We start from the raw sequence: 144,179 nt of genomic DNA on the forward strand, positions 1-144,179 counted from the left end.
TTCAGTACAGTTGTCCCTGAACCCTCTACAATGACTTTGCCATGGTGCTAAGTAATAAGGTTACCCTGTGACCTGTTGTAGAGTGTGGTTGTCCATTAAATAAAATGAATTCATCCCAGCATCATCATTCTAGTAGACTATAGTGACCTTAGTTTGCTTCTAGGTTGAAATGAAGACAATTGTTTTACCAAATGGTTTATTCCAAGATTTAATTATATTGTTAATCCTTTAAGAAGCACAGAAAATCCTCTCTAGCAATACAAATCCTTTGCACAGACTCAGACAATCCTAGCTGTTCATCTTCTAGACTGGTGTTAAGATGCAATTAGCACAAATATTGTAACCCTGCCATGCCAAGATATTCTGGACGGGGAATGGGCCTGAAGCATTCCCCTATAGTAATTCTTGGTGGAAAAACAGTTTACTGGAGTTGAATAGATTTCAGACAAGAAGACTCAGTAGGCTACAGAGGAGATAGTCACACTTAACGTTCTTGAAGTCCTAAAATCAGCACAGTGTTCCTTATAATTTCTCTATGGCAGTGAGCTTTCCATCTTAGTCTAGCTTTGCATCTTTCCTAGAACATTTGATAAAATTAATACATATTCAAAAAATGTGATGATAGGTTATTAAGAAATCAAAAAATGTCATCTGCCCTGCATTTTTTTACTTGAGCATTTTCTTTCCCTCTTAAAAAAATAAAACTAAACCTTTAACAGAACTTTGGATGATATAATGCTAGCTTTTCCCAATTTTTCCTTCTGCTTCTGAAAATCTATAGTGGGCTAAAGCCAGTAGACAGCTAAGCCCCACATGTCTGCTCGCTTATGTAAAAAATAAAGGTGAGAAAATTCATCATGCATAATGGTTACTTGGTAAGACAAACTGTAATTCCAAATGTACTGCCTTTCTCCTTCTTCTCCTGGCTTTTTTGTTGAGCATGCTGTACATGATATTCCTTTAGACAGTTGGGGTCAGCTGTCCCAGCTATGTCCCATCCCACCTTCTTGTTCACTTCCATCCTGCTTATGGGTGGAACAGTGTCAGAAACAGAAAAGGTCTTGATGCTGTGCAAACACTGTTCAGCAATAGCTAAAACATTGGTGTGCTATCAAGACTGTTTTGGTCACATATCCAAAATGGAATCATAGAAGCTACTATGACTAAAATTAACTCTATCCCAGACAAAACCAGTACAATTACTTATTATTACTGTACTTGATTCCAATAAATGTGTCAATGAGCACTAAAAACATTAGTACTCATCTCTATAGTGTTTCTCCAATTCCTGCCTGTTGTAAAATTCACGCAGGAGATCTGCATAGGAAGACATCTATTCTAATTATATCTCTGCAGCTATACTTGTGAGATCTTTCAAGTCCATTGCCAGATCCAGCTATCAAATTGGCACTACTAGTCCCTGGGTAGCACAGTAACCAATATTAACAGGCAGGACTTACAAGTGGTTTAATATCTGACAATAAAAAGACTGAAACACTTAAAAGTTCTTTGTTTATGAGCTAATAGAAGGGCTGAGTAGGATTGACCTTACCTGCTCTAAGCTTTTTAGTTTTTGACTGTGACATTCATTCTATGCCTCTGTGCAGTTAAAGGATACAATTAGGCTCAAAGCTCAAATAAGCTGACCTATTTTGACTATATTACTTTTGTGTATTTTAGATATTTGCTTTATCATGAGATGAATAGAAGCTCTTCTTTCTCCCCTTTCATGATAAAACAAATCTAGATGATCTAGGTGGTAAACTTGGATATAGCTGTCTACAATTTATCAGATGAATCCAGACACCAGTCAGGTCTCAAGAATGATTTTATTTTACTTGAGACCCCATCTAACCCTGCCATCTAACCTACTTTCAATGTTGAAATGCTTTCATGCACACAGTGTTTTTTGTTATCTAAAAGTAACAAAGGTCTCAGCAAAAAATTTAACATGAGATACTTTTTTTACTCACACTCAAACAGAGACCATAAAAGGTTTGGTTTTTTCTATAATCAACAAAAAACCCCTTTCCCTCCCTTATATAGCAAACATTTCAAGCCCACAGTGGTACTTTGAACAACATTTTAAATGCATTTAGGGGTATCTGAAATAATAGATGACAGCAACAAAAATTGAATACACTTTTCAAGACCTGACCCATTATCTCCTCTATCCAGTTATTCTCAATGACCATATATCATTCTTTGTCCAAATCTGAAGGATTCAACAAAAGAGATGTTTTTGTAGGAGGGCATACCTACTGATATCTTAAAAGTCAGAAGGCCATTAGGAGTTGATAAATTGGCCATGTTAAATGGCCACAGGTAAACAATCGTGTCTGTTATTTTGGTGAAATAATCTCAATATGTGAAGTTTTAATGAGCTTCTACTTTTTATTGGATCACTGCCACTGTATTCTGTGTTCCACTAAAGCAACAAGGAGTGAATCTCCTAGTCATTGTAGATTACCACTGTTACTCATTAACCAAATGTGCTTGTTAACCAAATGCCATTAAAAAAAAAAATAGTTTTCTTCCAATGCTATATATGCAGGGAGAAAATAATCCATTTAAAATCCTCAGCAATGTATTGCTTTGCACATTGGAGATGATTTCTAAGCACTCAACAAATATTCTGGGGAAATAAAAGATATTAAAAATGGCCAAAGATAAGAGATGAGATGGGACACCGAATCCTCATTTACACAGATTTAGTGGTTATGGACTTTAACAGAAGGGCAGCAGCATTTATTCCAGGAAATTCTGTCTCTGAAAAACAAAAGACACTTCTACAGAAGATAAACTTTTATTTTGCTGTAACTGAAAAGCTGTCTCACTGTGAAAGCAGTAACTTTCTCTCCAGGGATTAATATGTTTGCTGACACAAGCACCTAGTCATTCCTTGCTACCATAGACATGCTGAAAGAGAAAAATTTCAGTTTGGGTTGTCTCTTGCCTATAAGTTTCACCTTTCTCTCAAGTATTAATATTATTATAATGTATAAATTATTGTTCCATTATTTTGTAATTAGTATATATACTATAACCACACTAGTCATTTTCATTAGTTATTGAACACAAAGTTTCACATGGAAAAACAATGTAAGTGCATACCAAAGCATAAAGGACAGCAGTTAAAAGAAGAAAATAGATCAGAAATTGGATGGAGTATATCTAGGCTTCATCACTATCTCTATAGTCCATTCAAAATATGACTGCATTGCCTCTTAGCCTTAATTGGCTGTACAAGCTTGATTCTCCCTAGTTATGCCTAAAGGCCTGCAAAGACCCTTACATCTGTCTCTTGCAGGCTTAGACAAAAAATAACTGACTATACTGTTAAAACTGCCTTCATTTTTGGCACCATTACACATTGTTTCTTTCTAGAAAATTAGTAAGATTATAATCCTGAACACCTGAACTGCAGAGAAGATAAGTTTTTTCTCACATCATCTGTGTAAACCACCTAATTAAGGTGCAGAAGTTAAGAAAGCTTCCCGGAAAAAACAGATTTGAGAGTGATGACTTCTGATGAATTTGAAATTCTCTTTTAATTTTCTTCTGCAAGAAACTGTCTCTGTCCACTCTTTCTGTAGGGAGGGAGGATGTATCACATCTCTCAGAGCTGCTTCATTCTTCCTTCACATATCTTGGTGTTGTTTGCATTCGGTTCACATCTAAACATTACAAACCCAATGTTTACAGATTTACTTTCTTTCAAATAAAAACTGAGAATACAAAGAAACAGATAATAGCTTCAGGGAGGTCAGGAAATTATCTGTCAGTAAGTATTGGCAAAAAACAAACAGCTGTTACAACTGAAAGTGGATGCAGGTCAGCAAGATGATACTCTAGACTTTTTGACTACATCTCCACTCACTATAACAAGAGCTTGAACACCTATCTGAAACACAGACAGCAACTTTGGAAATATGCAACGTTGGGAGTCTGAATCTGTAGCTGGAAGAATATTTCCAAGGTGTTCATCTAATGTTCTGACTTACATCTGGTAGCAGCTGTAATGTGTGTTTAGGTATAGAAAGACTTTAAATAGGATGATAGTTCCTTAGGATATTCCCCCTGTCATCCAGTGATTAATAGTCACCAATAGATTTTTCTCCTAGAATTTGTCTGGCCCCTTTCTTAATATATCACCAATAACTACTGCCATTGTCTACTCTTGCCAACTGTTAGACCAACAAAAAATCCTTCTAGAATTACAGTATCAGCAAAGAGATGTTCAACCTGTATATTTCCCCTAGATTCTTGTTGGTTTAAAGCCGTAAGATCAAAAGGGGGGGTTTAATAACTGTGCCTTTATCATGTAGTTTGGTAGTTTAACTATTTCATCTAAAAAAATTCCAAAACTGTAATTACTATGTTGAGGCCAGCTTTTCATCTGATTATATTCCAGCTGACTATCTTTACTACAAAGTAGTTCTCTTGAATTTTCCGAGTTTGATACAACTAATTTGCTAGTCTTCACTACAGATACTCACCTTCTACAGAAAAAGAGTATTCCCCTTTTTTCACTCACCTGCATGCACAGATGCAGATTCTTGTTTTATGATATTTCTGCATTCTCCAGATGCATATAGAGTTAACCCAACTAGCTATTTTAAATTCAACAGCTATAGAATTAGGTGAAATGGATTTTTTCCTTAGTGCAGCAAAATGTTTTCTAGGATTGTTAAGTGACAAATGTGTATATTTACCTGTTCTCTGAAACAGCCAGAGCTGAATAACTTATGCATTTTCAGATTTATGTCAGATACTTGGAGTTACATGAAAAACCAAGACTGTAGCTTTTGAATTCCTTTGCATGTATAGTCTCACAGTTGATGTAAATCCGCATTTGCAAATGAAAAATGTCTGAAGCATGATTTGAAGACAGAAATATTTTGCTGTAGTTCATGCTTATGCTGGTTTTTTATATAAATTAATATTCCTGGAAATCCATACTACAGCATAATAAAAGAAAAAAAAAAAAAGCAAGTTAATCAATATATTTCCTCAATTCTGGTATTTCTAAATTGCATGATTAATCATAATTTTTTGGCATAAATTTGGCAAAAAAAACCATGGACAGTCCATTAAAAAATCAAGTTAAAAACAAACACATCTGTACTCTAAACAAGATAGATAATAAGATTAAGTATTACATAATTTTAATGTGTTAAACTGCAAGCACCATACTAACTACACATAATAAGAAATTATTCAAATGCTATGGCTACACCTTTGATAAAAATTTATTGGAAAGCTGCTCATAAAAACTTCAATTTCTTGGAGTATAATTTCAAATAACAGTCTATAGTGATTTTTTAAAATGTTAAATTAGAAATTGCCTTATAAAATGTAACTGCTGCTTAATGCATAATAATATTTAATTTAAAACTTCCTGTAACATGTTGTGGTAGTATTTAAATAAGAAGGCTAAGTTATTAAAACAGTTCCTCCAGTGCTTTACAATTTTAAAATAAATTGTCTTCTGCTTAAATATGTGAACTATTTGGCAGAATATTTAAAACAGGAAACTAATGGAATACAGCTGCTCAAAGTTAACTAAGATGAGCCGGTGGGGAAGAAGACTGGCCTGGCTGAATGAAGAGCTTTGGCTAGAACTCAGGAGAAAAAGGAGAGTTTATGATCTTTGTAAGAAGAGGCAGGCAACTCTGGAGAACTACAAGGATGCTGTGAGTTTATGCAGGCATAATAATAAAAACCACTGTGGGAGAATAATGCCACAAAGAAAATATTTACAGGGACATTAACTGTACATAGGAAAAATTATAGGCATGGTATACAATCCTGACTTCTTTCAGTAATTTTTCAATGCTTCTGAAATTTCCTGATTCAGTTTTCAAAGAGCTGAAAAAGACTGGACCTCCTGCAAATGAAAGGTATGGATTCTCACTCAGACCTCCTGTGAAGGAGCACAAGAAGGTAAGAATACCCTAGTATATGTAAAAAAGGGCATAGTATGGTATACATAATTTGCAACTGCAGCAGTAGTAAATCAGACCACTTTATGTCCCTGAAAGTCTATTCCAACTTGCAAGTCCGAATGGCAAAATGAATTTTGCTGACATAAATAACATGTTTCCTAAACTATTGTCTGAGTCCATAGCACTTGGAGATAATGTGAGCATGATCTCTTTTTAGCTCAGTTTTAGTAGAATTATTCTAGACTCCCCCGGCCTTGGTTTGAAATTTAGAATTTGCCTAATACAGCATGAGCAAAGATAAGTTTATAACTTTACAATCCTCCCTGTGTAATTGATTATATAAAGATGGAGCATCTGAAGGGCAGATAGAGTGTCAGAAAAGGCTCTCATAAGGGAATGTCAAATGCAATAGATGATCTGATTAGTCTGAAGCACCAAACCACAGTTTGTCATTTATTTCTACTGTCCATTTGCTCCTGAATTTGTGTTTGTGTTAAGCAGTGTCAGACAAATAGTCTCTGACATTTCCAAATTAAATAAATCACTACAATATCAACCCTGGAGGGAGGGGTACAGATGCTGGAGCAAGCTTAATCTCAATCAATAGCCAGAAAGGATTCATTCATTTCTTTTACACTTAAAAGTAGCTTGCACATTCTCACACAGCCAGTAGAAACTGTGGGTGGCTAATAAGTATCAGGAAATTCTCTCAGCTTGAACTGCTCGTCAGTTTTTTGAAAAAAGAAAAGGACATAAGCATTGCAGAGTTTTGTGGTAATTCATTTGTCTGCACTTTTCAAAACTAATTAAACACAAAGACTTTCTATCTCATATATCAACTGGGTTTTATTATTTATTTATTATAGAAAATACCGAAATCACATGTCAAAAGCAACAAATGATAAGAAATATTTTAATGTTCTATGTACTAACTCTGAAATGCATGTTAATGGAGCACCAACAAGTTTGACAAAATGCCATGGCATAATTATTTGCTAATTAGCTAGTGTAGTCAAACATGTAGGATTTACTGCTACTTACATGACTTTTCATTGTAGAACTCAAAAAAGGAAATTATAATGACTTCATGCTGCAAAGACAGTTCTTCGTTTTGGTTCATCTGCTTATATAGTTTCAAAATGACATTGTATGCTGAAGTACCTCATGTTTAGTGTCATCTTTTATTTCATTTTGAAATCTCTCCAAAGTATGAAACACAAAATGACATAGATGCTAAACTGAAAAATAAACGTATGTTACAATTGTGTGTTACTATGTGCTAGCCAATATCCTAATGCTAAGTCTTTATTGTAAACCACATTGATCTATAATTACTATGAACTGTTTTCATATTCACAGCCTTTTTGGAAATAAATCACTCCATCATTCAGCGTCAGTATCAAATGTGCAGTATGGAAAAGTAATTCTGCCTAGAAATATAAACTGAAGAGACTACTTTGAATTCCCGCAGAATTTTTGATATTTAAACCCAAGGATAATATGTATTTTTAGTTACCTTGTTCTTTAATGAAAGAAAATGTTTCCTTTGTTAAAGGAAAAAACTTTTTCTGAAAGCTTTTTTGAACTCTGAAATTAATGATCTGATGAGCTGTATTTTTTGGCTTGTAGAATAAAACGTACAATTTAAATTCAACTGATTGATAGGGTCAATCTAAAGTGTAAGTGTTGCCAAATGGAGACAGCATGCAAACACGTTGAGAGAATAATACATTCAAATTCTATTGTAAGTTTTTGATGGAACAAAGCATTTTACTAATAAGGAGGTTTCAGATTTCTTCTAGCATGGAACGAAGGAATATTTAAGGTGAGTTCACCACACTGCTGTACCTTTACTTTCTGCAGTTCACAGCCTATCTTTAGTAACATATTGGTTAGGACAAGTGAGATGGTGTATTCAAAGAAACAAGGTAACGTAAAAGTAAACAGACTTCATTTATGCATGGTGGAATTTTTTTTAAATGGCAGCAACCTGTCCTTAAGAAAGAACCAAAAGATCCTTAATATCCCCAGCACAAGAACTCTGCTTTTGAGGTCTTCTGAACACTGGCATGTCCAACCAGACTGTAGATTGTAAGATCTGCGTACTGACTCAGAACAATCACTTCACCTGTTAATAACCCCATACAGCCACCAACAACTCTTGTGGATCTTCTAATAAGTACCGATATGATCCTAATTTATCCAGCCTAACACGATGACACCACGTTTAATACTTAAATACCTATGCAATTACATATGTAATATAGACCCTCTTGCATGTTACATGAAGGCTGTGAGCAGTGGAATTTGTTGCACATTGCCATCTAAATGTACCTTAGCAAGCAATTAGTGATTTATGCTCTTTTAACAATATTATCTATTTAAGGTTTGAGACAATATAATTTAAAGCTGTGTTTTGAATCCAACAGCAGTTGCATAAAATGCGATCTGGTGGGATGAAGCTCCCAAACTGGTAATTTTAACCTTTTTCATTGTGTATATACATGTATACTAATGGCTGCCTCTTTCATTCTCCACTTCTCAAAACTTAAATCTTCAGAAAACCATTGCTGAGATTCAGAGTACAAGTTGTACACTACCTAGACCCTGTAATACAGATAACAATGTACATTTCTTTTAGAAAAGGGAAATCCCAGTTAATAAGGTCGCATATCTAGGCAAAGGTGAATTGTCTTCATCATGGCATAGAAACATGGAGACAGAAGGGGAGTGAAGAGCATGGAAATATTTGCAATGCCTTCTCTGATTTTCCAACCTGGAAGCACCCTCCTTAATACTGAAGTGACTGTTTTACAGGCATTTTCTAAACAGAACAGTCTGACTCAGGCCAGGGATTCTTCATTTAGCAATAATGAAAACAAGTCAAGGAGAAGACTTAGAGAACTCACACAGAAGAAATGTCATCACCCTCATCTCTGTTTCTGAGTGGTCCAGAGGCTTGAGTTCAGTCACCAATTGCATATACTACCATATTCAAGAATGTGTTGCACTTATAAATGGTGTCCATACACTTTGAAATCTTCCTCTGAAAGTTTAGCATGTGTAAGGAGGGACTTCAGTTAGAAGACATAAGCTGCTTACACATTCCATGGAGAAAGATCAATCTATAGGTAGCTCACGATTTTTTTGGTGCTGAGAGCCATCTGAAAAAGGATGTCTCTTTGCCTTGTGAGCTTTCCCTCAAATGTTTGGATGGCATGGACTTGTTCTCAGAGACATTTACTGGCCATAGTTTTTTACAGCTTTCACTGAGAGAAGGGGATGAACCTGTCACTACTGGATGGCACCTGCACAGTAGATAACACATTGTGCACAGTACAGCAAGATCTTTTACAGAAATAAATAATTTAGGACAGAATTTTGCATGTATGTATGTGTGCATGATTTCCTTTGAAAACAAAGACAGCCATCTACACATGTATGTATAAGCAGAACTAGATCTTTTTCTTTCTAGTTTTCTTCCTTCGTAGTGAATTCTTCACATAGTAAAACCAGTCTGAACAATTTCTTACCATAATAATATAGTAACTATCTCTTCTACAGTTCTTTTCATCAGCACATCTTTAATCTAATAGAATATTGAAGTTCTTAATGTTGGGGTTTTTTCTTCCTTATTTCTATATATTTTTTCAGGGGTTCTACTCATAATCGAAACTGTGCAAAAGGCTTCCTGTAATTCAGAATTTTGATAATTAATAGTTAATGTTTAAAACACTTCCAAAAGGCATAAACTGGCTCAGCCTGGGTGCAGGCATGCCTGAGGTGAGCTCATTTCCTCACTATACAATCTATAGCAATTGATGAGGCTCTTAACTGCAGACAAATTGATTTGCCACTTTGTGTGAAAAATTCCTTGCAAAACAGCACAGAGGTTTTAAACCTCTGTACTCTTTATACACTGAAAGATGTACAGACTTCTGAAATGACAATCATATTTATATCTAAAGGAGATAGAAATTTGTCCATCAGTATTAACACTGGACAAAGACTAGATATGATGCTAAACAAACAGCACCTGATGTCTAGGAAGGCACTATGATATAGGCCCTTAGAAGATAAACTTTCCATTAGAGAGACTTTGTGAACTAATTCCTAGAAGGGCAGAGCACAGTTTAATTATACTGAATTTCAAAGAACATATGATTTTAAACATCTTCAAGATGTAGTTATCTGCAATTTAATTGTCTAGACTAAGCTTGAGGCCTAGGATGTCTGCACAATGAAAAAGCAACTAAGAAGGAGAGTTAGCTGCCATTTTGAATGGGAAAAAATCACTAAAAATGGAGGCAGGGTGGCTTTTGGATTGCTCTCTGGAGATGCTTTTTTCCCATATCACTAATGTGGATAATTACACAGATTACAAGTTTATCTTTTAGGTACCTAAACTTAAGTAAAGTAAGTCCCACCTTCAGTGTCTCATGATTTTTAAATGCCTCCTCTAACACTCCCAAAAAAGTCCACTAAAAATATCTCTCTGTTGATTAATATTGAAGCCTTTGAAGTCAATATTCTACAGCATTGCACCTATTACTTTAGTTATAAAACTGTAATTTTGAAAGGATAATATTTTATTACAGCAAAACCTTGAGAGTCACTGCTAAATTATTTTGAATGCTGTAAATGTTTTGTGGACTCAATAATTTTTAAATCTTCTTTTTAAATACCTTTGAGGGAAACTGTGAAAAATAGACTTCCTAGTGCAGAGCTGGTCACCATCCTTGGCTTTCTAACCTCTAAAAACCGTAAAGGATAGTTCTGCTATCTAATGTGTTTGAATTTTCCACAGCAGGAAAGTACATATTCCTATTCAGAAACTCAAGCAATTCTACAGTAGTTACCATAACCTGCCTACACAAGTGAAAGCTTATTTCTTGTGCTCACCATGACGTGGCTCATTCCGTGATGTATACACAAGGACATTGTAAATCACATTTTAATGCCCACAGCCCAGTTCATATTGAACAAACGCAATGTATGGCTAGCCCATTAAAAGAAGAAGTCAATAAATACATAAGAAACTTTATTCATGTCCATTATCTGCGGCAAAGAGCAACAAAAATCACCATTAAAAAGGTGAGGTTAAAGAGCTAATATTACAGGTCTGTCTTTAGTCATATTATTGCTTGTGTCATGCCAGTTTTACTAACTGTTAAAAAAAAAGTCCCTGTTCTTACTTCTGCTCCTTTCTATGCTTTTGATTTTGACCACAGAAGACCTAATCTCAAGGCACACAAGATGCAAGCTGTGACTTTCACTTAACTCTGCTGTGAACACATATGATTTACTACAGAAAATATGTTTCACAACACAAGTCATAGGTAACTCTAGAAGAGAAAATCAAAAGTGATTTGGGAGAGGAAGTGGGGTGGCAGTTACAGGATCAAAGAAGCCATCTCTGCTGCTTAACATTTAAAAGACGGGTAAAATGAAAGAATTGTTTTGTGATGCTTGAATATCAGTATCATACTGAGGACAGCTTTAGTTGTAACTATCATTTTAAACTTTTGCACTAGGGAAATAGAGGAAAACTATGACTTGAATTCCTATTCTTGATAGCAATCCTGCACATACTTTAGAAATGGCAGTGTGTAATTGAAATTATGTTTCATATTCAGAAACTGAGGTACTTACTGGAAGCTTAAGTTGCATACTACCTTGAACTTGGTCCAGTCTCCAAGCGTCACTGTTACTTTGTTACTGACTTGAAGGAATAATCCCTATCACCTAATTCCTGTTTATACCCTTCATCTCAAAAAATTATCAGGGTGAACAGTTTCTGGAAAAGCAGTCATGAATAAGTTTTAGTCCCTTTTAGTTCCCTTGAACTGAAGTAAATAAAAGCTAGGGCAGACTACGCATTGGTAAGTACTAAGAAAGAGAATCTTAAAATACATCTGGCCCAGGAACAATATAAATTACCTGCAAAGAGGTGGTTGTAAAATCTTAAAAGAAAAATGAAATAAAATCATAGCTATTATGTAAGCTTTTCTAACCCTGAGAGAGCTCGCTCTTTACAAAATAATGTATTTTTTTATATCAAAGCTTCTCAATCTCACTTTTAATAGATGGCTTTAGCGACTGTATTTGTGGTGGCAGAAACCTTAGAGAACACATTGCACCAATGCTGTAGCTCATGAAGAAACAGACGCAGTGTAGTGTATCATGACAGTCTGAAATGGAATTCCAGCCGTGTGAAGGTAAATTTTCCAGCTGTGCTAGCACAGATTGGAATAACTCATTCATGACTGCTGCAGAAGAAAGTGTCAGTCTATATCTCAAACTGTAGCTATCAACCACTTTGTACCACTGCCTGCAGCAGACAGGGAAAGATTCTAGAGTAACAAGGTGAGATTAATGCATTTCTGGGAAGTAACTTACAGTTTTATAATATTTTTTGCAATCTTTATTTTTTCTTCCAATAGTTTTTGCTTTCAGTTTATGAACATTTAGATTTTTTTTTTTTTTAAATGGGTATACTACTTCATGTACTTTACTCATTGCCATGACATTATTTTTTTTTTCCTTTTGGAGTAGCTGCTGTTTTATAAATGTTCAACATACTAGTGAAGATTGTACTACTATCATGAGCAATTAATGAAGTTAGTGATGTTCACACAAAATCTTAGAATGGGAACAGAACTGCATGAAGAATATTTACATGAGAGGATGCCACAGGATGATTGTAGGAAGATTTGGGATTTCACAAAGTGGACTTTTAAAAAAAGACAGTCGCTATATCAATAATCTTTACTTTGAAAAAGAGCAGGTGACTTTTGTGAAAGTGAATAAGTAGAATCAACAACACTGATTTCAACTAAGCACATTTTTTCCTTATTCAGCAGTTCAGAAGTCACACTGAATTTCTCAGGTCTTACTTCTGTGATTAAAATGCATCAGCCATTCAGCTCCTTGGCTTGTGCTTACAGAAAATGGGATTTCTAAATGGGTTTCCTATCTAATGCAGGTTTAGAGCAGTTTGGACTCCAAGATCAGACAAATGCAAGTCTTTGAACAGGTACAGAGGAACTCAAAATGTACAAAAATGGTAACACAAGATACATATTACCATCAATGAGTTCAAATAATGCTTCTCCCTTTCTTTTCTTTATTCCTGGCCTCATGATATGTTTCAAAACACAGAATATGAGGCATTACCTTCAAAACTAAATTTCAGCATGAACACAAATAAAAGGACTAAAAAGAGGAAAGATGAAGAATGCCAAAAATCCAATGGTTACGACAACATATGTGAATAGGAACTTCCTATTGGACTATGCATCCTATTATTTTCTCAAGGGTATTAACTCCTTTGGAACTGATTCTTTGTTTCCCCAGTTCTGTCACTATGAATTCATTCCTGACTGAATTTTCTAAGCTGATAATTTCCCTTGGAGTATTTTAAATTTCATGCCATGTCAGAAATGACCAACTTAATTTTAATTGGTGTCTGATGTCACTATCAGTGATTTCAGCCATAAAAAATATCAGATAAAGTGATCCTATATTAAAATGGTGGGAAAATAGCTGGTCTATAGATATGTTCTCACTAAACATATCTTGCTTTTCATATTGCCAAATTAGTAGTTTCTATGTCCACAGAAGTGCAAATATATCAGGAAAGGATTTGCAATCATTGGCTACAAATTTGCTTGGTTGTATATGTATACCTATGAATCAAATCAGAACATTTTATCAAATGGGAAGGCAAAGGAAAATCTTCCTCTGCTCTGATGCAAGAAATGTATTAAGTGCAAGCAAGATAGACCCTCTGTGCCACACAGCTACTCCCAATTTTCTCCTTATTAGATACACATATGGGTGGTTTTGGTAATTTACCTTACAGTGACTCAATGAAAAGTTACAGTACCTTAGTGGCTGGTACCTTTCAGTCTGCCTAAAAGTAAAGGAAAATGCCTTTTCACGTGATACTGTTCCTTCTGTGCTCTCACCCGTTTTTCAGCACCCATTTCACATACCACTAATCCCATAATTTCTGACTTTCATCTGGTCTCATAGTGACTTTCCTTAGGAGTTTAAATCCCATCAGAAAAACTGTGCAGCCACTCAAAAATGTCATTCCTTCCTCAGTCAACAAACCTTTTCAGACACCTAGAGGAATCCCCTACAATAAATGACTACTAAACTTCTAAAAAGCTGGAATCCATACCTATTTTTGCAGTAGATATAAAGTCATTGAACTGTGTCTGTTTAAACAACATTTATTTCAGTGAAAATCTTCATTATCTGTTTGGCAAATTCACTCAACTTCTCCCAGCTGCAGGACTGGATAGAAAATGAACTCTAATTGGACTTTGAGGTAGCAAATTTGACACTCTACAGAAAAAGAACGAGCTGAAAATTTGCAGCTGGGGTTTAAGTTTGTTTTAGTTTCCTTAATTTTGATACTTCTTTCACCACAGATGTCAAAATCTTGTGAAGCTTTGAAACACATGAAAATTATTTATTCCAGACCCAACCAGCTTTTCACCAGCTGTACAAAAGTCGAACTAGATGGAAGAGGAGATACTCATTTTAGTATTTCTCTATATAAATTTAACTCAGGCATCCATGACATATATTAGGCTCCATTCACAGACTATTTATAAAAAGCAGAAGGAAAATTAAACTAAACTACCAGAAAGAAGGTGCATGCCTGCAGAACTCAAATCAGTGATTTAAGAGTGAGTTACAGCACCTGGTGACAGCAAGTGTGAATAAATATGTTTCTGTCTCACACCTTTGTACTGCTATTCGTTATCATGAACCATGAAAACAAAAAATACAAAGGTGGAAACAATTCTCAAAAGCCTGGCCACATCAATGAATTTATGTAATTACTGTGCACTTAGATCAAGACAGCCTAGCAGTCTTGGAAGAGGAAACATTAGGAAACCTAATGTTAGAGCAGAGGTTCCTGATGACATGATGCAAAAACAGCACCAAAAGCAAAAACCCCATATGTGACTGCAGGACTCCTTGCATGCCTAGGAAATGAGCTGGATGCAGATATACATTCCTGCACACAAAATGTAGAATTTATAAAATAACAAGAATTAAAAATTCTATTTCTAGAAGTCCCAGATGCCAGGAATTTCTAGAACTGAGACACATTTTTTATATATACCTGATAATCCTTGCTGTCCTCTTCTATGCTTTTTCAAGTTTCAGCATGACCCTCTTGAAATGAAAGTGATGAGACCTGAGTGGAAGATTTAGTATGTTGGTGCACTGTGATTAGTAATGCCATGGCACAAAAATGTTTCCTGGTTTTGTTTTGTTTTGTTTTGTTTTGGGGTGTTTGTTTGTGGTTTTTTTTCCCAAATTCTAACACTCTGTTTGAATATATTTCAGAGAATTCCCACAGTGGTGCTAAGATATCTTACATGGAAATAACTCTTTTGGAGAACAACACTGAATATACATAATAATCTGGAGATCATTACTCCTCACGTGGCTACTAAGTCCAGCTTGGGCCACCTCAGTAGAACATATTGACATACTGTGGAGTGAGTCCAGCAAAGGGTCACCAAGATGACTAAGGCTTTGAATCATATGGCTATATAAGGAGAGGCTGAAATAATTAATTTTATTTAGCCTTCAGAAGAAAGAATGAAAGGAGATTTGGTTGGTGTCTGCAGCTATCTGCTGTGAGAATACTGAGAAGGTGGAGACAGACTCTTCTTGATGGTTCATGGTGGACTGGGGACATAATTTTTACCAGAAGAAATTCCCAGCATGTGTTAGGAAAAAAACTTGGAATTGTTGAAACAGGTTGCCGGAGAGGTTGTATAATCTCCATCCTTGGAGTTATATTCCCAGCGTGACTGAACACAGCACTGAGAAAAATTGATCCTGCTTTGAGCATGTAAGCGGACTAAATGACTGTCACATATACCTACCAAACAAAATTATTTTATGAGTCAGTGATTGAGGTAAGCGTTTAGCTATTCTGCAATGTTAGGAGAACATTCACAACTTTGTCTATTCATTTGTCTGAAGGATGGATTTCAATGAAACGGAGATAGAATCACCTTTATAAGAGTGTCCAAAACTGAATTACCAATGCATTCGTTCTGCTAAAGGGAAAGTACAGAGAGAGGTAAGGAGTGGTTTGCATCTAATTAGTTGATTACAGTTATTGTTCAATATATATAAATGATTTATTTCTGCTGTGGTCTTTCCGACATGAAATAATCTGTACTGGAGGCAGTATACACTTCAATACACTTACAGAAAAAAAATGGTACAGTGTTGTCCTTTTTTATTTTTTTTTAACCCAGACTAATACCTTGCTCTCCTCAATTTGAGAGCCATTTTGCAGTAATGTCACAACTTTAGACAGTGAACATTCTTTCCTTGTTCTTTTGTCTTCAGTCTTGGGGAATTTCAATGAGTTAAATAATTTACATGTCCAATTGCAATTACTAATATTTATTATACTGTTGTATGTTATAAGCCTGTACTGCCATTTAATGAACGGGTTCCCACCTTCTCTCCATGACCCAGTCCCAGCTGCTCAAGTGTGTCATAACAATGCTTGTGTAGCTGTCTAATGAGCCAAATCAAGGAAGCTGAAGACAAATCAAGATGAAAACTAACCATCAGTTTGCAGCCAGATTATTTCCATGAACTGGATCACTGCACAGGAACATGAAGAAGATTTTGGGAGAAAAAGTGGGAGAACTCTTCAGGTCATATTAAAGCAATGACAGTTTAGTTCCATTAACCTAAATAAAGGCTGTCCCGCTAATGTATGTTAACACTGAGGATGTAAACAATTAAGATAACATACATAAGTAATGCCAAAACCTAGCATGATAGCTAGTCAGGAGAAAACTGTTACTGCTGTAATTGTATTTCTTGCTTCAGACAAAAGAATAGCTGGAGATATAATAGCCCTTAAGGAATGTGGTGGAGGCATTAACTTCTGATAAAGAATCTGACTTTTGTACATTGCTCGCTTCCTCATTTCCTCCTTTTTTTTTTTTTTTCTGATGTTTGAAACTTCTCCATGTATTAAGCTTGACTGCACAATCAGCATTCTGACAAATCCCAGTTTCTTTCTCCATTCACTTTCATCTTATTACTGTCCATAAATAGAGACAAGCCAGGAAGGGGAGATAAGTATATATCTATAATTGTAACAGTTTAAAAACAACTCTTGAAACATATTAATCACTGACTAATCTTCCATACTAATTTATGCCACTTGTCTAACAGCAGCTCTTTCCTTCTCTGATCTTTCCTATTCTGAGACCAAGACTTCATGATCATATTCCTGACTAGCTGATGCAGCAAATTGCTATCACCATTTAGACTACAGCTTCCTGTTTCCCATTATATGACAATTGTCAACTTTCTGCATAATCAGGAAAATATACATCCTCATTTGGGAAGGGGAAAGAGGAGGGAGTATTTTTCCTAAATGTGGTAACAAAGTAAAAATGAAACTGTTTGCACTGTTATATTCTGTGAAGCATGAGAATGAGGGGAGAGGTAGGTGAGATAGGAGAGGGAAAGAGCAACAGTCTTGAACATGAATATCCTTACCTTCAACACAGCTAAGAACACAGAAAACTAAATCTTGGGACCTCTGTACCCTGTTGTACTTCTGTCAGCAGGTCTCTAGATAAAATAAATTTTGTTGGAAATAAATTAAGGAAATCGAGACTTGGTTGTAAATGAATAAATAATTTGACACCAAAAAATAAGTACTGACTCTCTGCCACTCCCCCTGAACCTATGAGATTGAGTAAATTAATCAAGCTTGTTAGTTAACTAACAAGTGTCAGTAATAGATGCAAGTCCCGAGCAAATCCAGCCCTTAGTTTCTAAGTTATCTTCCTCTTTATTTTGAAATCAGGGAAACATTTATCCTATATAGTTTCCACTTGGTAGCTTCAGAAACAAAAAGAAAAGATTGTGTGACCCACTGTTCTTTACAATGGCCGATAAGTCAAATGGATTTGACCCTTCTCCACTGCTTTTTGGTTTGTTGTTCATTTATCTTGGTTGTCAGGGCTCTGTATTTCTTGGTGATGATGTGAAATGTGAAAATGCATCCTCTGCTGTGGCTGCTTTTTATTTTTTAAAAGATAAAAATAGATTGAATCTCCAAACTCTTCCAGAAGGAACAAAGGGAAAGGAACAAAGTGATCCTCTTAACTTTATCAACAGGATGTATTTTTTCCATTTCCTCCCTCCAAAATTCCCTAGAAAAATTAGTGAAATAATAGTTTAATCCACCAAAAAGGTAATGCGTTCAATCTGCTAACATAGCACTGGTACAATGTATGTACACTAGGCTATTAAAATGCTAAAGGAAAAGATACTGTTACCATATGTGTTTCAAACTAAAATCTTGCCTTTGGTCAATTTGTGTGCTGCCTTTCTGTATTGATTTTTTTTTTCTTTTTTTCTTTCTTTTTTTTTTTTTTTTTTTTTTACAATAAATTTGTTCCACTATGTGTGTTCCCTCTTAAAAGTTGTTCATTGAACAGTTTCAGTTCCACACCAGTAACTCAGAACGTTGTGTTTGTTTGTATCTTTTTCTGATGAGGAGAAACATAAAAGATTAGACATGATCATTTCTCAGTGCTTCCTTTCTGCAGGCACAAGTCTGAATTGTTACTTCTGAAAAAGAACAGTTTATCACAATATTCACTAGCGTGTGATGTGTTAAATATATTTCAGTATGTATTTTAAAAAAGGTTGGCAGATGCTGTAATTTTGTTCAGAAGAGTAGCATGAATTTTTGACTTAGAAAAGAAAAATATCTTGGTAGTCAGCTGTATGAAGTTAATAGACCAAATTATAGCCTCATTTAAGCTATTATAAATCCATAGCCACTGCTAGTGAATTTAAATTTAGACTAAGCTTAATGACAGGAAAATTTGGATAATACAGCAAGGGGAGATGCAGTTCACATGCTAATCAACAGAGCAGGGAGATTTTGATGACTGCTGGTTACATGAAGATGATATCTATAAAAGGTTGAAGCTGTGACAGGGCAGGCCATCAACACAAGGTCCAAAGTATGTGCACACCTCTAGCTATTGAAACTTCACCCCAGACTTATGAAGGCGGAAAGAACGTTGTTTATCTGCTCTGGATGTGAGTTGTGGAAGTCCTCTCTTACTCTCTTCTTCCTCAATTCCTGTATTACAATACCTGAGTTGGCATTGCCTATTTAGTCAGAATTCAGAAAGTTGAGTGTCACGCTGACAGAATATAACACATTTTAAATTCAGATCTCCACTTTTCCCCACAAACTTTATTAATATATTTTCCTCCATTTTAATGGCAGAAAATGAACTGCTAACAAGTGCTTTGAGGGATCTGAGGGTGGAGCCAAAAGTGGTGGATGCTGTCAGTGTGAAATAATGAGGTCAGCAGCCACAGCTCTGGAGATCAGTCCAGTTTTACAACATTTACCTTATCCTGAAATTTTGATTGTTCTGCCAGATATTCAGTGTATAGATTTATACAGAGCTATATAGCTATTAGCTGGGAATATCTACTGTACATCTAAAGCAAGAAGGAAATTTACCAAAAACGCAACATCCCATTCTAAAAGATGATCTTGTCAGTAATTTTTTGACAAACATATTTTAACATTTTAATATTTTCTTTTAAACAAAAACTAATCAGGGAAATTATTGGTTTTTTTCAGATTTTTCTATTTATTTTTCAGTGTTTATATGTTTGCAAAATTTCTTTTGACAGTTTTTTACAGCTTTATTTTTTCTTTCAATACAGCTTCTTGTTAAAAAATATAAACTTACTAAGAAAAGAAAGAGATCAATATTAGTGATCAGAGAGTGGTAACTTTGTGAGTCATATTTCTGGGCAGGTACAATTTTTAAGCTATACAAATTTTCTTGAAATAAAGAAACCATCTCTCACTCAGTTACCCCACAGCCAAAGTCCTGAGTAACTTTCCACCTAATCTTTACTATAACTTCTCTAACTTTACCAGCTGATTTTAATTAGATGCTTGAGTAGTTGTCTGGACATATCTCACTGTAGTATAAATCGGTTTCTGTATTCTGTGTCTCATGACACAAGATACATCAAATGCAGGTTTCTTAGTTCTGTCATTGTAGATTTCAACACCTCCTTCACAGAAAAGGGAAAGCATGAAAATCAAGGTAATCTCTGTAAAAGTTGTATCAGGTATATATATTCACATCCACATCCAAACTATGGAATGCAAAAGACATAGCTAGCAATTCAAATATTTCATTTAAACTGTAAGGACATTGATAACCCCTCATGTGGATTTTATTAATTTTCTATAATGCTTTTTGTCAGTTCAACAGGCACAATACAAAAACACATCAATCTTTTTTTATGGTTTTTTTTTTCAGTCAGGTGAGTTCACAAGCTCATTTTTGGAAGGAGCAGGTGGGTGTACATACACTGTGTAAACAACACATTCTTGGCAAGATTGTGTATTACCATTATCTCTTCTAGACACCAGACAGAGAGGAAAAGCAATTCCTGCTTCTCTTAGTGCCAGACACCTGTTCATTTTTCTTCCATTGCATCTGCTTCACCTTCTGCTGCTCTACCAATTGCTTTTGGGCTGTGGCATAATTCTCTTCATCAGGAACTATTCCAAAGAGCCAGGAATTTCTCTAGGTTTCTGATCATATGTGCCTGTGTCATAAGAATGGTCTTCAACTAAGGTATCACCATAAGAAGATGCTCAGTGAGAAAAACCTTGCTGAATTTCTGGAAACAAGTGTTCATCATATAGTAAGAAGTCAGAACCCTAAGCAACACAGAGGACTGAAAGTGCATTCAACTAATAGCTAAAGCTAAAAAGTTGTGAAAAAATAACAGCTTTCCTGGAATATTTAGAACTCCATGTAGAGAAAAGCTTTTAATTGGACAGGAAGGAAAAGACCCATACGACAGCTAAAGTAATCAGTCTGCCTTGTCACTTGGCTTTGATGCAGGCAGCACATATACATTAATAGCAGAAAGTTCTGTGTTTTTGCATTGCTATATATTCCCTTTAATATAACAGTTCTAATTTATCAACCCAGTGGCAGAATCCCAAATCTTATTTTAGTTAAGACAGTTCCAATAATCTCAAATTTTGAGCAGATGGTGACATGTTGAGGCTGTGGCGGTGTTGTGAAAAAGGAAGTTAATATTGCAGTTTTCTTCTTTACAAATATACAACATAAAATAATTTGCAGTCAAATGACTTATTAAGGAAAACACCCAGTCAAGTTGGCATTTATGTACACTCTTAAAGTGGCTGCTTAAATTATTCCAATGAAATTGACTCAAACATGAGATCGAGAGCTCTACTTCAGGTTTACTGGTATTTCTTAATATTTCCTAAGCTACACAACACATGTATAGAGATTATTTTCTTCATCAATGGGTTTTGTTAGTCAATGTTTATAAATTTCTACTTATGTCTGATGGACAATTACTTCTTGATTTAAGTAAAAAACAACAAGTAACTCCTTCATATAAAACAAGGACTAACAATATCATAGCTGAGATAACTACTCTTCACAAGATTTAAGAATGTCTGGTGTGTCATTAGGGTACTTAAAAAAAGAATAGAAAGAAATCTGGGGATAAATTTTTCTGTTCTCACTCAAACTATGCCTTCTGTTAGCCTTCAAGCAATCTAGTGAGTTCAGTAAAATGGCTTTCCTGAAATGGTTGCATCTGTTTAATAAGGATATACAAATTTTTTGTCTACTTGTTCTATTTTGCAACAGGACTTGGTTTTGTGTCCATTAAAGCTTTCATATTTGGATGTGCATTAAACTGTTTAAAACAGTTTGTTAACAAATGATTGCATCAGCTCTCTAGAGGAAAGAACTTTAATGAAATTTATACTTGATAAAAAAAAAAAATTAGCATGTTTGGTTTTTTTTTTTGCAATGCCATGAAATACTCTTGAAAAACTAGCTATCTTTAATTCTCCTTTCACATGGGCTGTTGTGGCTGTACAGCTCTTGGACTGATAAGTTTGTGTTGGGTTTTTTTTAAACTGGTTGTTGTTTAATGTTTTGCTTTACAGAAAAAATCTTCAAGCTTATTTTTTCTGATTTAAATTTGCCTAATTATATTCAAGCCCTCTGTAGAAAAGAAGCAAAGGAAAACAAGGGAAAAGAAAAGAAAAGGAAAATAAAATAAAATAAAATAAAATGAAATAAAATGAAATAAAAGGAAAGAAAGGAAAGGAAAAGAAAAGGAAAGAAAAGGAAAGAAAAGAAAAGGAAAGAAAAGAAAAGAAAAGAAAAGAAAAGAAAAGAAAAGAAAAGAAAAGAAAAGAAAAGAAAAGAAAAGAAAAGAAAAGAAAAGAAAAGAAAAGAAAAGAAAAGAAAAGAAAAGAAAAGAAAAGAAAAGAAAAGAAAAGAAAAGAAAAGAAAAGAGAAAAGACAAGACCCAGTATCAATAAAAACCAACAATCCCATTTACCTGTCTTGTGGCTTGAGAGCTCTGGATGCTACTGCACCTGTGTTTACTCTTGCAAGGAAGAACCACTGCAGTACCAAGTAAAGACACTGGACACAATACTCAAAGACACAAGACTCAGTGTTTTCTTTCCCTCCATCCCTTTGCTTTTCTCCTGTCTTCCCAAAGCAGCGTTACTCTACAACCTAGGCAGACAGGAGGAAGGGGAAGCTACTGCTAGTTGTGAGGCACCATGTACAAGGCCCAGGGTAGGCAGACATAGCAGGGCAGGGGGTGGATTCAGTAAACAAACATGAAATGAGGAATACAGTAATAGAGCAAAGCGAAACAAAAAAAATAGCCCAAATTCTTCTGTGCTTAATTTTTCTCATTTGTAAAACACTTCTTTCCCCTTTTCTTATGCATATCCAACGAAGAAAAAAAAAAGATTTCTGAAGGTAAAATCTATATAGCTTGTGAAGCATGAGCAGAATTATGATTTATGAATAAAAATAACTAAGCTCATAAATGTCCATTGTTGGACTGGCACAATGTTCATGAAATAAGGCTTACAGGATGGCTATTAGCAATGTATGAGGTTTTAAGTAAATAATTAAGAGTCTGAACTAAAGTTATAGAGGAACCTTAATGTTGGCATTTCTGGAGTTTTAGACTTTTGAATTTTCAAACTTCATAATGTTTTTTAGCAAAATTTGTGGTTTTCTATACAATACTTAGCAGCTCTAGAAAATACTTAGCAGCTCTAGAATCTCTGAAAATTATTTCACTAACACTGAATTATCTAATTGTTAGAACCACAAGACAGTAAAAAATCCTATGTAATAAAAAGAAATAAAATTTTCATTACAGAAATCTTTATTTTCAGAGGAAGATGAAAATTTGCAATAAAAAAAGAAAAAAAGCTGATATTACCGATACAAATTTAAAATATAATTGAAACAGAGCTTTCATAAAGAGCTCCAATCTTGATTACATTTAAAACTTGGCTGACCAAGTCTGAGCAACCTAGTCCATATTAGTTCTTTAAGCCAGAGAATTAACTAGACAAACTATATTATTCTTTTTTGAGATAAATATTTCCCTAGCAAGCAATTTGTATCCAGTCACTATTTCTAAGCATACCTACTTAGTGAAGATGAACCTTTAAAAATCTTTATTAGACACCTATAGTGCCCTTTTGATGGATGTTTTTATAGTCTTGAAGATAAAACCATATTTCTACACGTTCTACTTCAAAATTAGTAAATAATTATGAAAAGAATCATTACTGGAGCTAGCCAACATTGTACAACAGTAACAATTTTGTTCTCTGGTTTGACCAAAAAGAGCTGAGAAGGTAAGTACTGTGTCACTGGAAGTAGCTTTCAGTGTCTGTTCCGCTGGGATACAAAACCACCTCATTCAGTGACCCAAATGGTTGGGGACAATCTGAGAAAAATACAGATAGAGGTAAATCAGCAAAGAAACAGGAGAAACTGAACACCAAATTGCATTTAAGGTTTTCTTCCTCTGGCCAAAGAAGAAATATATATACTTTAAATGTATACTGTAAATATATATACACTTAAAACTTTAAATATAAACATATTTTAAATATACTAAAAATACTTTAAATAAAAAATGCATCAGCTTATATTTCCCCATTTTAATGTGATGATGATTCACATTCATTTTCTTCCCTTTCCATGCACCACAAAAGACTCAGTATGCCTGACTCTTGAGGACTGAGCCACTCCAACTGTGTCTCCATTAACAGAGAGACTGAAAATAAGCAGACTTGCAGAGCAAAACACTTGGTGCTAAGGACTCAATGTCCATTTTAGTTGTTTCTACTTCAGACTACTTCCAGTCTAACCCTGTAAACTGAGTGCTCATTAGCAGTTGTGCTGCTTTCAGTGCACTCCAAGATCAGACCTTTCCATTTAATTTCATCCAAAAAGAAACTCAGTTCATGTGCTTAGAGACTGCTCATGGATGTGATACAAAGCACAATGAACAGAGATGATCAGGGCATTCATTTCAGAAGTACATTCATACTCTAAACTAAAACACTAACATAGGTGTAAGCAGAAGCTATGCAAGCATCATTAGTATGGAACTAAGCCCAAGTAACAGCCTTTACAATCAGGAAGCTTTATTAGTGCAGGTTCCGGCTCAACACTATGCTAATTACATCCACCTGGCTTCTGGCCAGCACAAAGTGCATGCAGAGGTCACTTGCCTCTGCCTACGAAGTACCATATACACATTACCTAAATATGCATTTGTCCTTCATATGTTACAATTATGCTTATTGCATTACTGAATGAAAATTTTGCTAGTGTTTAATGTTGCCTGGAGGATGACGATTCAATTTTACAGCAACTGTAGAAGGTTTAAATGTATTTGTTGTTCTGCATTAAAATCAAATTTGTTTAAACATCTGTTTTCGGTTTGAGAAGGGGAGATGAAAGATCTGAACGATACAGATTATTTGAGTGAGTTAAATTAGGAATGTAGATATCAAAGGTCCCTGTTCTCTATGGTGAGATACCTGGCTGACTAGGCAAAGCTCTGGTCTCGTGGAAGGTGTCCCTGCCCATGACAGTGTGGTTGGAAGTAGATGATCTTTAAGGTCCCTTTCAACCTAAACAATTCTATGATTTTATGTTTTCTTGAACTTGACCCTTCTACACTTCAACCCCATATGCTTAACTGACAGCAGTTTGTGGGATTTGCCATTGCCCTATATGTCCCAAAATGTTATTAAACTCATGAAATGTTAAAGAGCAGTGAAAATCATAACAGATTTAACAAAATTAATTGGTTTAAACTGTCCCAATCAGTTTTTAAAGAAGCCGCCTTTAATAGGCAACCTACTGTTTTAATGAACTACCCAAAACTATCTCCAAAGAGCTCAGTACAGTACCTCTCTATCTTCATTAACAGAGAACGTATGTTGGCGGCCAATTTTTTGTAGGTCCCTTGAGTGGTTCTGTAAGTCAGATTTCACTGATAATTGCTTTAATAAAATCTATTTTAACATAGGGGGCTTGATTTCAGAGGTGGCCTACATTTTTCTGTGTTCTGCCTTAATGTAGTCAAATATCTGAACAGGCATTCTCTATGCTAATGGGACTGCCCTCCCGGTTAAACAGATGCTTAAGTGCTTTATCGGGTCAAGGTCCAAAGTCCAGGTATACAGCTAAAAGGCTTCAAACATGTTTAAATTCTATATGTGAGTGAAAGAAGGAATGATTACCTGAATTTTAAGAAAATGACGATGGTCATGCCCATCAGTGTACATGGACTAAACATCTACCTATAGATAGATTCTGCACTTCAAACCTGATGTAACGTCTTACACCTCTATATTCACCATCTCTTTACACAGCCTTCCTGCAGCTAAAAAAAAATTAAATGAACTCTGACTCAGCTTCTGATATGCAAGTATCACTGTTCACCTCTGTGGCAAGCTGAACTCTCGCTGGATACAACGTGAAAAGACAAATAATGGATTTTAAGTGTCTGTGACTGTTGAGCCTGATGAATAAACAAAATTTAATCTTTCTCTCTGTTAATACCTAGGGGGGGGGGGAAAAGAAGCTGTAAACACAGACATAAAAGAGCAGTTACTAAATCTAATATCCAAATGCCAGTATAATTTTTGTTTAGGAGCCAAGATGGAGTTTTAACAGCAAGATGAAATCTCTCTGTCAGCCAATACCTTTTTTGGTGGAATGACCAAAGCTTTCTTTTACCCTTACTTCTCCCCATCACGACCTGTGAAAGACAATACAGACTTCTCATCATAGCTTGCAGTTAATAGGTAGAGGAAAATACATAGCTTGCAGTTAATAGGTAGAGGAAAATAGTTTCGGTTGTGTGTCTAAAGCTATGACATTATAGAATGCAACAGGGAAACTGCATTAAGCTAAACATTCCTAACACAGTATACAGAAGAAAAAGGAGAGACATCATAAGACCCTAACCAAAGTTGGACAGAACAGGCCCTAATGACTGTCCTCACAGAGAGTCTGAGATCATGGGAGGATGAATCTTGGCAGAAGGGAGGAATAAAGATTGTTGCTAAGATGTTGGAGCATGTATTCTCTTTTTGTGATTCAACATACTGCAGGAGCTTTATTGCCTTTTGGTGAAGCAATCATAGAGAAACACTCAATGCATCCTTTCTAATCTCCTGTCAGTTGCCTGGGGGAGGAACAAACCATGATTTATAATCCACAAACCACATGGACAGAATGAAGACCTTGACAGAAAGGAATCTTCCCTCCTGATACAAACGTAATAATATTTGACGATTCTCTTTCCTCCAAAAGTGTTTTAAAGCCACATAGACTTAACATAAACAGGTTTGTTCCAGAAGAAAGCCTTCTGTTAATTGCTAAGGCTTTATTTTCATAGGTAAAAAGTGTAAATAGCTCATTTTATTATTATATATTATTAAAAGCATTATTACTTACTTCCCCTCCACCCCCTGCTGTTCACAGATCACAGCCTTTCTCCTCTTCCTACTCTCTCCTCTCATGATGTACTCTTTCCTAGCCAAATAGGGGTAAATAACCTGTTCCATGCCAAGCAATCCTTTGGCAAGCATATTGTTGGTCTGTAATTTGTTCAAAAGTGGTGGATTGCTGAGGCCCTTTCAAGCAAGCTGCATGAAAATCTTCACAAATGAGCCTATGCCATTAGTAACAAGAGCCCTAAGGGAGCCATTGTAGTGACTGAACATATATTATGGATCTCTCTCTGTAATTTAATTCTGGAACTGGGAATCTTAGGTAGCCTATGAAGAGCTGAAGAACTGCCCCACCACCCCCGCCTTTCTTGCTCACACTCAGACACAGAAGGAAATCAATGGGAGAAATGTCCTTGCAGTACTGAATACATATGCACATTGGCATTTATGAAAACTTGTGCTCCCTGTGGGGATGAAGAACATGGCTTAGATGAAATTAGAACAGTCTGACACTGGTGCAGTCTACCACTCTGCAATACAAGTTATGATTGACAGGGCCCTTGTAAATAAGGAATTTGAGAAGGAGGAGGCTTTTGAAATTATATATAAGATGATTGAAATGACATTTAAAATGCCAATTTAAGCAAGAATGTATTTTCTGAATTATTCACTTCATAATGTGCCTTTGCATCTCTGTTGCATTTCCAGGACATCCATTATAAGCCTCGTCCAGTGGCTCATATAAGGAAATACGCAGAAGTGGAGTATTTAATATGTATAATGGACTTGCATACATAAGAATGGTCTCTCTACAAAGTACTGAACTGCACAACAAATTTACATTAATATTGGATTAAAACTTTGCAGAATGCTTTTATGTTAAATATAGCTGCCATATAAAGCCAAGTGTACAACTACAAGACAAAAGAAAAAATGTTATTCTATATACCTATAAAACCAATCTGCAGAAATTCTTAATGTTGAAAATACAGGCTTCCTAAAATATGAAATGATAGCAGAAACAAATAAAATCTGTAAGAACAAATGAGATTAATTCCAGCAAAGATGTCAGATATCCTGTGTGAGAATGTTAATCTCTCCTGGACTGACAACAGTTTTTGTTTGTGGTAATTACAGTCAGGACTGATGAAAACAGTTTTGATTTGTAGTAGGGATCAGTTACCTCATTCAGAAGAACTAAAAGAATCCTGCATCCACATTTGCATAGAACACAATGAATCAATATCAAATTTGCAGGGCATGTATTACAGGTTTCATAGCAGTTATGCTTCAAAAGGTGATTTTTCAACCTGGTGTGCAGGGATTCAGAATTCTAATGTATCTATCTTGGAGTATAGATTTCTCTTCACTTGTCCCACTGGACAACCACATGCTTAGGAGATGCAGATCAGAAATATAGAACTATGGAAACTAACAAATTTGTTTGGAATAACATACCTATTAGTAGAATTATTTTTGTTTAAAGAATCGTGTTGAATATCCATTGATACAGTAGCTGTTGGAAGGATTATTTTCAAACTAAAATCTGTTTCATGCTGGAAGCACACAGCAATGGAAGCTCTATGGTCTTCAACACAGTGAGACTAAGATGAGTCAAAATAAAACTTATTTTGCTCTTTCCCCTTGAAAAAATCATGCAGCTTTTATTGTGTGTCATGGATGGCGTGAGACAGTTCAGATTTAGGTAATTTTTGTAACAAAGTTATTTGAAGGAATGAAAACATGTAAACTCTGGTTGCAAAATTTGAATGTAGCCCTAAAGAATGTTCTCAGAGCCACCATGTAGCTGGCTGGGCTTCACAAGGTTTGGTCTGTTCCCCCAGTCCCATGATATAATCTGGACTGTAAGATCCTCCAGAGTTTCTTTCCTGACCTTCTCTCTCCTATTCTTGACGTAGCTGGCATATTCTGTTGCACAGCTGCCTCTGCTCTGATTCCCCATAGCAAACTGACACTTGCACAGTGTACAGAAAACTGAGAAAAGGCGCTGAAAGGCGATGGGCCTGACAGCTTCAGAAAGAAGAGCCAAAGAGCATGATTGGAGAAGTTCTTGCCATCTACATCAGGCAAGGATTTTGGAAGCAAAGGCAAGGGGCAGACAGAAGCTGTCAGCTTATACACACAGACATTTGAGATTAGTAACTCATTTGCTTGCTGTTTTCAGTTTAAAAGCTCTTCATGTCAAGTTTTGACAGTACTTTTGAAAGTACTTTATAAACCACTTCTATATTTCATCCTTTTTATCCTCCTCACTAAAGTAGAAATATCTGATTCTTAGGAAATAAACAAAGACACCGAGTAAAGTGATCCACTTAAGATATGCAGAGAGTGACTTCCCACTAAGACAAGGTTAGCAAAACTCTCTCATGGTTGGTTGGAAGGACTTTTCACTTTAGCATGTGTCATTTGACCAGAATCAAGACTGCTGTCTGGTATTAAGTCTAATCACTGACAACAGCTATAACATCAACTGGGTATGTTTTTTCTAGCATCTGGAAAAAAATAATTTTTTATTTCTTAATATTCCAAGATTTGTGAATTTAATCCTATTTAATTAAAAAAAACATATCTAATTAATGTCTTAATTAAAGCACAATTATCTCTTTGCAACATGTAGAATAATATATTAATAATAACTAGGAGACTGTTATAATTATTGGGTTTACTATTATTCTTTCTTCAACTGTACTGTACACAATCTTCCAAAGGTTTTCTACAGATTACTTTATTGATCAGTATTTTAATTTTAACTTTGTGATCAAAACCCGAGATTAAGATAAGAGCTTTCTCGTGATAGCTACACTATAAACATATGAAAATGTGATTATCTTCTCAAAGGGAATAGTGTATAGGCATGGGTAAGTAAGGGAGAAAAGAGTAATAATCAAATATACACATATTATGTGCTTTTTTTCAGATCATAAAGTAAATATCAACTCTCTATTCTGTTCCTCTAGACAATATTTATCAGCTGATTTTTATTTTTTATGGGTGTTGTTTTAGGGGTGGATCATGACCTTTCAGAGTAACAGCAGAGCTTTTGCTTCATTGTTTGGGAGCAGGAGTCTGATTTTTACATTTTGTTGCAGGTAAATGGGGGAAGTGTTAGAAAGGTTAGATCATGCACTTTCTGCTAACATTTATCCATGGAAAGACAATTTGGGGCAGGTCTATGTATTAACCAGCTCAGAATTGCTCTGAGGCAGGGAAAGATCAGTAAGAGGTACTAAAAAGAGGAGGAAGAACTGGAAGTAGTAGTTCCAAAAAGCTGCACTGCAGATGAAGTCCTATGCATAACAAGACAGCTGCTACAATAGGACAGTACTACAAAAAAAGAAGCATGTGGCCAAAGATTGGGCAGAAGTGAAATCAGGGAGTGGAAGGAAATTCCATCGAAATTATTCTAACAAAATCAATCTCTAGACATTAAATTAATGGAGTTGTGCAACTCTGTATACTTAGCAAAACGTCAAGAAACAAGAAGAATGAAATCTAATAGGCAAGTACAATAGCAGAAGAGTATTGCTGGTGTCATCCTGAATCTGACAGTGAGCATTTGGGCCAAATGCCAAGTGAAAAGGGATTTAGAACTGTGAGAAGAAAACTGCTCTGTGTTTAAATAAGTTTGGTCTGGACTTAGAAAGATCTTTCTACATAACAGGAGTAGTTTACTTGAAGACCTTATTTAACTGTCCCCAGAACAGCTCACATGTTAACTTCCTACATCAAAAAGACATAAAGGACATGAAAGTAGCATAAAAGGTCATTTTATACTCAGTCATGCTTATTGGGTATTTCCCACTACAGTACAGTAATGGGAATTACAGTAGAAATTGTCATTGTTAGGTGCTAAAACACTTCAGGTTACAGCATGTCATCACATTACTTCATTTATGTTCTGAAGAAAGGATTGTCTCTGTGTTCATTCTTCACTTTACTAAGAAATAAGATAACCTAAAAAGTCCTAAACTGTGTTCCATTTAGATCATTAAACAAATGCATCAGCTATTGGATAAATAGTATAACTCAATTTGCATTTGAAGTGTTTGGGCAAAATATGTGCAAGCTCTATGTGTTTGATCTCATTGCTAGTTAAGGTGGCAATTTTATGCTATTTAGCCACGCCCCACAGATTTGCTTGGTGTGCTTTTTAGTCTCATGTTAGTGACTGACTGTTCCATTAATTTTCTTCCCTACCGGTTTACTCTTAGGTGGTTGATTTTTGAAAATTTTTGAACAGTCTACTGAATTCTTTTTCCTGCATTCTTTTCCTTATGCATTGGTTGGTGTATCTTTTCTGAATTTAGCTCTTCCTTTCTTGCAGTAGAAAAGAGAAATGTTCCCATTTCCTGCCTATCTTCTGAAACATGTTTAGCCATCTTTAAAATTCTTCTGTAAAAATATATACTTGATAAGAACATAGAAATAATCATATCGATTAAGAACAAAGGCTAACCTATTATAGAATCACAGAATCATAAAAGCATTTAGGTCGGAAAAAACCTTTGAGATCAAGTCCAATTGTTAATGTAGGACTGCCAAGTCCATCACTAAACCATGTCCCTAAGCACTGCATCTACAAATATTATCCTACACCTGACAGTGTCCAATTGCGAAGAAAGACCATGAGAACAAAGTGAACACATAGTGCACACTGTTTATCTCCTCAGCTTCCAGAAATCAGTGTTTCAGGGAATTTCTGAGGATAGATCACATCTGCATTATAGTCCGTGCTAGGTAATTTCTATCTGCCAATTTGTGTAACCATTCTTTTAATCCATTCAGGTTTTATCAGTGGGTGCCCTCATTTAAAATCCTAATTTGGTTTACTTTATATCTACCAAGAAGTCCATTAGATGCCCTTTGTTTCCTGAATTGTTCCCCTTCTTAATATTCTCCATGCTCCTACCTATATTACAACCTGTTTCATATTCCCCTCAGCTGTCTGTTGTTCAAGGTAAAGATGATAGGTAAGTCAACCTCTCCTCTGATGGAGAGAGATTACATCAATCCCAACACTTGATTACCTTTGCTGTCTTTCCTTTCACCTTTTGCAATTCTACTTTTTTTTTTTTTTTTTTTTTTTTTTTAATTGGGGGAGCCATATTTCCACTGTGTTGAGGTTATTTGAATGTCTATGCTACAGTTATGTTTTCAGTTTTCTTCTCTAATCTTTTACTATTAATCCATAATGTGTTCTACTTTTTTGTTGTTCTACATATTATTTTTTTAACTACTAATGAGCATTAAGAGGAATACAAGATCTCTTTTTGTTGTGTAAATCGGTAACTGGGATCAGTTCATTGTGTAGACAGAAATGGATTTTTTTCCATGTGCACCCTTTTGCACAAATTTACATTGTTTTTAAGTGCAATTTTATTGCCTGATATTCTTCACAGTAGAAGCTGTAAGAAGTTAATGTTTGAACCGATTGAAAAGCCAGCTGGAAAAAAAGCAGGAAGAGAATCTTCATTACCTCTGCAAGGTTCTTGAATCAAGATCTAAAGAAGCATTCATTAAATATATCTAGGCTGACAGAAAATATGAAGTGAAAGATCCCTTTAGACCTGGACCAGATCTTCAGTACATTCATCTGAATATTTCAAGTAAAGTCCATGCTCAGACTTAGTCAATATAGGATCAAACTTTTTGTCTTTACACCATGAAATTAGTAGTCACACCACCTGTGTGGTCTTTTTCCTGTCTCTTGTGATTTTTACTTAAGTTATAGTCAGATATATCCACAGCCTATAATGACAGCAGCAGATACTCAACACACTTGAAAAACCAAGCCATATGTACCTAATACATCTCTTCTAAAAGCTGTCAACATTACCATCAGTGACTTTTCCCCCACAGTCTTCTTAAGTCTTTTTGTGCCTTTTAGGCATAGTCCTAAACAGCTCAAGTTTGACGTTCATTTGCCAGACTTCATGGGAAGTTGGTCCCATTTTGTGCCTAGTGTCTGACTGTGAAACGTAACTGAAGTACTGAAATGAAACACAGAATTTATTATATACCTATTTGGCCCAATCTGAAACTAGTAGTAGAAATATTTTAAAAGACAGAGGCTATTCTTCCAAAATACACCATATAATTTTGCATTTCCAAAGACTATGTAAACTTCGGATAAGCCTTTTGAATAAATATTACAATTTTTATAGTGAAAAAAAATAAATGGATTATTAATAATGTATTTGGAAATCCAAGCAAACAACAACATGACCTTCTTAAATGGTATGAACACTTTCAAAAGACTAAGCTGTTGTTTAAACCATGGATTAATAAGTGGAGTGATATGGAGCCAGATGACCATGGAAAGAGACTTTACCTTCACAGTTTCATGCATACAGAAATGTAGTGATGTACAACATGGTGTCATCCAGAGATGTAAGTGGAACTCCAATTGTTCCAGGGAATCCATCTCATTTTAGACCCCTCCAGGCCCCACTTCCAAATAGTCTATTTGGTTCATACTATTCTGTGCCGTTTGTCTTTGCTTTAAGGGTTATCTGTGAAATATGTTATTAGAACCCATAAAAAAGCCACTGAAATAGCTGGAACTGTAAATTACTTGGAATCACACCCTTATTTTCTAATTAAAAATTCAGATATTTGATAATGACTGCACTAAGTGAAGCTGAAGCTTGCTCAACTCATCCTGCAGTACTCCAGCTCTGCAAGTCAGATTCAACATGCTGGTATATAGGACTGACATAGGGAATACAAAAGGTGATGAAAAAAATTGCAGTATTGGGAAAGTTAAGCCAAGACTACAGTATGTTTTTATATACATAAGGACTAGCTACTGGAATACTGCCAGAAATGGCTTCAACCCAACAATATTAAAAAAAGTTACTGTACGAAGGAACATATCATTGGCACTCACTTTTTGAGGTTAAATTCTGACTGGAATCTTTTTGCTAGCTTCACTGCCACTGATTGATTTAAAACAAAGCAACAACCTAAAAATACCATTTTTTCATTTTCTTTCTGAGCAATTTTTTCCTTGCTGCTCAAACTTCCACACTGCAGCTCTGCCAGATCTTTCCTTAAGTTTCTGAATCTCAGAAGAGTGTGCTAGTTCTCAGCTAATCTTGCCTACGTGTCTGCAAGGTGTTGTAGCTTTATTTATCTTCCTTTTAACTGAAGTAATGCAACCAGGAACTGTCATACCCACCAATAAATCTAGCCATAATTATGTTAAAAAGCCTGGAACATAACTTCTTGGTCCTTTCCTTTTAATTTTCTCTTCTCCCCCCTCCTCTTTCTGCTAACTTCTCTCCCTTTGGAAAAATTACTGACAAGAACATCCAGAAAACATTATGAGGATGAGCAACATGTCATTTCTCCCTCAAAACCCACAGATATCTCAAAAGGTTTGCAATGAAGTTTAAACGTACTTATTCCTGTGATTAGGAATTAGAGATTAATAAGGATTGACATGAACATTTCACAAAGAATCTGTAATTATAGCTGCACAAATGAACAGGGGAAAAATACAAAGGAACTATGATGCCACTCAGACCTCTCCTTTTTTATAAAATTAATGAAATGTTTCCAATTTCATTTTCTGGGGCTAATCAGAAAAGTATTCTGCTGGAAAGAAACCAAATGATGGCAAGTATGCAGGATTTCTAATACAATATTTGCATTTTGACAGTCACACGCTGTCTGTTCTGATTGTGTGCAATTTTTTTTTTTTTTTATATCGTTTGGGTCATAAGGAGATGTTATTAAACATAAACCGACCAAAATGTATGAATAATAGCTACTTAATCAATGTAATTCATTAAGTGAACATAGGCAGAAGTAATCTTGATAAGTCTGTGATATAGATACAGAGTACAACACTATATGTATACGGAAGAGATACATAATTTTGTATTTCTCAATACACCTTCAATTTCATTGTCCTCCGCAAAACTTCCAACAGACTGATTCTGCTATAGAAACTGTCAACAGCAGTTGTATGACCTTTAAAGAAGACTCTCTTATCCTTTAGAAAACTATTGTATAGACAGGTGTTTGTGAGCATACCTGCCTGATATTTCTATATTACAGCGAATGACAATTTTATCACTGATGGCAAAAGGTATTCAAACAAGTTCACACAGGTGACAGAGAATTACATGTACTTTAAGAACCCTCAGCATTATATCTATTGTAGTTTATATGGCATTTATTTTTACTGATTAAATGAAAATAACTATCACTTACAATAAACTGACATTCATGTATCCTACTTTGTATGCACTACATAATAACTAACCTCAAAAATTATTACAATCTTCTTTAATACCTTTAAGAGATTTCCAGGTTTGGGTGGTTTTTTTTTTTGTTAGCTCATTTTTATGTATATCTATAAAAAGAATTGTGGTTAGAAAATACAACTTGTAATCACTGAAATATTTGAGTAGTGCTAAAAATTTACTGCTGGATACCCAGCCATCTATACTGCTTACTGCAGGCCGCTGAAATTAGTAATATAATGGCTATTATTAAGTTAATAACTTATTGATACTGTTAAGAGACAAATTACTGCCAAATGAGAAATGATTTGTCTTACAAACACAGCTCATGTAATAGTTTACATATTAGGCAGGGCAAAAACCTATGCAGTGCCAAAAGACTTCCACCTTAATATATTGTCTCCCTCAGGACAATCATTAATGTATTTTCAGCCATTACTATATGTCTTCTTCAAACTTACACCACTACTTTTATTATTTTTATAGTGCCAGAGGGTATTACTTCTTATTTTGATTGCATGTATTTATTAAACAAGCTTTTTTTATTATTATGAGAATTATATTCTTGATAGTATAGCACAATCTTTAACCAAAGTTACACAGGCAGAGTCCTTGACTGTTACATCTTTTCTCCCTTCATCTTTTCTCTTCTTCCTTGTTTCCTTCACATTTCTTCAGCTCTACTGGTACAGTCCCCAAGTATGTCTTCTGTGGCTCAACTTTATGTCACCTAACCAGTCTAGACATGCTGTCTTCAATATAAAGAGACCTATATTTCTATGATTTCTTATAATTCTTCCTCATCTTTTTCTTTTGTGCTTTGAAGATGTCAGCCTCTCTGTAGTTCTTACAGCCTCATAATGGGCTTTTTTCAACATTTCCATAACTATCAAAACATGTTCCATGGCTCAACTATTCACTCAAAAGCAAGAGATCTTACTTGGAAAGTGGCAGGATGAGAGAAACACCTGGCACTTTCTAGGCACATAATCCATTCCATATGTACCCTCTTGTGTGGACCGAAACTGTTTCAGCCTATTTAAGTTTTTCTGGTCTTTGCATTACAATAGGAACTAATTGGATAAGCTCTGTCCTGTTGAAACAACCACTGGGGCCCCGAGGGCACTGCCAGACATGACTGACCCTTCTAGGTCTCCCCTGGGGCTGCCTGCAGTCCCCCTGCCCATGGCCCAGAACACCATGCCACCCCACCCCCCCCCCCCCCCCCCCACCCCCAGGGCTGTCCATGCCCCAGCAAGGACTCAGCTGGGCTGGTCTCAAGCTTCCTACCACCCTGCCCAGCCCTGGGCCCTGTTGAGCCAGGTCCACCCTTTGTGCTCATGTCCCAGCCTGGGCTAGTTCCATCCCATCCCCAGGGAGGTTCCTGATACCCAGGTCTTTGGCTGTCCCCAGTATACTCCTGGCTGTCCTGCTCCCTGGCTGAGGCGGTGGAATGGGGCATACTACCAGGCCCTGCCCTGCTACCGCTGGGGGCCCCCCACAGTCCCTGCTCCCAGCCCTCAGGGAGCAGCCGGGCCCCACTGAGCCCTGACAGTCACTAGGGACTAGAAATATTCCATAGAAATGGCTTTGCCTCTCCTCCTTTGCCACAAACTCCAACATGTCATGGTGGGGAATCATTCTCAGGGCTTCCTGTACCAGAGACAGGGCCTCTGTCTGCACCAGAAGCTGCCTGGAAGCCTTGGAGCTCACCCACTGGTAATGCATGCCAATCACATATGCATATATGCACATGTACATGCACATATTTCATATATATACACACATTTAGACACACACATGCTTATATAATAGATAAATATGTCTACAAAACCTAAATTATATCATGTTATCTAATTTTCATCTAATTTTTGTCTGATTTATATTGATGTTGTATGGATACTGGCAAGCTAAATAAAAAATAAGGAGAGACAAAATGACAGAAAATCAGGCAAAACAAACACAGAGTATGATATTCGGTCCATGAAAATGAGAATCTGCCAAAGCCTGTCAATATTCAGTTAAACAATCCTGTAGCATGGCATGTCAGAAACTCCCTGCAATGAACAAGTCCCTGTGTAGCCTTGCCAGTCCATCCCTGCACTGCACTGCACAACCAATGCTTACAAAGTAACACTGTCAGCAAGGGAAGTATTCATACTAAAGAAGAGGTGACTTAGGGAAGGAAATACTCATACTGCTGTTACATATTGGCTTAAAATTCTGCAGGGGCCTGAGTCTTGGCCTGGACTGCTGAGGCGTGGGGAGTATTAGATATAAGGGCCCAAGTTAGTAAAGGCTAAAGAAGAAAGTTAACTGCATATGCATTCTGAAGTTCATTCCTGTGCTCTCTCATTAAGACTCTTACTATTAACTGCTTTTTTATTATTTTTTAAATAGCGCCTTTTTTAACACTATCTGGGGGACTTCATTCTGGCATAAGATCTGATTAGTCTTGAGACTAATACATGCATACAATAAAAAAGACAGTCTCTGTACAGAAAATATAAACAATGACCTTAACAAACTGAACCCAATAAAAAGTGTTTCAACAGTGTCAGTGCCCAGGTAATCATCTGCAAGTGACTATTACCTAGAAAGTAATATAACCTATTTTACTCACTTGTGGATGTTATATATTTACTCTATCGAAGCAAATTGTTAAAGCCTCTTCACTGTAAAACTATGGTGAGCAGCAGCATTGTAGAGCTGAGCAGCCGCTCTGTGTTGAGGCTGCTGAGGAGACCCAGAAAAAAATACATCTCCACTCTTAACCCGGTAATGCTTATGAAAAAAGCAAATGAGAATCCTTGAACAGAGGCGCTGTATGATTAGTAAATACACCTACCGATTTGAATGGACATCTGGGCTTGCAGCTCATTCCCAGGCTTGGGGTTGTACTTCATTCCTCAACTATCTGCATTTCTTTTCCATGGAACCTGACTGTAGGGTTTCCACCTGTATGCCCTGCTGCTTTAAGGCTGCATCCCAGTACTTCAGCCTCCACAGAAAAAGGTTCATGCTCATAGATTGGAGATGACTTTCATCTAGAGTAAACCAATCTGTAGAAAACATTATGGAGGACTGACCAGAAACATTCAGTGACTTTTTCAGGCAGAACTGGCTTATACTTGTAGTGTTTATTTTAATTCAGTCATGGATACTTGCTTTCATTCTTAGCAGAATCTCAGCTGGTTTTGTTGTTGCTAGTGTTTTTTCTTGAAATTAGCAGGTGATGATATCAGGTCAAAAAGCTATTATCATGTAAGTGATTTTCAAGGTGAACATCAAACAGCAGAGTTCCTGGAAGTTAAGTTTATGCAGCTTTTATGCTCAATACATTCCTGTTCAAGGTGGCTTACTATTTTGCACCCACTAAGAAAATGACCCTGGTTAACAATCTCTGCCATTTTCTTATCTTGGTCATTTGAAATTTGCTTTTTGTGTGTGGTTAAAACTGTGAACTCAGAGAAGAATTGACATCAGTTCCAAAACTCTATTTTTCTCCACAGGAAATCTTGTACAAGGTTCTCATGTTCAAACTGGGTAAAAGCACTGTCATTTAAGTAATGGGCAGTATATTTCTTTTAGTGGAAAATACTTTGGGTGCTTATTGCCTTAGGAAACAAGCAGAGAAGCCACAGCTGAGAAGGAGACAATACTGCTGTGAAGAAGAATATGTTTTGTCCTTCCCTTTTTTCTTTCTTAAGGCTACTAGAGAGATGACGTTTTTGGCAAATAATGGACATCAGTCTTAACAAGAGTTGTGAGATGTTATTGCAAGCCTCTGTTACCTCAATAAAGATGTGAGGTACACCAGTGAACAATCAAGTTCTCCATCAATCCCTCAAAACACTGCTAGAAATATGAGCAGATAAAAAAAAAAAATCCTTAAAAGAGAAAGACCTTTTAAAAGGTAGGTGCTAGAAAATATAACAGATAAGTTCCTTAAAAAGTGAACCGATTAGCAAATATTAGTGCTTTCATTATGTATTTTCAAAGGTGCAGAACCTGCAATTGACCATTCACTGATTTCTTTATGGACTCTGCAGAAACAGGAGGATCTGAAATCAGAGGATTTCTGAAACTGCTCTATGAACCATATGTATAAAGCCATATTAAGGAACATTAAAGGTAAAAACTTTAAAGGCCTTTAAATTCTCAGCTAGAAGATAACTGCTTATGTCAACACAATTTAATGTGTACAGTTACCCAATTAAAAGAATGCAAGATAGATTTATAGAAGTTGCTTCTGATTTTGTCTTTTATGATACTAGAGAAAGAATATGTATTTTTGCTTAAGCTAGTAAGGAATGTCTCTGTGTTTTCTACACTGAACTTTGCACTGTAACAGTGAGTTACTCAAGCTAGCTGGTTTATATATGCCTCAGTTAAACTCTTGGCTTTGTAAAATAGTCTACAGAGAGCTTTACACGCTTTACACTACTTAGTTTACTGAACTTCACCACACCGTATATCTTGAGTGAAGCAACATAGGTGGTAGACAAAGATTTATGACTGGTTTTCTGTGTAGTCTGCAGCAAGATTTTTGTGGTTTGTAGGGAAAAACACCCTTCTCTGAGTGACACTAAAGAATTACATTCTTAACTGGTAGATACTGTTTTAACAGTTTAACAATGACAATTAGATGTGGTATATTTATTTATCTATGCAAACTTGCAATGCACTCTTGAAATGTGAATAGTGTGGCTCATTAGTTTGTTTGCCTTGTATCTGCTCTTTCTGACAACTGCAGATGTTTTGTAATTTTCTAATTGTAACTGTATAAATTTGCAAACATAAACCACACTCAGTTTTTGAAAACTGTTTCTTTGTAAGTTAGTAAATGTACAGATTTCTATCTTTGCAGTTGAGTTTGTAACAGCTTAAACAAATCTGTGCCATTTGCTTTTGTGAGCTCTACCTTCAGTGAAACCTGCATTAAATCAGTGGCTTCCACACAAAATTACCTGGGAGGGCAGGAGATAGGGGTTCTGTTTGTAGATATGGTTGTGAAAATATTCCTGTTGCTTTGATGTGCTCTGATGAGCCTTATTAAAGACACAACAAAAAATCTACAGCATTCAGAGTGGCTGCTGTAGGCCTGGAGAAAAAATGGCATCTCCTCTTTCATAATGTTCTGTCTGGCATACTTAAAGCTGGTGTGTCTGTCAGTCGTGGTGGTGTGTTTTGCTACATTGATATACTCCCACTGGGACATATTTTTTATTACCAGCTAACCATAACCTCATACAAAACAGTGATGACCAGAAATTCATTACCTTTCAATTCACTACCCATCTCTGTCTTGTTAATGATAGTGGCCTGGAGTTAAAAGCTTTTTTTTATCTTCATTTCTTAATCTCAGATACAACACATTTTAACACATTGTAAGAAGTTAATTATCTTTGTTTAGGTATTTCTGGAGATATTGTTTGATAGTATTAGGATGTTATTTTACAGTACCATCATATGCTCTTATAAATCAATTAAGGATCGATTTTTAAAAGCAGAACTTACTTCTCAACCTGTTGCTTTACCTGTGTATGTTGTTGGATCATCCTTAGCTGCTGTATATCAAAATTTTGACACTAAATACAGACTAGATAGCTAACAAATTCAGGAGAAAAGAGGAAAAAAACAAAAACAAAACCCCCAAAATATTTTTTTTTTTCAGTTAAGCTCTGACCTTTGCAGAATTAAGAAAGGAAGGCATTTGATCCTGTTCCGACTTGAGTCTAGTTCAGCATTCAGATGTGACTCTATAACACCAATTTGAAAAAGCCATTTGGAGTCAAATTCATGACTATGTATTCCGGGATTTTTTTTTCCTGAATGATATGCAGACCTCGCTCACAATGAGAGACACACAAAAGACAAGTGATTAAAAACATTAAAGATGTGAAAGTTTCTTGTGAGAGAATTAAATATTTCACATAAAGAAAGCCAGAGCTTGATGAAATACTCAGTTCCTTTGTATCTTTAGTCATTCATGTGGCATAAAATTAAGAACAAAAGGGACTTCTTGATTAATGACCTCTGCTAATCATTCCAGTAGAATACACAGAGACATTTCTTATTTGATTCCACTACCAAATTAAGTTTGTGTTAATCATAAATGTCACTTGCACACAAATCACACATAAATATTCAGTGTGATCTATATTTTATCAGTTATAACAGAATGCTTGGCAGCCAGAGTGGGTTTAAACAAGCAATTAGTGAATAAGTTATTAAACATTTTAAACAAATGTGATGCATGAAACTCAAATTAGAGGAGTTCAAAGAAATTTACAGTGTATTGATTACACAGGTGCCTGAGCTGGAGGCAGAGTTGCAATGTATGAAAAAAAAAAAAAAAAAAAAAAGGAATATGCATTAGAGCCTAACATGCCACAGAATTTTCTTTCCTTACCTTTCTTATAATCTCTTTGGTAAAGACTTTTGAAAACTTCCCTTCCCACAAAAGCCATTTCTTAGAGTCTTTTCCTTAGATTTGAATTTGTGTTGGCTCTCTTTATGCTTCCTCTTTTTTTGCATTGCTCTGAACTGTGAGTTTTGCATTCCTGTTTATAGCCTTACAAGTTAACAGAAAATTATTCTAAAAGTGTCCAGAGAAAATCTTTTAATAGGGTAAATATAGTTAGGTTTTTAATTGCACTTGTCAGTATTCACACAGAAGCTGCTTTCACGTTAATTTATCAAGGCACACTGTAAAGAATGGTGGGAGTGGGTTTTCATATTCTGACTCCCATGGGGTAATGCTTTCTTCTTTCAGTAGTGTTATTGTATGCAGATTCCCAACAAGGCTTCATGGAAATCTATTGCTACCTAGTGTGAATAGGGGCTACAAAGCTTGGTGCTCTCTCAGTTATCTGAACAAACTCCAAAAGAATGGCCACACATAAATTGACAGAAGTTGACTCTGGAAGTGTAAAATGAAAGCAAGAGTTTCCCATGCAGGACCTCAACACTGAGTTCTTAGCAGTTGCGATCAATGCAATAGTGTCCACCAGGAACAGGTCTTCAACTGTGTATGGAATGATTACATACTTAATCTATCGTTAAATCTAGATGAAATGCTAACTTCTTGGGAGGCTTTGGGTGCTGAGGGAAGTACTATATGTCACTTCTGTCTATATGTATTTAAAGCAAGTATATGTAAGAAGTTACACTGGATGCTGGATACCAGAGCCTTATTGGACTGAAAGAAGGATATTAAGGCTTACACAAGAAGTGCGCATGGAAGAACTGCAATTGCTTCTATTAAGGTAGAACATCACATATGGTTAAGACTTTTATTCAATTCTCAGTTAATTTCTCTAAAATTGATACTAACCTCAGCCTAGGGCATTTCCTGGAGGCTAATCATTGACTGGGATTTATAGCCAAAAGGATAGCTTTGAGCCATCAGCTCCTCCCAGGCATTTATTAATCTCCTGGCAGTGCCTCAGTGTGTGCTGCTTAATTAACACTAGAATAAATATGATAGTTTAGAACTATTCCAGTATTGGAGCTGAGTAAACCTTCCATCTTTCACTTTCTGACATCTGCTACATTTATGGTTTTGTAAAAATGAAATTCTACAAGCTGTAAGGTAGTCTTGATCTCACAGACCGATAAGCACTTGCTTCATATTTTTATTGTATCCACACATTTCCCCCTGCTAGGCCAAAGGCTGGAGCAAGGCGATTAGGTTCTAAAAGCATATAGGTTCTTCAGACCTCTTGCTAACCAGAAACAGGATTCTGGGACTCAACATTACTGCTTTTATGCTCATCCCTTTAGTATGTGGTGAAGACAGACCTCATATTTCTTATCATTTAAGGAAAATGCACGAATAGTCTCACACCTGAAAATATTCCATGTTTAAAATTAAGATATAAAATACCTATGACTATATTTTATATATATATATATATAAATATATATATATAATTGTTAATCACCTATTGTTGAAAAACAAATGGTCACTTAAAAACTAAATGAAAACTTTGCTGCTTCCCCCCCTGGTTTTTAAAATTATTTACAGAAAGTGAATGTTTGAATAGTTAAACTTCCATTAGTCACTAATTAAGCCTACATCTCAGCCAAGAGGATGAGATAGCATTGAATAATACTGACTGGGGAAGAACATTAGGAATAAATTGTCATTCACGAACCTGGTCTAGACAGATTCTTATCAGTTTAGCTCTTTCTGGATCACACTGGGCTTAGCACTGTTATCTGATAGCCTTAAGGTGTGCGTTCATTCTTCTTCCTGTTATTGTGATTACTACTGTACAGTATCTTAGAGCTCAGTTTATGGGTTGGGAGCAGTAGCATGCCAGATACACACCAGTATTGAAAAAAAGACTTTCTGCTTTCTAAAGCAACCTATAAGATGAGAGAAGGCACAAAAGTCAATACAAAGGAATACTGAAGAGGTAATAGCCCATAAAATATTTGGTTGTTTAACTATTATCAGTGTCTTGTAGGCAGCATTATAAATTCAGTTGTTAAAGTAGAGATTGGGGAGATCATAAACTATCCTTTTGAATGCAGAGGGTGGGACAACATGAAAAAAATAATAAAGATGCTTTGATAAATTCATAGGAAAAATAGAATAATTGCTGGAACTTTTGTTAATTTATTGTAGTGTTTGCTCAGTTCTAATATTAATATGAATTCAGAGTGTCCATGAAGTAAATCTCAAACATCGCTGGGAACCAACAGAAAGGTGTCAGTCTTTTCTTATACATTAGGACCGTAGATGGTTCACGGTTCATTATGTACACTGGAAGAACATAATTGATGTTGTTCCTGTCAAAATACCTTGAACACTGTCTCAATAAGGATGTGGATAATAAAAAGTAATAACAGCATAGGCTTCATTAAAATAATAATTCATTCATATTTCCCTTCATTTATCAATTTAACATAAAGAAATTAAATTCCAAGTAATTGTCTCCCACATCTACTTAGCTTGAAGAGTTGAAAATGGCTTGTTTACTTGTTATTTAGTCTATAAAATTTTACCTCTCCCACAAATCTTTCTTCATTTAAGAAAGGAAATTTTAGTGATCATTAAGCTACAATTTATGTCCAGGAACCTTCTAGTTGAAGCCAAAATTAATATTAAGCATTTATGAATAATGGAAGAAATGCAAACTTTTAAATGGGCAATTCAGGGATCTTTTTTCATATTTATTATTTTCTTATAAATAATTCATCAAAGATTTAATATTATAAAGTCCTAACCAACAGAAGACTTTGCATATGTTTCTACAGTGACCGTACGTATTCTTCAGCAGAATGTTTTGTTTGTAAAAAGTTTCTTCTGCATTTGCAAACAGACATATCAATAACTAGTCATTCTGAATGATAATGCTATACTGAAAATTTTTGTATGTAAAAACTTTGTTGCTAGAAGAATGCAAAAGTAGTTCATAAAATCACCTATACAGATATTTTTACCAATTTTTTTAGTGTGAACTAGAAAAATAGGACTATAAAAACTGGAGAATAGTCTCAAAAAACTATGACTACCTAAGGGTCCTGTTCTTTTCTCATGGAAGCTTTATATTTTACTTGAACTGTACCTGAATGACATAGCTGTGAAAAAAAAATAAAATTAAACCAATCAAACCAGTTTAACCAATAGACTGCATTAGGAATATTGTATTGCAACACTTCAGTGAACAAGCAGCTGCATTTGTGCTGATACATCTAAATGATTAGTCTGAAACAATTAAAATATTTCTTTTTGACTGAAGCAGTATTTCATCAGATTTCTGAAGTGTGTTGGAAGTTATATTAGGACCCAGAAGAGAAATACTGAAAAACATGCCATGGCTTAGCTGAATACTATCATGTGCAATTATGTGTGAATTCTGAGAAACATTTACTTTGGGGTTCAATAGAACGATTATATTCAAAGTTAAAGACTAAGAACCAGGCATTCTGGAGGAATACAGAACTCTCTAACTTGCAAATTATTTCCTTATCTAGCTGTATTTCAGAATTTTTAGAGCCAAATAATGTACATTCTCAGATTACAGCTGAAAGCAAGATCCCTGAGTCAGGGTAGATTTTATTCTAGTGTAGTCTCCAGGCAGCATAAACCTCCTGTAGATGTATATACACATATTTTAACAGAATAAAGAGCAAAACCAAAGCAAGCAAGACTGGCTATATAATCCTGAAAATAATAAATACGACACAGAAGAAACAATGTGCAGCTTTTCCTCACTTCTTAAACTGAGGATCTTCATTGTTTTCCAATAGTTTTTGCAATACATTTTATGGATGTCACTTACACAAATCTTGTGAAGCTAATCTGGATAGAGTTATAACTAAGCTTTTCTGGCCCTCAGGCGCCTTAGCCTTGGCAGTCTCCTGCTGTTTGCTATCAATGTTCAACCTGCATTTACTTCTGCAGCCCGCGAGAAGAACTTTTTAGTATTCAATAGTGTGCCTTTTTATTCCATCTTCAAAGGTTTTTCATTTCATTTTATGTAGTTAGGCTGTACTGTGAGTGGTTCATAGCACAACTTTCCTTGTCTCAGACAGTTTTTTCATGTATAATAGACCATCACCCACCAGCAACAGTGTAGCTAAAATCAGTTAATATTTTCATATTAATCTCTTGTACTTGGTATTTAATAACACAGCTGCAAAAATCTCAGGGTTGAAAGCTGACATTGAAGATGAGTCAATAGGGAAGAAAAGGCTGGTGGTTTTTCTGAAAATACATTATTTTCAGTGCCACTCTACAGGTTCATGTATATTTATTTTCTGAGTGCATTTTTTGCTCAAGTGCATCTTGGAAGGTTGACATCCAAATTGTCCCTTGAGCTTTATGAGTACTGCAGACTGTTTTTTGTTTTGTTTTATTTTGTTTTCATTGTACAGAACTTCTAAATTATATTTAATGTTGCTAGAAGACATTATGCATATATTTTTTTCTAAGTGGAATGAAAAATTATCAGTCATATTAATGATAAACACGACATTTAGAATATTAATCTTGACAACTTTATATATCAATTAAATCTTAGAATTAGATGTTCTGCTTGTATATAGCACACATATACATGCAAAGGTGGTGGTCTCCATTAGAAAAGTTAGAATTTATCAAAAGTAACTGTATCGCAGTAGCTTAGTAACATAAATGAACTTTTTTAAATAGAGGAAAATACTGTGGCACCTCAGAATTCATGGGGATAACATCAACACTAACTTTTCACTGGTGAACTTGTGATATTGCAAAAAATCTGGTAAGGAGACAAAAAAAACACAAGATGGAAAAAAACAAGGGATCTAAAATTTTTTCTAGTTTATCCAGCATGAGTTACTCATTGAGGAATGGAAGTTTCAGTAACGCACTGAGAAATGTATTCCGCCTTTTTCTTATCTCTGATTCTGCATTTAGGTTTGCATCAGCTGTTGCAATTTGTGCGAATAAATAAAGCTTTGTAATGTAATGCTTTAATTAAAATAGGCATGAAAACATTAATCAAACTCCAGATTGATAGGTAATAGGCATTGAACTAAATATAAAGATAGATAAATTACATTACTATATATTAATCTTTAAAACCAGAAGACACTGAGATAACTTCTTTCCATTTGTGCCTTCCCTTCTTTGTAAGGTGTTTTGAAGTTAGACTTTTTGCAGGTCATCCATGAAATTAAGTTTCCAGGCTTACTTTAGGACATGAATCAAAATGAGTGTTCCAAGAGACTTCATTTTAGTAGTCAATAATTTCACTTCCTTTTTAAATTGTTAAGTGAAGACCTGACACTAAGCAGACAAGTGAAACAACCACTGAATGCCACTGTTTGCAGCCCCAAGAGAGCTTATTAATGAATTGGTGGATATTTTGTGTTGTTTTTAAGGACAATATAAAAAAAAAAAATTAGAGGCAAGTGTCCCTTCCAAATGAAAACTAAAGATAAAGATATCAAACTTCAATTCTTGCCATTTTCACCTGATGTTTTTCATATTCTTTGTTTGCAAGGATCAAGCAGTAAAGGTTTGACTGGACTTCAGTAAAGTTATCTTTGATTAAAATTGGCTAATGATCTTATCAACACATTTTCTCCAGGGGTATATTTGTTTTAAGGTGGTTACTTCAATAATTACTCAGAGTAATCTCAGCAACTTTAAACAGCAAACGATTAGAAAGTTTATATGAATAAATACTTGCTCTTAATGTTGCGGGGTTTTAGAATATCACAGACTGGTTTTGTATTTTAGCTGAGTCAGTTCAATTCATAGCAGCCAGTTAAAGCGCATACACAAATCTTTGCAAGCAATCTTTCACAAAACAAGTCAGTCCCAAAGTGCTTTGTAGTAAACACTAAGGTGTTCAAGACCCTCAGATTCAGCTTGCATGAAGGAGCAGTTTTGTGTCATTTTCACTCAAGAGCAAAATTGTTGACACCAAGTGTGGAGCTGTATTTTACTAATTTTACCTATAAGACAAATTCTAGAGCTTGCTGGATTATGTCAATTTTATTTTTGCCTCACCTTTGTTAAACAAGCCAAACTTTAGTAAGGTAAATTACTGGCAGGTTTCTAAAGAGATACAGAAAAAAATATTATTAAAAGCACATAATCATTTTTCTGGGATATAAATGATGCATCACCTGATCTTAACTGAGCACAAAAGCAGTGAAAATCTAAATGCATCAAGTGACTTGTCAAATTCACAAGGTATCAATCAATGAATTTAAGATAAATAGATTGGGACAGAAAATTATTAAGAGCAAAATGTCAAACTGAATTACTGATAGCCCCAGATGTTTTTATATAGGGTCAGTAGACCACTGCAGAAATAAAGGAGGAGGAAACATTTTCTTCTGTTGAGCTAATTCTCCCAACACTGAGGCAGAGTTGTAGGCCAGACGCCAAAATGAGAACAGGGGACACTACACAGTTGCTGGTGTTTCTTCAGCATATCTTTGAAAGATGGCTAAAAGTGAAAGAAAGAAAATTAAGCAGTGCCAAAGCTTCAGTCATATTTGTGCAAAACAGTGAGACAGAGTTGCCAATTAACAAAAATATGTCCTGTTTTTAAAAACACAGCCTCTTGGAAAGCTCTTCCTTTTTGGAGACTACCTAGTAGCAACTCCACCTCACTCAAACAAACTACTTTTGATTAGAACTGTGAATACATTGGAAATTCTAATTAATATTTTATTTTTTGATTAAATGTATTGCAGTTTTAAATAATTATGCTTTATAAAGGTTTAAATTGTGATCTAATTTCAAAACAATAAAAGGAAACCAAGAAACATTTCATTTAAATATATTGACACTGAACATTTTTAGATTTATTTATTTATTTGTTGTTAATTTGGTGGAACCTGGGAATTGACTGCGATTATTTTATTCTATCAGTTTCCTTCAACTGATTTTTGGTAAAGAAACTATTCCTCTAGCATTGGGAAGGGGGTGGGCAGGGGGAGAGTATCCATACTATGAAACAAAAAGTGGAATGGCCAACCATTAAAAAGAGAATTAGTTTATTCTGAAAATGTCAAAGTAGTAAACTTTGACACTAGCGAATTAATTTTTCTATCCATATGTTTCTTTCCAACATCATTCTGGTATGCTGGCATTCACAGGCTATTTTGTTTACGATGTGATCAAATACTCTCAGTGAATATGCTTCCTTCAAAGTGGCACTACCTGGACTTATTCCAGATTCAGTGGTTTCAGCAGAGAAGCAGACCCGACAGGGGCCCTGAGCAGAGCTGCAGCAAAATGCCAAGCCTTTGCCCAGAGGATAGTGAAGTGTGATTTTGATCCAATTTCTGCATGAACTTGGAAGAAATTGGACATGTGATTGACTTAGTAGGTTTCCTGTGATCCACCATGGGATTCTCCTTCATGTTGTTTCCTCAGTCTTTGATGTAAATAACTTAGGGCCAGCTTCAATCTGTGACTTTGCAGATAAATGTTGAAACTTGATTTCTAATGTCAAAATGAAGCTACATAACATGAAAAGCTGGGTTCATTTCACATTCACATTTTTATTTTAAGAAACTGCCATGCTTTATTTGTACCAATAGTAACTTGGACTGCTCCTTCACATGCTCTGGAATGCATTTTTGTTGAAATTTTTTTAAGCTACTGATAAAATATATTTGAAATAACAGTGAGTCAAAGGATCACATCTAAAAGGGCACAGTAATGCTAACAGCCTATCGGGAACATAACTACATGACAGCTATGAAAGCAAATGCAAAGCTGCCAATATTATCTGGGGAGTCAGCCAAGAAGCCAGATGCTACCAAAAAAACTCCATCCTCTGCTCTTTGGCATTTTGGGGTCTCATGGGTGCCATTGAAAGACAAAAAGATCCAGTGTACGTTACAGAACAGTATGCTGGGCCTCAAACCCTCCACTGTTTTTGAGGACAATTTCATGCTGAAGAGTGCTGGTGTCAAAAAACCTGAAAGAATCACATTTTGTAGCATATGAAAAGAATGTGAAAAATAAAAGCAGTTTTCCAATTAATCTTTCTTGTTATATTAAATTTGGGAAGCGGAGAAATTCAGGTGTAGCTCAGGATCCTGGGGTAGGGAATGAGCTAAGCTAATAGCAGAATTTCATTAGATCCAGCCACCAATATTAATTTTGAATCAACTTGCTGCTGTGTGTATCAGATAGATTTAAAAGATAGAGAATTATTTAGTAAAGGGTCCTGCAAAGAAACACAAATCTAATTTCTTTTATTTATCCTTTATTTACTTTATATTCTTCTCCCTCTATTCTAAAGATTTATTGGAGTAATACATGTGTCCTTCTTAATATTCTATTGCATTAATACCTGTATGAGATAAATTTCCTTTGCTTTTTCTCTAGATATGTATTTTCTTAAAATTAATATCAATGTACTCTTAAAGAGCTGATGCACTGTATTTTAGAGATTAATTTTGTTCAGAAGTATTAGCAGAAATTACCACAGAAGTGTCTTTAAAAGTCCTTTAAACTTATTGCACTTTCCTGGGCAAGGAGTGGAATAGAAGAATATGACATATAGGCAATTATCATAAATATCTGAGATTATTGACAATATGTTGAAAGAACACTTGGCAGGTATGAACCATTTCAGATAAAAAAAAGTGAGTTTCTGAGTCTGCAAGAACTGCTATACCATTTTGTTTTGAAATTTCTTACAACATAAAGGTATCTTACAGCATAAGCGGTGTCATCTTTTCTCTTGAGGGGGCTAAGAGAATTTTTCCATTGGTTTTGGGTGAAGATTATTATGATGATTGCTCATTTTCATTTGACTACATCATTTGAGAAGTGCAAAGATATTTTTAATAGGGTTTTAATAATTTCTATGTAATATTCATTCTTTAAACACATGAAAGTTTTTTGAGCTTTAGGTAGATGATGAACTGAATTGATTAGAAGTAGAAGCAGGGAACGAGAGGCCAGATATTTCCCTTCCTTATTATATGACACAAAAACACATTTCCAAAGCCAAATATTCTCTTTCAGCAAACTTCTTCCTAGATAACTACCAGATTCCTCTGAACACCAAGGTTAGAGTGCAGACCAGATTTCCAACTACCAAAGTGTAAGACATTGAAAAAAACAGTGATGTTTTGAAGGAGAGCCCTTATTTTTCAACAAAGATTTCCCTCAAAACTCCCCCACCCACACAAGTTTTATTCACTGGGGTCTATTACAGTAAAATCACATCTTAAATAATGTGTTTTAAAATTATATATATTCTCTGATAGATAGGAAAGGTTCTGGAATGTTTATTTACTTTCAGTGCATTCATTATTTTCCTCTAGGGAGCAGTGTCTTAAACATCTCAGTAACTACAATGGTCATTTCATTATCATAAGCACCAATAGATCTTTTTTGAATCCTTATGGTTTTAAAGTATTAGCTTCAGTGCCAAGAAAATCCAGGAAGGAAGTAAAACCTCATCCCTCGTAAGGTAAGAAGGTAAATCCTAATGTTTCATGGTAATTTTCCAGTTTTTCTGTCTCTGTCATCTAAAATGACTGAAATTAAATAATGCTGAGATCAGTTTCAGTAGGGAGATATGAATCCAGAAACTGAGTTTATAGGTAATATGAAAAACTGCTGCAGAAAACTGTAGCACATCCCACTGTGAGTAATGACTCGCATAAAGTCTGTTCAGTTACAGTTGAACATCAGCCAGTTACAATTTAACTCTCTTCATGTTATTGACGGCTTTCTCTTTCTCATTCCATTCTCTTTACCTGGAAAGAAGCTGCATGATTTCATGTTATTTTCCTGAACGGTAAGAATGCAAAATAAAAACCAGGCTCCGATCATACATTTTAGTTTAACATTAACAATGCTGGTAAACCATTGCTGGCAATCCTAAAATCTCCCCATTAGATCAAGGAGAAAAGCAGAGTGTGACTGCAAACCCATGCTACAAGCTTGCAGGTAAGGAAGCCACTAAGTCACTAATGTGTCTACACTGATTCATACCATGTCTCATGGTGTCTCAAAATTTGTACATCTATGGACAGCAGGGCTCATTTTAATTCCATTTTTTCCTAGAGACCATTTAGAGAACAGAAGAGGGCATATCCATTGAAGTTTTAGATTTTACAACTCTGAGATCTGTTTTGTATGCCACTTTATGAACCTGAAAAAGTGTTTTTACTCTCAGAGACATTGTCTTCCAATAAAGTGATGTAATTCCAAAATATATGTGTCTTTCAAAAAATTTTTAAATCAAACAGTTCAGTTGAGAGCCTCCCTAAGTGTCCACACAGAAGTCAGGACTGATGAAGAGCCACCATGATACTGTTTGCCCATGTCACAGGTTGCAACTTCTCTGAATGGGAAAGGGTAATGACCAAGAACAGCAGGTGGCATCTCTTTTCCTCACAATGAACCACCGATACAACAAAGAACAGAAGAAAGAGAAATGGCCTGCTAAAGATGTGGAATTATCTTTCCTTTGGAAGAAAGGAGGAACAAGAAACATTTCTGGGCTTCTATTCAAAACCTGGTGTTGTGAAAGGCTTTATGATTGCTCACACCATGGCAGAGTGGCAAACAATTCCTCCAAAATATGGCAGTAGGAAAGGGGAGAGTAATCATTTCTTGTGTCTTCAGGATCAGACATTTTGACCTGTAAAGGGGCAGAAATGCTGATATCATAGCTGTAGCAAAGAGATTGATCACACTTTGGAATTTTAGGTGAAATACCCTCCATTTTTTTCTTCTAAAATCTAGGAGTTCCATGACTTCAAAACTAGCTTAGCATAATTTATCTTGACTTTGTGATTCTCATGAAAATTATAGCTCAAAACAGCATTTGCTGTACTCACAATGAATCTGCTAAGTGTCAGGCAATTAACAGGTAAGGTGTGGAAAATGCTCTTGACCACATTATGGATTTGGATATTCACATATTGCCAATTGTATTACAACACATTTAGAAAACTGTGGGAATAAAAATGTTGCCTGCACAATCATTCCAAATACCAAGAAGTCAAGGTAATCTGAATATCACTTTCCCAAATATAATGGGAAATATATACTGCCCTTCTTAATGCTCTAACTTTCTTAATACACTAATTCCTATTGCTAAATAAATGTATAGGTACCAAAGGAGGAATATTCAATATATGGTATGTTTTCTCAGCCTTCATACTGGCTGCGAAACAACACTAAGTCTAGGTTTCCTGTGGCTTCTTGGTTTTATCTGGTGAATGGGAGGGGAACATTTGCTCGGTTTTGATGGACACTGAGACCTTTCTGACAGAATGGTATTTCAAAGAGTGTGCAGCCATCTCCTGGTTTATAGAGATTTATAGCTGTATGTATTTAATTCATACCTCGAAGGGAAAGAGTAAGAAAAAGAAAAAACACAGTATGAGTAAAGAAAGAATTTGGAAATCCTGGAATGGGCATGGTATCTGTATTGAATATTGCCTAGACTCTGCTGTAAAGAAACACTCAACCTTACAGTTAGTGAAATGAGTGGAACTGATAGAGGCAAAGTTGGTGAGGATGGGAAGATTGAGGAGGATGTGGAATTTTACTTAAGTAAATAAATAAATGTTTATCAAAGAATGCAGAATCTAAGGAGATGGTTACTGTTTAAGAGTTTTGTTTAACAGTGTCTTTGTAGAAGCATTGCTTTCCTGAAATGACTGTATATATTTAGAAAACCATGGCATTTTAGTATTCTCTGAGATCGAAGAAAACAGACAGGCTTATTCCAAGTTTTGGAGTGTTAGAAAAGTGTCTATGACCAACATGAGAAAACAGTCTCTTCACGCTTTTCAATGTTCAAAACATATTCAAATGTAAAAATCCAATAATTTAATTGCAATAACAAACTCACTGATGTGTGTTTATCTTTCTTTTACACACAGGGATTTACTAAAAATCACCTTATGGAAAAGTAGTTCTATGTGCTAAAATCCAGACTCAATGGAGCACTACACATAAAAGTTATTAAAATCAAATGGTTCCTTTAAACTTTAAATTCAAACTCAGAGCACCAGCTAATCCAAAAGGAAATTAAGTGAAATGGCCCTCTGGGAAACGGTAAAATTAGTGCACTCAGGAAGAAAGTTAAATGATGAACTAAACTAAGAACAATGGAATTCCTTGGAAAAATGTATTTTCACGATATGTACATAGGTATATGTGTACATACCAAAACTTTAAACACAATTGCTTAATTACTGTGAAAGAGTATGCTTCTAAAAATCATGTGAGCACCTTCTAGCCTCTTCTTTTCTATTGACTTGTCTAAATTCAAAGACAAATAGCTCCTTTAAACTTTTTGTTTATTGATATTTTCTCATTGTACAAGATATAAATGCCAGGCCTTTAACACAGCAATCATATTACCAATAAATAATCTTGATTTATATTTCCTAAACCCAAGGTCAAATGTTAGGAAAAATCATCCTGCCTCTTACAACCTTTGTAGATCCCACATTCAATCAAAGGCCCTTCAGTAATTATATGTAATGATGATTAGCCCATAGTTTATCCATATAATTTGAGAGCATACAAAATCTTCACAATGTTCATTCTTGCTCTTGAGGAGAGCTAAACAATAGTGGGATTTTGTTTAATAGAAGCAATTCAATACAAATAAGCAAATATGTTGCTATAAAGGACTTGGTAGTCTTCCTGGCCATCTGTGGACAGCATCCATCAGTGTTTTCAGTAGCTGTGAGGACTAGGCTATGTACCAATAGGTTTTGGCTTCCTCTGAATACGACTAGACCTGCCACCGCTGTGTGTGGTTTAGACAGCTATCAGCTGCTTATATCCTCCTTTGCATCTGATTCTTCACCTGAGAGCCTAATTGCTTTTTTTTTTGCAAAATCTGATGTTCTAAAGAACAGTATCCCTCCCCCTACAAAACTTTTTCTCTCTGATTTCCTTAGTCCATCATGGCTGTAACAGCATTACTTTTTGTAATATTTTTCAGTATGAGTGGGCACCTCTCAAAATACAAGCTTTACACCAGCAATGCAGTAGAATGCAGATATATTTTCTCTCCCTCAAATCTGTATATGTAAAGAACTAATCTAATTATTTTGCTCTATTATGAAAGCCAGCCTTCATTCTCCTAAAAAAGTTTTAACTTTCATATGCTCTTTGTTACACAAAACACTGTGCTAGCAAATTTGCCAATAAGTAAAGGAATGGGGTGAATTTAAGGACCAATAGATTGCCTCTTAAAGGGAACTTGTTAAATACTTGTATTTTATAATTGCATAATAATAATGATGTATTCTTAAATACTTAAGTACTACCAGTACTTGTAAAGTCCTGCAAAGTACATCTAATGCATCCAATAAAATCAGCTCTGTACATGTTATTGAGTAATTAGTGCTTAAAGCACAAGTTTTACTTCTTATTAGTCACTTTGATACTGAGATTGCATAAGCTAAATTGATTGTTTAAGGAACCACAAATAACATAATCACGAATTTTATAGTTTTATGTAGGATGTTACAAAAAAATTTGCTTCATTGTCTTCAATGCGAAACAAGATTACTTTTCCCTAAGTAATGCAGTAGAAGGTACATAAAACCAAGTATGTGAAATCATTGATTCCCTAATGCCACTGTTCTCAGTAGAGATAATTGCTTCATTCAGTTCATAAATTCCCTTGCTTGTTTGCATTTGTAGCTCTCCCACAGAACCTCACTTCACTGATTTAATGCTAGATGTTGGTTCAGCTGTTATTTCTGATTGAAATATAGTCAATTAGCAACAGTTAAAGATGGATCCAATATCATTATTACTGGCTTTTGCACAGAGATCAATCAAGATCCAACAGAATTTCAGTAATTTATTTGCACCCTGAGAATGTCTTAATACTGTCTCATCCTTTCAGAGGGCTTGTCTGATTTCTCATTACGTCAAAAATGATATGTCCTATGTTTATATATATGTATGTATGTATGTATGTATATTTCTTCTCAAGAGAAGAAATATTAATTGTGATGGAAGGTATGGATAAAAATTGAAGAATCGGGCATTTGTTATTTTTTGTTTATATTCCGGCTGTATTTAAGAATCCCCAATCATATCACTGTTCTGAACAGAAAGAAAGGGTACAACTGCACAGTGAGCAGAAAGAACTTGGAACATGTTACATGTAGAATTATGACTACCACTCATTCATTTAACAGGTATTTAATCATCATCTTCTCTAGAAACTAGAGAGTCATCTCTCTAGAAATAACTCTTACTTTGTAATCAGCCAACTAGATTTTTTTTATGTCAGAGTGATTAATATTAATTAATACCTTGAACTCATTCTTCTTTGGCTTACTACTAACAGAGATATACCAGCTACTCGGAATTTTGAAGACCACCTATAAACTCAGTTATTTCCTTCTACACTATTGCTTAATTTTTCATACCCATGTAAGGATTTTGATATTAGAAAAGGACTAATTTGTTTTCACTAAGCCATGTTTTTGCAAACATTTCAGAAGCTTGACGAGTAATACCATTTACCTTTTTGTGATCAAACTGACATTTTTATAACCACCTGGTCAAGCTGTTTATTACTAATTTAGATTTTATTTCTTGAATCAATTGAACTGTTTACAGCTTATGCTAACTTCCATATTCCATAAACCCCTTATTGATCCACAACAAAGAAACTCCTTAGTAATCTCCTCTTATGCTGGGGTTGCATCAGTTTTAATAAACTTCACCTTTTTACTGTGTTAGAACATACACATAACAAATCTTTGACCTTTGAGATCAGTCTACATAACACCACCACCCCCCACCCACCCCCTTTTATTTTCACCAACTTTGTGTCACAAAGGATTGCTCAGCCCATTTGGATCATGATGGAATAAAATGGTTGTGGTATTCCCCTCTGATCTTCTTGATTCCCTTGCTGGGGCAGGGAGGAAAATAAAAAGATTTAGGAAAATACATTAACAAAAAATTATAACTGGTTAGTTTTCACATCTCTTTTCTAAATAAATTACATTTAGAGGCCTTTCTCAATGATAAGACAGATTCAAAATCATTAAAAATGCATTCAGCCAAGTTCTGCAGTCTAGCAAAATCTCATTTTTTGTCACAATGAACAGTAATGTAGTACTTTGTTAATTTATGGTAGCTTGCAGGTTTCTTTACATTACTATGTCTTCTGACTTGCTTTCTTCCACAGAATTTATTTCACTATAACATTTCTACAAGTTAATATTTATATATTTTAGTGTCAGGGATGTTATCATCCCTGCACCCCTTTCCAAAATTTCATTTGTATTAATTCAATATAGCTGTTTTTATTTTTGTTCATTTCACATTTGATAAATGGTGGTATTCACCCAAACTGCAGGGCTCATCATTCAAAGGCATAGCTTTTGAGAAGGGCTTCATCAAAGTCAAGGATCTAGTCCAATGTATCATAAGTGTAAGCATTTGTGATTTTTCTTGCAAGTTATCCCTTTGCTACGCTGTGGCACAGAATAGCCTGCCCTATGGAAGTACAAGAAGCACTTTCCTAACCAGTGTTATTTGATCAAGCTTGCAATGAGCCATACAGTTTTCTGTGGAGAATGAAATGTACAGATCTGGCTGCATTTCTTAACAAAATGTTCCTTGCATTACTCAAGAGCTTACTTTAATTTGAAATAAGACAAATGTTGAACTCATGGAATGATTTCCAACAGTTTTTAATATTTTTGCTCTTTGAGTTGAAGTATTTTGTAGCTAATAAATTTGAATCCAGTATTTATCTACATCAAAGTTGAAATAGTTTTAAAAACCTCGCAGAAGCTGAATGTTTTGATGAAACTAAAACATTAAATTTAATTCAAACTTATTCTTTCTTACTTAAAAGATCTTGATTTTTTTTTTCCTAATTAGAGAAAATAATATTGCTTGGTTTTGGCTTAATTTTTCAATTGTTGTAAAACTAAAAACAGCTCTACTACCCTTTTTTTTTTTTTTTAATCGTCTTTACCTAAATTTAAGTATTTTCTATCTGGAACAAAATTAAAGAGCTTACAGTATTTTGTAGCTTAGACGATGATCCTTCATTTGCTGTATATTCATGTGAGTTTTCATCACAGCCCACTTTTTTTGTTTTGATTAACTTTTACATTACCATAGACACTAAAGGTTTTCCAGCTTTCTATATATATCCTTGTTCCTTTGCTTTTGAGATATATTTTATATTGATTTTCTCTAATCCAGATTAGAATTACTTTATAAATTTGAGAAACAAATATTCAAACCATATTTTTGGAAAAAAAACCCAAACACCAAAAAAAACCCAAACCCAAACCAAAAACCAAACTGAGAACTGTTAATAAACCAAACTGTAATAGAGTTTGGGAATCTCACAGAATCTCTCTTCTGGAAAAGGTAAAGAAAGTTTTATTAAATTCCTCTGAGAAAGGCTATGACATGCAGTCAAGAAGTGAGAGTAGCTCCATTAGTGGCAGCTCCTTTTAAAAATGAGTATAGTATGTAACTGAATATACTCCAGGTTTCCTTTCTATACAGCACCATCTTTAAAGTAATATATCATCTCAGCAGCATCTTGTGATGATGTATTACTCAAATACATCATCAGCCTGAACAGTGTTTCAAATGATTTATAAGCCTAGTAAATCATTAGAGTGAGGCACACCGATGATGTATTATTCAAAGATAGTGCCATATGGGTAAGAAGGTTTTAAAAGCATAGTCAACAGCATAACAGAACAAAACATAATGCACAAATTCATACCATGCAGAAGGGCAGCTGCCCTGAGCTTGCAAAAGGATGTTAATTCCAAATGAGCTGCAGCAATGACATAGACTACTGTTCCTCTTTTCTCATGACTCGTTCTGAACATCACTGGGTAATGAGGACCTGTACATGTAATACTTCTAAATAAGACAGATACACATGAGAAGACTCCCAAGTGGAACAATGGGCAATGGGATTCTGGCACTTACGCTTGGTAAAATTTGTGTAGGGAGATGTGGACTTAAGCATCTTCAATACCCACCTGAAACAGAGGAAAGAGAGAATGTGTTTGTGTCTGTATATAGGTGTGGGTGAGTAGGAGTGTGTGAAGAGAGAAATAATGAGATGGTTTGTGTTGATTTAGAACATAGTTCTGGATCATTCTTTTAAACTGTAACAGAATCAGCACACTAAAAATTTTCTCACCATTTGTGGTTACATGAATAGGCCAAAGCCTTTCAGTACATAGCACAATATAAGAGTTTGTGAAGAAAAAAATGGCCATAAGAACTTGATGGTAGCTAGGAAAACTAGAAGTAACTGTAATAATACATTTTATAGCCTTTTATTTCTTGCTATTGTAAATTACTTCCTACCCTACAATAGTCAGACAATACAGATCTAGTTCTCTTACAAAAAATGCTGTCAAGGAAAGAAAAATGAGGAAGCTTGGCATGACTAACACTGACATTTTAGTTACACTTGAAGGTAGCACTTCCTGTATACACAGCAATGCCCTATTAGGTGTTTCATAGCTTCTCTAAATAAAATACACTATCTAACTATATTCTGTGGAAATACGTATTTCTGATATGAACCGGCCTATTTCCTTCCTATTCCTACAACTTTATTTCACATCAGCTGGGGGCCTTGACATTTGCTTTCAAGTAGCTTATTGCAGCTCTAACAATGGTCTTGATTTACATAAAGGTAGTAGACAGTAGCAAGCAAACTCTTCCAGCACATGAATCTTAAACATCATGATGAGGCTCTGTGCAATATTTCTGCAGCAGAGATGATAATTAAAAGCAGAAATGACAATGTTCAAATGTTTGCAATGTGAAAAATCACCAGTAGGGTAAGATCCAAAAAATTATGAGAGGGAAATTTCTAGTTCATCAAAAGATGAAAAAAACCAACTTTCCGTCTCCACATTTGTAACATAAACACACCAAAACAAAACCTATAGTTTTTTTCTTAGAAGTTAAGGGTTTGGGAAGAGAAGTTTTGCTTCTTTCTTTTTTGCTTTCTAGTTTTGCTTATATTTGGGAAACAGTTGAATTTTCTGGGACAACCTTTTATCTAAGTCTAACTCTTTTTTTCCTAAAGTGTCCTTCCTCATTCTTCTTAGGAAGATTTCAGAATGCTGATCCTTAGATCCAGAGAATGTTTGAGGAGGTGGAGCATAAGAACTGAGAAAAAGGTTTAGGTGCTAGGAAATTTATGTGCAATAATCTTAACTGCAGTATTAACAGGATTTTTCTGTAATAATTAGATATTAGTGTATAAACGTTAGCATCATTGTAACTGGACTAACAGTAAGTTTTTTGTATTTTTATTAGAACGTTAAATATTAACTGAACTTACAGTAATTTATTGGATCTGTATGTATAAGGTACAGTCATTTCTGCCCATAAGATTTTGAGTGCCAAAAGGAGCACCTGGGCACAGAGTCTGAAAAAAGACCCTTTGAAAATAGCTGTTGAGGCAGGTGTACAGACAGCAGCAGGCACCATTTACATAGCCCATGCTGGAAAATTACTTTCCATCGGAGTAAGGAGGTAACTGCAAGCATTGAAAAGTACAGCAAATTCATCTTCAGTGGGATCTGTTTCGGTTTTTTCTTCTGTCTGATGTTACATTTTTGAATCCATTAATTAGTGACATTGTATATCCCAGTTTCAACAAATTTGCTTTTATGTAAAATGAGGCCTAAATATCTTCAACACACCAGGATGTTTGAGCATGTGCTGCATAGTACATGAATATGCATTTCTGTCTAGGAAATCTTGGAAACAAAAACCGGAGTTTTACTAAATGTATTTGGTAAGTCAATGCCATGGCTGTAAAATTAGATTTTTGCAGGTAGGTTCTGGGACTGGAAGGAGAAAACAGAAGAAAAAGAGCTGGATAATATGGGTTTCAAGCACTTTAACACCTGCTCAAATAGTGAATGCAAGTGTCTTCCAAGGGAATAGAAAGTTACCATTCAAAGCTTAACTGTGCCAGGCATCTGAATTCTCCAAGCCAGATATTTAGCATTTGTTTACATCCAAGGTTTCTTTTAGGAAAGAAATGTTTTCTCATGGGACTTGTTTTCTGAAACCACTCTAGTTTCTTCTTGTGATATTTATTTTCTCCTCCAAAAACTCCAAGCTAATTCAAAATTCCATTAATTTAATTTTGCTAGATAACATCCAAAGGTTTTTAAGTACCCATTAGTATGACTAATGTATTGATTTCAAATATGTTACTCTATGAAAATGTGGCCTATATATAATTATTAGAGCTAATTATTCTAAAAAAAAAGTGTAGTTTTCTGTTGAACCTTGCATTCATTATGTATGTGACATATGGAAACAGAAATCTTACAGGAAATAATTGAAGAGTAACTATTTTGCCTTCTGAAAATGAAAAATAAAGTTTTATTTTGGTTTAGAAAGAAAAGTGAAATAAATGTATAATCTAATATAAATGCATAATTTTCCTATTTTGAGTTTATTAGTTCAAAATAAACTGATTCTTCTATTCACAGCACAGCAGGAATCACCTGCTTTTCTGAAAATCTAACGGTTTTATTTGCTTTGCAATAACAGCACCTTTCAGCACCATTACATTGATGGCGTGTCGTTGTATAACTAACAATGCCTTAAACTATATTGGTCCCAGACCTAGAATTTAAAATAACTGGGTTTTTTTCTGGAGCTGTTCACATTCTGAGTTACAAAACCTGGATCCTTATAAATACCGAGGCTCTATGAAAAATCTGGGCATATATATGTGTTTAAATATAAATTATTCTTAAACATGAAAGAAGGTAGTTTAGAACTCTAATATCAACATCTGCCTTGTTCATATATCTTTGACAGACCTTGTGAAAATAAAAGTATTGTATTTCTACCTTCACTTTTTCTGTCTTCTGCAAATACTCAGAGATAGAGAAGATGACTTCATATTGCTTATATAAAATTTTAAAGGGGTTTCTTAAAATATCAGTATATTTTGAATTGTTTTCTTTAATTTTTTTATAGCAACAACATACTACACTGCTGCACAGGAACTCTGATTTACTGAAGCTTAAGAGTCAAGCATGTAGAGGGTGGAAATCAGAAAAAAAATGTAGTTGGAATGAATATGAAAGAAAAGCCTGAAATGAAAACCATAATGGACAAGGAAGAAAAGGATTTTTATTTAGCATATGAAACAAGTGGCATGATAGTGTCACTTTATAAGATATTTAATGGTTGGAGGAAAACTACAGGAAGAACTTATCCTTTACTGAACACAGGGAACAAAAATATTTAATGCTTTACTGCTCCACAGTTGCTTCAAAGGTAAAGAGATCATTGGTTAGTAAGTGTAGTGGGTCTGCATGACAAGGTTTTGGTAGCAGAGTGATTACAGAGGCGGCTTCTGTGAGAGATGCCAGAAACTTCTGTCATGTCCAATGGAGCCAATGCCAGCTGGCTCCAAGATGGACCCACCGCTGGCCAAGGCCTAACTAGTCAGCGACAGTGGTAGCACCTCTGGGATAGCATATTAAGAAGGGGAAAAAAGTAAAAAAAAAAAAACAAACAACCTAAAAAAAAAAGTATGCACCAGCCTGAGAGAGTAATGACACTATGTGAGAGCAACAACTCTGCAGACACCCAGATCAGTGAAGAAGGGTGAGGAGGAGCTCCAGGTGCCGGGTCAGAGATTCCCCTGCAGCCCCTGGAGAAGCCCACGGTGAGGGAGGCTGTGCCCCTGCAGCCCAGGGAGGTTCATGGTGGAGCAGATCTCCACCTGCAGCCTGTGGAGGACCACATGCCAGAACAGGTGGATGCCTGAAGGAGGCTGTGACCCATGGGAAGCTTGTGCTGAAGCAGGTTTGCTGGCAGGACTTGTGGTCCCATGGGGGACCCATGCTGAAGCAGTCCATTCCTGAAGGGCTGCATCATGTGGAAGGGAATCATACTGGAGAAGGGGAAGAGTGTGAGGAGGAAGGAGTAACAGAAACAACATGTGATGAACTGACCACAACCCCCATTCCCTATTCCCCTGCACCGCTCAGGGGGAAGATGTAGAGAAATTGAGAAATTAAGTCTAGGAAGAAGGGAGGGGTGGGCAGAAGGTATTTTCTCTGATTTGAATCATAATAAACTAAACTAATATCCCCAAGTCAAGTCTGTTTTGCCTGAGTACTGTAATCACTGTCCTTATCTCGACACACAAGCTTTTTGTTATATTTTTTTCTCCCCTGTCTGATTGAGGAAGGGAGTGACAGGGCATTTTTGGTGGGTACCTGGCATTCAGCCAAGGTCAAACCTTCCAAAACCAGCAGAGACCTGGAAACTTAGCCTAGAATAAATTGCAATAACTTTGGTTGTTTCAGATTTCTCAGATTTTAATAAATTTGTGCTGAGATGTTTAGAAGGCTGTCTGAAACTGTCTCAAGATCTTTAACAATTATTTCATAAATCATAGAATCATAGAATATCTCAAGTTGGAATGGACCTATAAGGATCATCAAGTCCAACACCATGTTCCTTGCAAACTAAAACTCCTCACCTAAAACTAAACCATATGCTTAAGAACATCGTCCAGGTGTTCCTTGAACTCTCACAGGCCTGAAGCCATGCCCACTTCCCTGGAAAGCCTGTTCTAGTGATCGACCATCCTCTCAGTGAGAAAACTTTTCCTAGTGTCCAGTCTGAACTTCCCCTGTTTATTTATGAGCTTTATTCCATTTCCTGATGTCTCAGCATTGGTCACCAAAGACAGATCAGCACCTCCTGCTTTTCTGCCCCTTTGTGGAAGTTGAGGACTGGGATGAAGTCACCCTTCAGCCTTCTCTTCTCCAACCAGAACAAGCCAAGTGACCTCAGCCACAGCTTGTAAAGTTTTGTCCTTAAGACCTTTCATCATCTTGGTCTCCCTCCTCTGGACACACTTTAGTAGTTTGATACCCTTATATTGAAGAACCCCAAACTACACACAGTACTCAAGGTGGGGCTGTGCCAGTGCAGTGTAAAGTGGGACAATCATGTCCCTTGACCAGCCAGCTATGCTGTGCTTGATGCACCCTATTTGGCTGCCAGGGCACACTGGTGACTCATATTCAACTTGCCATCAACCCAGACGCCCAGATCTATTTCCATGGGACTGTTCTCCAGATTCTTGTCCCGAGTTTGTGCATATAACCAGGATTGCCCCATCCCAGGTGGAAAATCTGGCACTCGCTCTTGTCAAATCTCTTAACACTAGTGGAATTTAATTGGGATCGTAACAGTCTGAGGACCAGTCAAACACTGAGTTTGTTTAAAAAAAAAAATACAAAAATGGTACCAGAGAATTTTAGACTAAACAGCTTAAGAGTAACTCTTTCAAAATAAATGGTTAACTAACTCATGACACAAACATGTTGTTACAAATGTAAAAGAAACAAAGACATTAGTAACAGACAATACAGACTTGTCAGGAAGAATTTATGTTGACTAAATGGGACTGATTTTCCTTTCCAGTAAGTAATGAATCATGAAGCAGTAGTTATATTTCTTGATTTTAGTAAGACTTCTGACTCACTTAGAAGGCACTATTTTCTATGACATTCTTACAGATAAGTTGACATAACAGACTAAATGAAACTTTAGTTAGAAGGGAAAGAAACATGTTAGGAAGTGGTACTTGGAGAACACAGTGGTTCACTGTCAAAGATGCATTGAAGATGACGCATCTGAAAGAGTCACTCAGTAGGTTTCTAGAAGGATATATCCTAGACTTGATGTTATTCAATGATTACATCTAGAATGTGTGCACATTACCTTACTATTATTATTATTGGAAGACAGCATTAAGCTGGGAGGCACAAATACTGTGTCTGAGGAGAGGACTGGATTTAGAACGTTACAAAAAAGAAGATGAACATGAGCAAAACAAGTGAGAAATTCTGTTAGGGCAGAATAACCAACAGCAAAATATAAACTGGTTAAACACCTGTACTGCAGGAGCCAGGGATTATAAGAAATCACAGGCTGAGCATGAGTCAAACTATTTGGCAGTGCTGTAAAAGGGCAGTCATTACATTGTGATGCATAAAGGTATCTGTAAATCTTTAAAAACATGGTTTTCAGGTTTGGCTATAGAAGGCCAGGTTCCTAAGCACCTAGACTGAAAGCAAGAGCTAATGGATATTTGCCAGCATGCAGTATATTTTATGAAAACATATCAGCTTTCTGCAAATATAACATACAGCTCATCTTCAAATAAACAAAGCAGTGAGGACTGTGTATCTCAGTAGCTTTTACATACAGGCTGTAAATATGGTCTTCTGAATTTTGATGACAGCCTATTCTGTAAGACACAGAATGTAATCCTTCAATTGTGACGGCTCAGCTGGAGTACTTACATTCATATTTTGGCAGTAAGTCTCATAATCAATTGAAGAGAAACAAAAGAATTAGTAGAGGAACAGCAATATTCAAAATCTCAGAAAGCATTGCATAGAAGGAAAATTTAAGGACTTAAAGAGTTTAGTCTAGAGAGGAAAATACTGATGGGAGACAGCAGTCTTCAAATGAGTGAAAGATTTTCGCAAAGGAGTTGTCTACTACGCATAGAACAAGACTTAATGGGCTTAAATGTTATCAAGGGAGATTTAAGTTATACATTAAAAAAAAAAATCCTAATGGGAAAGACAGATAAGCAATAAAGTAGGTTGCCTAGGGAGATTTTAGAATCTCTATCATTAGCCAAATAATTATTGGGAATAATTTAAATATAGTTGATCCTACCCTGCGGCAAGTGAACAGATGAAATGCTCTCTCCAGGTCCCATCTTGTATTTTCTATGAGGCTGTGCTTGTCTCTACACCACATAATATGTACATTTCAAATTTTATTTCTGCCATACCATCATTCCCGAAATTCTATCCTGCTCCCAGCCTTGTTTATTCTTTATTCACTGCAAGGCTTATTATAAAATTTAAATACATTTGTAAAAAAGTATGAAGTAAGGCAGAAAAGAAAATGATAGAGAATAACACAGCCTCTAGAGCAGGAAAAATCAAAAGTGCTTCCACACGTTATCTCTACAAACCTCTAGCTTCATTTCAGCACAGGTGAAAAATGAAACTATATTGTTACTTCCTATAGTCTAGTGTAAAGGAAGTGTAAAGAATGGGACATTTTCAATATATGGATGTTTTTCTTGTTGTCCACAAATGAAATATATCAAAATGCACAGGGAAGTGCACATGGTTAGAGCACTGGTTAGCTGTTGGTTTTCTGTTAGCTGTTACAGTGTAGGTGTATTATCTTTCTGCACTTTTAAAAAGACCAGTTCAACCTACAGCCTCAGCCAAGAGCTTTAGTGAACTGCATCATTCATAATTTACTGAGTTTGTCATGTTTTCAGCATGACATTTCCTAATGTGCTGATGAAACCAGGCATGATACCTTGCACTGTTAATGCATGAAACTGAAGGCTGCTAAAAGAAATAGAGAAACACTTCTAAGAATAGCTTTTTAAAAGAGTATTATTTTTGTCAACGAAAATACTTCATGTACACCTCATGCTAGTAAAGAAGATCATAGGAATCATCATCCTTACTTTTCTACTCACTGACAGTCCGCCCTCTCTCCTTTTTAAAAATGAAATCATTAAAAATGTCTTCATCCAAAATTTCTGAAAGAGATGAGAAAATGGCTTATTCAATTAAACTGTCTCTGTATAGAAGACAGAAGATACAGTACAGTAAGAAAAACATGTCTTGTAAGATGAAATACAAAGCAGTATGCATTAAAACTATGTTTATAACATTAAAATAACTGCTTATTCCCTTTGTTTTAAGATACTCTTTAGAAACTCCTCTTTGAAAAGCATTTTGTGTGTACTTATGGCTTTGTTAACATATATCTGAAAAGATTTTTTTTCCTATACTTTAAGAATTTTGGTTTTAAAAAGAGGAATTTTTTCCACAAGTAAGCAATATCTAGATTTCACAATATATAAGCATTTTGTAACAATTTTTGTATTTTGCACTGGCTAATCACTCTTCCTCTCAAAGTTCACGTCTAGAGTTCAGGGGTTGAGGGATGAATTTGGTAAAACTTTTTAGAAGATGCTTTGAAACTTTTGATTTCGACAGGAAAAATTCGGATAGAATTTGCCTAACAAGCGGGAAACAAGGTGGGAAAGGGAAAATGTCCTGTCTGGACATTTTCTAATGTTTCAATTTTTCAATTTAAAATTTTATTTTTTAATTTCAAGATTTTATTTCAAACTTTGCCATCTTTTTAAATTCAAGAAGGCAAAAAGGTTTCCATTAGTAATTAGCAAAATCTCAATAAATAGAATATACGTGAATATATATAAGGTAAAATTATACTAAATACTCTTTCCCTGAACATTAGACTCTGCTTGAATCATGCATTTGGGATGGACATAACAATTTTTAAGGAAAAAGTAAAAAGGTCTATTAAATGAAACACTGTTAAAAACTCAAGGGTTTTAGAATCATGTTATGAAACACTGTATTTGCTTCAAATATTTTCCAGGTATTAGCATGGGATATTATGTATAGATAGATGAAATAATAAAGGGAATAAACAACTTCACTGAGATGTGAGAGAACATGCAGGTTTAGAGGGAAGGCTGCCTTCATGGGTGCTGACAGGGACAGTGAGGTTTTTCATAAATTAGGGCGAGCTATTTATCATAGAATCTGTGGTGAGATAAAAGTAAGGATGATTGAGAATACAAACATAAACTGTAATGCAAGTAGGAAACATTTGAATTCTTTAATAATTGATACTAAGAATAATACATTATTTTGAAAAGTTTCTTCTTCAAAATTAAGAATGTTTTAATGTACCTTGTCACTTTGACACATTTTCTGTCAGATTATGTGTTGGCTTTTGTTTTATTTCCACAACCCCAATATGATCTTTATTACATTATGACAAACTGTACTTTCTAGTCATGAGTAAGTTCTTCTAGCTGAAATCTATCTAATTTGTCTGCAAAGTCCTATGAATACCCTTGATGTTAATAAAAGCATAAATATTCATAATAATAAATAGCTGAACAAACTCAAGTCCTAGTCTAAAAGATACTAGATGGTTGGATAGAAAAATTATTGGATGGACAAAGGCCTATACATCAAAGGATAAGAATAAGGGAACAGGTTCATGAACCTGAACCTGACAACAAATACCAGCACTGAAGAGGTATATATTTCAGGAGAGATTGGTAGACTGGTTTTTAGGGAAGCTGGGAAATACTTCCAGACCTGCACTGACCAGCTGTCCTTTTTTATCATGTGCCGTTCCAAGGGGCTCTGGTACTCCACCTAGTGTATAACTGAATGGGTTCCTATTCTCTTACACTGAACACATGAACATTTTTTACTGATAGACAGTTTTATGTATAAATAAAGCCTGAGCTTATCTTTCCTTTAATCTCACCTTTGTCTCAGTTGTGTAGCTATGACTCAATGAATCAGTAGCATTCTGCTGCACACCTTTCTTGAAAAAGATTAGGCTCCAATGACCCATTCCACTTTGAAATGTAATCACCATAGTAGGGAGCATGGAGGTTCTTTGCAGAAGAAAATTATTCTTTCTGGTCTACTTTAGTAGTTCAACCATGTAAATTCTATGGTCTTAGTAAATAAGGGTGATTCTGTGGTCAAGAGAGAGAGATGGTCTTAATACCTAGCTGACCCAAGGAGTTGCCATCTTGGGAAATGCTTTTTTCAATCTTTTTTTTTTTAAATATATATATATTAGATGTCATCATAATTTTCCTAATATGGGGCACAGAGAGGATAGAAATCCACCACTGTTATGTCCATAACTGCTGCTTTGTGATCTGTGGAGATGGAAGAATAATTTGTATGTATGTTTCCAACATTTTTGGACCTATGTGTGAATTTGTTGGGATATGCAATCATATTAGAGTTTAAAAACTCATTGTTATGTTCTTTACTTGACATAAGCTTTACTCAGCAGAGGAATTGTGTTTCTGTAACAGAAAGGTTACTCTCACAGGTTATCTGACTTTGTTTCTGAAAATGCATTCCCTCGCATACTTCACTGGATACTGTTTCTATCTCTCTGACATGCTCCTTTCATTCAAGCAGAGATTACTTTTTAGTAATGTGCCACAAAAGGCTCATTACCACTGAAGAGAGAGAGTTTTCATTTTGCAGTCCCATATTATGGCACACTTTTCCCATTCCCATCTGCTCATGTAAATCTCTTGACAAATTAATATCTCTGCCAGAGAAAAGTTATTTACTTGATGTTTTGGTTAAGTAATTGTTGCCTCATTGAATAGTTTCCATTGTTTTTCTCACAAACATTATTTCTCATGAAGCCTAAGTTGCTATTAATTACAGAAGTGCTTCCAGGTGTCTGTGGCAACTTAAGCTCTGTTTAGAAAACAGACTGTTTCATTTACCACTATAAGAGGTTCTCCCTACAGAGTTAGAAAGGACCTTATACACAAGAACTTTTACCCCCTTAGCCTTGGTAATGTTCAGATACTACTTTTCAACAAGGTAACCAAGTTGGAAAAGCTCCTTCCTTATTTGAACGGACCTAGAAAGAAACCCAATGTACAGGGAAGTGTGCATTTATTCAATTTGTAGTACTTCTTGTCAGGGTGGAGTATGACTGTCAAGAAGAAACTTGATTTCAAAGACAACCTGTAATTCATATAAATAATTAAAGAGCACTGAGGAATATGGCACTTGCAGCATAAAACCTGGACCCTCAGAAGTTATATGAAAAAAAAAAAACAAACCACTTCTGATAGCAGTGTACTGTGATTATGTTGTTCAGAACTATTATAGTGTCTGCCATCAATGAAACCCTGGAAACAGAGAACCTGTAACAATAATAATAATAAAATCTAAAAATAAGAGAAGAGAAAAGAAGAGAAAAGAAAAGAAAAGAGAAGAAGATAAAAGAGAAGACAAGAAAAAAGAAAAGGGAAGGGAAAGGAAGGGAAGGGAAGGGAAGGGAAGGGAAGGGAAGGGAAGGGAAGGGAAGGGAAGGGAAGGGAAGGGAAGGGAAGGGAAGGGAAGGGAAGGGAAGGGAAGGGAAGGGAAGGGAAGGGAAGGGAAGGGAAGGGAAGGGAAGGGAAGGGAAGGGAAGGGAAGGGAAGGGAAGGGAAGGGAAGGGAAGGGAAGGGAAGGAAAGAAAGGGAAGGAAAGAAAAGAAAAGAAAGGAAAGGAAAGAAAAGGAAAGGAGAGGAAAGAAAAGAAAGGAAAGAAAAGGAAAGGAAAGAAAAGAAAAGAAAGGAAAGAAAAGAAAAGAAAAGGAAAGGAAAGGAAAGGAAAGGAAAGGAAAGGAAAGGAAAGAAAAGGAAAGGAAAAGAAAAGAAAAGAAAAGAAAAGAAAAGAAAAGAAAAGAAAAGAAAAGAAAAGAAAAGAAAAGAAAAGAGAAAAGAAAAGAAAAGAAAAGAAAAGAAAAGAAAAGAAAAGAAAAGAAAAGAAAAGAAAAGAAAAGAAAAGAAAAGAAAAGAAAAGAAAAGAAAAGAAAAGAAAAGAAAAGAAAAAAGAAAAGACAAGAAAAGAAAAGAAAAAAGACAAGAAAAGACAAGAAAAGACAAGAAAAGAAAAGAAAAGAAAAGAAAAGAAAAGAAAAGAAAAGAAAAGAAAAGAAAAGAAAAGAAAAGAAAAGAAAAGAAAAGAAAAGAAAAGAAAAGAAAAGAAAAGAAAAGAAAAGAAAAGAAAAGAAAAGAAAAGAAAAGAAAAGAAAAGAAAAAAGAAAAGAAAAGAAGGTACAAGATATTAAAGTGCTAGAAAGTACACTGCAAAACCCATGTGGTTCATCCATTTCAGAAAGAAATATTCTGTCATACTCCTGGATTTATTTTTTTGTTTGTTTAGTGTATTTAAGTGGTGTCATTTTCTCCCCTCTTATAGCAATTCTTACATTCATAATACTAACCTATTAAACACTCCCCAAAAGCTTATTCACTACCCTTCCAGAGGTTCAACAGAATTAATATAGTACAACTGAATCTCAAAGGTAGGAATTCAGGCTGTGTCAGATTTTGACTGGAGTATGTTAAATTAACCCTTTGTGCTTCTGGTAAGAAATTATAAATATACATTGATAGCCAATTACATTCTAAAAATACCAGATTAAAGGTTAATAACTAGTGTTTTCAAAATTAGCCTGAAAGATAATATACCTATGCAGTGAACTGAAGATCAGAAAAGCATTACAGACTCACTTTATGTAAAATCTAGCAGCATACTATTTCTGCAAATTAATGAATGTTTAACCAAGATGAGTTATAGTGACTGTCTTATGCAAGTCAAAATGACAGTCAGATTTCTACGAAATGAATTCATCATGGTCAGTGGATGAATACCTAATAAATCTGGAATTGAGGATCTCTTACATTAAAAGTAATCCATAGGGAAATATCCAAGGAAAGTCTTGTAGAAATTTTGCTCAAAACGCAAATCCAATGAAAAAGGACAAGCAAACTAAGCAGGCAAAATACATTGTTAATTCATTGAGAGGCAGTGCTTGATACATAAACAACAGAGTAGGATAGTCTTTCTTTACCAAAACTGAGAAGGGGAATAAAGGGAGCAGCTGATGTGTTTTGATTACAAGATATGAAGACATATCAAATCATCTGTGAGCCTTGATTTTAGCAAGGATTAAATGTAAGTAAAAGATATGTGACCTGGCTCTCAAAGGTCAGAGTTTAACTCTGGGAATCCAGCAAGATTATGCAGTAAGGAGCTCTACAGCTGTGTTTGTTCAGACCAGCTGACAGAGATGGAGATGATGAATTCCATTTCTTCCTTCGGTACTGCTGTCATGATTAAAAAGCAGAACTTTGCTTTAAAGTGAGACTGTAACAAACCATTTAGGCCAACCGTTCAGATGTGTCAGTCTGTGATAATGAATTTCCTGAATAAGCAAAGTAACAAGCAGTTGTGATAAGTGCACTCATGAAAACACAGAACAGACTAAACTCACACTAAATACCTAAGACAAAGGAAAAATCACCTCCTGAGGAAAGAAAAATAAAAAATAATTAATTCTGATATGAGGTTGCACAACCACACATGACGGAAAAGATAGAAAATAAGCCATTAAATGCTTCATTCCTGTAACTGCATCAACTTTACATGATCCTAATTAGAACTTCCTTCAGTGAAAAAGTGCTAATATCTCAGTACTGATCAATGCGATTCAAGGCTGAGTGGAAACAAGGTGATGAAAACCTCTACACGGAGAAAATGCTGACTATTCAGAAGTAAAATATTTTGCTACAGCATGTTAGATTAAGTTTTTTCAAATTCATATTTAAGATCAAAACATTTTCTTTCAAGAAAAGATAAACACAATATACTATTAAAAGATACTAAAGTTTCTCAAAATTAGAGTATGATTTCCCAGTTTATAGACATAAAATCTTTTTACCATTCTAAAATTGTTTAAAATCTCATTTTGAGGAATATTTTAAAATATTTACTTTTATTTTTTTCATAGGAACATAGGACTTGAAAGGACCTCACAAGTAATAGCTACTTCATTTTAAATGTAAAAAGCTTCCTGATAAAACTAGAGACTGTTTGCTTCCGTTGCTTCAGGTTCTGGCAGGATTAGAACACGATTGCTCTGTTTATTATAAACCTTCTCTTACTGTTTGGCTAAATTTTATTCAAATTTTCTTTGTATCCAGTGCTATTGCGTCTGCACCATCCTTTAGCTTACACTTCTGGAAAAAATGATTTTGTATGAATTTCAGAAGATTTGAGAGCAGAGTTTAAAAAAAGAATTGTATTTAATATTCTTTTAAAAATATATAGAATAAAGAAAAAATAGTCCATAGGAGCAGGTCATTTAGGATGGGTAAAAGGACTACATGAAGAGTTGAAAGAAAATGTTAAGGCGGTGAAGGTGACCATAATGATTAGCTAGGTGGCATCAAATGGTAAATTTAAACTACCATCAGATGCTTTTCACAACCAAGATGGTTGGGTTTTTAAATTTCAATTTCTTTTCTCTTATATTATAACAAGTAATTACAGCTTTCACTATAATTTTCCATGTCTCTGGAAGCAACAGTCTCATAATTTTCATAATTTCCTGCCCAAGAAGCTCAAACAATAATGGGAGACCCAACAATACTACTCATCCATTGTAGGAGTCTCAGATGACCGTGCTGATGGCTGTGGCATTTCTTGGACTGAAATTCATTACATTGTCACAACAGTTCAATAAATCAAAAGAAACATGTAGACCCCAAAGGGTAGAGGAGGTTCTTTTGAATAGTGTTCCAGCTGTACTCTGTGCATTAGAGCCAAAGGTCAAGTTTTTCCCTTCACCTACTCAAGTGGTAAAACTCAAGGTGTCATTTGAAATGAGCAATGAAATGCTACAAGCTGTGAGAATGCAACAAGACACTGTACAAATAGACTTAGAGAAGTACTTTGAGATACTTTAGTTCTGGAAAAGCTGCAGCTGAAAAGGGAGGCAACTTTGTGGCTTACTATACCAAACACAAAATCCACCAGAGTTCCTAGACTTTACAATTGATCCAGCTGTTTGGAAGTCTGCAAAAAACATTCCCTGGAATTCACATAATTTTTCAAGTTTGGTATGTTGTGCCACAGTTCATCTATAAGGAAACTCAGAGCTGTTAAGATGCCAAAAGTGCCAGGTATATTTAGATCTTTAAGAACAAGGGCATGTTTGCACTAAAATGATAGATTCCTCTCTGCATTTCAACTCTCCATTAATGCTTTATTTCAAAACACAATTAAAAGAAATTAAGCAGAGATACACCTAGGGCCAAAACGAAAATATCTTTGTGGAGTAGTTGAATTTCAAAACTTGACAAATATATAAGCAACTGATTACAAGATTTTATAATGGGAAATGTCAATTTTGATTATATGTGTTGTTACCAGCTCCACGTATAATTAGCAGTATTACACTCTGTTGTTCAATTGCATATTCTTTTCCCACATTTATCTAGAATAAGTCATATAGAAATAAACATAGATCAGCGTTGTCAAAGCAGAAGGTTGGTGTATGAGGGCAGGTATTTCCCCAAACTGAAAGACCTGATTTTGACAGGCAATGAATACTTGCTCAGCAGTCTCTGCTGGTTTTATCAGTTCTCATTTGACTCTTAGGACTGGTCTAAAATGTATACAACCTTTAACAATTTAGAAAGGAGTATGCAGGAATAAAAATACTTTTCTGAACTTTCCTTGAGGGCATGAAAGAGCACCAGAGGTGTGCATATTATGTGAGACAGGAGCTGCTGTATATTATCTAGTCCAACTAATAAAAAAAATAAAATAAAAAAGTCATAAATTTCAGTTTGTTTTCTGAACCTTGCAGTTAAGACAGGTGCAGGACTTTGTGAATGCCATTGTTGAACTTCATGAAGTTTCTGTCCCCTCATCTCTCCAGCTTGTCAAAGCCTTCCTGAATGCCAGCCCTACCCTCCAGGGTGTCAGCCTCCCTTGCAATCTGGTATCACCTGTAAATTTGCCAAGGGTCAATTCCATCCCGTCATCCAGGATGTTAATAGAAATGTTAAACAGTATTGGCCTCAGTATCAACTCCTGAGGAAAGACGTGGGTAACTAGTTAGCAGCTGGACTTCACACTTAAATCTTAAAACAAGAGATTTTCAGGACCATAAAGAATACTTAGGAATCCATCTTCAGCAGATTGCTGAGGAGAAATTCTGCATCCTGACCTTCATGAACATGTTCAACACAATCTGGTTTTACAGCCATTGCTTCATTTTAGCTCATAATTCAGGCCTGAAATAAGCTTTCCAGAGGTATGTGGCAAGTGTACTAGTGCATACTTCTTCCTTCATCCACACCTCCTGTTCCTGCATGGATACCTTTAAACCATAGCAACTATATCCACTACTGTCAAACAACACCTTTTGCAAATAAATAAGCTGCTCAAAGAGCAAGTGGGCCAGATCTCAAAACTTTATCATTGATAGACTCCTGTACATATCTTCTCTTTAATTACATGGGAAGACTGGTGGGCTAATGAAATGGACTTCCCTGAGTGGAGTTAGCCTGACCTGTGGTATGTATTTGCCACTTGCCAGCTTATTGATGACTACGTATCTTCAGATGCTGTCTGATGTACGGAATTTTTTCTTCTATAATATATCATTAAAAGCTATAAAACTTAAGGTTATATTCAGCTCTCTTTTACAAAGGATTAAGGATTCAGGTAGGTTCAAAGCCACTACACTACTATTATATTTAATATTTTTCTCCATTTCTTGTACAAGACTGAATCTAGAATTGTAATGTGTGATTAAAATTTTTCATCAGAATGTACAAACATAATATGTTTTGAAAATTACAATTAGACACTTCTGTGCATATCATCTGGTTTTCCATCATTGCTTGTAGTCGAAATTATGTTGATTTTCTCTGTACACATTTGTCTGAAAACTTTAATTATGCTTTACCATCTCACCTTTGGGGAAGGCATAAATCAACTGCATAGTATCCTGCATAGAAATTAGGCTGATAACTTGGTTATTTAAGAGGACTCAGGACAGTCCTTACTGCAGTGTGACTTAAAACATAACTAAAGTGTAATGAATGTTGAGTTTCTAGGAATTTTTGTGACATCATCATAAATTGTAATGATGTGATTATACATCATATACTAGTGTCATAATTACATTCTAATTATGCAAGAAGTATTTATACTAAAACAGGCAATTAGGTGTAATTGCACTAATGATGGAAATGTGCAAGAATTAATTGAAATGGATTTGAAAAGAAACTAGGGAAATGTGCACAAATAAAACACATTTAAAAGCAAACCCCTCTGTTAAATATTAAGTCTTAATTAAGTATTAGGAACATCATGCAACAAAATGCCCTAAGGTTATTTTCCATCCCAGACTTCCTACTAAATGTTGCTTTTCTCTGGCCTTTAAGGAGAATTAGAGATTACTTTTTTCCCCCAGATCTTTTCAGCCAGATGGAGACCGAATCTCTTAAGAATGGTCTCCAGAAGTATCCATGGCTATATATGTGGTTAGTTATTACATAGTGCAACTAAATGACAGTCATATTTTTCATATTTTCCCCAAAATAACCAAGAATTGCTACATGCAGGTACCTGGAACATCATGTCTTGCTTTCTTTGTCAATATTTGCTTTTTAGCCTAGCCACTCTCTTGTTCTCAGATCCCTGTCCTAGGTTCTTCCTTCCTTGTTGACTACAGGGCACTAGCTAAATCAAAATTATACTTTAAGAAAATCCTAGTCTTTACTGCCCTACCCATGTAGTTACCTCAAGATCTGTAGTAAACCTTGCAGAATTTTCTTCTAATTGATTTTATTTGGATTTACCTAAAAAATCATAGAAGTTTTCAGCACAGTTTTGTTCATGTGAATCACAATTTAAACCAAATGTGCTTACATGAAGTGTTTATTAAGAAAGCAAAGGAATGCTTTCTTAATCCTCAGAAAAAAAAAGTCTATAAACAAAGTTAGTTATATGTGGGCAAATTCTTCAGTGTTTCACAACTATAGGTAAATTTTACATTTAATACACACACTGATAATTTTCTGTCATCCTAAACTAAACTAGTGTATAACATCTATGTGAGTGTTTATGTCTGCAAACATTGTGTATATGTGTGTGTGTGTGTGTGTCTGTACACATATTTCATACACATACCCCTGAACACTCAAAGAGTTCCGGCTGAGCAAGTGGCCACTCACTCTGAATTATGAAAGCTGCTGATTCAATCCCTGAATTGTCAAAGAAGTTTTTGGCTCACCAGAATGGACAGACTGTCCAGAAATACTGCTTACAAATATTCTCCTAGTGGTAAGTCATCACTATCATCCTTCTGTGCTTCTGCTCAGGTCTGGGCACAATGAAATGGTCTCAAATATAGAATATCACAGAGAAAAATAATGGAATGCTCTTCCAGTTTTTGTCTATTCTAGACCCACAAAAAAGTTATGAAGTCATGACATGATCATCAATTCAAAAGCACTTGTCAAATTCAGCATAAACCCTTATCAGACATTGCTCTAGAAAAGCGTGATTGCATTTGTCTTTGAAAAGTGTAACACAGAAAGTGATCTCTCAACACTGTTTTCACATCTTGCCTAGGGCTGTCCTGACACAAAATTGGAAACTTATATTTCTAGTCAGCCCTGATCTCCTTTAGTGTCTTTTTGTTTCTCAAACCTGAGAAACAACAAATGCATTATGGTAGATAGATGGCTGACCCTTCTTCCGCACCTTTGTGTTTCACTTGTAAGGCTCTACTGCATCATACTGCCTTACAGCTTTTACATGTAATACAACCTTTATTCTGGATAGGTACTTCACTAAATCTCATGGAACAGGGAGTTTGCTTTTAGGTCAAACCTTTTCTCCAGTACTTAAAATGCAAGACTTTATAAAGTTGACATGCACATAATGTAATGCATTTTTGCATGACCTGGGCAAAATCAAGGAAGACTATAAAGCCCTGGTGGTGCAAGTGAAAAATATTGGTGCCCAAATGGTCTTTTCTTCCATTTTACAAGTTAAAGGGTGCAGTCAGAAATAGATGTATAATGCAAAACAACTTATGGCTTCTTCGCTGGTGCTATCATGGGGGGTTTGGCTTCTATGACAATGGGACATTCTTTGACTATAGCCTGTTGGGGAGGGATGGGATCCACCTGTCTAGAAAAGGCAAGGGAATCTTTGGCAGCAGGCTGGCCAGCTTCATGAGGTGGGCTTTACACTGAAGGACTCAGCTGGTGGAGTCCAAAGTGGCAATGCTCACGCCACTGTATACAACTAGGGAATATGCCAGGCCAACCAGAGCAGTGACAGATGTTCCTTAGCTACCTCTGAAAATGAGAACCAGAGGTCAACCATCTCAAGGGTATGTGTGGCTATGGCGGATCCTCTTGCACCCCTCCTGGGAAACCTGCATGCTCGATTACCTCTGTGAAATGCCTGTACATCAGTGCAAGCAGCATGGGGAACAGGGAGAATTAGAGATCTCTCTGTGGCCACAAGGACATGATCTCATTGCAATTACAGAGAATGGTGGGATAGCTCGCATGACAGGAATGCTGTCATGGATGGCTATGCACTTTTTAGGAAAGATAGGCCAGCAGACAAGGTGGTGGAATTGTTCTTTATGTGAGCCAGCAACTGGAATGTATCGAGCTCTTCCTAGGGGTGGATGAAGAATGAGTCAAGAGCATATAGGTAAGGATTAAGGGGCAGGCCAACATGGGTGACACTGTTGTGGGTGTTTACTAAAGGCCACCTGATCAGGAAGAGGAGGTCAATGAGGCCTTCTACAGACAGCTGCAGGTAGCCTCACGATCACAGGCCCTGTTCCCCATGGGTGACATCAACCATCCTGATATTTGCTGGAAAGACAACACAACTAGGCACACATAGTCCAGGAGGTTCACGCAGAACACTGATGATAACTTTTTGATGCAGGTGGTGGAGGAGCCAACGAGGCGAGGTGTGCTGCTGGACCTTATATTAACAAGCAAAGAAGAGTTGGCTGTGGATGTGAAGACTGAGGGCAGCCTTGGCTGCAGTGACCAGATGGTGGAGTTCAGGATCCTGCGTGGAGAAAGTAGGGCAAAAAGTAGGATTGTAACCCTGGACTTCAGGAGAGTTAACTTTGGCCTCTTCAAGGACCTACCTTGAGGAATCCCATGGTCTAGGGCTCTAGAAGGTAGGGAGGTCCAAGAGAGCTTGCTAATATTCAAGAATCACTTCCTCCAAGATCAAGATCAGTGCATCCCTGTGAGTAAGAAATCAAACAAAAGGGTCACAAGACCTGCATGGATGAGCAGGGAGATTCTGAAAGCACTCGAACAGAAGAAGGAAGTTCATGGAATGTGGAAAACAGGACAGGCCATTTGGGAAGAATATAGGAACGTTGTCAGAGTATGCACAGATGTGAGAAGAAGGCTAAGGTCCATTTGGAATTAAATCTGCTGGGGAATGTCAAGGAAAACAAGAAGGGCTTCTTCAAGTACATCAGTAGCAAAAGGAAGACTAGGAAACATGTGGGCTTGCTGCTGAATGAGGTGGGTGCCCTGGTGACAAATGATACAGAGAAGGTGGAGCTGCCGAATGCTTTCTTTGCTTCAGTCTTTTCTGCTACAGCCAACCCTCAGGAATCCCAGACCCTGGAGGCAAGAAAGAAAGTCTGGAGAAAGGAACACTTTCCCTTGGTTGAGGCAGATTGGGTCAGAGATCATTTAGGCAAACTCAGCACCCACAGATCCATGGGCCCCAATGGGATGCCTCCCTGAGTGCTGAGGGAGCTGGCAGATGTTATCGCTATGTCACTCTCCATCATCTTTGAAAAGTCACAGAGAACAGGAGAGGTGCCTGAGGACTGGAAGAAAGCCAATGTCACTCCAGTCTTCAAAAATGGCAAGAAGGAGGAACCAGGAAACTACAGGCCAGTAAGCCTCACCTCGATCTCTGTCAAGGTGATGGAACAGCTTGTCCTGGAGCTCCCTTTTAAGCATATGGAGGAAAAGAAGGTTATCAGGAGCAGTCAACATGGAATAACCAAGGGGAAGTCATGCATAAGCAATCTGATAGCTTTCTGTGATGAAATGACTGGCTAGGTGGATGAGGGGAGAGCAGTGCATGTTGTCTACCTTGACCTCAGCAAGGCTTTTGACACTGTCTCCCATAACATCCTCATAGGCAAGCTCAGGAAGTGTGGTTTAGATGAGCGGACAGTGAGGTGGATTGAGAAGTGGCTGAATGGCAGAGCTCAGAGGGTTGTTGTCAATGGCACAGAGTCTAGCTGGAGGCCTGTAGGTGTTCCCCAGGGATCAGTACTAAGTCCAATCGCTCAGCTTACTCACCAATGACCCGGACAAAAGTACTGAGTGAAAGCTGGGAGGAGTGGCTGATACATCAATTCTCTGGATGTGAATGGAATGGAAGGCTAAGTGGCAATAGACTCAAATCAATAGAAACCCAGGCTGCTTCAGTGCCTGTAGTGTTTTGGTACTGAGTGTGAACCCTATGGAAGCTACTGTTACCCGCTTCTTAGGCTTCCCACAGGATTCTCCAGTTTCAGCGTCAGATATGCAAACCTATGTCTTCTGGGTAAGGTTTCAATTCTAGGGCAACAATTTTTCTGCATGCATAAGAAAGTTGAAGCTAAGCCTACAGCTGGAACATTACAGACTAAAGCAATTTGTTTAATGGTGTAAATTAAGACACATAAGTGAATATCAATCATGAAAGGCAAACCGAATTCCCAACCCTTTCCCAAAACCTTTAAAAGTGAAATAGTTCAAACTGATACAGAGATTTTTTTTCATGCATTTGCTTTTAATTTTTTACCTAAAAAAAAAAAAAAAGTTTTTAGAAAAAGGATTCTTATCCACGTCTGCTTTACTAGCTGCCATCAACATAAATCTATATTCTTTAGAAGCCACTCCCTAGGAGAGGAAAACAGCAAATATTTTTTTAAGAGTTCCTTTTATTTAAATCTCTTAAATTCAGGAATAATACTTTAGCAGTAGACAAATGAAAAGCAATTGTGATAACAGAAATGAAAGACAAAGAAAATTACTGCATAAATGTAAGTGGATTGAATTTGAACTAACTCTTTTTTCTTTCTCTAAATCTGAAAATGTTCTTCCTCAAAAATTTTCTTTTTCAATGAAATATACTGCCAGATTATGAAGACACAAGGAATATTTCATGTAAAATTAGGGATGCATGGAAAAAGAACAACAAAAAAAAAAGTTGTGTTTTGCTATACATGCCTCTTCATGGAGCCAGTAGGGCTGAAAGGAATTGACAAGACTGTGATTCATGCAAACTAATAGTTTAGACAGTCACTCCTCATTCCAGACTAACTTTTACTTATTTTTAAATTAAGCTGATGCAATGTTAAGGTTGTGACATAAACTGACTAAAGAATGGAGTTTAAAAGTTAAGATTAGAACCTGTCCCTTATCCTTTTACACTCAGAGCTCAGTGCTGCTCTCTGACCTCCTAGCACAGTCAATAATTTAGTTGGCAAAATATTTTGTCCATAACTGTAATATCAAATAACTGTTCTGTTTCTTAGAGAGATGTAAGTTCCCATTCTACCTTCCACTTTACCTCACAGGCTGTGATCTCATAGGTCAATTACAGCCTAAATCAGTGTGGGGCATGCTCTATATAATTTCATTTTTGAATTGCAAATGTCTCAGCCTTGCTAAGACAGATACAAAATTGACACTAGACCAAAGATAGTCAGGGATGAAACTGATGATACGCAAGATTAGATAGCACTACAAATGGATCTCAGCAGTTCTGTGTGAAGTTCTTTTTCTAGTATGTTCCCCTTCTTTTCTAGTCTTTTCGGAGTCAATGCCCCCAGAAGACTTAATTAGTGAAAGAACAAGCAGAAAGTAGTTGTTTCCTTTAGGCTTTGCAGAAGATAGGTCTAATGTATGGTGATATATCTGCTAGAATTCTTTACTATTTGCAATGTTGATAATCTCTCAACCATCAAGGAATTCAGTAGCATGATGTTGTCAGGAAGTAAGGTATGGAAAGAAAATGGCAACATCATCTGCATTTGAACAAAAAAACCATGTGGGAGCAGAGTCTGATTCAATAGCTGACTAGTTAGAATGGCTTTCTGGGGGGTTAGATGACTTGGTCTTTTGTTTTTAATGATTGAGCAGACCACAGATCAGATTTAGTAAATGCCAGCTCATTGACTACTGTAATTTTATGACTTCTGTCAAAACCTCATAAATTCGAATGTCTAAGATTGGGAGAAAGCCTGAGCTGAAGTCATATCCATCCCAGGAGCATTCTATGAGCACTTGATTAAAAGGAGAAATAAAAGCAGAAACAACTCTCAGAAATTCACTTTCTGAAGAAAGAGTGATATACAGACAGCATCTGCAGCTATGATCCACAAGTACAGATGAAAATTCAGCTGTCTTTTAACCAAATGCTGGCAATGCTTTTGTGGAGTGAAGTTAAAGCTTAATCTTTCCTCAGCATTTCATAGGAGGTAGCTTATGAGTATTCCTTCTTTCTTCCTAGTATATGATATTCTCAGCCTGAAGTGGCATGGAGAGACCTCAAAGTCTAACTTTGGGTCCTGCAGGATGTTAAGAAGTTGAAGAGCTGCAACAAAGCATTTTGTCAGTTATTTCTCCCTTTTATGAGCTGAGACCAGCTGTTTAAATGTGATTGCAATTCTTTTTTTTTTTTTTTTAATTTTTCCCCAGAAACATATTGGTTACAGGGCAATCCTCTCTTTCAACATCTGTTCAGCATATTACTCATATATTCAGATTTTCCTGCTTACTGAGCTTGTTATCACAATTACAATATACTAAATATTCTTCTGGAATGAGCAGGGGGGGTTCAAAGGCTTCAAGACTGCTAGTTCCAGCTATAGATGATACTAAATCCCAAACTCTTAGTTTTGACCACTCTGACTTTACATGCGGTTTGTCATATGTGTAGTTTTGCACTGCAGTCTTAGGACCAGGAGAAGGGGTAAACAGAAAGGTCCGTTACATCATGCCATAGTACATGTGGCTCAGGTTCCACTGAATGAGATAAACCCTATGCAAAACATCATTATTCTGTTGAGATATGCAACATTCAACCTGTCAGAATGACCACTTTTAGACAATATTTAGAGCAGTATGAGAACATAAATTCAAAGGATTTTTCACATATTTTCAGTTGATTTCATAAGAAGTCAAGCTTTGTCTCTGTCTAGTCCTTTCTTGCTTCCTCTTCTATGTTTTAAATCAACTTTGGGTCAGCTTTGATCAAATGTTAAAAAAAAAAGAAGTGGTCTGAAAAGTAAGTTCTTACAAGTAGCATGAAAAACAGAACAAGCCAAGCAGACAAAGAACTGATTTTTTTGTGGCTATAATAAGTAAGTTTTTAATTGTGGGTATTTGTAAGTTGTGAAATCTACTTGGAAAGAGCTAGCTGGTCAAGCACCATAGACAGACAGCCCACCTAGATAACACAAGTCACTCAAGATGAAACACAGTACATCTTTTTTCTACATATCTAAGCTGGGTTTTGCAGAGTTGTTACCACAGAATACTATGTGTAAAGCAGACCTGAAAAAAATATTTCTTTTATACATAGAATGGTTTTATTTATTCAGTCTCACACGTAATGCTAATATAGGTCTGGATTCAACACTGGCTACTTGCAGGCATAAAAGCAAATATATTAAAATATATTAGGTGTACACTAGTAAATGTAGAATTCTGTACTGGTTTTGGCTGGCATAGAAAAAATTTTCTTCACAGTAGCTTGTATGGGGCTATATTTTTGATTTAAGATAAAAACAGTGTTGATAACACATTGTTGCTTTGGTTAGCAAAGTTCATGCAGAGTCAAGACCTTTTCTGCTCCTCAGACTGCCCTGCCAGCGAGTAGGCTGAGGGTGCACAGGAACCTGGGAGGGGATACAACTGGGACAGCTGACCTCAACTGACCTAAAGGTATATTCCATACAGTATGGTGTCATGCTCAGCAATAAGAGTTGGGGGACAAAGGAGGAAGGAGATGTTTGGAGTTATGGCATTTGTCTTCCCAGATAACTGTTATGAGTGATGGAACCTGGCTATCCTGGGCATGGCTGAGCACCTGCCTGCCCATGGGAAGTAGTGAATGAATTCCTTGTTTTGCTTTGCTCTTTGTTTGCACACGCGACTTTTGCTTTACCTGTTGAACTGCCTTTTATCTCAACACATGAGTTTTCTCACTTTACCCTTCCAACTCCCTCCCCATCCTGCTGGGAAGGAGTGAGCAAGCAGCTGTGTGGAGCTGAGCTGCCCACCTGTGTTATACCCAACAATTTCTTGAGAAGAATGTGAGTAATTATATGGTGATGTGCAGTATTTTCATTGGTTGTTCTTCTAAATACAGAGAATCATAGCATTAGTCATGCAATATTTTTTAATATCAGTTACCTTTATTTTTATTTGCTACCTAAGTTTAAGACAGTTTGTTCATTTTTTTGTTTGTTTTTAGACTTTTAAATAATCATAAATTAGAATTCATATTATGTTTCATCTGGTGAGTTACAAAGTAGTGCACTGTACAAAGAAAAAGTGATTGTTACATGCAATGTATATTGTAAGTCTGAGGCATAACCTTAACTCTTTTAAGTATAATTTGCAATTTAATTCAATATCTGCATGCTGCTACAGGTTCTACTGAAACTGTTGTTCAGAAAGAAACACTGCCCTTTTGAAGTTCTTAGGAGTTTATGGTAGCAAGTCTACATTGCATCTCTTCCTTTCAATTATTGGTTTTGACTTTCTTTTACTGTCTATAACCATATAGTTAGCTGTTGAACGCATGGCATCTGTATCTGATAATACTAGCTAAATTAAAAGGGAGGATCTCTGAAATATACGACTGTCTTCCTATTTTGTCATAATTTCTATAACTGATTCTCCATCTATGCATTTTGGTTCAAGAAATATATTATTTTTTAAAAATCTAATATATGTGAAAATGCCTAAGTGAAATAAACTGAAAAAATTTCTTAAGGATCCAGTGTGAAAACTGTTGCCATGTATCAATGTACATTTATGTGAGCCACTGAATATCTAGAAGGTATCAAGCACTCTTGTCCCCTGTAACTTTTACAAGGAGTTCTGTGTATCCAAAAACATTGCAGAAGGTGTTAAATTTGACATATATAACTGAAATGACAGAACATATCCTCTATAATTCCTTCTATATAACCTAAAAATAACAGCCTTACAGAATACTGTCTGAGAATTAAAAAGTAGTTCTGTAGTTTTCAGGTGACAAATAAATGATTTTATTAGATACAGTGACAAAAAATACACAAACTTGGGAGATCTTTCTTTTACAGACAAGACAGTAGGCTTGTATAGGTATGCTGGTATCTACATAGAGTGATTTTTTTTAAATCTAAGATACTGAGGGGCATACTATAATATGCTGATTTGTAAAAATCACAGAATAGCAGAAAAGCTGTACATCCATGTTTTTCTTATCAGTTCACATAAATTTTCTAGTAAGATAGAAGCTGAAGTAATGAGGTTACAAGGCATAAAAATCACAGAGGCCAAGAATGCTAGCTGTGGTCAAATGATTTACTCAATCAGCATTAGGCTACATATGCAAAGCTTTTGGCCATTGTGTTCCCAGCTGGCAGCCACCACAAACATCTGGGCCATTAACATCAGAATTAGTAATCTAGAGAATTGTTCCTTATATCACTTCCAGCTAATACTGGACTCCAATTAGCGCTCTTCCAAACCCACCTGCAAAAATTTCTAACAGCTTCAAATAGCCAAATGTTACAGATTGTAGAAGTTTACATGAACAGAAAACAAGATCACAGCTACTTGGAATATTCTGTAGGTTCTGGATGTAGATATCATTCCCTCCATTAACCCTTTAGCAAATGAGTGTGATGACCACTTCCTTAGAGACAGAGCTCAAAAAATTTTATCAAATGGAAGTTTCCTGAGTGCTGGTCTGTACATAAAACCAGGAGATCTTAAAAGTAAACAAGAAAGATACAACAGTCGCTTCTTTGTCTGATAATTTGCCTCTCCAGGAACCACTTCTGCTGTGACACCTAGCACTTAAATGGCAAATGCAGAAGCCAGGGATTAGTGGTTATTTATAAATTTTTTTGCTTTTACTTATCTAACAACATAAAAATCTCAAGACTCGCAGGTGATTTAGTCAAGAGGACCCACTACATCACCTACAAAACTAACTTTCTCAAACGAACCCATCATCGCTACTTTCTCCTGTCCTCTCGCTATGCTTTTTTTAAACTCATTACATCCTTCCTGTGTTTAGTTTGAAATTAAATGTAAACATACTGGAACTGATACATCACAGGGCCCAGAGCCTTCATTTTGCCTAGAAATACTTAGTAATCAAAATAACAATGTGATACTACAGTTGTAGCTCCAGCCCATCAGTAGCACCACCAGCCTGATCTTCTTTGAACTGAACAAGACCCTGGGTTTTTTTTTATTTGAGAAGTGTGATATAAGCATACATTTATGGCTATGTTGAACCCCATGATATATGAAGAACTGAATGAAAACATTTTCTTCCAGAAGGTCTTGGGTCTGTAATTGTCCTAATTTTGGGATTTTTAAGCCTTATTCTTCCAAACCCTGGTTCATCTGCTCTTTTTGGTAATTTTATCTGCATTCCACCTGAATCCCCTGTTTCAAAAGGCAGTAGATATCCATTCAGTTGTGTCTTACAGTTTATGTGTGCCTGGGTTTCTTCTGTCTCTCTTTGGTTTTCCAGTAGGGTCAATAAGAAAAGAACTGTGAATGAGGGATAAAAACCATTGAATTTCCATGATCTTGTGTTAAATTTTAGATATCTTGATGTTAACCCTGATATCAATATTTGCCTATGCTTATCAGGCAATTAATGACCTCAAGAGAACCTTAGAGCATGTAGGAGATATGGACCAGGACTGAATAAATTTAATAACACTTTTATCTTTAATATTGTTGCTTAAGAGATATTCTTTATTATCTCTTTCTCCTCCACTTCAACACAATTTGAAAGGTTTCCAGTTGCATAAGGCTCAGACAATTACATAAAAGCTGCAAAGTAATTTGGTTTACACCTAAATAGTAGAGCTACATAACATGTCTCTCCCTTTGAAATAACAAGATACTTACACTTTGAACTTGAGACGAGTGAAGCAGAACATCATGCTGAGAATTTGAATTCCTGTAATTTGATTTCAGAACAGTACATTCATTTCATTTCCAATTTACAGAAGAGAGAACACTGCAGTCAATTATGGTCAGATGTGTAGGAATTTGTTTTGACTGGTGAGATAAACTGTGTGATGATTCCAACATGCACGAGAGACATATACAGTACCATGTCACCAGATGTGGTGGAAAAAAAGAAGAAAAAAAAAAAAGATTCAGTGGCAAAATTGAGAACTCATATGTAAGAAAGACAATCACAGTTCTCAGCTCTGACGAGTTCTGATTTGGACATTCTTCCAATGGGGATAAGGAAAATCCCATTGTTCAATACATCAAACTTCTGTTAACTAATAATGAAGGCAGCCTCAGCTGTTAACAAACAGGAAGATTTCTTTTCTCTGCCAAAAACTCTTTACATGGCTTATCAGGGAAAATAATTTTATTCAACTTGTCCGTCAAAGCATTTATAACTTTAAACTGGTACGCAAACTTAAATGGCCTCATGCTTATTTTCACAAATTCAGACACCTGAGGTAGTTTTTGTTATTTTACTGATGTCTGAAATGTTTTATTATAAAGAACAACACCACAACAGTAAAAAAGAAATTTCCAGCTGAGATAAATGGATGGAGCTTTAACAAATCCTTTGTTGCAACACTGATTTACCAACTGTTAAACTGGATATTTATATGCAGGATAAAAGCAGGCAAAAGAATTTGTATAAGAAGGTCAAGTACTTTAACTAATGACTGTCTTCTCACTGGCTTGCTTCACTACTTTGGCACATAGATTCCCAGGGGAATCAGGGCCTTATCTTTCTGAACCAAATTATTTTGAAGGCAAACAATGCAGTGTCTCAACACTAATTAACTGGTGCTATAATCAGTCAAATTATAGCATGAATTGTATTAATGTTAATTACAGTGGAGAAAGAAGATCTTGTGCCAATAGTACAAGACTGAGAGTTAAGGAGATGCAAATGCTTTTTCCATCTTTGCCACTGATTTTCTGTGTACCCTTGGGCAAGTCATATGAGCTCAGTTTACCACACGTTGTGCTTGGTAATCTTATTTACCAAAATTTTCCTCTCATGTTGCTGCTTCTAAAGAGCAGTGTGAGACTGATCCATTGACAGCACTTGGAAATGATCACAGAAGTAACAGGGTTACATTGCTTTATAGAGATGTTGCACCTATGTACCGCTGTGTGTGAGAAGTAAGGGTTATCTGTCAGTTAATCTGTCTCCAAAAAGTTCCTATGACAGGATATTTCAGTGATGTCTTTGAGTCTTTCTCTAGAAAGACAAAAAATGCATTACCTGAACTTAAAAATTTTGAGAAAATTTTGAAAAACAGGAGGAAGGGCAAGGCAGGTAAAAGCGCTCTGTGTAAAATTGATAGGTAGATATCTGTCATACAGCAAAGTATCAAATATTGTCACTTTGCCATCTTTTTGCACCAATCATTTACATTCTCCAATTTTTAAAAGCTGAGATGTCTCACTTTTATATATGTATCAGAATATGAAATCCTAGCTTCCTGAGTTCTTCCCCATTCAGTCACATCCTAGTAAGTGGCATAATTTTATCCTTTTTATTAAACCACTACTTGATTTCCTTAATCAGTTTTTCCCTTTTGTTTTAAAAGGAAGGAAAGATGGGTGAAAGCCCTGCATTATAGCAGTAATTAACTTTTAGTAGCCTTTGTTGTTGAACTCCCTAGCAGCTGAAGAGATTATTTCTGTTGCTACAGAATACCAATTAGAATTTTGGACTGTAGAAAGCGCATAGCAAAAATTGTACCTCCTATATAAAGGATCATATATGTCAGATAGGATGTAACAACTCCATTAAAAGATGCTTGGTGAGTACGAGAAGAATTACTAGAGTCCCCTGGAAAGGAGGTGCAAATCTCAACAGGCCAACACCTGAAAATGTCAGGAACAGACAGCTGAAAATTTAAACTGCTGGCTTCAGATACCTTGATTATCTTGGGTCTTGCAATCCTTTATTTTTATTGAATATTGAATGTCTATAGATAGAATTAGAAACAAGAGATGGCTTAAGCTTTCCAAATATCTCTCACTATGTGTCAAAATATGGGGCAGTTTTATATCTTCCGTGCAGTCATTCTTGAAAGATAGTTGAATTATGGCATGTAAACAAAGACAACCTCCCTAATATTACAATTAATATTTCATACAAAAGGGAATTTTCACATGGGCTATGAGGGAAAATAAAAAAAAAAAAAAAAAGAAAAAAAAAAACCCAAACCCATGCAATTTTAAAGTATCGCATTCTTCTGGCCTGATTCCCAATGTTTCACACTGTCTATGAAGCATGTTGTTACTTAATTCCTTTAAATATTATTAGGTCATGTCCATTTAAATATGATAGCTGGCTTTGAAAATTCAGAGAGTGAATTTAGATTTATTCTCCATGGTCAAGATAAATTTCACATTAGTATTTACAGTATAATCACGCTTATTTGAAAACTCCTTATTCTTCACCTAGCAGATTTACTGGATGTGATAGCAGTAAGAGTTTTAACAGAAATAATTAAATTCTTATTTTGCTATAAATTAGAATACCTTTCAAATGTTCTCCAAATCAAGAAATGTCAGCATAACAAAAAAACATTTGAAAGATATTAACAACTAAACATAATTAATAAGACATAATAAACTTAAATAACTGTGGTGAAAACAGGCTTCAGGATGTAATTTAAGAGGAAAAAAATGTGAAGAGTTATAATATCTACTGCAACAGGCAACCAACAAAAGCAACATTTTAGTTATTCATAACCTTCTAAATTGTGTGTCTTTTTGGCTGGTTGTTTCTATGCCCAGCTTCCATTTCAAAGCAAATGTGTTTCAAAACCATGAGAATGAGATGACTTTCCTCTTTTTCTGAATCATTAACAAAAAAAGTCAAGGTATTCAATGTTCAAAATTTGCGTTTCTGGAGGACAGAGAAAAATGCTTTCTGAGTTCTTGAAGTTGCAACTTAACATGGACTATTCTGTAAATAATGTGAAGAAATAATGAAATATATACACATATATAAAAAATATGCATATGTGTGAATATAAAATGAAAACATGTGCCCATATGAAAAATACAACAGCTCATTGTGATAAAAACCAGTCAGTTACTCTATTGCAACGTAACACAATAGTAACCACAGCTGACCACTGCTAGTCTTGGGATAAAACATTTGAAAAAGGAAGAGTTGATACATGCTTTCTCCTTCAACTTAAAACCATGAAATCTCCTATATTTCCCAACAGCATCTGAGATTCTGAATTCACCGATTTTTGTGTGCATCAACAAATCTTTATTTTGTTCTCTGGTGGGTTTGGTCAAAATAAAAAATTCGGATGCATCTTTTACATTTAGTTAAATCCTTCACTTTAAGTATTATGAACAAATTTTGGTCTGTTTCATTCCTTATAAACCATATGTCAAGGACAGAATATGTCAGATATGGATTTCACCTGGTCAGCACTTCTATGACCATGAATGTTCTTTAAAGTTTGAGTGTCTTTGCATCTCTTACAAGTTACTGTCTCTAAATGCTACTGTCCATTAGGTAGTATGAGGATCATAAAATTACCTTATTTTATATCTGTTTTTATAAGGGTTTCAGTACAGAAGACCTTTGAACAGAATATCTTGATGGGTTATTGTACTTTTATATGTCTTTTATAATTTATATTTTTGGGGTGTGTTTTTTGGAAGGATCATCCATGATAGTAAGGCTTAACAAATGATGACATTGATGATCATTATTATTCAGTAAAAAATGTTAAATACGTGAAAGCTTCTTCAGTTGCCCCCAAAAGTGCAGAAGTTTGTCAAAAATCTTAACAAAAAACCCCCAAAAAACCCAAACCAAAACAAAAATCACTTAATATAGGAAGCCTTCCTTCTAAAATGGGATGTGGAGCAGAAAAGGAGAATTTTTTTTCAGTGTGTATATTATTTAAAAAAATCTGGACATGGTCCTTAGTAACCTGCTCTGGTTGACCATCTTCTGATCAGGGTTTTTTAACCAGAGGTCCCTTCCAATCTCCTCTATCTGGGGATTAAATGCAAACTTCAATTTCTTGTAGAAAAAGAGGAAAACAACAGTTTAACAAGCTACTGGTTTTGAGACTGAAACTATGGAAAACTTCTGAAGCACAGTCTCAATGAAAACTATTTTCTTTATCACAAAACTTATCACAAAAGAAAAACTTCCCCTTAATAGTAACATTTCTTGAACTTTTACCATTTCTCTGCTTTTCCTAATTAATCTTGGCCTCAAGGCCAAAAGCATTCACCTATGGTGACAGCAACATATATGCTGTGTGTATGCATTTCATGTTCAGTTCCTTTCCTCTTCTCCAACTAAGCCTTCATATAATTAACATATATGACTGCATTTTAAACACTGTTTCTAGCTAAGGATATACAGTGTCCTGGAAAACTTAATTAGATATGGAAAAAAATGAAAAATTGCACAGGTCAGAGAATTTTGTATGGGCTACAACCTAACAGGAACACACAGAAGGACTAACAATACTTTATAATAATTCATCTTGAAGTCAACTGGAGTGTGATACAACATTTAAGCAGCAAGTACAGTTTAAAACATAATTTATTTTCCATCAACAGTTTAAAGGGAAGACATCTATCTGTTATGGTAGCTGAGCTAGATAGTTCCATTTCTATCATTAGAGATATGCACATTCTCTTTTAATTTCAGCAGAACACCTATATCTTATTGGTTTATCGATGTGTAAAGCTACCAGTAATAGCAGTAAGTAGAAACAGTGCTTGAGAGGGAAGATATAATCTCTTAAAAAGAAGGAAAAAAAAGCAGCAGAAGAGATCACAAACTGTCAAACAGGGTCAACCAACAAATAAAAATTCATATTTTTCCATATTCAAGATTAAAAGTTGTTTATACAACAACAGATATGTCAAGCTTCAAAGAGCTGGTGTTAAACACCATCCAAAAATATAAGGAAGGCAATATGACTGAACATCATCAGCATACAAATAGCAAAACCACGACTTTTTAGTTCACACTCACAGTGGGCTTAGTACAGGTGCCTGTTCAATATGGCACTTACCTGGATTAACATATAAGGCCATCATCGATTCTAGGTACATGCTTTATTTCACTGTATTGCAAACTATTAGCAACAAAAGCTGTTCACTACTGGTTTTCCTTCTTTTTTTTTTCTGTGTTCTTTAATTTAATGTACATATGCATTGCCATATAGGACTGGCTGAGAGGTATTTGTTTTAAAATTAAGTGTAAAATGTAACAAAGAATCAGTGCAAAAAGAGAAGTTGCAGGGAAAAGGTGGCTATGATGGTGTCTGTCTAATCTAGAGTTTGATGGTACTACATACACCACCTTATTCTGTAACTACCTTTTGGCTGAATCACTGACATTTATTAGAGTAAAAATTTATATTAGTAAAAGCCAGGGATATTTTAACAGACTATGTGCAAGATCATAGTCCCTACAACTCTTTCTTTCTTCTGCCTCATTCAGCCACACCAATGATACTATAGTACTTTGACCAAGTGATATTCCATTATGTCTCAAGGAATAAACTGATCCTTATAAACTGTAGTTTTAGTCAAGAAAAATGAGGAACACAGCAGCACCAACACTCTGGAAAAGTGCCACCTTAATCCAAAGCCAAACTAGTTAGAAGAATAGTGCTATTAAATAATACTGGAGAACTTTCAGTTTTCATTCTCAGTTTCCTTTACTTCAACACAATACAAAAGACAAAATCTTTATTATTTGTTTATTTATTTGTTTATTATTTGTTTATTTGTTTATTATAAAAGTTTATTTGTTTTCACTGTGTCCTGGTTTCAGATGGGATAGAGTTAATTTTCTTCTTAACAGCTGGTGCAGTGCTGTGTTCTGGATTTGGTGTGAGAACAATGTTGACAGCACACTGATGGGTTTGGTTGTTGCTCAGTAATGTTTGTACTAAGTCAAGGACTTTTCATGTCCTTGGGCCCTGCCAGTGAGAGAGCTGGGGGGGCACGGGAAACTGGGAGGGGACACAGCCAGGACAGGTGACCTGAACTAGCCAAAGGGATATTCCATACCATATGATGTCATGCTGAGTAAATTAGCTGGGAGAAGAAGAAGGAAGAGCTGGCAGGTGACATTTGGCATTACAGCATTTTTCTTCCCACATAACTGTTATGTGCAACGGAGCCCAGCTTTCCTGGAGATGGCTGAGCACCTGCCTGCCCATGGCGAGCATTGAATTAATTCCTTGTTATACCTTGCTTGCATGTGTGGCTTTTGCTTTACCTATTAAACTGTCTTTATCTCAACTGACAAGTTTTCTCATTTTTACTCTTCGGATCCTCTTCGCCATCCCTATGTGGGGGCAGTAAGTGAGCAGCTGCGTGGTGCTTGGTTGCCAACCGGGGTTAAACCATGACACACTAGCATTTACAAAGGAAGGAAAATTTCAATCATTACATTAAATATTAAACCATCTCAGGATTCATTTCCAAAACAAAATGCTTCCACTGGCTTTTCAGTCAGGTGAAGTTACCAAATTCACAGTGCCCTCTATCTAATTATGCTAGGTAACATTATTCCTTCTCTATTTGGAAACGTGCACCCTGCCAATTAAAAGAACATACCTTCCTTCTGTTAATACCACTGCCCTTAATTAGAAGTTCTGATGCTTTTCAAGAGAGATCAGACAACAGCCCATCTGTTTAGGCAGAGGTTTATTAAACATTGCATATGCAAGATCTGGATAACTACAAGTCATATGACTACAAAACAGCAATTGCCTTAGTTAAATAGCTCATGTGTCCTTGAGTGACTTCAGATGACTGGTCTCCTTTTTGGTAACTTTCTGTCTACTTCACTTCAGTAAAATTCAAAGACTTTATTCATAACTGTCATTATATATGTTAATGCCTGTTAGCTAATTACCAATCTTGCTTGTTAATTTAGCTAAATTATATGACTAGGACTAAGCTGTAAGAATTTAATAACTAAACTAAAACTTTATGAAAAGGGAAAGCCTGTTCTTCTACCTTTTATGTCATATACCCACAACAAAGGCAACAGTTATGTCACTTTCTTATTTTGCATATATGTTGCTTTTGTGACAAGTTTCAGTGGCTGAAATACGTAGAAATTATATATTATCTTTAATTCATACATTGCTGTTGAAATCATGCTCATTTTATAAAACAAACCAGTGTACTATATTTTTAAAAAAGGAAGGTGAAAGGAAAGAAAGCAGTTATCTATTTATTAGCTGCGAGTACACCAGCTGAAACACTCTGCACATCAGGCAGTGACAGAGAAAATGGAGTCAAGAGGGTAGATGATCCCAGGGTAGTTTATTCCTTTTTTTAGAACTCTTTTTCTGCCTTCAAAAAACCCAGGCCATAGCACAGCAACATACTTTCCAAGATTTTTTCATAAAATAGTTAACAAGTTAACATTTATGCTAAAAAACCGATGTATTAGAGGATGCTATCTAAAAGCTGAACTTGAAGTATTTCTATGGGTGGATTATCAGCACAATGCAGTCTTCAATGCCTTCATTTTCTACATTTTGGCTAATATGAATATTGATCTAATATATTCTCATTAAAATATATTTGTTTACAAATGTAACATTGTCATGCATTTAGCATGTCAAGATGTGAATGCTAAGAATGAACAAACAGATTTATGCATAAAGGACAACAGCTTCTTCACTTATGCATAATTCTAGCTCCATGAATTTTGAATCAAGTAGACCATCAAAGCTGAATGTCTGGAATCAGAAACAAGACACTTTTATTAATACAAACAAACTCCTTCTGTCTTTGGAAAACAATCCTGTAAGGACCAAATTGTGTAAACACCAACTTCTGCTCCTCCAGATTTTGGCTTAATTAACTTTTCCCCCTGCTCTTCACTGATAATTACCCTCAGTTCCCTTTACAGAAACAAGGGATCTCTGCAATGTTTAGTTCAAGATTGTAGGGACCATTATGATTGTGTTTGTGTTTTAACAAGTACAACAACAACAAAAATATATGTGCAAATGCTTTTAGGATCCAGTTTTACTAATTTTCTAGCATCTTTGCATTTATATTTCTTATTACAGTTGCCCCTCCAATTGTATCTGTATAAACCAGATGAGTCCTGGTAGGTTTTGAGGATTATTTGTGTGTGTCTGTGTGTCTGTGTACTATAAGTGGATATACGACAATATCAAGTAATCTAAGATTCCAGTATGTTAAAGAGCAACTCTTCATTCTGGTTCACCACATGGTCCAACAACTTTTTTACTAACAAAAATGAGGGATGCACTATGGTTCCAAAATAAATAGTCTGGACTAGAGAAGACTGGAGCTGCCCACAGATGTGCATATCAAAACAAAACCCTGCAGTCAGCAAACTCATGACATATGTGAAGGACTTATTTGCTAAAGGATCAATAGAATGACCCACTGATGATCAGATATAAATCACGAAATCATATCAAAAGTGAATTACAAGCCAGAGTATTTCTCTGCACAGGTAAATTTGGGGTTTGATAACCTTTTAAACCATGAACAGAACCACAGCCCACTTACTTTAATAGGAACAAATTTAAAGTGGCCTATTTGGTCACTCCTTTTTCACTTTCTTTTTTCTGAAATGTTAACCTACTGAAGTAGAGAAGACAAACTGTCACCTAAAACCTATGTCATTTGATGGAGTTAGAGCTAGAAAGTCCTCTAGTTCCCAGACTCCAGTCAGAGAGCAGAGTTTAAGTCCTTTCACTGTGGACTGCAATGCCTTGGGAATGTCCACCAGGAACACCACTGCTAACTTCTGACATCCTGGTATCTTTTCAAATACATTCTAAAGTTGCACTAGCTAGGATATATAACTGTGGGAACAAAAGGGCAACTATAACACTGGAATAAGAGACAAAAATAAAAATTAACCATATATTTTAAGATATAGGAAGATAAATGAAACAAAAAAATTCACAAAAAAGCCTATGTGCATGATAATTATTTGTTGTAAAATAATGAAAGAAGAGTTCCTATACTGCAGTCAAGTGCTACAGATATTATCCATGAGAATGCAGTAGAATTAATACTTCAAAAAGCCTCTCAGCATATAATGACACTGCAGACCTCAGCACAGTGGAGTTTTAAATGAGTGATCTCTCCATACTGTATGCCAGCCTGCATTGTAGACATAAGTTCAGTCTGTTTATATACTCAGGCTATACAGTGTTCATCAGTTCTGGTGTCCCTCTTGTCACTTGCTTCAGATTCCATTTTCCTTTACAGAGTGATGTCCATTTACTGAAGTATCTGTGTTCTTCTGTTATCAAATGCATTAACCCCATATCACAAATAAATGTAGTCCCCAAGGTGATGCATGAAAATGTTGTTAAGAGAAATCTTTCATTAATAACCTGCTTATGCTTTGCACTTCGGTTGCCTGCCTTCTTCAGGATCATCCTAAGATCAAGAAGCTACATCCTGCCTCCTGTTACAGAGGTTGTTCCCTTCCGCTACTTCTACACTTCTTCCCTCCTGATAGTGATTACATTCTCTTCCAATTACCTCAATACCAGCTTAAAAAGACATCACTTTTATCTCCTTTGGAATGAGCTACACAGAAAAGCGTAAAAAAGAAACCTACACTGACAGGAAGACTAGGTGTTTCTGTCAAGCTTCTGTGAAACATTTTCAGTTTAAGCAGAGCAAAAACCTAGCCATTTAAACCTAGCTATTTTTTCCCTATTTATTTTTTTGAATGAGCGAAGATAAGGAATTGGTTTGCAAGCCAAGTCTTATTATAAAATTAATCTCCAGCTTGTTCAGAAAGACAGCACAAGTAAAGAAAGAAGTGATACTATGAAAAAGGAAAAGAAGAAAGAAGACTCTAAACACAGGTGTATCTTATGCATCTTTTCTATTTGAAAGATTTTTACTAACTCTAGTGCAGGCACAAAAATGTTTAAGCAAGTCAACACTTCCTCCATTAAACATTACCAAAGGAGAAAAGTGAATGAGGAGCTGTTACAGAATTTCAGCCAGATTCAATCCAATTGCTTTGTCCTGCTTCTTATTGCAGTCATAGGACATCACACTCGCCATTTTTTATTAATGTACTTTCTTCTCTTTAAAAAAATACATACATATTGCTCTCCTCTGAGTTTAGCTACTATATTCAGTGCTACCTTTCTCCAGGATGGTTTTACTGCAATTTCCACCTTACTTTCCTTTGACTGTGATGCAGAATTTGATCTCTGAACAGTTACAGGCATTTCTCCCAAAGGTTTCTGGGTTTGTTTCTTTTCAGTTTTTTTTTTTTTGTTTGTTTGGTTGGTTGGTTGGTTGGTTGGTTTTTTTCCCCATTTCAGATTCATTTATAGAGTGAAAAGTAATGCACTTCAGGAAGATCCAAGACCATCCAATATGTCCATCACTGCTTTCTTGAGATTTTTGTTATTCCTCCCCAACAAGGAAACATTTCAGTGTTAACACAGTCTAATGTAAGACCACAGCTGAGATTGCATGTTCCCTTAGTACAAGTGTGCTAATCATGTAGGTCAACTGCATGGCATCTCTTTCTGTATAGCTGCCTTAAGAACTCACTAAGATATTTTCTTCTCAGTGCTGTAAACCAGGCAGGCATGTTTCCTAACATACATCCTTTCTCTCATGCAGAATCTTCTCCAATATATACATTCTGAGTGTGTGTTTATGTGCATCTCTGTGTGTGTGTGTGTGTGTATGCATTCTGACAGAATTTATAAATTACATAAAAAATTAGGCATAAAGGAGGAAATTAATATGAGCATGTACATATATGTATGAAAATGGATATGTGTATATTGATGCTTATGGTATTTGGCATCTCTGAAGACAGAGTTTCTCACATACAAACCGCATATTTGAATTAATGTAGCTCCACTCCAACCTGATGCAGACAATTCAGAAGCTGGGAAGCTACTTTACCCTATGTTTGATTTTTACTTGTTTGCAACATTTGTGATTTTTTTCCCCTTCTATAAATAAACCTCTTTCCATTAGGAATGGGGCCATTAATTTGCTTATAGAATAACAGCTAAATGTTAAGAGCTCTTAGTAACAGTATCATTTTCTGGATGTAAACCGACAAATTAAAGCTTTCATTTATGAGATCCATTATTTTGCCCTTGTGTGTGGGGTGGGGGGGGATGTGTGACATCTCATCCCAGTATTCAGAATAGAAAAGTAAAGAAAAAACACCAACACAATAATCAAAACCACTTTTAATCAATGTTATTCTTGGAGGAGAAATAGAAATAAGTGAATTCACTCACTGACAGTATCCTTATGTAGCTATAAATAGTAACATTTTATTTATGCCACTCTCACTAATAGCCTTTCAGGAAGGTTGCTTCTGCAGTGATACTATTCTCTAATTTTAAGCATCTCAGTACACATTTTTGCCTCCCAGACTGCCTGAACTTGTTGTAGTAAATGGATCTCATTGGTTACCTATGCTTATTGTATGCTTTTTTTTTTTTCACTTTCTTAATTTATGTTTGGTTCACTCAGTGTCATCATTAGTTTAAACCTGGTAGACAGAGAAGTATCAGGGTTTGCAAGTGATACAACTAAATAACTGGAATACATCATACGCTACCACTCAAGCTGACATTTTTAAAAACAATGATATTTTGCTCCTCTTGATCCACATCATATGGTAGAAGTGGATAGACAGGGCTACAAATTGTCATGGCGATATGGGCAGTAACCTGTATAGATAAAACCACGTTTAAGACTGCCATGGCAACTCCTGTTTATCTTTCCTAATCCCTGCTGGCAAAATGCTTTCAACTTCTTAGCTCAAGCATTTTTAACTGAATGCATAGTGTTGCAGAGTATGATGCACAAGATATTATAACTGCTCATGCATTTTGAAATGGGCTATGAAGCTTAAGATAAAAGATGGGTTATGGTTTTAAACAGATGTTTTACGTAACTGTTTTCCAACTGTGTGAGTAGATAATCAACTAAGTGCAAAATAGATCATTCCATCCCCAAGAAATCAATGCAGATCCTGCCAATCCCTTGGAACAATGGAAGTTGCTACCATTCTCATCACAAGGTGGGGAAATGTCAAACTAGTAAGCTGTGGCCTAGGAAGGGTCCACAGAGTGTGTGACATCACCAGCACCATCCAGCAGCTTTTCCTATACACCAGGAATCCTTCTGCCAGGTGCTGTAGGTGAGCAAACTATCAAGCAGTCCAAAGAGCTGTGCACTTGGGCAAGGGAATAGAAAATAAGCTGAATAGAAACAGAATGGAATGGAGGTAAGAAGTGGCTTGTGGGATTCCCCTGGTGAGTCTAACAAGCAGTCCTGGTTACTTAACTCCTTGGTTTTTTACATTCATCTCATATAGAGAAGATTAATTTCATATGAGGTGCCTCCAGAAAGAGTGCTTTTGAGGCAGGATGGTCAGACTTTACTCCTACATTTTTCATTGCTTCCTGATTGTTTTTTCCTCAGCTGATAATCAGATTTTAGTGCATGCTTATATCTGGATTTGAATCTGTCTGAAACACTGTTGGTAGAAGCTGCCTGTGAGCCTAACGCACAGCAACAGCTCAGCAAGTATTCCAAGTTTCACCAGTTGGTTGTGGTTTCTAGGACACCTCATTGCACAGTCTTCTGCTGAAAGACTCCTGCTTCCAATTGAAGACTTTTGTCACATATATTTATGGTACCATTTTCTATTGTTTAAGATCTTCCCTCAGATTAGGCAATTCTCTCTGGCCAGCTAAGAACAGATTCTTTCATCTTACTCCATATCAGGATTAGAAAAGGGTCTGCTGAAGAATGAGAGAAAATTATGAAAGAATCTGTAGAAAATAATCTGTAGAAAATTATGCATCTGTAGAAAATAATGCTTCAACATATCACATTTTCCTTATATATATATCTCTTATGAAGACAAAAGCATTTTTCCTACTATTGTTGGTAGGAAAATTATTAGTTATTGATAAAAAAAAATAGTTACTGAATTTTTCCTAACAAACAAAAAAGAAACTTTTTTGGGTAAGCAGCAAGGTACATGATAAACTCTGTATTTTTTCCATTGTATAATTTTTTTCCTTTTTTTTTTTTTTTTCATTCTAGGTCTTCATGGATAGAAAGCAATCAATTACTTCATAAAACTACAGAATAAACCACTACCAACATTCTCATTTAGGTATTGGGTAGTGAATACTGTATGCACAGAAATCTCAAGTAAATTTTCTCCCTATTGTACTGAAGAAAATAAATTTATGTGGAATTAGCTTAGTGGTAATACACAGGGTTTTCCTGGTTTTTATTTAATTCGTGGTGCTGTTTAATGCAAAGTGCTTGAGATTTAAACCTATGAATTCTAGTGCTTCTGTGGTAAAAATGCGTAGCGAAGAACAGGTTTCACTTCAGTCTGGGGGTTTTGTTAGAGCAAGAAGATGAAAGTTTTGTGGCGTTTTATTTGATGGTTTAAAATTCTCTGAAAAATAATCTTTTCCTTGTTCTTTCAGGACTTCAGGTTGTTCTGTGTACCCCCCATGCACAGAACTACAGAATCACAGAATAGTCAGAGTTGGACGGGACCTCTGGAGATCATCTAGTCCAGCCCCCTGCTAAAGCAGGTTCCCCTAAAGCAGGTTGCACAGGATCATGTCCAGGTGGGTTTGGAACGTCTCCAGAGAAGGAGACTTCACAGCCTCACTGGGCAGCCTGTTCCTGTGCTCTGTCACCCTCAAGGTGAGGAAGTTTTTCCTCATATTCAGACGGAACTTCCTGGGTTGCACTTTGTGCCTGTTGATCCTTACCCTGTCACTGGGCACTACTGAAAAGAGCCTGGCCCCATCCTTCTGACACTCCCCCTTAGGATATTTGTATGCACTGATAAGATCCCTTCTCAACCTTTTCTTCTCCAGGCTGAACAGACCCAGCTCTCTCAGCCTTTCCTCATAAGGGAGATGTTCCAGTCCCTGGTCAAATCATCTTTGCAGCCCTCCGCTGCCCCCCCCCCCCCTTCCCAGTAGTTCCCTGCCTCTCTTCCTCTCTTGAGCTGGGGAGCCCAGAAGTGGACACAGGACTCCAGATGCAGCTTCACCAGGGCAAAATAGAGAGGAAGGGTAACTTCCCTCGACCTACTTGCCACAGTCCTTGTAATGTATGCCAGGATCCGATTGACCTTCTTGGCCACCAGGGCACACTGCTGGCTCATGATCAACTTGCTGTCCACCAGAACTCCCAGGTCCTTCTCCACAGAGCTGCCTTCCAGCAGGTCAACCCCCAGCCTATACTGGTGCACAGGGTTGTTCCTCCCTATGTGCAGGACCCTACACTTGCCTTTGTTGAACTTCATTAGTTTCCTCCCTGTCCAACCCTCTATCCTGTCCAGATGTCACTGAATGGAAGCACAGCTTTCTGATGTATCAGCCACTCCTCCCACTCTTGTATCATCTGTAAACTTGCTCAGTCCCTTCACCCAGGTCATTGGTAAATAAGTTGAATAAGACTGAACCCAATACTGACCCCTGGGTCTTGTAACATACATTCATGCTAATGTTCATCTACACAAATATATACCGCTACACAAATGCATGCACATTTAATGTAAAAAAATGAAAACTGAGAAGGGATATTACTGCTTCTTATAAATTAATAAAAAAGCCTAAACACAAGTAAAGAAGATTTTTTCCGTGTAAAAACAAAATATTGGTGAGGAAAAATGGTTACCAGCTTTCCTTTACTAAATTTCAGATGGTGCCATATGAAATTGTGAAAGTTTTGTCAACAGTGGGGAGCTGTACCTGAGAGACACTAGTGCAAGAGCTGCTGACACCAGTTCCATTACAGTGCTTAGTAATTAGGATTCAGTAACAGAAAGAACTTTCTTTCAAACAGCAATGGTGAGTTGTTAGGGGGATAACATAGGTCACTCCAAACTTCTTGTTTCCAGAGGTAAGCAGGCAAAGACAGGGGGAAATAATGGCCTAACCCATTATCCTTATTTCCTGAGATAGCCTAAATGCATGACTGCATTTAGCTAATCCATTTATTTCAGACTGGGTTTTTTGTTCAAGTATCTTACAGTCATGTTTGACAATGAGCTACAGTCAGTGGGCAAGAGTTTGAACCTTTTGCAATGAAATGTAGTTCAGGCATATCACTGTTAGCTGCCTTACCTCCTGTCCAAAAGGTTGGTTGAAAAAGATGTCAAAGCAAAGAACAATGAGACTAATCTAGACTGTAATCTAGATTTATGTCTGTTAAATCACGGAACAGTACCCAGAAAGCATCTGTAAAGACACTTTACTGAAAGAGCAGAATTGTCTGAAAGTGAGATATAAGATGTGATTGTGGAAGGCTTGGAGCTACAACAAGCAAATGATGAAAAATGCAAATGTTTCGGTGTGGGTTAGGTCTGAGCTACTGCCACATTGCTGCTGCTGTCACTGCCATTTTGACTAAACAATAATACGTAATGGCTGACTGCTGAAATAGAGACAACCTCCATTCACTTATTTGTGAATAAGTTTCCTGGTGCCAGTAAAACTGTCCCTGTCCTAGTTGTACTAAACTGCATGTGTTCAGTTGGGTCTATTCCTGGGAGCTAACCATGGCCTTTTGGGGGCTTGGATCAGAGACCACCAGAAAATTTTAGGTTTCAAAGGCATGAGAAAGGGATTCAGGGTTGAAGTCTAGATGACAAAAAGCAAACTAGTAAGGGAGCTGCATTTGCTCTGGCTTGTTGATACTGACAGATAATATTGAAGAACTGTCCCACCTCATACAATGCATCAGAATGTCAGCTGAGGTGTTTTCTGTACACCTGAGGGCATAGATAAACCTTGCCATCTTTTGATCTTACCAAAAGCCCCAGCTCTCTATCTTTACAAAAGAAGTAAGAGAGAGGAGCCACAGGAAAACCCTTTGACAATGCACAGGCAGCCCACTGGGGTTTTGGGATCTCAGCAAAGCTCTGTCTAGTTTGTAAAATGTTTTTGGAGATGATATGCACTAATTTTATTTACATAAAGTAGCCTGTCTAGCCTCAAAATATGAATAAAAATCTTTTGAACAATAATCCATCCTAGGTACATTTCTGCATCAATAGTCTGCCACAAGAATAATTTTGACTCAGAAGTCTGAGTCAGCACGAAGACTGAATGTGAAAACAATTGAGATAAAAGCTCTTCTATTTAAGTTCAAATATTTCAGTGATGTTCCTTACACTATATATTCATGCAAATATATACTTGCATATTATATATATTTGTGTATATACACAGCCACACTATGGAATGTATTTTCCCGTGGTAGTAACCTCCTTGCTACAGTCATTTCTGTAGCTTTCAAAATTGTGTCACATTAAATGCCAGGCTCCTAGTGTTCGTGTTTTTGTAATTTGTTGTCTTAGGCCAATTCCCTCAACTTCTTCTTGCTTTGTTTTGTTTATAAATCTCTAAGGTAAAATGTTGACTTCAGGTTTTGGTTGGAGGTGGTTTGGGAGTCATCATTAATATATAAATCATTAGAAAGCCCAATTATGGTCCATTACTCATTTTTAGCACATACATTTTCTGATTTTTGATCACAGAGGGTTTGTAAAAAGAGAATAAAAGACCTTTGAATATGTTCCTTGGTGGTACATTGTAAACTTCAATTATTTGTTCCCAGAAACTTTTTTTTTTAATAGTGAAGTGAAATTTCTTTTTAAATGGAGCATGATTCAGAAACCCCTACTAGAAAGGTATTAAACATTCTTTCATTAATAACAGTAATCTGGAATCCCAGAGTTCACTGTCACTTTAAAATGTAGATCTAAAGATGTATATTTTTTCCCTGCAGTCCATCATTAACCTGAAGTAATTTTTTAGCTACAATGTTGTAGCCACTACCTCTTCCTGAGAGGGAGGAGGACAGCATGCTGTTAATGCTCAGCCGTCACTCACAAACCTGCCTGTGAAGCAATTGGACAAAACCATTAGCCTGTAATACTCAACATTTTCTTCCCCTGTAATTTTCGGTAGATTTGCTTTTTTTGGCTTCCAAAATACAGTAACCCACCACAACCAGTTCATGGTATAACCATGGCATGAAGAGAAAACCAGACAATTTTTTTCTGAGGCAGAAAAGCAATCTTGTTTTTCATCTCAGCTTTCCCTCTATCACACACAGAGACTGGTGGATTCTCTCTCATACTTAATGACTTTTGACAGCCACTGATCTCAGAGGGAAGAGCTTGATAACAGTTTTCCTCTCTCCAAAAATGATAGTTTTCTCAGGCAGGCAAAAGTTCACAGAGAATCTGGCAGGCTCCTTCTGCTTTGCAATCAAATTTTGTAAAGTGCAAGCATCCAATGTACTTGAAAAAGCTTAACTTCCCCCTCAGAATACAGGCCTAGTTTTGAGTGTCAGAGGGGTTTTTGTCCCTTTTCAAAAGCGGATGATTGTACTTTTCACCACCAGCAGCAGCATGTAAGGGAGAGCAAGATGAGAGGAGGCCTGTCAGCTGACACGTTGACATTTTCCCATACATGTCTGCAACAAAGTTATTCTGACTTGAAAGACAGTGTAGATCATTGCTAAATTCCTTCAATAAAGAGCTTTAGTTTGTTGAAAGGAGCACACTCCTGCTGTCACACTCACACTCACACTCACACACTCACACAGACAGACAGACAGACAGAGAAATTAACTCCTGTAAATACCTTATGACATTCCTTATGTCTTATACCATTTTCTTTCTACCACATGTGCATCTCAATTTCTAGCTTCAGTGAAGACAGAGTGAGGGGAGAGAGAGAATAAGAATGGAAAGTGGGGGTGGGGGCAGCTTTAGTTTAAAATGCAGACAAATCTGCCTTTTCTGCTTGATGGCCTGTAACATTTCCATGTAGTGTACTTTGCATGGCAGAATAGCTACTAGTAATAGAATTTCTCACAGTGGAGGTTAATTACTTTTCAGCTACAGCAAAATAAATTTCCTGTCAAGCCTAGTGACAGGAATATGGCACTATCACCATTTTTACCTGCAGTTTTAATTCACTGTTAATATTTGACACGAGCTTGCATTCAGGGGGCTGATCTCCTGAACAGTAGGGTTTCCCAAAGGAATAGGACAGACTGGCAGTAATGTAGTATCAAGATACGTGGAAAAGAGTACACTTCACCTCTGCCCCAGTGAGAAGGGCCTGTCTCTCACTTTGAAGAACAAAAGAGAACCTCACACTTGATGAAATAAAAATGACAGGGTAAGGTGCACCTTAAAAAACAGGGCAGAAGGGTGAGGTGCCATATCTGCTCTAACCTTCTCCTAAGCAAATTTACATAACATACCACCTCCTTTCTCTTTTCAGATGTGATTTCTTTCTGGGCTTTAAAAGTCCAGGGTTTGAGCCTGTTTTTTTGTAAAAGCAGAACTCAGTGGATGAGACACCTTATGTGCAAGTGAATGATAGAACTCATTTCTCCTAATTTTCTTCATATTCTTCAAATTAGTTCTCATTTCTTTGCCTTGAAAGAGATCTCTTCTGCTGCAGAGACAATAATGTCATTTATCAAGCGTTGGTGTGATATAAATTGTCCACTCTCATCTTTAACTAATACAAAGTCCTATGTGAAGTCACATTAGTAATCCCTAGGGACGTAACAAAATTATGCCTAGGGCTTTCCAGCCTCCACTCAGACGAGTTAGATTAGAAAGGAAACTCCTTGACTCATTTAGCTTCACCAGTCAAAGTCACATTTTCCAACATTTCAGTGATTTTCATGATTCTGAGGAAATCAATGTACTCCTACCTTCGCTTGTTTGTGCATCTGGGCCTAACAAACTGGGTTTTTTATACCTGTGGCTTATTACTGCACTGCTTAGAAAACATAACTGTTACCAAAGTTAAAACTAGAAGAGACAAGATGAAATATCAGGAGTTTCCTCATACAAGCAGACTCAGATGTTTCTCACTGCCTGTGCTCTTCCTTTTCAGGAGGTGGCCTGTGGCAGTGCAGAACTGTGAAGGAGCAAGGCCAGATGAACACATAAAGGCCTGTTGGACCTGTGGGGAGATAAAGGATTTTGAAAGCTACAGGGGCAGATGAAAGATAACTGGGTCCATCCGGCTGGTGAAAAGCAACACAGGGGTATACCTTACTGAGCTGATAGAGTGCTCCATCCTTCCCATAACCATGCTGGACCCTAACAGGCCCCTCTTTTACAGACAAGGTCCACTAAACTAGAAGACATGTCAAGGGAGCTTGCATGCACAGCATTTCGTGAACAAAATACATTGGCAAAACTAAGAACTTAAAAGATTTTCAATGGCAAAGAACAGACTGAAGTTTTCATAAATGACAATGTCAAGATTTCTTAGGTTCCAAATGAAGTCTGAATTTCTACACCACTAAATCATTCGTGATGCTATTCAGAGGGACTTGGACAAGCTGTAGAAGTGGGCCCATGTGAACTTTATGAGGTTTGACAAGGCCAAGTGCAAGGTCCTACACCTGGGTTTGGGCAAGGCCCAGCATCACTGCAAACTAGGGAATGACAGGATTCAGAGCAGCCCTGCAGAGAAGGACTTATGTGTACCAGTGGATGAAAAATCTGACATGACCCATCAATGTGTGCTTGTAGCCCAGAAAGCTGCCCAAATCCTGGGCTCCATCAAAAGAAGTGTGGCCAGCAGGTTGAGGATGGTGATTCTGCCCCTTTGCTCTGGTGAGGCCCCACCTGCAGCGCTGCATCCAGCTCTGGGGCCACCAGCACAGGGAAGACACGGACCTGTTGGAGACAGTCCAGAGGGGGGCCACGGAGATGATCAGAGGGCTGGAGCACCTCTCCTGAGAGGGCAAGCTGAGAGAGCTGGAATGGTTTAGCCTGGAGAAGAGAAGAGGTCCTCTGTGGGGAAACTTATTGCAACCTTTCAACAATTAAAGGGGGTTTATAAGAAAGATGGGGACAGACTTTTTAATAAGATCTGTAGCAATAGGATAAGGGGCAGATTCAGACTAGATATAACGAAGAAATTTTTATTATGATGATGGTGGTGAAGTACTGGAACAGGTTGCCCAGAGAGGTGGTAGACACCCCATCCCTGGAAACATTCAAGGCCATGTTGAATGGGGCTCTGAGCAACCTGATCTAGTTGAAGATGTCCCTGATCACTGCAGGGGGGTTGGACTAGATGGTCATTAAAGGTGCCTTGCAACCCAAACTGTTCTATGATTCTATGAAGTCCAAATAAGATAGCATTAGTGTGAATTTTAAAATCTGACCTGAAATAAATAGGTGGGGGCCTTATTCAGAAGCATAGCTCCTCATGAAAGATGTGACTTGAGGCAGAGCTGAGCAGTGCCTACTGCATTTAATACCCGGGTCCCTGATGACATTGAAGACGGAAAAAAAAAACCCCACCAAAAAACCAAGGAAGAGGAAGTCTGGATCCCTGCTCCATTTTAGAAACATGTAAAGTTACAAAATCCCCACAAGACAGCTGTTCATGTATGAAAAGTTTCATTTTAGCTGAAGAGATTGCTTATAAACAGGGAAGCATTAGATCTAGTTGATTTTATTTTTATTTAATGGACTGGAATGGAGTTTGTGTTTTAACAAACTATAGGAGGCATTAGAATTTTCCAGATCTTTAAAAACCCCTCAAATCCTGTTTTGCAAAGTAGTTAGAACAGTTGGGTCTACTGAAATTACTTATTTTTTTCAGAGCATTAGGCTCAATTCTGACCGTTAAAGCAGAGATGAACTTTTGGCTTAGAAATGAAGCTAGGCCAGAAGGGTGCTATTCAGCACGGTTTGAATTTCTGATTCACTTTCTGAGCTATTTGAAACTGCTTTATGTTGCTTGACTCATATTATTCATCTCCGTGAAAATCTGTATTAGTGAAATGTCAGCTCCTTTGTGGTAGCATATGGTGCTTTTTAAAGTGTCTGTAGGTTCATAACAATATTAAACCAGGTACCTTTCTCTCAGAAAAAGTTCCCATGGTATAGTTTCAATCTTTTACTGGAAAAGTCCCAGGCAGCACAATGGAGCTCATACCTATACCACCAAAATGTTCAGACTGCTGTCATTCAGCATTTTAGAATATGTCCATATACATTTTTGTTTTCACTTAAGTACCCATTGACAGCTCCTAAAATTATGACGGATTCTTGATCTGCATTTTCTGCTCCTTGGTTTTCATTTTGCTGTCAGTCATTGCTGGTAACTTCTATATAGAAACAAAAATTCAGTGCCTATATTCCAGTGTCTATATGGCTTGGAACCTCATTTCTTGCTTGTGAAACTTTTATGAAGCTTTAAACAGAAAACTGTAACATCACACAGAAAGCAAGCAACATGACCAGATAAGCTCTTGAGAAATCAAGTCTTAACTTTGGAAATACACTGAATTCCATGTAAAATAAAACAGAAGGTATGTGAACTGCCTACAGATGTTGGTATGTGATTTCCTTACTTAGTATTTTCATTTTCCTTCTTAACCTTCCTGCACAGCAACTGTTCAAAGTAGGCTACTACAGAAAGATGTCATCTCAACTTGTAACGTGGTAAGTTAAATCTTGTCATACCTGGAAGATCAGGCACAGCTTCCCACGAGATCCTGCTGATTTTAAAAAGAATTGCCTATGGCTAAAGTAATCTGTTATGAAGTCAGTTAAATGCATCATGTGGTCATCTAAAGTAGTGCAATTTACGTATGTTGCTTTCATATTTAGCTATTTCCAATAATTTTTAATTAAGAATACAACTAATACATGCAATATCTGTAAGGGATTATTTACCACACTATGCATCTAAAAACAACAAATACATAGCAGTTTGTTTAAGAGAGGAAATAACAGAGACAGATGATTATCTTTGGCACCTATTTTGTAGCTGTGGGACTATAAAGAATCAAAGGTAAGAAAAATTGGTATCTGTGGCTTAGAAATCTCCCAAAGACAGTCGTTCCTTTACATTTTTTTTTATTATTTTTTTAACTCCACATGTTATAGCATGCTACAAACTTACTAACAAGAAGCACTATCTTCTAATTTTGGCTGTCTTAAAAACATTAGCAAAGGATGTCATTTATCATCATATTTCTTATTAAAGCTTGGAAGAAAGAGCACACAGCAGTGCATCTTGGAAGTCTTAGCTGTGAAGAAAGGTACATTCTGCTATTTTCTCACTGATTGTGGCTAATGTTAAAATAATTACTGGTAAAGGGTCTCCCTGCTGTTTGATTGCCAAGTTTCACAGCTCCAATGACTTCAGGTTCTTCCCTGTTTAAAATTTTAGTTGGCTTAGTTCAGGCTATTTTATATGTCTCTTTGCATGTTTCCAAAACCCCTTAACACCTCAAGCTCCCTTTGTTAGGGACTTGGCAAAATCTAAGTCTTAATGAAGACACATTGTGAAGGAGTTCGTGCATTCCAGTGATTTTTTCTTTCTTTTAATAAAAAAATAAAAAGAAGGGTTGGCTACTGTTGATTGTAAGTAAAATCAAAATGTGTGGGCTGTGGACTTCATTCATTGTGCTGGTTTTCCACAATCATCCTTACTTCTGGAAGCACTCTGAGAGCAACGCTACTTCAGCAAGGGAGGTCAGCCCATATCCTCTTTTACAAAAAACATATATCCACTGATTTCTGTTTCTGAGAGTTTTCCATTGTGCCTTGTAGGGTTTTTTCTTTCCAACTGACTGTACTGGGTGGGACTTTTCATCTTAAACTGGGGGCTTTTCAAGTTGCTTTTCTTTGACACTTACTATATTTGTCGTTAGAAGTTAACCACCAGGAAAAGTGCAACAAGTTTACCAAAATTGATTAATTAATTAAATATACATTAATAATGTATGAGTCATTTAGCAAAATCTACAAAGAATGTTTCTAATTTTAAGCGTCATGCAAAGATAACATTAAGATTCATGTATGTTTAATTAAGGCATGCAAAACAAATAGAATTCTTCCTCCCAGTTCCTCAAAAACTGTGGCCAGTGTCAGGGATGACCATACAGGTCAACGCTGTTTGTTGAACATTTCCTTACTCAGGATGCTGCTGCTGTGACCATATTGCTTCTCACAGGATTTCCTGCTAAAACAGGAAACATTTTAAAAAAAAAACCCTCACCTTTCCCTGCTCTCTAAATCTGTAGCTATTGGTAAATCTTAGTCACAAATTGTATATGTCTGGCCAAGGATACAATTGTTTATTTCAATAGAAAAAATGGCACTTTTCTATGGCTGGCTTATACTATCACATGCAAATCCTCAAGCATTTTGAGCTGTAACTGTGTGGACAGCCATGTACTTCTCAGTAGCTGTTATTTTTAGGTGAAATACCACCACCTATAGAATGCAATCAGGAGTCCTGATATAATGTAAAGTGGAAATATAAAGATGGTTGATTATTTTGTGTTAGGTCCAACCATTTCATTCTATCATCTGTCTTTTTTCATCACCTCCAGTGTGATATCCTGGAATGGAGTTCCTGACACGTAATAGAAATCTGTGTTGAAAACATTAATATGTTCCCTAGTTCAAGCAGTCCATGTTGTCTCAGAAGTAAATAGAAAGTCTCCCGACCTTTTCATTTACTTCTGGGACAACAGGCTTGAGAGGAAATATTTTGCCAGCTGTTTTAGTTTTAAATTACAATGCCATGATTGGTTTCATTTCTGGGTCACCCATAGCAACCATTACTTGAAACCACAAGAACAATCCATGCCTCATTTAAAACTCTTTTGGGTTAAAGTCCAAGTGCTATAATTTATCTGACATATTTTTCCTTACAACAATCAAATTCACTGCCTGTGAATCCTGTTATTCCCTCCAGTCTCTCTCTCTTTTCAATACATAATTATGTGGGTGCTTGGCACTAAAGTATCAGTTTCTGTATCTAGTAAGAGATTAATCACTGCACCGACATAATTCATGTCATGTACATGCAATCAGTGGCCAGAATAGTATCTTCAGCATGCAAATGAATCTTAGACCAATACAGAGATCAACACAACTGAATTCACTTTGGTCCAATGCAGGAAATTTAATTTTATTCCAATTTTAATAGTGTGCATCAAGTAACCCAGATATCAAATTATTTAGATTATTTTTTTTTGTAAGGGAATCTGTCTGAATCTTATTTAGGAGTATGTAGAACTGAATCTTAACTTCCTATGTAGATAGGATCATCTATATATGTGCAACAATTTAACAAATTATTAAATTAGTGTAATGAACTGCCCTAGAAACAGATGTATAACTGACTTCTGTATCTATGTTTGAATCCTGATGTTTTTTTAACTTGAGCCAGCTGTCTCTCCTTTAGGTAAAATAGGCAGGGTCTTCTGCAACTTAAGGCCAGTGGCATGGCAGAGCTTCATGGCTTAATCCCTTTCTCCATGAGAGAGGATGGCTTTTTACATCTTGTCTATGGGGATCAGTCCTGGCCTACACTATGTCTCAAACCATACCCAGGCACTGGTCAAAATGAGATCAAGATCTGCTTCAAAAGTTAAACAGTACAGATGATCCTATGTTGGTGCTCAAGCCTGCACATTGATCTTGTCTAGCTTACTAGCATAAACACAGCCAACCTACTGCCCTCTGTAAGGCAAAGGAAAGTGGTAGGTAGGATGAAAGGAAAGACAGACAGAAAAGAAGGGTAATTTTGGCCCTAAAGAGCACTTAGCGCTTCATTGTGTAGGTAAGAGGAAATACACTATCATAGACCACCATGACATCACTAGACCATAATAAATTTTGTCTGAAAACAGAGAATGTGATCAGATTTCTTTCACAAAATGTTCAACGATAGAGTATCACAGGAATGATTCAATAACTGAAGGAGAAAAACTAGTTCCAAAAAGAATAATACTGATAAGTCTACTTGTATAACATATTGACTGATGTCAAACAGCATAGCTTGACATCAGAGCATGTGCTAAATAATGTTTTAAATTTATTAACATGTACTTTTCGGTTTCTTCATAAGAACTTTAAATACTTAAAGCTTACACAGTACACTACTTGCCCCAGATTAACCTACAGTAACATTAACTCTGGCAAATGCCTCCATTATTTCCTACCATTTATGTTGAATTTTGTGAATACTCTAATGAACTCACTCCCCTTTCATGTCTTTAAATGCCATTAAGTTATTATGAGTTATTGTGTACTTTTAAATGTCAAGGCCAAGGTCTGCCAGATATAATTTGTTCTTTTACTCAAATTTAGATGTGTGTTTTCGTTAGATTGAGATTGTCCATTGTGAGCAATGCACCCATAAGAAACAAAGCTAATGTCAGTTCTTGTTGAAAAAGAAAAAAGTTTAACAATAACATCAAAAAGGAATTGATCAGCAGACCTTAACATTTCTCCCATCACATCAGCTGCCACAGCCTAGCTATCCTATATAAACCACTTGACAAAGTCTGCCAATGCAGTTACTACACTATTTACAGCCACACTATTTATGCCTCTACAGTTACAGCTGTGTCAGCACTTTAATTATAAACCTTATTTTCCAAAGATTTACTACTAAGCAACAAAAAAATCACCCTCACCTGCAAGTTTGGATGTGGAGTATTCTCAAGTATACATGTGTAATTTGTACTTAGGTTGTGACAGACGACATTCAGTGCCTACTGAATACTGAAGGCAATGGAAAAAGTAAAAAGCTATCATGTACATATAACTATCACCATTGTTCAATCTGAATAAAGAGTTTTACATGGAAAAAACAACTTTTTGCTTATGTTTTTGAGTCTAATGTTATAAAGATTTTTTTGTAGCAACAATCTTGATTTAGTGTTACTGGCATATCTGAAACGCAAGTATATTAAGAGTTAAGTTTATCTACAGTAATGGCCAGATACTGCACTATAAAGGTTCACCATAACTTTCACTAGAAACACCACATCTTGAGAATACCTGTTGCTCGAAGTGTGCTTTTCAGGACTGAATATTTCAGTAGTTGTGTTTCTGTTTATTTTTTTTTCCTGTGTTTTACCATCTGGAGACATTTACAGGCAAAAGCAACGCAATATTTGATCTTCTGACTCTATTTACAACATTGAGGAACTGCTCTATGCAAGAGAAGACAAGATCTTTCATTATTTTATTCTCTTCAGTGTTCCATGAAGCATTTTAAAACCTTCTGAAAAGCATACACACAAATAGACACAAATATAAATTAAAAACACCAGTACATGAATAGACATACCTCTCTTAAATTATCTGCCATATGTTTACGGCAGAGCTGGCTGCATTATTCACTAAAATAATTTATTTGGCTAATTTTGACATTTTTTTTTAATATTATCTCACTGAATTTCCTCTTCCTCTGGCAATCAAATAGCAGTAAATTGTTGAATGATATTTGTCAAATTCTTTGAATTACATTTTCCTTAATTTGTTTTATGACTTTTCTACAGGTGTATGTTTTGTTCACCTTGTCCTATATAGACAGAATTACTGTCCATTTGAAATACTTCTGAAAGCATATCTGCATGTGTTTCCATATGAATTTTTTTTTCAAATAAAATATAACTTGGATTAATATTTATCTTATTTTTGTGGGGAACTGGGACTTTGAAAGTACTGCCGGAACTGGTTCTTTTTCTTGAGCTTCATACTGTGAGATGTAATCGGGTTCAACTCAAGCAATAATGAAGCAGACCTCCATGCAATTTCTGAACAGTGTGGTTCTGTTCAGTTACATGAGACAAGTCCATTTGTCCATGAACTACATGTGAAAGTAGACTGCATACTTTACAGGCAAGCATTATTCCTTGCCAGTTCCCATACTGCCTCCTAATCTGGTGCCTCTATGTAGAGGTACATAAACAACAGGAATTCAGACGATCAGGTTCCCAAGAGAGTCAGAACCATTACAAGTCTCCCACAAAATACGACCTCACTGTCAGGGATCCAAAGACCAATTCTCTTCAGGAATTACCTTGCTCACTTTCCCCTAAGACTGTATTTGCAATTCATTTTGCTGGATATGTGGCTCACTGGAATGTGCTGTAAAGTCACCTGAAATACAATGAAAAACTTGAAAATAAACATATCCATTATATGTTAATTGTGGAGGTCTCCTTATAGATTTGTTTTTGTTCCAAATAGTATCTCCATGATATTTTAGCACAAAAATAGGTGAGCTGGAGCTTTGTTATCAAGAATCCTGAAGAGTTTCTAGAGAACACTCAGTCTCCTTTCCTACACCAAAATTGCATCCAATTACATGCAGCTAAGTCAACGGAAAAGTTCACATCAAGCTTTCATGTGATTCATATTTGTTGACATGACTGAAAAAGGTTTTTCCTTTTTCTCTCTGCCTTTAATGTAATAAACAAATTTTACCCAGAAAAAAAAAAAAATTAATAAGAAATTTAAGCTTAAAATACAGTTTGGGTTGTTGATCAGCTAGCAAAAGACAGGTAGCCAACCTTTAAGTTAACACAGATCCCTTCAGTCACTGCACTTTTTTCCTTCATGTTGGTATGGCTCTGTGACTGGCTTCAAGCTTCAGCTGTGAGTTTTAGATCTTGTGTCACTTTGTGTCACAGCATTAAAGTTATTTACCTGAAGTTCCATTTAAATCTCTATATAATGTTTCTTTATAACACCGTATACAAAGAAATATCTTCAGTGTACCTGTCAGGACACTTGGAAGACAAATGGTCATTTAGAAAGGTTAAAAAAAAAAGTGAAAGAGCATTATGCAAAACAGCTATTCAGAAAGGGTAAAGTAGTTGAATTTAAAACACTGAAGGCTATTGAATCATTATGGTGATGGATTGTCTTTGCTATCTACAAATAATACACTGATCTTCTTTAAAACAGTGAGTTTACTGTATTTAATCAGCAATACTGAAGAACACTAATCATTACCTCAATCCAAATTAAGTTTCAGAAAATCTCTCTTTAAAAAAATGTGTGTGCTAGAGGATAAAATGATAAAATGACAACTTTTATTTTGTGCTTCATCTTTGAAAAGCAGAACATATAAGTTCTTAAGTACTCCATCCACAATACAACCTTGATAGGACAGTCATGGTTTGATTTAGCCATTAGATAGCATGACAGAGTGTTTTTGAAGTCAGAATACTTTACACTAACAAAAAAATTAAAAAAATCTTACTAGTAACTGCTTTAAACAGCAAGTGTGAAAATTTTAAGAAGCACGGGAAAGAAAATATAGGGCTTGTCCCCATTTAAGAACATTTCCAAGCAGTCAGTTTCCACACAACTCCCCACGGTTCTCAGGCTGTGAAAGGGATATAGGGTGCGCCAGACTGGGACATGACACTGAGAACTGACATTTTATCTCAAAAGGATTCTGAGTATTAGAAGTGGCACCCTGAACCGGTGTGATTTCTTTACAGTCCACATCTTATGCCTCACAAACAGAATGTCCTTTACAGCACAGACTTCTGGTAGGATGCCTCAGCTGACCAGGGGTCTTTAGTAGCTTCCTTTAGGGGAGCAGATGCGAAAAATGTGCCAAGAAAAGACTAATTATTCAGGTCGGGAAAACTGGTAAAGTAGCCTGGAGGTTGCACATTACCAATAACACCATCCAAATTCCTAGACCTTGTACCCAGTGATCCCCTTAGATATACACTTTTCCCAGTTCTGGTGAAGCTCTGGCTAGGCTCTCAAACTTGCACACACACATAGTGAAATGGCTGCATAGCCAGATACCCTAGAAATCCCACAAAGATAACATGCTTGGGAGTAAACTGGAAATTAGACCCTTGTACTCAAGAAATGTGCAGTGAGACATTAGAATAGCTGCAACTGTGACTCAGTAACTCTACACTGGAAAAATGAAAAACTAGTTGCCTTGATCCTGCATTATGATAACAGTTATCTCTTTTCTTGGAATGTGGGTACTGATTGCTGGCAAGTCATTTGATTACACTGTGCCACTGGATGGGCACAGATGTGAAGACCTAATTTTGGGGGAACCTGAAAATTCCATTTACAGAGATTTTGCACAGAGACGCAAAAGAGCCTGGCTACCCAGGGTCCCTAGGACTCCTACAGCATAAACTATATCACTGCACATGCAGAAAATCACTTTCTCTGCCACCTGCTAGAGCTCTGTGATTTGTAAACTCTGTAAGATGCTCAGTGTTGAATTTTATTTTGACAAGCTCCATAAAGCTCTAGGATTTTAACTTCGCTAGCAAGAGGGTGGCTCCATATGTAGGATTTCTGATTTAAACACATCTAAGAAATAATTTTATTGCACACTTCATTAACTAGTCATTAAAATCTATTGGTTTTAACTGTTTTAATTAAAAGCTACTGTTTTCCTCCTGAAGAAAAACAGGTGATTACTGAAAACTCAGCAAATCAGATCTCTGTGTATTATAATTGGTAATTCCACACCTTTCATGTAGCAGTGAAATAGCTCTTTTATAGTAACTTTCTACCATGTCACATTTACACTGCAGAAAATCGTACTCCCAATGTAATGTCACTGATAATTCAGTTTATGTTACTGAAGATGCTAAAATCTATATTATAGTTATGTAGCAAAATAATAATAAAAATGTGACATTTTATTGTTTCCTTATTTATTGTTTCTTAATTATATTTTAAATAAATTTATTTAGGCATATGATTCATGATAAGTACACCCCAGCACTTACAATTACATATGCATTGCAAAATTAAATGCTTTGTAGAAACACGATGGTAGTGTTTTATTAGACATGAGCATGCTTGTGAGTGATGTAATACTTTATATATATATATCTCGTCAAAGTAATTATTCACTTTTTCAAAAAATTGCGCAGCTTAGAGTTAGATTTTATTGTTTACCTTCTAATAAATCCTAAGTCAGAATGGTTTTCAGCACCTAAGGTAACCTAACCGTTATTGACATATGCTGCAGGCTTTGATGAGTAAAATGATGAGATCTTAAGTAACAGATATATTCTCTCTGAAGAGTGGTTTATACGCTTTGGCTATCTTCCAAGGAAAAATCATATAGCATAGTTAACCAATGATACTGACATCTGCCTCTCACAAAAGGCCAAGGGAATCTTGTAAAGGTCACAGTGCTAACTGGCAGGGTAACTGATTAAGACAAGCATGTTACACACTGTATTGCACACAGCCGTATACTGGGGTAAAAGGAAGTAAAACAGAGTAATTTCCCTTTGTGCTTTGCACACACAGATATGCAGTTTTCAGTGAGGAGGACTGAATGTGAGTCTTCAGCTGAAGGTGAGTTATATTGGCAAAAAAGATTTTTGATACAAACAATGCTGGCTTTCTTTTTTATCATAATGTCTAACAATGAAATGCAAAGTTCCATGATATTTACATCACTCAATATTTTAAAAGTCCTTAATTTACTTATTTAATTTTTAGTCTTGTGTGGTGATTAGAACTTTTCTGCTTCAGATTTTTAGTGAATTCAAGAATAAAAATCATAAATAAAGCTCATGGAGAACCAACCACCTAAGTAAGGAGTGGGCAAAGTGGGACAAAGAGACTCCCCTCCCTCTACTCGTCTAATTATTCTTCCTCAGCTTCAGAGGCTATATTTCCCCCTGCTGCTTTTTGATAGCTTCATTTCTGTGGCATCACCTGTGTCTTACCTGTAAGAACAGCTTCAGGTCAGGCATGTATAAAATGGGTACGTCAGCTGTTATCTTATCTGTGGCAAGCCACCCGCAGGGAGATGAGGGTAGTAGCGAGGGTTTTATCCTGCCCATACTGAAATGAAATGGATGACTTGGTATGCTCTTTTACTGCACAACTAGGAATACTTCAGTTGTTAAGCATTGCACAAAGGTGATAAACCTGACCATTTCTTTTGATCAATGACTTTTAATCAGAGGAACAGAGCAAGTCTTGCATCTCATCATACTCTCAATCACATCAAGGTACATTTCTAAATAGCAAGAATGATATGATCTTGGACCCCTCTTCTGCCTGGAACCAACAGATAATATCCAAAGGCATAAAGGGTGGCAGATACAGAATAGTCTGTAGTATTTCTTACTGGTTTTCCCTACCCTTTCTTTACCCTATCCTCAATGAACAAAAAATCAAATCCTAGAACCAGTAGAAAGCTCAATGTTTTAGTTTTAAAACAAATGCATGTTGTACGATTTCCATTGGTCTGATGGTAATGCTAAATAATAATAGCATGAAAAATTTGAAGAAAAAGGTTTATATCTTTTATTCTCCAGATATTTTATGAATTTCCATGCTGTAAGGCAAGATAAGGCAAACTGTGTTTGTGAGAAAGTCTCTGAAGATGCATGTGCACTCTTTCTACTAACACTGAAAACTTTTTATGAATTGTTTATATTCCTGCAGTAATACAAAGCAGTGTGTCACCCTCTGAAAAGGGAAGAAACAGCCCTGTCCCCGAGGACGGCACTGTCTGAAAATAAATTGTTATTACATACAGTAGAAACTCTTTTACAGAGAAATAAAGGATTTGGCGCACTGAGAGAGATTTTTGGAAGAAGAAGGGAAAGGTTGGCTTAATAAAGCCCAGAGTATTAAATACTTTAATATTATTTCCATCAGTATGGGGCCTTTTCATATTAACTGCTTCCACTAAGCAATTATTGTTCTGCAGACACATATTTTTGTACTAGTTATTTTAATTATATAGTCTGCTGGAAACGTAGGCTGAGGCTGGCAGTTCCATGTGCCAACTTGTTTGGTTTTATAATTCTATATTTTATAAGAGAATAAAACAAAGATATGGGCTTCCAAGAATAAGTTTGCATGACTCACCAGGCACAGTGCAATTTATAGCAGTCTGTGCGCCTTGATACAGGTGTGGTGGTTCAACCAGCAGGGAGGAAAAAATATTTTGTCTTGAGAAAATCACAGAACCATTTACAAGTTTGTTTTTTTTAATGTTTATCATCAACATTTTGTCATTACTTGGGGATGGAAGGGCTGAGCAGGACTGAAAGAGCAGAACACAAAAAGAAACAAAAAAAATCTGCCCATTTTGGAAAAGTTACTGTCAGGAAAGGTGGGGTACCTTCAGCCCACTTACAACATTCTTCAGAAAAGTAACCAGAATAAGATTATAATAAATCTAGAGCCAGAATTATTTTGAAGATAAAGACAATAGCCAGGAGAGCAGCAGCAGTTTCCATCAGCTATTACCTTACAGGACTTGCTGAAATCCATAGAGAGCTGAGGAAGAAACAAGACTGCAGTGTCCTGCAGTCTGCTGATTCCATTCACTAAAGGACTCTGACAAGCCCTAAGAAACAAGTCTATTGTCTCTGTCTTTATGGCACTGATATTAGTTCCAGTCCTTAGGCTTTATTAGGTTGACATACTTTTTTAGTTTGTTGCACAATTTCTAGTGAAAGCTTACATGAACCCAAAGTCATGGACTTTCTCTGCTGCTGCTCTTCATTTTTTCAAAAATGGATGCAAAATGAAAGACCGTCTCTCCAAACAAGTGATCCTAGTTGATCTTGGAGCAACAGTTATAGGAGTTCAGAAATCATTAAAAAGGTCACTCAATTTCCAGAGAAGCCTTCTCACTTAGTGTCTAGAATTTGCCACTTTCTAAAAATGTGAGTTGATGAATTTTTAAAGTAACCACTGTGGACAATTATAATACACAGCATTTTATTGACTTCAGTGGGACTGAAGGCAAAAAGATAGACCTGTATTCTGAAAGATACCAAATCAATGGACTTCACTTCCTTGCTGTTTTGGTCATTATTTGCTTTCAACTTATGGAGAAAACCTCAGCTGGATTGTGTTTTCAGACATACTCTATGCAATTGTATGCATATATGAAAACAGGGACCAGCTGTAAGGTTTCCAATAGTTCAGAGTGGAAGATAAATATACAAGGCTGTAAAAAAATAACATAGTTTGGGTGAAGCTACAAATTAACATATTCACATAATGTGTATTTTGAGGGTGTAATACCATATGCTGATCATGTATGTTCTCTGCAACTCTGCTGTTTACTGCAAAAGGTGTAATTCAGCATTTTTCAACAGGGCCAAATTCTCTATGCACAGAAATTCCCCACTGGTTTCAGTCACATAGGAATTAGTAGAGCAAGATTGTTCTGCCGTTGAAGTGCATTACAGCTAAAAGGAAAGGAAAACTATAAAGTTAAATTTTAATTCAAGAAAAATGGTACAGTCAGTGATTAAAGAAAATTAGCTAGAGATGTATTTTTTTATTATTTAATTTGGGTATATAACTGTTCTTTGATAACTAGAAACAAGAATGTGCCTGTTTAGAACTGGAAACAAGAATGTGCAGTTTTAGATTTCCATCTTATTTTCGGGGTTTAGGTTTCCAGATTTTTACACATAAATTTCCAGAATGTGGAGGTATTAATCTCTAGTTTACAAGGTATTTCTAGAAGACAACTGGAAAATCCACAGCAAAGTAGATCCTCTAGTGTTGCTCAGTTTTCAGCAGTTAGGGCATACTTCCTCCAGAGCTTCACAAATGCAAGAGAGAAAGGACCATGAATAGATTTTGGCTGATCCAGGGACAGCTTTTTTGCCTATTAGAGTTTTGAGGAGACAATAGTAGATAAAAAGAAATAAAAAAAAAAAAAAAGAAAAAGAAAAAATTAAGGAAAATAAAAGGTTCCCCTCACTTTTGGAATGATCAGAACTTTAAGGCAAAATCTTAAAGACTTAATCAGTCATCCTAGAGCTGCAAAGGAAGCGCTTAGGTGACCTTACTGTGAAAATGAAGAGGAGTCCTGCACAGAAAGAACATTTATTCCTGGGTTTCAGGTTTCTTGAACTGAAGATATTCTTGTTTGTCTTCAGCAGACTGCTTGTCCCTCAAACGTAATCACTTCAGGAATTTGCTGTCTCAAACAAGAGCACTTCACTTTCAAAATAACAAAACCTTTCATAAAAAAACTCCAGGAACTCTAAAAATGTATGACTCCCCAGTTCCAGAGATCTTTTTACACTGCTTGGACAATCAAGATCTATTAAATGGCACCAGTTAGAAAAATTGTATTTGATGGAATTTTCAATTCCTCTCATAGTAGCAAGCAACATCCTCTGCCAAAGGGATACAGACTTCCCACAGAAGACCAGAATATGCATTGTTATTGTTTCCTATGTTTATCGTCTCCAAGTAAGGATTCACAGAAGGTTCATTCATTTCAGTTCTGTATTGCAGGTTTTTTCTCATGCATCTGCCAAAGAGATGAAGTCACAGTATACTAATTTCACCCATGAAATGCAACAGGTCAACATGATGATCAACTGTTTGCCTTCCTTTTGCCTTATTTTTGGCAAAGTGCTCAGTTCTGTTCCTTTGAGACTATACAGCTATCCATTAATGAGTATTCTAGTGCTTTTGGCTTTGCTATCTGTAATGCACTAACACTGAAAGTTGTACACCTCTTTTGCATCAAAGGTCAACAGTATCAGTCTCCCTTGCTGGGAACGAAAGTGGAATTTAACTGAAAACTCCTAATCGGAAAGAGGTTCTTTCTTCTGAATACAGTATCTTGCCACATCTGAACATGATAGATATGCTTGTCTGGCAAGGTGTTCCAAAAATAAAAATTATCTCTGAAAGCAAGAATAATTATGATTATTATGATTATGGTTAATATTATCATCATCATTATAATTATTGTTACTATCATTATGTTTATCATTATTATCATCATCATCATAATAGTTGTTGTTATTATTGTTATTCATTATTATATTTGTTGTTGTTTTTATTGTTATTATTATTAGTGGTGGTGGTGGTTGTTACTATATTATGAATTCTGGTCCATTTCCGAATGTCCTTTTACTGGAGAAGAGGATGAGCCTGACCTTTTCCTTTTTAGATTCTTTCTCTGTGCAAGCTATTCTGCAGTGTAAGTTGCTACAGAAACATTTTTTTCCCCTGAAAATGTTGACCCACTTCAATTTTTAGCAAATACAAAAGGAAATAAAAGAGATAACAAAAAATGTGATAAGAATATTGTTCTGGGTGTCCAATGTTTTGTTTTATCTTGGTTTTGTTTGTTTTCACAAAGTCTCAGGGTAATGTGACATAAATATACATATGTGCCTGATTCTATTGTCCGCCAAGGAAACTTCTCAAAGTCTTACTTCTGTATGCATCACTTAGAGCAAACTAAGGGAAAAGCTTTTAATGTAGTAAATCCAATGCTACTACTAGAATCTCTGAGAAGACTTGTTTGACACAATTCATGATAGCTGGATTATTTGATCATAACTTTGTGAATAATATCAAAGGTAATAGTATGAAGCTGTCAAGGCCGAAAGAAGTGCTGTCAGGTAATGAAACAGCATTGCTCACACACAAGACTATACCTTCTTCTCTCCTTCAACAGGCCTTTCTCCTTCTTTCAAATAACTGTAAAGCAAAAAATATAACTCTGATACACTGCACCTCTCTGACATAAATGAGAGAGAGCAGTTTTGTGCCCAAGATTTGGATGTAATTTCCAGATGCAAATTCAGACTCCAGTTGTTGCCAGCTTGCAAGTTAGAATTCAGAACCAGAATATTATCTATGGCACCTACAAAGACATAAAAAATTGTCTGGTTTGGACTGGTTTTAATTTCATTGTGCTTTTGGACTCCACCTTACTAAACACTAGTTATTTCTTAACGAAAATATGATTCACCTAACTAAAACAGTAGCAAAGTAATTGCTTCTGGGTGAACTTTAGTAGAATAACAGAATTAGCTTGTGGCTTCTACAGAACTGTTAACAATAATCACACCAAACAAGTTTTTCTCTTGTATCTGTTGGAACAATTAAGTTCTGCTGTGCATTACTTTAAAACTTAACAGAAGTATTTAATCTTGGCATCATTTCCATTGAAACCAAAACCCAGAATATATATCCTACATCTATATCTACATATCTCATAGTAACAAGCAACACATATTTAGATATAAAGCTATATAGACATATGTATAAATTGTATATCATATATGTCTATATCTAGATATATGTGTAGGTGTGTATAGATATATGTAAATCTACATATATATAAAATTATGTATGCATAATATATATATATATTCATATATAAAGATAAATTTATGTGTGTGTATATATATATATACACTCCAAACATTAATCTTTAAGAACCATAACTTCATCTTGCACACATATGAGGAATTCATAAGGTAAACACCTTGGGTTCAGTTGGTCCCAGTGTCTTGTTAGAAGTAGCTTGTTTGTACATTTAGGGTCAGATCACTTGGTTTTCAACTCAATACATTAGGTAAAAAGAGCTAAATTACAAGCTTGTCCAAAAGGCTTCAGATCTGATATCTAAACATGCCAAGATGTACAGAGACAATTGCTATCTTCTTGTAAGCCTTACAGGTACTATATTTTTAAACATAATTTACATTATATAGTATAATGGATGTTCAGCCAGATGTTGTTACAAAGAACAGGCAAAGACTGTATTACTGATTACCATTTCTAATGGCATAAAACACTCCAGCAGCTGTCACATTTTTATATCACTTTGCTGGATAACTGTGTGATCTATGGTTTGGTCCCAGACCTTGAATATAAAGCAAACAACAGGTTCCCCACCCCCCACCCCCCCCCCTTTTCTTATTCAGGATGAATATTGTGGTCAGTTTTGTCTTGCTTTTCTTTTGTGCAACTTTCCGACATAGACTTTCATTTTTAAGGGTACAGGTCTCCACAATTGCTGCATCTTGACTCTAATATGGAATTGTCATCCACCAGGAGAAGTGCTTCTGTGACCATTCCCAATGGAAAGTGTTGCAGATCATAAACAGCGGTAGCAACTTTAGACACAAACAGTTTTAATCTGCACACTGATGCAAACCCAGGTAGAGATGTTTCGCAACTTACTGCAATAAACTGTAGAAGTTACAGCAAAAAACAAACATCTGAGGAAATAGGAAATAAAATTTACTCAGAGGCAACATGGATAGTATGAACCTGTACTCAAGTGTAAACTCACTTAGCTATATGACTTGCAGTTCTTCTTGTTAAATGTCATGGGGTACAAACCTGTTTGCTCCACCACAGCCTGCCTCTGTCCATTCATGTTTATGTATATAAATGCTACTGTTATACCAGCAAAGATAGCCATATTAAAAACATTATAAGCTCACATGCTTGAGAATATGTTATTTTCTTCTACAGTAAGCAATAAAGCACAGGGGGTTTAAAGTCTTTGGTGTTTTCCTCTATAAATGATTCACAAAACACTATTTTATTAGAGTCATGAGATACAGAACTTGAAGTTCAGTGCAAGTTAGCAGACTAAGGACTAGGAGTCACTCTTGGTTTTCTAGCCAAGCTGATAGGTATCACACAAGAAACTTCCAGCATGAATATTTTAATTTCAACAGCTTCTTAGGGGAGAAAAATCATTTGTGCTGCTTAAAGACTAGCCTGCTCCAAGACAAATTCATGATTGTATTCAAACACATGTTCACAAATACTTTGTTGCAGCACTGAAGCCATTTCTAATCAAATCACTCTCCAGACTGTAACATGAATTGGTAAATTAACTGATTTTTTAACTCTATTCAAAGTAGACACAGTTACTGGGAAAAGCTGCTAGAACTAAAGGATTCACTTACTACCAAGAAAACATCGAAAAAAAGATAACCATATTTATCAGGAAAAGTTCAGTTCATTAGCATTCATACTAATTACAGTTAAAAGGGCTTTGCAGAAAATCTAGCAAGACATCATGGCACCTTTAATCACATACAGATAGGACAATAATTAGAAACTTCATATGCAAGAGGACAGATTTTTTTTCTTTGACCATTTCCTTTAACACTACAAGTAACTGATGCTCATGATTTGTTTTGCCTTCTCACAAATGTTATGAATGACATAAAGTCTTCCCCCCCCACCCCCACCCCCGATAGTGGTTCCAGACTAGTTCTCACCAACTGACTTAGAAGAATCTGATTTTGTACAGCATTATTAATACTGTGGCATGGTATTTATTTGGCCTTATAGAAAATATCCTTTCTGTCCAGTCTGAGAAAAGAAAAAGAAATATGCTTTGCTTTGCTCTTCTCTTTGTCTCACCATCCTCCCACTAACCATCTGACACTGTACACTGTGGCAGTGCTAATATGAAAAGTATGCAGCGACTCCCTTGCATCCTTGCATTAGGCTAACAGTGTTTGCATTTTCTTTCTTTCCCAGTATGGAAAAGAGGTAATACATTTAAAAAAATGGGTTTTTTTCAGTGTTATACCTAGATATTCACTAGTGGGAGCTCCAGGGGTGCATTACAATCATTTTTATTGGATGTTTCCTAGTTGTGTAATCTAGAAATTTGTAGGAGTATATGTTAACTCATTTTCTTCTGCATTTGGACTGTGGGAGTAGATGTCATTTTATTACACAAAGGGTTTTTTGCTTATGGTACTTCTATGTGCTGGAGGTTGACTCACTAGTCAAATGCTTTCTGTCTTCCAGAAATTCTGCAGTATTTTTATTTTTGCAGTTTTCTGACATTCTTTTATTGGGATTCTGCAAAGTCTAAGAAGGCACACAAGTTTAAAGTTAAGGGAAACTAAGAGATAAAATTCTCTGATGAAGGCTTACAAAATGATTTTTTTCCCCTCCCACTTCTGTTGCAGTTCTGCAGAGCAGCATCCCTGAGAGGCCCCTGGGTATCAACACAAATGGATGTACTTGTTTGCTTTCCTCTGCCAAGACTATTGTTGTACTGAAAGACCCCTCAAACAGATGTATGGAAACAATGCTTCTTCTATCTCTTCTTCTTGAGTATCATTATATTGCTAAGAAAATCACTAGCATTGTCTAAAATGGCCAAGTCACATTTAAAGAAGCAGAGGTATAAATGGCAGCAAAAGGAAGAGAATAGAGTAGCTCTGCTACCTCAAAAAGATCAGGAAAGAAATATTCTGTCTTTGGAAACTCTTTCAAGGCAAGGGCAATTCTGTTCGGTTCAGGGCCTCTGCAAAATTTGCCCTTTGTCATATGTTACAATCAGTCAGTCCAACAGAGAAGGAAGAAATCACAATGCCTAGTGATTAGGGCAAATATTGTTGAAACAGAAAAATCCAATACAGGAATCAGAGTATATAAAGGTGAGGCAGAGGAGGAAACAACAGTATGTACATTACACGATTTTTCTTTTACTGTTTACTTGTTTTTTTGGGGTTGTTTGGGTTTTTTGAGTTTGTTTTTTGTGGTTTTTTATTTTTTTAACTTGCAGCTGTTTCTGGTCTAGTTTTACTCATGCCTTTTAGTTAATCATAGTAGAATCTCAAACAGATGTACAAAGCAATAGTATGATAGTAAAATTTTACAAGCATGATTCATTATAGGTTTACAATTTTTAGATGAAGAAAAGTCTTGTGTATTTACAGAAAATACGGCACACATCTTGTCAAGAGGTATAAAAATGCATTCTGTTTTGCTTGAAGAAGGATTGTGCATGGACTTCACAATTTGCCCATCTCAGTTCACAAATACAGTATTTAAGGTCATTCTTATGGATTGCCTTTTAATAAGAATATGAGATAAAGAAAGATATTATCAGGTTAAATTCTGCTGTTGGTTATTCCTCTACAACATTATTTTCTCCTGGTACCTATTTGGAGCAGAAATTGAAATTGAAATTGATATATGCCCTTAACAATAGAAGCACTTAGAGCTGACTGAATAGCAGAAATCTCATTTGTGAGTAAAAGGGCTGAGCTAGATTTCTTGTGACTCCTGTGGTCATGCCCTGAATGATTTGAAAGATTGGAGATGTACATACAACACACTGGTGAAAACATTCATGGGCCTCAAAGCTTTCACTAGCATCTACCGGATAAACAGTAGGATCATGGTGGGTGAGACCAAGGTCAGTCTATCCCAGTAGTCTTTCTTTAATCGTAAGAAGCAGCATATAGCTGGGGAAGTATAAAAACAAACTAAACATGTCTTTTGTCTACGACTCTGTAACTATTTTTGGGTCAGTCATTTTGTGAATTATTTGTTTCTTCTACACATTTCAAGATCCTGAAGGATTCCAGGACCTTGTCTTGTCTCTCCTTAAACTTCTAGCATGCAACACTTCCATTCACAGGTAATTTCACAGGTTAGCCTATAAAGGTAAAAGAACTCCATTCTTCTGTTTTTCTTGGAGCTTGACTCCTACTAGCTTTGTTTGATGTACCTAGGTCTTTTAGTGGAAGACTGGAAATCGAACATGTGCCAGTTATTTGTCAAATAATAAACCGAAGGAATACTTTGTGATCCAAGCAGATCTAATAAACCAGTCACTAACACAGTGACCAGTGTGCTAAAAAGATCTCAGTGTATACAAATAGTTTACTTTCTCTCTTGTAGGTCTTGTAGGTGATCTTGAACAAGTAATATTTTTGAAGAATATAACTGATTCATACACAGCTTGTGGAAGAAGATTGCTACACTGTGGCAAACATCTGTAAAGAATATTTCAAATGTTCCAGGTCAGGCTCATTAAAAACCACATTATGAACTCTCACACGAACTTCTTCCCAGTCTCAGTGTGGAGACAAGGAAAAAAAGTCAAAGAAACAGGAAAATAATTTAGTCACATCCCTTTCTATTCCTCAGTCTGGAACTTCTGTCTTATTCTTGCTGTATTATTGTTGCATGAACCCATCACTAGCTGGTGTCAATTAAAATGGTCCTTTATAAGCATCTAGAATGCAAAAATGCCAAGGTTAAAATGCTGATTAAATAATAAGAAAATACAACCAGTTAAAAACAGTGTCGTGTTTCATCACAGGCATTTTCCTACAATTGAAAACAATTCTAAGCAAATAATTTTTCAGGAAGATGTAAAACTAACCAGACCATACATATATTTTTTGAGGGCTTTAAAGTAAACCTCATAACTCCAAAATCATGAATGGAATTTACAATGATTTAAAAATCAAAGAAAAAAATAGAATATTTTTATTTCTTGTGGTTTGATTTGTTGAATAAAACTATGCAACATATTAAAAAAAAGGAAGATTGATGATAATTACTCTAGTGCAGAGGTAAGAGAAGAAAAATGATCTATTATTTCATGTCAGGGTGGATAGCGTTCTCTGAAAATGCAACAGGAATCTAATTCTAGAAATCATGTGAGAGCACAATGCATGTGTCAGTAAGAATAATAAGCTTTGTCACCTGTTTTGGAGAACAGCAAAATAGTATATTCATACTTAAAAGGAGTAATAAAATTATTATTTGGATTGGTAATTAAGGAAGAATTTCAAGCCCTGAATATTGGGGATTATGAGCAAGTTTGTATCTGTGACTGTGCAAACAGTATGATAAGTCATAGATAAAGAGGTGGATGGAAAATATAAATCCCAAATAATGTTATGAAACAATACCTGTCTATTGCTATTTGAATAGTTGATCACAATGTGAATAAATAAATGAAAACCAGTTAACTAAAGAGGTTTCTGGAGAATGAATGTGTTTGGCTAATTCTTTGTCATGCCACAGATTGTTAAAATGTTTCTCTCTTCAAGCAATAATGGCATCTAATTTTGGTGTCTATTTGGGGAGGAAGGAGTGACTCTTCCTGAAAACTGAGCAGGATGATCCCTTGATCTCTAGCTACCTCCTCATTTTCGTCTTGCATTGCCAGCAAAATGCCAGCTGCAAAACCTATTTTGCATTTAGTTGTGATTTCAGAATTAAATGCAATGCAATTAGTTCCTTTTATATGTTTGGTAATCTTGTTAAGACAACTCATTAGGTATCTTGGCAATTGGAAATTACTAGGTTTCAGAACATGTGCATTTCCTTTGTGAATACCAATTATTCCTAAATGAGGCAATTGTTCTTTAAAGGAAAAGGAAAAAGTGAGTCCCAAAAAGTTTTCTCAGTTTATATATTGCCCTGACCTTTAAAAAACTTAATCTGGATCTTAGTGTTTTCTCTGTAAAACTCTAGATACGTATAAACACTGCAAGGTCATGTTTTCCTGTCTAATTTTTCTAGCTAATCATGTCAAAAGCGTAGGAAAAGAACACATATATTTTTTTAGGAGAAGTATATATTTTTATCATTGAAACATGCAATAATTGATTAAGATAAGTAATGTAGGTAGTATTTTCAAAACTTATTTATAAACAGGAACATATGAATGTATTCATCAATGATTAATTTTATTCAGCTGAAGGAGAATGCTATAATGCAAACCAGTTAATAGGAATCAGTTACAACTGCAAAAAATACACTACATAACATTTTTAATATTCAAATAATTTCGTAGTTTCCAAAGTCTTAGGCAACATTAGTGCATTGTTTCCACACAGTTCATGTTTCCAGTCTTTTTCTCATAGCCAAGAAGCTAGAAAAAAAGTTGAGATTCTGCCAATTGCCCCGAAGATTCAAGGTCTAAGTACTCTATTCTACAAATGCAACTGTCCAAGCAACTCTAAAAAGAGATGTTTTAACCACTAAGCGGCTTAAAAGAATTTAGCATAATTAACATGTTCAATAAACATGGCTAAAACCAGGAAATTTGAAAATTTCAACATCTATTTTGTTTCAGAGTTAATAGAAAGCCAATAAAATTTACAAAAACTTCATTAAACTGTCATTTAAAAAATTAAGATATTTTATTTTGTTATTCTTAAGCATCATTTCATTATGAAATAATGAAATAAAGACAGAGAAAGGACAATGATCAAGAAGGAAGAAAGAGTTTTCAAGAATATCAGCTTAAGTTGCATGAGACCATATATCAGTTTTTCTTTCAAGAGAAAATCCTTCTGTGAATCTAGGCTTATTCCATAAAGCCTGGATCATGAGTGATGAGGGAACTCAATCTGAAAGCCAACATTAAAGAAAATTGAAAGACATTTGAAGAATATTACTTTTTGAAATGCAAGTTCAGAGTTTTCTGGATACCGGTGGGAACCATGAACATCAAACTTCCATAATGACTAAAAGGTAGGGCCAAGAAAAAAATGCATAACCATAAAAGTGGTGAACTGAGAACCTCTGAAGAAAAAGGGGACGACTACAACACATGTTAAAAAAAAATTAAATGGAAAGATGCATCAGGAAAAGTGGGGTTTTTTAACTTCATATACCCCATCAGCAATATACTCTTGATGCCTCTAAAACATTAGTCATAGCACGAGTGTTGCTGCGGACTTCACTCTCTTTTTTCAGCAGACAGTTTTTAACGCTTAACACTCATGCTAACAAAATGTATGCCACAATCATTGAAACAGGAAGGTTTGCTAAGAGATGTAGAAGGGGTTTAACCACATACAGCATGTAAACAGAGGAAAAAATTACATAGCTTTGAAGAAACACACTGCTGTCCTATTCTCCCACTTTCAGCTGCAACACCTTCTTCTGCACTGGCCTTATCTCATTTGGCTTTCTGTTTTTATCTGCGCCTTTGCAGTTCACAACATCATGAGCTTGAAAAATAGGCACATTTTATCAGCCTGACCAGCAGTATCCTAACCTGGGCCATCTGCAGCCTCTCTGGGCAACCTGTTCCATTGTTTTACCACCCTCAATTATAAAAAAAAAAAAAAATTCTTCCCTATGTCTAGTCTGAATCTACTGCCTTTTAGTTTAAAATCATTATCCCTACGAATCTTGGATATGTGCAGAACAGATGGACCCCAAATCATCCATGTTGTGTCCTCACTGTTAGCATAGTTACAGGGCGAAACAAGGAAGATGAGAAGAAGGGCGAGAAAGACTGGAACAACTACGCTGCCACACCATAGGCCTTGACTTAAACTATGCTTGTTTACATGGCAAATGGAGACTTACAAGATGGGCAAAGTTGAAGGCTTGTAACTTCTGGCACAAGGTCAACATCTCATACTCCACCTGCAGAGATACAACTGCAGAATAGGTGATGGAGCCATCAAGTTTGCAGATGATACCAAACTGGGAAAAGCAGTCAACATGCTCAAGCACAGGTCTGCCATCCAGACAGATCTACAGAGGCTGGAGGAATGGGTCAACAAGGGCCTAATGAAAATGGGCAAGGAGAAATGCAAAGTCCTGCACCAAGGACATAAGACCCCTTTCAGTGATACAGGCTGGGGGATGTCTGGCTGGGGAGCAGCTCTGCTGAAAGGGCCTGGCAGGGCTGGCCGAGCATGACCTGAGTGTGAGCCCGCAGTGAGCCCTTGCAGCACAGAGCAGGCCAGCAGTTGTGTTGTATGGTCAGGAGCACAGCCAGCAGGTTGACAGGAGTGGTTATACCCTTCTACTGAACACTAGGCCACAGCTGGTTGCCATGTCCAACTTTCAGCCCCCCAATACAAGAAAGGCATAAATAAACTGGAGCAAGTTCAGGGAAGGCCAAAAAGGTGGTCAGGAGCTAGAGCATTGCTCCATGAGGAGAAGCTGAGGCAGCTGAGCTTGTTCAGCCCTGAGGAGAGAAGGCCTGGGGGACTTGCACTATTTTATGATGCTAAACCTTAATTAAACATTTATCTGAAATTGTGAATGGACCAAATCTGATGTAAAGGACTAAGCTCACTATCAATTTTCTATTTGATTTGAGACTAGAAAGTGAAATACTAATTTAAGAAGTTCTTTTTAAGTGGGGAGGGTCCAATTGGTTCTTGAAAACAGCATTTTACTCTGAAACCCAAAAACCTCTGTGCTGTTGGGACTTTCACCTGTGGTTCTAATAGTCTGCTCTTCCAACTTATCAGAGGAATCACAATCTGCTCTGTTTACCATCTACTCAATAAAAAGTCTTAAGTGTTCCAAATTCTTGGCTTTCTAACATCCAGGGTTTGAGTCTGAAGAAATAAAAATAGCAATATGACTTCTCCAAAAGGTTAATGTATAGATGCATTGACAGGTTTGATAAGAATAGAATATAAAACACACAAACAATCTGCCATAGTTTACCTGAGGCACTGGATCAGATTTTTTGCATTTACTTTCAGTTTCCCTGCCATTCAGGTTGAAGTACAATTTGCCTGTGTATCACCAGACAAGCATCTTAAAATTTTGTCTCTAGGGATAACAATGAGATGCATAATTTTTTTTGTGTCTCTTATATGTTTGTTACTTTAAACTACCCAGTTTGAATTCATTATGGCTAAAGCAGCACTGTTCTTGCCTTGGTGGCAGAAGTAAGGAGTCTAATCCCATTTTTGTCACAGAACAGGAAGCAGAAACCACAAAACTCTTTTTAAGATCAAAAGGAATCAGAATTGGCACTGAAGGATACACTACTGAGAACAGTAGAACAGTGCAGTAGTACAAGCTTACTCAGCAAAAATTATATATGTGAACACTGTTCTTCCATTCTTCTCTTTTGCTGCATAACCTGCACTCTGTTTTCCCTTCAATGAGCTTTTAAGAACCACTATTTCATGGCCATTTTCACAAATATTTATAAAAGAAACAAAATGGTTGAATTTGGGGAATATGTGAACCTATAAGATTCAAGGACAGGAATTTGGAGGTTGCTTGGAATTCAGGTTACATGTAAACTGCATAATCTTAACTAAACCAGACGAAATCTTTAGCAAAGGTTATACTGACATTTTCAAATGAAGATGGATATTTATATTTAAGCAAATACAACAGCAAAGACATTGCTTATTTGCATATAAAGGAAGTTTGGCTATATTATAGCACTTCTCATAAATGTTTAATGGAAAACCATACATTCAGTTGGCCAGGCACTATTATTCTAGTGTCATGTAGCTTTACAGCTTTAAATAAGGGCTGATATTAGTCTCTGCCTCTTATTGACAATCAGCAAATATCAGTAGATCACTGATGGTTCGTAGACCTAATTTGGCTTCTAAGACTGCCTGGTTTTGATTTTTATGGTTTTTTATTTGTCCTTCTATAAAGGTTTTTCTTTGTCATTTATTAGTGCTAATCTGTATTACTGCAGTGTAGGCAATGGAATACAGTGGCTACAGTGCATTGCTTTAAAACAAGACCGATGTTTTTCATTCCTATATGATGACAGAAGACTTTAATTCATAAAAATGGCAATGTAATAGTAAATGTTTAACAAAAAAATTCCAAACCTATTAAAAAGCATGTTTTTGAATAAAAAATGACATAAATTAAAAGAAAATCAGAGGGGGTTTTGAAATCATTACGAGTGGAATCTACCATAAAAAGGAATCAACCTGGCTATTTTGGATAGGGTTTTTTCATTTTTTTTCTTTTCAAAGGTTCAGAAAAAAAAAATTTGAATAGTTTTGAATAAAGTGAAGCCTTTCTATTCATAGTTGTGCTGATGAAATTTTGCTTGGTCTTAAACTGCATAGATCAGTAGGATATATGGCCTATGTCCACTCTGTTTGAAGACAGCCCTGAGCATAAGGGTCACTTACCTTTCCTCTCTATTTCAGGCAAAGGCATCTGCATGCTTTCAACTTCCATGTGCCAAAACATGCTTCCCACACATTTGCTTATTTGGAACTGGCAAAATAAAAAGGAAGGATGTAGAAGATGGAGTGTACCTCTCACATCTGGAAGGTGGCATTCCTTTGTGGTACAAACAGACCAAGAAATTTGTGATGAGTCTGTGGTGGCAGGATCAAGTTCTGGCTGCATTGCTAAAGGTAGAAATTAATCTATGGTCTATCATTTTGAATTGTCTGCAATACTGACTGCTCTTATTCTCAAGTGTGCCTGCTTCTGACATAACAAGATTTACAGTAATAAAACCTATACACACACCTCCCAATAAGTGCTCATACAGCCTCTAAGTCATTCCTACTCTGCCACCTTTACTAGTCTATGGCTTGCTATTTTAATATTGTAAGCTTTGTTTTTGTTGATGACTTTTTCTGCAGCCATGCATATCCATATAAAAAAAATTTATCATTAATGTAGTTTATCTCTCTCCAGTGTCTTTTGTGAGGCTGGATCTGAGAAAAAAACCATGAAAATTCTTGTGCCAATCTAATTGACCCGAATGCCTCATGCACCACCAGCTGGTTAAATCAGTACATGATGCTGCTGGAGTTAAAAATAATGTCTGAGAAAATTAGACATAAATCTTAAATTTACAGATAATTTTTCAAAAATGGTGGAAGGTAGGTTGTATGTAGGTTTATCCACTATGCTCCACTGACTTCTAATATGCAATGACTTTTTTTTTTCCCCCAGGCAGAAATTTTGTGCTTTACCTGCAGTAAAACGATCCTCTCAGTGTAGTATCAGATTGAAAAAAAAAAAAAAAGAAAAAAGAAAAGAAAGTATGTTGCTTATAAACTTCATGCAGTCTAACTATACTTAAAATGTATCTTATAAAATTTGCATCTATATCTTGGAATATACATTAATGCTATTAAATGTGCTCAGTAAGCTAAGCAAGTTTCTGCATAATTAATAAACATTTAGTGGCATTGATTTTTATAGCTCGGTTTTTGAACTCCTTATCACTGTTGAGCAGATGGGACATAACTATGAAAAATTGTATTTTAACCATGATTACTACACTTGAATTATATTTGAAAAATTTTGTTCAGTGAAGCATTTACAAGTACAATTCAACTTCCAGATGAAGCTTCAAAGTTAAGGTATTTTTCTCTGTTTAGCACAATGATATTTAAATGATGTTTGTAGTGTGTAAGAGGAAATAGAAAACAAAAACTATACAAAATAAAATATCTAATGGAGAAAAAGCTCTACTTAAGATGTCATTTTGCAATGAAATGATTGATTGATTCTCTATTCAGTATTTAGCAAATCCTTCTTAATACCAGCCTTAACAATACTGTAGGAAGAATGATTTTTGATTGAAATTTTGGATTACAATGCAGCAACACAGTTTGTTCATTGCAATTTGTACACTGAAAGCATAATCTTCTCATATTAAATGTCCTTCTGTAGCCTTTGATATTGATTTGGGGGAGGGGAGATTCAAATTTTCTGCATAATCTACTTTTGTGAAAAAATTATGTATAAGTAGGAAGTGGATCAAGAAGAATTGGACCAGAGGTTAAGGATGTGAACCTCTGGACATAAGCCCACCCAGGAGATGTCTGTGTAAATGTGACCAAGGTGCTACATTGTAACTAACTTCCAGTTATTTGCCCTTTATTCTGTTTATTTGTAAATCTTTAGGGGAAATGGTTCTTCATTGAAGAGGAAATCAAGCCCTTGAACATAAGTGTAAATAGCAAAATAGGATTACTGGGACACCTGTGATATGTTTTACAGCACAAATCATATGTTTCCCCATCTTGAATCTCAAATTCACCCTATTGCCTTATGGCTAAACTGCAAACTGCTTTGTATTCTTTAGATTTTCCTTCTCATGGCTGCTAAACCAAGTGTCCATACATGGATTTAGTGTTCTTGCTTTCTAAGAGACTAGTGCTATGCCACATATTTATTTTCACACTCCTTTAATCTCTTTTGTTGTTTATTGAAATGTAAAGCTAAGCTCTATAGGTTCCATTTATCATTGTTCCACAGTTCTACACCTGTGTTTCACAGATATGAACTGTGACCAAATCAAAATAACAGTGTTTCATACGTTGCATCAGTGTAAATGATCGAAAAGGGAAAGATGAATTGTGCCTTGGTAGGGTGAAAACTTTATAATAATATAATAAAGAAAAAGAAGAGGAGGGACAAGAGACAAGAGACAAGAGACAAAAGATGAGACAAGAGACAAGAGACAAGAGACAAGAGATGGGAAGGGAAGGGAAGGGAAGGGAAGGGAAGGGAAGGGAAGGGAAGGGAAGGGAAGGGAAGGGAAGGGAAGGGAAGGGAAGGGAAGGGAAGGGAAGGGAAGGGAAGGGAAGGGAAGGGAAGGGAAGGGAAGGGAAGGGAAGGGAAGGGAAGGGAAAGGGGAGAAGAAATTTCTATCTGAAGAGGAGTAACTATTTTCTCTCAGACAATCAAACTCTCAAATCACTACTTTGGCAAAACTTCTAATGGGATCCATAGCAAAAGCTTGACCTAGAGTTACAATTTCTCAAGAGACCCAGAAGGAATTAAATCAGATGGAGGAGGAGAGAAATGAAATCACAGCAGTTTATTTATTCTTTCTTTATAAAATGTAATTTCTACCCCTAGTTTATATTTGTTTTCCTTAGGGATTATTGATAATAGCTAAGGTTTGATAAAGGACCCCAGAGGACTGTTACAAGTATATATTTATTTACATTTTTATAATATATTTTTTAAGTTTATAAACATTTGAAGCAAGCAGGTTACATAGAAAGCTAATTCACAGATTTTCTTATTGCTGAAGTGTTTATCTGTTGCTCTCTGCTCCCTCCTTTGCGATTTTGAGACTTGTTTCTTCTTAAATTAGGCCTCAAACCTGTACAAAAAGCCCTGCAGCCATTTAGGAGGTTTTTTTTCTGTCTTTTAAAAAAAAAAATATATCTGGTAGTTCCTTAGTATTCAAAGGTTCAAATCAAAAGATCCAGGTGGGAATGGAGAGTGACAACCCCCTGTGTGTAAATGCATCATCTTTCTGCATAAGAAATGCTATATCAATTTTCATGGGAGGAAAGATACCGATAGTTCAGAGGTCAGCAGAAAGCTAACAAGTCTGCAGTTGAACACAGGTTTGTTGTCTTGAGGCCTTAAACTCTGCATAAAGTATGGAAAGATCTGATACCCTGTTGTGTGCTTTATAGCACCATGATCACTTACTGAGGAGTTTTTCAACAAATTACCAAGAAGGCTACCAATGTCTTATACCTGTGCCTGATTAGGGCCTGTTCCCTTGTTCTTCATTCAAGGAGGGATTTCTGTGTCAATGTTTCAAAGGGCTCAACCAAACCAAAAAATCATTTGTGTATTGCCTGACCCAATGCGGTGGTGCATTTTCCCCCTCCTCTGGGCTGCTCTGTGACCTCAGGAATTCCCATTAGGCCTTGGCCTTTATGCAGTGAGTTGAGCAGCTAGAGTCCCTTGTCAATACCAGGAACTCTTCCATGGCTGACTGTACCAGGGACTCCTGCTGCCTGGCCAAGGTGGGGAACGAGACAACAGTCACCCCATGACAGCCTTGGAACATTCCTTGCCTGGATTGTAGCCCAAGTTGAATGGTACCATTGCTACTAGAACTTTGAGAAATCTGACCTGGATTGTGGCCAGGAAGGAAATTTACTGATCACTAAAGCCAGTCATCTCGTGACCCTTTAAACAGCGGTCCTCAGTGAGGCCTCCTCAGCTCTCCTGGACTGCAGTGGGCTGTGACCAGCACCTGCCGCTGAGTGGGACACTGCTCAGAGCTCGTGAACCCTCAAAAGCTGACAAAAGCACCTGGGCTGAAAACCTGCATCCTTGAGGCTCAACCCTCAGCCACTGAGAAATGTTGAGACATTTGAAGTGAGTGTTTCACTGAACTCAAGGGGAACTTTTAATAGGTATTCCTATCGTTGTGTCTGTGTGCGTGCCTGTGTGAATTGATTTAGAGACCGTATAGACCATATAGCAAGTGTAGCAAGAATGTTGCCATCTCGGATCTGTAATTAAGTCACTGTTGTGATTGTAGTAAAACCTATTGATTCACTTTGTGAATGTTAAATTACTCAATAATTAAGTACTGCTAAATTCTTGTAACCCACCTTAAAACTGTGAACAAACCTTAGACTGCTGCTAGATCAAAAGCCATATAAAAATTCCATCTGTAGCAAACTGGTACTTTTGCATCATATTTAGATCACCTTTTGCTGATAAGCTGAACAGTGGTTGTTTAGGTGATCCTAATTAATTACATGTGTAATCCTTTAGATATAAACCATTGACCAAGTCTGAAACTTAGATTGGACCTAGCTTCACCTAACCTTTATCAGGAGTTCAGAAAACATGGGGGTCTATTCTGAACCTTATGACTCAATGGAAGGGTCTCCCTTACCCTTTTGTGTCTTTGGTCTCTGTATAAATCACTTTAGCTTGATTCTAACTCTATTTTGATTTGCATGTTTCATCCACGTAGTAAGTAACAGACTGAACCTTGCCATTGGACTTTGTCAAATCACACTTCTACAAATTCATATTAAAACTATTTTGCCAACATCTTCGATTCTCAGCAAAGGTGATTTTGGTGGTAATTCTTTAAGCAATATATCTTATGCACAACACCCACCCACACTGCTGCCCAGGAGGGGAAAAATTTGGTATTACACTATTAGGCACTATATTTCAACAAAACCACAGTACAAAATATCTTCCAAAGGATTTCTGCTTTTCTTGATGGGAAAATCTGAGCTCCAGGACCCTTCCAAGATGTGATTCTTCAGAATGAATAAAACCCTAGTCTGCTGTACTGAAGTTCTGATATTTTCAAAAAATACAGATTTCACAGATGCTGAAAGAGTTTGTGGTGGAGAGGAGAGATAAGGAGACAGTGTCTGGATGCCATTTCACAGAAAAACTCCAGCTCCCTTGCTTTGTCAGAGAGCCTTAAGCACTACTATGGTGCATGCATGAGAGGCTGAAAGGGCCCAATTTTTATGTATAGAGCTAATCAGAAGAGCAAAAGGAGGAGGGTACTGCACAATACCATATGTGTCTATTCTTGGGGAGAAAATGAAGCACCAGCAAGGTTGTTTTAAAAGAAGGTTGTGCGGCACTGCTGACACTTTGCCATTGCTCAGCAAAGAAAAGCAGCTGTAAAGGAGAGCAATACAGACTGTCTTTTGGCAGCTTTTTTAGCTGCTGTTCCTGCTGAAGTGCTGAAAAAATGGAGCTGAGGAAAACAGTATCTGAGTTACACAGTAATACTAAAGTGGTTGGAAACATGAAAGCTATATGCATGTGTGATCTTTTATCCAGAAAAGCTATTTTTGTTAGGGCTGGTGGAGATTATTGTGAAACTGTTTCTTTGGTACATTTGGGAAATAAATTAAATAGGTTTTATACACGCAAGCACTCAAACTGTAATATCCTGGACTTCAAAAATAGTAGCAGGACATAGGGTACAGTTCTATCATCTTTAAAATAATCAGAGGAGTAAAAAGCAAGAAATAAACAGTGAATTTTTATTTATCTTTAAGAAACTAGTATGCAGTTGAAAAGATCAGCTGGCGCGTCCTGACAAACTAGCTGACTACTAGCGGCTTCTTCCTACAGGTTCATCAGTTTGGTGAGCCCCTATTCAGTGATAAACAGGCATCATGGGGATTTGCTGAGGTGTACCATAGGCAAATGGAGTCTATGCACTTTTATTTATATTTATATTATATAAAATACACTTGGATTTTCAGATTAGAAGCTTATAAATCACAGATCAATCAACAGATCTCAGCTGCCTTCTAAAGTAACAGCTCAAAACTGTTGTGTCTGTCACACAGCAAAGTCCAGCCGCACATTCAGTGAGACACACACAGAGAAACAGCTTCTTATGGTTCATCTGTTCATGTTCCACTGGCAGATGCTTATCACTTCTTCTTTATGGTTTACTAAACAGTGTCTCAACTCAAACCAGCATCTTGACTGAAAATTTGGATGAAACATTAAACTCTAACCCAATAAAATTTTCTTTTAAATACACAGCTTACAGATTCACTGTCCATACAGAGGCCTGTCTGCCTCACATTTTTCTGGTCCAACAGGAAATTTTGCCAAAGATTTAAACTTCCATGTTGCCCTTCAAGATGCTTAACTCAGTCATGCCCTGTAATGCTGTTTGTTTTTTTTTTTTCTTTAGCCCTTATAAATTATGATAGTATTATTTTAAAACAATATTTAAACCACTGTTTTATGTTCTTTGTGTGTTGCAGCTGCTTGTAGAGATGGCTTCAAAATGTTTACAAACCAAACAGATAAAGAGATAAAGAGAACAAAAATGATTACAAATTCAGGTGATAATCCTTTTCTGAATGTTTTTTTTTAATAGTTTAAACTGCATTTGCTTTTGTCATAAACAAGGTATTAGTTAAGGTGCTAAAGCTGTCCTAAAAACCAAAGTTATGTTTCATCTAGTCCATAAGAAACTTTATCCTTTTTTCTCAGTGTCTTCCTTAAAGTGTAATGAGTTAGTAAATGTCAGAGTAGACAGAATCAGGGAATATCTCAGTCAGCAGCTTCTAAATCAACAACTAACTAAAAAATCTAGAATGCATCTTATTTGCATGTGCAAATTTCAGCTACTGCACACATATTGGGGTTGTTCCAAAATCCTTCCAGTAGTAGTTACTGAGGTTACAAACGATGGACAATTAATCTTCTATTATTCCTATATTATCTAAATATCTAAAATCTAAACCTAAAAATGTCTTAAAAAATCTGTAATGAAACATTTTTTTTCAAAATCTTTCATCTTAAAGATGCCCATGAACATTTTTCTGCATTTTACATCATATATTAGTTTAGAGGTAATTATACTTAACATCACTGAAGTAAATCAATGGAACTATTCCTTTGTCAGTAGGCCTACAGACAAAACGAGCCCTACCTTGATCCATGCTAAATGCAAATATAAATAAGATGTCCTGTGAACAGACAGCCCAGCTATCATTGGTGGAGAAGAAGGAACCTGACACAGATTTCACCTCTGTTGAATATCTCAGCACTTTTTTTACTTCCTTGTTCTATCTATCAGATTTTTTTTTTTCAAATGTGGCATGTACCTCTTCTTCCATGTGTTCAAGAGCTTATTTCCATCCTTCCAGTTCCCTCTCTTTCCCACACACTTAGTTTCCTGAGGTAAGCATCCCTTGTCTCTTCACCCATCCTTCTCCAGCAATAGCTGCAGGAACTCTAACTCCCTTTGCTACTATAGCCACCGTAGGGAAAGCTTCATGTGGATTTTTAAGAAGGCAAAATAAAATTTAAAAAAGTCAACACAGGAACATTACTGAAAATAATAAAATAATAATAAAAAAATAGTCCAGTATATTCACATCTCATGTTCCATTTGGGAAATCCCATCTTTTCCATTTCAAAGAACATTTTTCATTTAAAATCAACTTACATTTTAAAAAAGGAATGGGTTTGTTTCCAAAGAATCAAATAAATAGCTGTTCTAAATGAAGTTCACTATTTGCCACTCCTAGCACCCTCGTGGTGGGTGGGTGGGCGGGCAATTTATCAACAAGCAAGCACCGAGGAACAATCTTTCTGGCTTACAGCCTTTTTCTAGGTGACATATTGGCATGACCCATGTGCTAAACTTGTCAGTCACCATCCACAATCAGACAAACAATCAACTTCTCAATGCAGTTTCGTACTGTGTCTCATCCCTGATAGCCAGCTCTATACATCTTTTCTCTAAACTATGCCCTTTGGCAGATTAAGATCATATACCAGATATATGCACAAACAGCACTGCTTTTGGCCAACTACAGAGGAAAAAACCTGAAGCACAAGGCTGATTTCTTCCAGAGAGTTTTTCCAGCATCTGCTTTTATAATGTCAAAGCATTATGTTCTTTCCATTTGTGAGAACGTCATAAATCCAGTAGACTCAATCTATTTATTTACTAACACTTTTGTGTTCTTATTTTAATAGCCTACAAGATTGTTGATTGAATATACGCTGTACATTGTCAGCACTTGATAAGATTTTTAAGATATTGTGATACTTAATATGTTTTCTTTTACTGTTTTTAGTGCTAATTAAAAAAAAAAAAAAAAAAAAAAAAAAGTTGTTCTTTGTCTGGTATTTCCAAAGACATATCTTTCTATGGTGCTAGAGTTGTCATTCTAATTAGCAGTCCTGAAACTTTTCTATAGAATCGCTTTGTAACATACCTTATAACAGTTGATGTATTTAATTGATAATATATAAAGCAATATCTTCGTAGTTAAGAATATTTTCTCACTGATGTTTTTCAAGGTTATAGGCAGAATTATTCTAGATGTGTTTTCCATGAATATATGTAGTCTCATGAATAGCATTGACTGCCTCACAACAGGCATTTTAATCCAAGGCAGACACATTTCTTGCAAATAGTTTATTTACTAAAGACATTATTTTAATCATTGCAAAATAATTTGTGAATTTTGGCTGAAGACACCAGACAGTCTAAAGCAGTTTTTCAAGGTTAGGCCCTCCCTTCAAACTGCAGGAGGAAGAGTCATTGCCTTCTGCCTAGCAACGATGTGGTTACTGTGCTTCACAGGAGGCAGCAGCCAGGGTCAAGCCTTCACCTGAGTGAGGGCGAACCCTGTGCACACTGCACACCAGTTATGACACCCTAGGATAATCTCAGTTGTGGTGCTCTCAGTCTGTCCTACCAATGGCATACCAATTTGCATAAATAAGTAAATCTTCAGTGGAAAACTTGTTCCACATGCATGTCCTGTATATGTGGCTAGAAAACTGGTCTCTGGTGTGTGGCTTTCTCTGTTTCCTTCTGACTCAATGCATAAATAGATTGAGAAACCGGAACTTTTTTATCAAATGGGAAAGCATAGTTGTTTTCTGAGCTTGCCTAGCTTCTAGTGCTTTCATGTTTACTTGAGACAAAACAGTAATACCTCCATTAGCAAGAAGCCATTTCTGTTCCCTCAGAATATCTAACACCACACAGTATTCTGGCTATGTAGGTTCAAATGCATTCAAATGGGAAAAAGAACTGAGCATAGATTCCTCACTTCCAGGTGGATATACTAAACTTTGGACTTTGCCTAGATAAAAGAAAATTAACTCCACCAAGTTTTTATATATTTACCCCTACCTTTGTTTTGCTTATCCATCAAGCATTATCTTGTCTTATCAATATTTTATTCCTGTGGGATTCTGCAACTTTTAATGTGTGTTTCTTTGAATTTTGTTTTCAATTTAAATAGTCCAAACCAAACTACTCTTATTTAGGGCTGATCAAAAGCTCTTCCTTATTTTGATTCATACTTTCCAACAAAAACTCCTTAGTTTCCTTAGAAGTCTGTGACAACATCTGACCACACTTCTCTTTGGCCAATCAGTTTTGTTCATCCCTCAGCACTGTCATTTTTTTAATCCTTCATTCTGCACCAGGTGTAACTCTAATTCTCAGTTTTGGCTTTCACTGACCATAGTAACTATCTCTGTTCCCCACACTTGACTCCATCCTTGCTTTAATCATTGAACCTAGCCATCCACAACCTAAGCGTTGTTTCCTCAAAGCTTTAGTTCCACCTTCACCAAAGTGATAAAAAGTTTGTTATCTCTGTTCTAAGGGAATGTGCACAGAGTTAGAATCAGTCTGGGTTCAGGTACACAGTGAACTCTTAAACTTTAAGGTCTTCCTTTCATTTAATTCCTCATTCATTCTTCCTTTAGATTCCTAACCCAACTACTTACTGTGATAACCAAATTGTGATAACAGTAACACATCATTCCACATTCTCCTTCAAAGCTAGGGAATGTAAGAGGGATAACCTTTTTGTGATAAAATTTACTAGGATAGCTGGTGTTAGCAACGACACCAATTTAGCCAAAAGATGTCTTGGTTTCCTGAACTTTCAGTAAATCAGAAAACTAAAGACATTAGATGATCAAACCTAGGGTCCTAATATTTATATTTGAGCAGGTTTATTGCTTATTAACTTGGTAATTAACTCTAATGAACATTAGCATTAATGAACATTTAATTTAAATAAATTTAAGTAAAAGTTTCTGAGAGAGGCATCCTTATAAAGAGGATTAAAGTTAGCATTAGGAACGAACAGGGTCAGTGCAATTATTGTTTATTCAGAAGTGATCAACTGATTTGAAACACCAGGAGGTTCTGGTAAGAGGTAATTGCATGAATAATTTTGTCAGAACAGAATTGTCGGTGGAAAAAAATTTATAGATTCAAAGCAATGGTTGGCAATGAGATTTTAAGGTCTACATTGGACTAATGGCACTGAAAAGGAGCCAGTGGCTATGGAAATTAGTAAGTCCTGCAACAGCAGTCTAGCTTGTTGGAAGCATTTTTCATATACTTTAGAATCACTTAGGTTGGAAAAGAGACTTAAGATCATCAAGTCCGACCATAAACCTAACACTGCCAAGTCCACCGCTAAACCATGTCCCCAAGTGCTACATCTACACATCTTTTAAATACCTCCAGGCACGATGACTCAACCACTTCCCTGCATATCCTGCTCCAATGCTTGTGTGGTGGGTTAACTTTGGCTGGATGTCTGATGCCCAACAAGGCATGCTATCACTCCCCTCTTCAGCAGGGGCAGGGGGTTGGGAATAAGATGGAAAACAACGTGTGGGTCAAGATAAAGTCAGTTTAATGAAGCAAAAGCAAAGGTTGTGTGTGGAAACAGAGGAAAACAAAAGATGTTATTCTCCACTTCCCATCACCAGGCGATGTCCGGCCACTTCCTGGGAAGCAGGGCTTCTGTACATGTAGCAGTTGTTCTAAAAGACAAATGCTGTAATAACAGATGTGGCCCCTCCACCCTGTTTTTAGCTTTTATTGCTGAGCAGACATCATATGGTATAGAATATCCCTTTGGTCAGTTTGTCGGCTGTCCTGGCTAGGCCCCTTCCCAAGATCTTGTCCACCCTCAACCTGCTGGTGAGGAGGGAATGTTGGAGAGAAAGCCTTGATGATGTGTGAGCGCTGCTCAGCAGTAGCCAAAACACTGGTGTGTTATCAACAGCTTTCTCCCTACCAGTACAAAACATAGCACTATGACGACTGCTATGGGGAAAATTAACTCCACTCAGCCAGACCCAGTACAGCTTGATAAACCTTTCAGTGAAGAAATTTTTCCTAATATCCAATCTAAACCTCCCCTGGCACAACTTGAAGCCATTTCCTCTTGTTCTATCAACAACGAGACAAACACCCAC

The sequence above is a fragment of the Falco cherrug genome, chromosome 4 (assembly GCF_023634085.1).
Source record: "Falco cherrug isolate bFalChe1 chromosome 4, bFalChe1.pri, whole genome shotgun sequence".
In the NCBI taxonomy this organism is placed as follows: Eukaryota; Metazoa; Chordata; class Aves; order Falconiformes; family Falconidae; genus Falco; species Falco cherrug.